Source organism: Mytilus edulis, chromosome 1 (assembly GCF_963676685.1).
Source record: "Mytilus edulis chromosome 1, xbMytEdul2.2, whole genome shotgun sequence".
NCBI classification, from domain to species: Eukaryota; Metazoa; Mollusca; class Bivalvia; order Mytilida; family Mytilidae; genus Mytilus; species Mytilus edulis.
This window is the reverse complement of record NC_092344.1, coordinates 73,816,486-73,946,790: the sequence shown is the minus strand read 5'-3', so window position 1 is coordinate 73,946,790 and position 130,305 is coordinate 73,816,486. Positions and strand designations below refer to the sequence as shown.

Sequence of the window (130,305 nt, the reverse complement as noted above, 5' to 3'; positions counted from 1 at the left end):
CAATATGGAACATACAATTGCCTATTGTAAAACGTTTATGTGATTGGATTTACACATGACGTCATTCATTGTTTACAAACGTTATTTTTGCACTCGCACTGACATTTCAACAGTTCAACGGTTCAAACTTCTTCTGGATGGGATTGAAGGTAGATCAAGGTATAGTAGTACATTGAATATTTTAAAACTGAGAAAAGTGTAGCATATATATAGCTAATTCAAAACATATTACGTTAGTTAAAGAAGGAGAATACGCGTTACACAGTGGCGGACCCCTGGGGTTCCGGGGGTTGGAACACCAAATTATTTTGGACGTTCAATACATTATTCTATATAATACTACTTAAAATATTTAATCTGTAATTAAATCTGTAGGCGACTGTGTTGGGACATATAGTTGGAACCCCTTCCTTTTTCCTTTTATCCCGAGTGTTTGGAACCCTCTTTTAAAACAATGGGTGGATCCGCCTCTGGTTACAGAACTATCTGTAAGTGGCTAAGTATTCAGTATAGTGTTGTTAGTGTGTGACAACATGTATGATTTTAAAAGTAGCTGTTTCAATCTTAATAACATGATTTTCTGAAAGGAGAATGATTCTAGTTTAGGGTTTTACATGTAAAAAGATAGTTATTTAGTCAGAAAACATAAAATTAGACCTAAATAGCATGTTGGACAGAGGTTATGTTGGACGTAACAGGACATTGAAAAATTGAATATTTTCCTTTTAAATGAAGGCCTAGTTAATAAATATATCATTTTTTCTCTGACAGTTCATAAGATCTTCAATTAAAGTATATCATTTTGTTAAATTTTTCAAAAACTAACTTATAAGTTGGAAAAATCTTAAAATATGTCGGACAAACGGGGACATTTTTGGATGAGAATTTGTTCCATTTGCATCATTGAAAGTCAAAAACAAAATCAAAACTATGCTGTTTATACTAATATCTACAGCTGGTGTTCCTCAGCAAGAGGTAAAATGGTTCATTATTAAATAAATGGATAAAACAAAACCATAAAAAACTGTAGGACAAACATAGGACAGATTATATTCCCTGTCGGACAAACATAGGACAGAATTCATTAATTTACTGATCCTAATGGGAATTTAAAAATGGGCACCTCTTTAGAAGAGACTAGGAAGGGTCTGAGAACTATTTTTTAGTTTATGTGGACATGTTAGTTGTTAACAAGGTTTTTTTTACTTTTAAAAAGCTGTTACGTCCGACATTAGAAGATTTTGTCCGGTTCGTCCAACAGAAAATTAATGGACTCTTGTTACGTCCTAATTTTCAAAATTATGTCAAATTTAGACTGTCAACAGTTTAAAACCTCTTTATTTTTCATTTATATGGTAGTATTTAAGGTTAAGTAATTGTCAAAGTAGAAGCGAAATTGATTCTGTGACTTGTGGTAGCCATTTTAGAGAATATCTTGGATGTTGGACGTAACATTTTTTTGGACAAATGTTGGATGTAACTTCCATCTCTTGGTTGGACAGAAAGAGTGTTCACCCCTTCAATGTCGTTGACCTCAAGTAAAAAGGAACAGTTGACAGCAATACCGTATGCACATCGTGATTGTCGTAAAATTTGTTGTCATAAACATTAAAAAAAACTTAAACTGAGTTGGCAACTTGCAAATGAAAATTGAAATTTTCGCCCGTAACGGTTGGACAGATTTTTCAAGAGTAAACTTTAATGACAATTCCTGAAAAAAATAAAACTTTCTGCTGTAACTTCATGATGAATTATCACATTTTAGTTAACAAGCTCAAGCCTCAAGATATTTTGTGCATTTAATTGCCCTCTATTGTTACATAACTTATATTTCATTTTCACATAGGAAGCAGAGGCGGATTTAGGGGGGAGGGCCCAGGGGGCCCGGGCCCCCCCTTTTTGGGAAAAAATTTGGTTGCTTATATAGGGAATCACTGAAGCGTGACTGGAGCGGGCCCCCTCTTAGGTCAGTCAGTGGGCCCCCACTTATGAAAATTTCTGGATCCGCCACTGGGAAGAACTGAGACAGAAAATGTTAGTCCAACAACATGACCATTTAAAATTGTTTTTAATCCTTATTTTTCGATGATTTTTCATGTTTTAGTGTCCTTAACCTTGCCAACCCTATTGTTTTACCTGAAAATCCTTTTTACCTAGTTGCCATTCATACAAAAAGGTTAATAACACAATTTTGATTTTGGGTCATTCGACCATGTCACAAAATAAGCATGCAAAAAATAGGGAATTCAACACTTCATTTATAAAATACTTTATTCAACAATAAACTTTTCATATGAGACTGTTTATATTATCTCTTCATCATGCAGTGAATTGATTAGCTACCTGCATTTAAACTCAAAATAATTTAAAATATGAAAAAAATGCATTTTTCTGGGACACCCATTGAAACAGCACTTTACTGAATACTTAGCCAAATGTCAAAATAGGTATAAAATCGCGGGTTGTTTTGGATATACATATTATTACTTCTTTACCAAACCTTATTAAATAGATTATAGTATTAATATTTGTCAAATTCATATACATTAAGACGGATCAATAACATACATTATGAATTCAGACGACACATTAGAAGACACTATGTGACATTTTTTAGTTAATTGTTTATTACTTCATTTCCTCAGATCTATAAACAAAAAACAAAACAAAAAACGCAACAAAAAACCAACAAACCGGATATTTTTATAATATGAAAGCAAGTAAATAATTGTAATCAATATTCAAGATCTATACATGTATGTAACTTTTAATATAAATTTGATACAGAATTTAAAGCGATTTAATAACCATGCAAGTAGTCATAAAAATTGCTCAGCAAGCAGCATAATGAGGTGAATATCATATTGCTCAGGAAGAGAAATTGAACGTACGACGTCGTGTGAGAAGGCATGACATATATTGCCCATTTCATTTATTAAAAACACCAAGTGTTCAAACATTCTTTTTCAAAAATAAAAACAGTTAAATAGAACCAACAAAACTATCCGTCACAATGATATATGAGGGTCTTTATAAGGGTTAGGGGGGAATTGGGGGTGGTTCTTTTTTTTCGTTTTTTGTAAGAAATATTTATTCTGTAAAATTCTTGTGTTCTGATTGTGCATATATGGGAATTTCCTTCTGTATCATGATTTTCACATGATAGATTTTTCGTCTGTATCTCCCCCGAATCTGTTACTGTACTGCACAAATTAGACATTTATCAATTTCATACCTGTTTAAAACCAAACAGGGGGGAACTTATTTTACATCTTTGTAATAATTTGGATATCTAAGATAATAAACAGTAGAAATGGTGACATAAGGTATATTTGATTATACATATATTTGGTTTGTAGATATGAGGTACCAATATTGCAATATTATTAAGGTACCATGCAGAAGAAAATTGTTAAAAGTAGATTTAAGAGATATTAATCTTAAAAGAAAGAAAAAAACCGACCACCTAAACTATATTTTATCCTTGATAGGCCCAACTGTCTAACATAATATCAATTATTGTCTATATTTCAAATACTTTGGAGAATACATGTATTAAAATATATTTAACATTTATTGGTAGTGAAGAAAAAAGTTATATGTACCTCAAAAAAAAAATCAAATACAATGGTTTCCGTTCTAGAGTATCAGTCAAATAGCCCTAACCAAAGAAAAAAGTGTTCGCTCAAATATCCGATGCCCTCTAAAATGTGGGTAATTTCTTAAAACAGAGAATCAGTGAAGCTGTTTCACACTAGAATAAAAAAAGTCTTTCAATCTTTTCTTTAATTCATAGTATCATAGAACCGTATGTACTTTTTTCTTTTGTTTTAGCAACAGTTTGTTTGAATAATTTAAATCAATCAACAAATTATGAACTCTGAAAAAAAGCCTGAAACCTCAATTTTTACAGTTTTTGACAAAATTGAGTAATTATTCTACAAAATCTATGAAAAAGACGACGTTAACCAAACAAAAATTTTGGACTGAATAAATATGTGTATGCTCTTTTTGAATCATCTTGGTTTGTGTAGAATAGTGACGTTCTTCAAAATAAAAAAAAATATTATTAACAATTGTAATTTTATATCAAATACCCTAAATAGCAACATTTAAGATTTTTTTTTATACTTAAATATGCTCTTGGCCACACTCAAATATTTAAGAATATTCTTAACTTTGAGTAAAAAAAATCTAAGAATTTTTTTATGGCGGTGTTTTTTGCTGAGAATAAAAAAATTGAGAAAATTCTCAGGCTGAGTAAAAAAAACTTTACTTAAATAGTTTTATGGCGCCGGGGCCTGACTTTCTAAACATATGATTGGATAAAGGGAGGTGCGGTACACCCCTCGGCGTCAGAAGGGGAGGGGTCCGAAGGTTGGACCCCTTTTTTAACGATAAATGCATAAATTTGAAAAGGGAAATCTATTTGGAAACCCTACCTCCAGATTTGGAACCCCCTTTTAAAAATATGTTTCCTATTTTGAGTTTTTTTTTTATACCAATGCTTCATTTAATTTGGGAAACATTTTAATATATAAGTCCTACAAAATTATTTCATCTCGCCACATTGACTGCTGTGTTTGTTGCTGTTCAGTTGTTGCTGCATATATATATATATATTTATATATAAGTGATCTCGTTTGAAATGGTTTTACAACAACATTTCTGTTAATTCGGGTTTTTTTAAATATTTTTTTAGCATGCTATGCGATCTGGGCAATGCGATATATGGGTTTGCTCATTGGGCATTTGATGTGGTAAAAATCATCCAACAGTCTTCCTATTTTTATAAATTGTAAAGAAAGATGTCTGTGAAATATTTAAATTTCTATTTTATTTTGGTACTGGCTATGGTTACATTGAAATGTAACAGTCATAAACAAGTTATTGTTACAATGAAGTTTAGGCTATATCGCCGGAATGCAGGCCTAGGGTTGACTAAGGAACTGCATGAATACTTACGAGTGTAACAATGATATTTATGTCTACGGTTACATTGTGTTATTGTTACGTAAATGCACTCAAATGAAAAATTATTTTTTACAATATTTTATACATTTTTTTAATTTTAATTTGATTGTCAGTGTACACACAACCAGTATGTTGTTTCAGTCCGATGCATTTTTGGCCCGGTGTAACCACTCTCAGTGGCGGACCCAGAAATTTACATAAGTGACTGACCTAGGGGGCCGGCTCCAGTCACGCTTCAATGATTGCCCTATATAAGCATCCAAATTTTTTCCCAAAAAGGGGGGGGGGGGCGGGTCCCCTGCCTCCCCTATATCCACCTCTGACTCTAGGCAGCCCTCACAAACGAGTAATTGGGGTGGATGGGTTGGGTGGCTCAGTGTTGTATTAATATATAAGAAGATGTGGTATAACTGCCAATGAGAAAAGTCTCCTATTCATATAAGTCGTAATTTGTAGAAGTAAACCATTATAGGTCAAAGTACAGTCTTCAACACCGTGCCTGCATGGGCTCTCACCGAACAGCAAGCTATAAAGGGCCCCAAAAGTGACTAGTGTAAAACCATTCAAACTGGAAAACCAATGGTCTATAGATATAGGAAAATGTGGTATGAGTGCCAATGAGACAACTATCCATCCAAGTGACAATTTATAAAAGTAAACAGTTATGGTCAAGGTACGGCAATTCAACACGGAGCCTTGGCTCACACCTAACAGCAAGCTGTAAAGGGCTCCAAAAATTATTAGTGCCACGGTAAACTATTCAAACGGTAAACTATTCAAACGACAAAACCAACGGTCTAATCTATACAAAAACGAGAAACGAGAAACACTTATAAACCACATAAACAGACGACAACCATTGAAGGCTCTCAATGAAATTTACTAGTGTAAAACCATTCAAGCGGGAAAACCAACTACTGAATACCAAACTCCTGACTTAGGACAATAACTTTTTTTGTATTGTTACAATCTCAAAAACGTGTCCGATAATTTAAGAATGTGTCCGGTTAAAAACGCCAGAATATTTCAAAACTCATATACCCCCAATGATACTCTGTAAAGTAAAAACGCAATTCAATATTAATGGTGTGGGATACGATAGAACCCGTATTGTTCGGTTGGATTATAAATGATTAGAAAAAAAGTCGAAGCAGGTGCCAAAAAAATCTGGAGGAAAGGTTTAGTAATCCGTACAGACATATGTCCAAGGTATGCTACACTGTGCACTCTTTCTTCTGCTTGCAGACACAGACTATAGGTCTGGTTTTTAAAAAAAATTGCACAATAAAAAGTTTTTTTTATTTGAAGCGCTTTAATTTATGATTTTCTTTATCAATATGATTATTATTATAATAAAGTTCAGACAGAGGTACTTCACAATTTAGAAAACTAATACATCATGTACATTTAATATTGTATTTTTTTCCCTGTGCTTGACCATGTTTACTGTATGTCATTGATAAGCATTAGTTTGTTCAGCATAGGTAATTCATAACAAGCATAACTGCAGGCTAAGTTTACAACACATAATTAACTATTGATTACTTAATGTCCAGTGGCAAATATGTCATGTGTATTTAGAAAAAAAACCATTAACATTTCATTTAATACGTTTTGTAAAGTTTAAATCATCGTTTAATAGTAAGTTAATTCTATTGTTTTAATATTATCCGGTGATGCCTAAATGTCTTTTTACAAAATGTATGTCTATGAGGGTACTGCTCGACCGGCTTCCCGCAGAAGTGGTTTCGCCAATGCAATTTGACATGTTTATCAAATCATTGACGTCACATTGACGCGTTTTGGAGGAATCGGACACGTTTCTGTGTGCTACCATAGATAGATGTATAACATCTCTGGTGCTACATATATGACTATGTACGATAAATTTTCAATTAAATTGAATTTCCACTTCAATCTATTAAACATTAATGTACTTTTGTATAAAGTAGTTAGTATATATTTAAATGTCTTTTGTCGTTGTTTCACGGATCTTATTATAAAGAGCACACAAATAGACCGATGGTTAAAGCTACACGTGTATGAAATACTTGCCACTGGCAAACACCAATACTTTGATGATGATGAATTAAATTATCATATTTTCCTTTTTTTTAATTTAGAAACAAATTTCAACTTTGATTGATTATAATATATACATGTAGTATCAGAAGTCCAGTCCATTACTGGACTTCTGGTAGTATATAAAGTAATAAGTAAATTTTGATGTCAGACCATTCCCTTCCATAATTGTGCATTCTTTTTATTTTTACATAACACAGAAATGAGGAAAGTTTTAACATAAGAAAATTTATAGTAGCCTTTATAAATTCATTACATTTTCTTTCCTCAGAATAATAAACAGCAATGGAGACAGTCCCTGAGCAGACATGGGAATGTTCAATGTGAAAATTGAAGACCTATAAACAAAATGATGTATCAATATGGCACTCATCAGAAAAAAAACCCCAACATTTAATCATGAACCATTGAATCCTGAGTTTCGTACAAGTACCAAAACATTAAAGGTGGATGCTTAAAATGAGCTCATATTAGAACTAAAGTGTCCTCTTGAATTACCACTGTACATGTAAAAAGACCCATCATATCCAGGACTGAATTGAGGAAAACAGCCAGGAAACTGACATTCAACAAAGCATTCCAAAGAAAAGATGGCATAGGGGGAGAGCAATGAAACATGATACATGCAAAATTAATTGTTTCTTTGATTGTTTTATTTATGAGCTTTAAAGGGTCATAAAATAACCAAGGGGCATGAAAATGAGAGAGATTTTTGCCACAAACTTTGCATGTTGATATGACATTGAATGTTTTATTATATATTAAAAAATGGTTATGATAAATAAAAGAAATTCCAGTTATGATTAAAAATAAGGTAATCGAGACATTGTTTTGTGTTGATTATAATGCATTGCCTAACATAGTAACATATGACTGCATTAATTACAACATATTTTAAGCAATAGCAAAATACCAAAAAATGAACAGTATTGATGATTCTAATCTTGTTTGATATATATATAAATTATGCGCTATTATACACATTGATACTGTAAAATATCAGCCTCGAACCACAGTGTGAATCTCCCTGATGTCGAGTGCGTATTATTTTTATAAACACTGAAAGACAGTCACAATCAAAATCAAGAAGTAAACAGAATCACAAAACGAAAGGGCATTTACAACAACACTTTGAAAAATACATATATAAAAACAACACAAACTCCATTAAAAACCGGGAGTGAATTCAGGTGCTCCTAATGGGTATAATTCGATAAACTGCTTATCTTGCTTCATTTCTGTTGTTTTCTCCTTCGCTTCAATAGTTTTTCGATAGACGAGAGTAAGCTTGATAATTTTCCTTGGTCATGTTCACGTCGCTAAAAAAAATCTGCGCAGCAGGGTGATATAGTCAAAGAGAAAAACGTAACCCGCTATATATATATATAAAAGGATAATAATAATATTGTCACAGAATTATCAAACCTATATTTGGATACCAATTGTACTGAGATGCACATTGTAAAAACTTCTCTAATGATAAACACTTAATCAGAGATATCTACAAAAGATACAAAATATGCCACAATTATTATATAGCATACTATACTTACCTAGTTTAAAAGTTTTCAGTTCCAAATATTTTTTGAAACAATACACCTTCAAGTTAAAAAGATTAACAACACCAAATCTACCGAAACAGTACTGAAAATAACAATACCGAAATAGTACTGACAAAATCAGTACTGAAACAGTACTGACAAAATCAGTACTGAAATAGTACTGAAAAAATCAGTACTGAAACAGTACTGACAAAATCAGTACTGAAATAGTACTGACAAAATCCGTACTGAAACAGTACTGTTAAAATCAGTACTGAAACAGTACTGACAAAATCAGAACTGAAATAGTACTGAAAAAATCAGTACTGAAACAGTACTGACAAAATCAGTACTGAAACAGTACTGAAAAAATCAGTACTAAAATAGTACTGACAAAATCAGTACTGATTTCATTGAAAGTATAACATTATAAGTTTTCAGTCTTTCCTAACAGTACTGATATGTACGAGGGTAGAAATGTACCAAAAAAGTGTGGGTAAATTATTGGTAGTGTAGGATTGTCAGTTTTCCAACCAGTTTCCTCCACTGATATTCCTGACATTTTGCGTTGGATAAAAACCGCAGATTTTATACGTGTTCATGTAACAAATTTCGTTATAGAGGGGTCTAAATACAGCACAAACAACGTTTTTCAAAAGACCAAAAGAGTGAAAAAATATATTTTAACAAAACGTATTTGACTAACAGGTCGAACAACTAATGTTCTTAATCCTTGCTGACTGCCATTGACCATTGCGAAATAAATTCAAGGTGTAACAAAATGGATCTCTATATTGATTTAATATCAAGTTAAAAACAATGAACTTGCGGCCAAGATGGTAAACGACAACATGAGGTGCTAAATTTTTTACACCATATCCTGATTTCGACAATTTATGTCTCTTAAGTGATGTTATGGATCGAAAAATATTTGGAAGGCCAAATGTAGGATAGACTCGAAAATTTTAAGAGTCAAAATAGGATGAACGGATTATATAAACCGGAGGGAAAATATATATATTTGTATATAGATCCAAAAGTTTAAAACTATTAATTTATATAAAAAAAAATATTCAAAAGTATGGTTTTGTATAAAAGGAGGAGATGTTTATCATTGCTATCCATCAGAGTCCAAATTACGCGAGTTTAAGCAACTATTGTTTGGACTTCAACAAAGAGCAGAACCAATAAAGTATAGGCAGTATTAAAAACTATCAATTTGATAAACAAAACAAAAACAACAGCCTGATTAACAAAATGAATAAGCGAAGAAACAAAAAACAAATATGACCGATAGCAAACAACGACAACCACTGAATTACAGTCTTTTGACTGGTGAAAAGCACACCAGTACATGTAGGTCTTTTATAGCATATTAAGTCTCAACTTCGCGATCATGTCATTATAGTTTCTACTTTTTGGTTGAGAATTTAAGAAAAAAATAATCCATCTGTTGCAGAACCCAGTTAGTTTCAATTGCAATTATTGAAAATTATAAAAGCAGGGTAAAAAACATTTATAAATGCATTGTTGTGTCTAACTGTTATGCGAGAATAATATGAAAATGTTGTTTCAGAACAACAGACAATCAACCACATTTGGCCACGTCGTATCTTTCTATTGACCGTATTTAAGAAAAAGTAATAAAAAATGGTTTCAAGGAACTTGTCTGTCACTATTTGTAATGTATACGGTTAATCGGAGGAAATGTGGCTTGATTGTTTTTAATGAAAGGCTTCCTGGAATTTATTGCGTACCCAAGTCTTTGATAATGTCCATAATATTGAATTATAAGGTCTTGATCAACATCGATTTTCTACAATAACATTAATAACATTATTTATACTGACAGAAGATGAACAAATCCGACGGACCCCGAACATCCCTATAATCTTCATCTTCCTGTGTTTGTTAACGTGCACGTAAATAACTCCATTGAACATGAAATTCCCATTCAAGTCTAGAAATTGCTTGAAATTAAATGTTCAGGACATGCTATAAATGGCCTTATGGTTAATTGTTTTCGTCTAGATGCGTTTTTCAGCATAGAAACGATGTAATTAGCATTCATTTGATTATACATGTATACAATGTACCATTCAGAGGTATTATTTCGGAATTACAAAATCACAGAAGATACAGAATCAATGACCTACGGTTCTTTCAATATTTAATGAAAACTATAATCGACAAATGAAAGTAGCAATGAAAGTTTAACTTTAACAATCAAAAAGCATTCAAAATCATATATCTAGGGAATTACAAATGTAACTATAAAATTTATTGTCATGGAGGAGTCGTGTCCGGGATCAGTTTCACTTACAAGGTCAACACAGAAAGATATTGAAACCTTTTGGGATTTGTAAATTCTTTATGTCTAAATAATTTTCTTTGAAATTTCTAAACGTTACAATATCCTTATCTAATAAAATGTCATCAAGTACTAAGAGGGTGGTAAAGGGGGCTATGAACACGGAAAAACGTGTTATAAAAATCCAAAAAACGTTGCACGGATAATAAAAATCGGGAAAAACTGACCACGACAAATAAAATCGTAAATATTACGAAAAAAATTTACTAAACGTTATTCTTCATCCGTTTTTTTTAGATCATGCAGTCATTATTATACTGACATGAAAACCTTACGGTCAACTCTTAATTAACGTCCGCTTGTTGCATCTGATTTGAAAGGGAAAAAATAGTCATAGTAATTCATATATTAATTTGATAGCCTGGGAACACATCATTTAAAACAATCCCGGCCTGACTTTGAAATAGTCCTGGTTTACTTTTCAATGAAATGCGGGACAAGCACGAGAAATTAAGAGTACTGACACGAAACACGGAAAATAAACAAGGGGAAACACGAGAAAACGAAAAATAAAAAGTCAAAACATGAAATCACGTGAAATAAAAAGGCCGAAAACGTTGCACGAAAATAACCCTTTACCACCCTGTACTAAGCATGTTTGCCGCAGACAGGTGTAATGCAACTTCACATATTTGACCTGATTGTGTAAAATTATTTTAAGTTACATGCATGGAAGCACATTGTGAACCTTATAATGATTTTTTTTTCAATCTGAAAGGCAGATAAAGAAACAATACAAAAATTAAGACAACCATATGCACATCAAGGTACATGTAACTTAGCAGCAAATGCCATATGTACATGTATGCATATGGCAAATAGTTCGGTTGGACAGAGTAATGATTTTGATTACAAAAATACTTGTAGCCAAAAGCTTTTAGAAAATAAAATTAGAATAAAATATAAATACAACGAGTATACATCGCAAGCACAGTGAAAATGTCTACATCACACACATACTGAGACACACACACCACATTAGACATGCTGGATTTATCTCAGACCGTGACATCCTACTGAATATGATTTTTCAGTCACGTGAATGAGGATACACGCTCTCAGTTGACGCAGCTGTTAAACTCTAGATATTACAATTCAAGATATTCCGATTGGCACAGTGTCGCTACATTTATTTTTTATTTTTTTTCGTATTTAAATAAAGGATGTGTGGTAAGATTGCAAATGAGAAAAATATTCGTAAGACCACAATACGAGAATGTAAACAGATACATGTATAGGTTACTATAATTACGGCTTTCAAAAATTACTAAAACCGATACAGTATATTATATACATTTTTGTACATGTATGAATATTTAATAAGGAATCATATTTTTGGTCTACTACCATAATCTATGATGCGACTCGATTCGCTTAAAATGTAATGTTTGCTCTGCTCCCCTCTGCTACATTTTTTTTTGTAGAAAAATAATATTTTATTAAAAAAAGCTCTGAAATATTTACTGCAATACAGAATAAGTAAGTTATATAACGCCTGTGGTTAACAAAATGCGAAGAAACTCAAAGAGAAAACCAACAGTTTAATTTACCAATATGAATATGTCTATGATTAATGATTTATTCTGAAAAAAGCTGTTGCATAACTGACAGTCTTTATGCCTGTTTATTTAACTGTATTTGACCTTCGTGATTTGTTGACTTGTCTAAAAACATGTGTTGTCAGAATTGTTTCATTTCGCATGATTTAATGTCAATAAAATATATAATTTTGAAATAAAATGATACATCATGTTCTATATAATTTGAACTTTGTCCTAAACAGCATTTAGTATTCATATGATTCGGTTTCATTGGATAAATCTTACATGATTTATAACGAAAATAAAATAAATGCTATTTACGAAGAAGAAAACATCCAATCTGTATAAAAGGCACGTGTCGAAATGAAATAAAAAAACGCAGTTTATTGTTAAATATATATCTTGATGACTACCAGGGCTGACTGAAGAAGCAGTCAAGGCTTGATTGATGATGGTTCTTAAAATTGGTGACATTTATAGAATAGCGTGGTGGTCAGACGCATAACTATAAATTTATTATTTATTACGAGATTTTGTAAATGCATAAATATTGTATTCTTGTTAAAACAACTGTTGTATTACAAATTACGTACTAAACAATTACTATCAACTTCATGGAAGCTTTAAATGTTGGTTTTGTGTTTATTTTGTCTTAATGACCTTTCAATTATATACTAGGTAGGCCAAGGAACTTCAAGATCAGTTTATATTTTAGTTAGATGGCGATGCTTTTAAGCTTCAAAAAGTTTGGGATCTATAGCACCACTGATGAGGAATAAATTTTCAAAATGCGCAGAAAGTGCATTATCTTTTATCTTGTTAGTTCGTAGTGTATTTACACATACATGTATGTGTAAATAAGTTCTTGTATCTAGGTATCAATTACATGTATTTTCAATATGATATAACTACCAGTTTATGATAAATATCATATTTTTAGTTTACTATCAAACACTGTGATGCGACACGTGCCACTTAAAATGTTATGCTTAAGTTTCTTTATTTACATTTATGTGTCGCATATACATATTTTATTTAAAAAGTTCTCAAACAACTTATGTTAGAAATGATACATACACCGAAGAATTTGGTATCCATAATGAATGCATAGCATCAATTTACAGAAAGATTTAGTCACACGTCAGTTTTACACGTAACAATAAACAAATTGATGATGATAGATTTAAGTAGTCAAGTTTGTATATTAGTTTTAGGAAGTTCATCAACTCGGTGCTGTTTCAGTAAGTTTTCTTTCATATTTACTGAAGTACCAAAGAACATTTTTATCTCGTCAGTTCTATATAGGAATAATAACAATCAGCATCTTTCTGGTCCTTTACAGCGTGATTGTCGCGAATGCGTGAAGTCATGTGTTTTAAAATGCCTAAATATTTTTTAATTGGTTTTTGCTGCTTCTCTGTCCCGGACTGAACATGTGCAAGTGTATCCGGCACTCTTGTTTATAATCTATAATCTATCTATTAAATTTATCTTTAAGTTTTTAATAAAATAAAAATCTATATTTCACAATGTCATATCACATCTATAAGTTAACCCAATATTAAAAATGGAAAGGAATAAGATAGTATCAGATATTATTGTTTAAATATATTATTTTAAATTAAGTATTGGCTTCACTCTCCGACTAAAATAACTATTTTGACGAAAGATACATCGTCAGATACACATCCAAGAAGATTTTGTATTTTTTCGTTACATTATTTTAAGTGTTAAAAAAATGGTCGGTCAACCAATTTGCAGACATTTATCTGGTCATCGACACCAAGATGCTGAAAGAAAAATTGCTTTTGACAAACTCCACCGGTCAAAAAGTGATTTCATTTGTCTAGCATACTACTTCAAGATATATGTGTTGTAGGTGATTTTGTTTAGTTTTGAAGTTGCCATAAATCTTTTATCAGACACAGAATGTCTGAAATATATAACTTTCCATCTGCTATTGTAGCTTTTAATGAGGATCTGGATGAAGAACTTTTCTGTTATCTTTAAATTTTGCGACTAGTTTTCTTTTTCTCTATTCATTATACCCCTTTCCCCGTTATTCTCTTTTCTGTTATGTATTTTAGCAACCCATTATTTTCTATTTACTTCTAAGGGGGGGGGGCTATTTTCTATACTCTATATCGTTCAGTCTTTATTCTGAATTTTCTGTCTTGTTTTGTTCTCTATTGTGTAAACCCCCACCAAGACCCCCTTAATATGGGGGAGAAAAGGAAAAGTATGTAAATCATTAACGACTAAAATTGATTTAAATTGAATTACTTCTGTAATTAACTACAGTAGTAATCCAATGTACTCCATGCATTCCCACAATTAAAACCAATACATTATCACAGTGTTGGAGTGATATTCTTATTTTTGGATACACTGAAGACATATCTCATTAAATATTTATCTGCATCTTTGCACACTGCACATGGGTTTATAGTAAATTAAATTTTACTTCAATTCTTTAGGTGCTTTACCACAATTTTTTATTTTTTTTATTTTTGATGACACGTGCTTTTGACGTCATACTTTACTTTCAAATTATTTTAACAAACTTATAAAATAATGTTCATTTATCTAACCTTATTTAAATGATTCCATTTGTCCAAACGGTATTGCAAATGAAACAAATTGGGACGTAAAATTGATCAAAGACACGAGCATTTATAAGTTTGATATGGATGAAACCATATAAACACAGAATGACATAAAAATTTGTTAAGTCAATAAGATTGGTTGAATATTGCAATGTAAATTAAATCGTGATTATTTTTTTTTTTTTTAATTTTTAATATGTTCAAATGGCAATTTATGTTCAAAATCAATTACCAGAGACAATTTCTTCAAATGTGTGAACTATCTGTCATTTTAAAAACCAATATTAAAATAATTTTGATTAATCTAGTTTAAATTATCAAATTTATACAGAGACAGCGGGCAGTAATATGCTTTCAAGCAGTGGCTAACATGAAATTCTCCTAATTACATATACTAGTTTGAATAATTACAACTTTATGACAAAGTATGTGCGGTTTAATTATCACAGTTCCATACTCTTGCATTTATGAAAATATAAAATGGATAGCTTGATGTAGAGAGGCATTAATTATCCTCAACAAGCTACTACACTTAATCACAAAGTAATTGATTTTCTTCGAAAAAAAAAAGTCCTTGTTCGACTGTTTTATATAGATGTATTTATAATATTAGTGATTATAAAACGTTTATGTAACAATATCAAATGATTTCAAATAATTACTTTTTGAAATGCAATCTTTAATAGCATGCATGGTACAATCGTCCATGATAAAAGTGTCTGTTCAAAATAATTATTTTTTTATGAAATATTTTATAGTTGTCCTTACTAAATATTGATCACAATTGAAAACTGTAATTAAATCAAATGAAACTTATAGTGCGTAAAAGCGGCAAATCGATAATTGCATCCACAGAATGTGAAAAGATTCTAATTTAAGAAAATATGTAAGTGATTAACGTTGTAATTGAATTAAAATTATATGCAAGTTTCATTGGATTACATTTTTGTTGGAAATATTAAGTAAAAATGTATGGAAACCCCAGGTTTACAAGTTTCTTCCACGGGTTTGCGCGATTTTCGTAAACATTTTACCGTGATTTTTCATAAGCAAGACCAGATTTAGATGCATATTCTTTATAATTTGTAATTTACTTTGAACTAGATGTTTGTAAATGCGAGTACTGTGTGCACTTAGTGTCACTTTCTTGTTGGGATGTACAAGTACCCCTCCACGTCCTCTCCAGATGTGTTTTGTTAGATCATCATGCATTTATATTTGTACCCATCTGATGAGTTGAGCATTTTTCAATTATTTTTTATATTTCGTTCGTATGTTGTACTGTTACACCAGTGTCCTAAGTTTGGGGAGGGTTGTCGCCTTCAAAATTCAAACCCGCCACATTCCGTATATGCCTATCTCAAGTCACGATGATGCAATGTTGTGGTTTTTGTTACTGTGGTACATATTTGATTTTCGTTGACTATTATTTTGTTCATAAATTAGGCCGTTATTTTGTCTCATATCGGGACTTTTTATAGCTGACTATCCGTTATAGGCTTTGCTCATTGTTGAAGGCCGAACGATGATCTATAGTTGTTAATATCTGTGTCATTTGGTGTTTTGTGGAGAGTTGTCTCATTTGCGATCATATCACATCTTGTTTTTTTAACTTGTAAACTAATTATAGAAGAGACGAAATATTTTAATGCATACAATACAATTGTTTTTTCTTCGTTTAAGGTGGTACCAAACACTTTCACTAAAATTAATTTGGCTCCTTTAATTTTCATAAAATTTTGTCAAAGTATTTACTTTTACCCTTTAACAAAAAATATTAAAATTTCAAAAATTTTGAACCAACCGTTTTGTCAGAAAAATTTCACTGGTTATATAGCAGTTTGACAAACACCAATTTTGATCATTGAGAAGCTTAATAATCCCTTTACAACACAACGTAATTAAAACAATAAGCTGACTTTACAGAGTTATCTCCCTCTAGTGTTAGGTACCACATTAAGAGCAACATCTCCCGCTCAACTTGTTACATCACGGGTTAAAACATTGACAAACTACATTAGTACTGTCGTATGGATTCACATGTCCTTCATTCAAAATTTAAATTGGACATATTATCATACTATTCTGAAAGCCTCTCTGATAATTAAGACCAGATATCTATCAAATGATTTACATTGTTACATTATTTCAATAATGCAAAATTATAGATGTAAACAAATAAATTTATCATAATATTCTTTCCAGGTATTATGAGAAGATAGAATGAAATTCAAAACAGTGTGGCTGTGGCCATTGATTGACACATTAAATTCATCCATTGACTGGGACAATTTAGGTGAACGTTTGTATGTAACGACCACTGCTCACTATGTACTTTTAAAGACACTTAAACTATGGGGTCACCAAAGGTTCTCAACACCTTAATAAAGTAATTCGAAAAATTAATCAGAAATAACACGATGTTTTGATTTATATCAATTATATAAATCAAAACATAAAGCTTATTCCTGATTAATTTTTTGAATTATTTTATTATTAAAGGCGTTAAGAAACCTTTGATGACCCCATAGTTTAAATGTCTATCGTATGTACGTCGTTAACAGTGATCGTTACAGACAAACGTTCACGTAAATTGTCCCAGTCAATGGATGAATTTAATGTGTCAATCAATGGCCACAGCCACACTGTATTGAATTTCATTCTATTGTAGCAGTGTACACCTTCATTTATGTTTACTAAATTTACTATTACAAAATGTACTTTAAATAAATTAATAAAATAAAAAGATAAACAATATACATCCAAGATACTATCCTGAACAGCTATAGTTTATTTTCCCAGGAGTTTTAAAAAATAAGTCAAATTAGTAAAAGGTATCCAGCAGGTGTAAAGTTTTATAGCAATTCATGTCAAGATCAGTTCTAGGTAGAACTGACCAAATAAGTTCTAGGTTAGAACTATCTAAAATGTATCAGGATGACAGTTCTACATATTGTCCTAGAATAATTCTGACAGATTCTGACAGATTTGATGAGAAGTTAGAAGTGATCTCCACTTTAGATTTTGTTTTGGATACTCTATAGCGATGGTAAGTATTTGTTCATTTGATTGTAGGTTTGAATGGGATACTGACCTTTTCGCCACAGTTACTTAATATTTGAGTGAAATTCAGATGTCATATGTGTCTTTGTGTTGATATCTCCTCGACATAACTCTCCCCACCACATTTCCTCTTAAATACACGGAGACATTACCCTGTGTAGGCACCCGGTCTCGCTCGACTTAAGAGTTCATATAATTCCCTCGGTTTTTATTTGTTACTTCATAATCGACTTACGACTATTTGAACATTGGTAAACTACTGTCTTCCTAATTGTTTTAATTTCCTGTTTACACAACAATGATTTGAATGTTGGTAATTGTCTGTAATTGGCCATATTTTGAACTTGGTTCGTCAATCATAAAATAAATTATTCCCAAAATGGGATTGATAACACCGAGCCTTTGCATTATAACTAACTCTATAAATTGCCTTTATATTCGTTACTTACCACAGCCACCTTTATCTTTGCTATAGAATAATTGTTATAATCTCGGAAAATAACCTGCCAAATCCGAAATGTACTTTTGTTAGATGTTTTTATGCTTTCTATCGATCTGATAAGTTAGCCCTTTTCAACTTAAAGTTTTATAGTTTGTTCTTATGTTAGACTGCGACACCACTGTCCCATGCTAGGGAAGGGATAAGCGCCCACGAACACAATTTAGCCGACCACACTCTGAAGGTGCCAGTTCCAAGTCTGTTCAGTTGTTGTTGGTTCATGTCTGTCATATAGGCCAAGTTCGGACGAAACTCGAGTTCTGATTAGAGTTCCATATGAACGGTAAATAATTTTTAAGAGAAAGGTCTTTAGATTACCGGAAATACACGGTTCCTACTCTGAATATGTTTTTATTCAAATTTGATTGGATCGACGTCATAATATACGGGATATCGAGTCGATCCATAGGAACCCTGCCACAACCCAGGGCTCCTCGAGTGTTTATTGCGGGAAAGCTATATCCAATCATAACAGGTGTTATATATGACCATGTCAATCCCACCTACTCTAGATATCCACCCGAACTTGGCCATTGTTTTTTCATAAATTGTTTTGTCATAGACTAGATCCTTAGTTTTCTTAATTGAATCGTATCATATTTTCATGAAATTCTTTTAAAGCCGACTATATACGGTGTGGGTTTAAGGCAGTACTGTTTCCTAAATTTGCTCAGATCAATAACCTTTCACCTTTGATAGACAGTAGTCTCATTGGCAATCATACCACATCTCCTTATTTTTATGTTGTTTATTCCTATTTTTTTAGATTTAAATCGTATTGCATTATGAACGGGATTTGTTTGAAATCTATTTTGGGTTCCCACATTCATTGAGGTTAAAACAGGCAGTATCTGAAGATTGGTTCCCCGTGTAAGCTACTACATATATTCGACAACCAGAAACGAAAATTCATCTTTTTACTTTTGTTTTACAAACAAAAAAAACCTTAATTATATTTTAAGGTGATTTCCAAATACAAGACCATGTTAAGCATCAATTAATTGAATCTGATAATGGAAAATATGTTGTCGACTAAAGTTTACAGTCATTGAAATAATAACTTAATTTAACTAAAGCTATTATAATCTATTTATTTTAAAGACTTACGTCCTGTTTACAGTGTTTTCTCTGTGAACTTTAAAGCATACTTGAGTGTTGGTTTGATATAAAATATTGATGAAATATGTTTTAAGGTTGGCAGTGAGATACCGTCCATCAAAAACCGAAGAACAACGATGTTAACAATTATAATGTATGGTAACCATCACAAATAAGTTGACCGTGCCTTAATTGAAAGAAGACACATTTTCACTTTTCAAGTTATTACGACACATGAAGCAAAATGTCTGATTATTAAATTTACAGCTTTATACTATTCCTTACTTTGACATTTTTACAGAGTATGTATTCGATTCGTGGGATGATGATTTTATACAATCGCAGTCGACGCGTCCGATTTTGCCAGGTTCGAGTTTCTTTTATGGTTTTGACTTGATTTGTATAATAAAAATGGATTTACAAGTTTTTGACATCGTTAAACATATGTTGTCTTTTACTAACTTTGATAGCATATACAGGACACAGCATTTACGTTTGTTTTTCTCATTTATTTACAGGATAAGTATCCAATGAAACACTATTGAGTCCAATTGAAATGGAGTTAAGCAATTTTATTTCACCGTACGACCGTTGGTTGGTTCATCATAAACTGTGATCTACCAGCAAGTATTAATTAATTATATGTTAAGTTCATATCGTAATTTCTTCTAGGATAATGTCCCAATTCGAAGTATAGACGATTTACTATGATAACGGACAGTTTTTGTTCTAGTCTTCATTTCATATTCTGTTCTATAGTAAATTGAAGTTAACGTAATTCTGGTGAAGAACATGATCACATTATCAATTTTGAACCTAACAGACATGCGTTGTGAGATTGTCTTCGACTTATGAGTTTGAATGCCCCTTTGAGATAATATGTCTCTTATTCAAACGCATCAAGATATAAAACTACATCAATTTTATACAAAAATGTATTTATAAGTTTAGATTTGATGCAGTTTGTTGTCATCAATGGTAATAGCTTACTTAAACCATGTGCAAATCAAGACGAGGACTTCGTCTATGCAGATTTTTAATACGTCGAATTTAATGGTCCCCGATGAACAATATTTGTGTACGTCTAGGTAAGAATTATTTTGCTCTTATATTTGATTTGTTTTCGTCGGTTTTAGTTTGTAATCCGGATTTGTTTTCTTTCAATAGATTTATGACTTTTGAATAGCAGTATACTTCTGTTGCCTTTATATTGCAAATAAATGTTTACATAAAGGATAAAGAAGAAGTTTAGCCTTATATGGCACAACTTTTTGGATACTTGGTTTTCAGCTTCGTATTTTGGGGGTTTTGTAAGTCTTTTAATATGAGCCCAACTGGATGAGTCTTAAGCAGATGAAAGGCGCATCTGGCATGTCAAATTATAGGCCTAGAATCTTTGATGATTTTTTTCATAGCCGACCCGAATGTATCTGATTGTATTAAAGCAGAAAAACTGAACTGGATATATCAATCAAAACGGTTGTGGTTATCCTGTTTTTGAAAGTTGTTTAATTAAGAATCAATGTATACGTTTTTACTCTGTTTTTATCTTTCAAAATCCAAAATTTTTGACCATCAACTCAAATGTAGACAACATATATTTTACATTAATTGATACTAAATGAAAACAAATTCTTGTTCTGTTTAAATCTTATCTGCGTTCTTAATAAGTTGTAGGAGAAACAATTTTGCGGTAAAAAAAATTACAGTTGGTACATTTGCTTACTTTATTTACTTTTAAAGCCAATGAAATTGAAAAAAAAACCTATCTGTTTGTTTATTCAAACATATAAAATCAGGAGAATTTAATATTCTTCAGTTACATTTAATAGCACAAGGAACACTACAATAATGTTTCCATTTGAAATGATAATGAACCTTTTTTCATCACACATGTGTAAGATTTTCTTCAATATTTTTCATATTTAATGAAGTTATTGTAGATAGAGAATTCTAAAGATCTGTTCAATGTAAAGACAGATTGATAGCTATTTAAGATGACAAATTATTGGTTAATGAAGAACCTCCTGACAGGGAACTCTCTATAAATTTAAGAACTATCAACGTCCGTTGTGATTTTATCTCCGTTTGGTAAGGTACGGATTCTAGTAATTGATGGTAGCATTTCCATTATTCTAATTATAAGACAAGTTGCTGTTTAAGGATGTAATAATCAATATAATGGCTATCGTCTTGTTACTGATGGAATTGTTGGACAGACAAGTATATACTAACGACCGTAATATGAATACATTTTTGATTAAAACTAAACAAATTAAAGATAATCTTCCTTAATTGTTAGACGGACCAACCAACAAATTAATGTATCAGTACAATGGTTGAAAGAAAACTCGAATCAGGTCTATACTTAGGTATAACAAACAGAGATAAAAGATACTAAGGGGTCAATCAAAAACCATACGTTGAAAAACAGACAATATCTTGATTAAAAAAAAACAACAACGAAGAGAAAACAATAGTGCAGGAAACCTAGGACTGAACGATACGAACCCACCAGCGATAAACTAGGGTGATTCGAAAGGACAATAAGGCGGTTGCTATGCCTACTAGACACCTGTGTTTCAGGTCTTGTCAGAAAGCCTTTGTCCTTTTTTCCGATTTAAGCCGTGTAACCAAAATTATGGCTTTTCAGTAAATACTATTTCAATTTTTATAGTACCTTTGATAACGTTTACACCACTGGGTCGATGCCACTGCTGGTGGACGTTTCGTCCCCGAGGGTATCACCAGCCCAGTAGTCAACACTCCGGTGTTGACATGAATATCAATAATGTGGTCATTTTTCTAAATTTCCTGTTTACAAAACTTTGAATTTTTCGAAACACTAAGGATTTTCTTATCCCAGGCATAGATTACCTTAGCCGTATTTGGCACAACTTTTTGGAATTTTGGATCCTAAATGCTCTTCAATTTTTTACTTGTTTGGCTTGATAAATATTTTCATATGAGCGTCACTGATGAGTCTTATGTAGACGAAACGCGCGTCTGGCGTACTAAATTATAATCCTGGTAGCTTTGATAACTTTTATATCATTGATAAGAGACGATTTTCCTAATATTAATATATATCAAAGATTAACTGACGGTTGCAAATTGAGCAACCAAACAACGATTTTGACTCTAACTAAGTGCAAACATATATATTATATCACTTCAATCTGATTGACGCAAATTTTTGTCCATGCTTTTGTGGTTTCAATCTAGCTTTTTCAGACATTATGTTGTCAAGTAAAATATCTTTATGTAGCTCCCAATTGGTTCTTATTAAAAGGTTTTCCTTCAAATTATCTTCTTCTGGAAAAGGTGAAACCTAGAAAAGTAAATAATTTAAAGAAATATAATTATCCATTTTAAGTTGTTGAATTAAATGGTTTAACTCGTAATAAAAATACCCCAAAGAAGATATCATCAATTCACGAAATACTATAAATTATGAAAAAAAATATGAATACAAAATATCTTTAATAACTTTAATTGATATTGAGAGAAAGAGAGAGATATTACAAACATTACTAACACTATTGTAACAGTAAAGGACTCTTTTTTAAAGACAAAATTAAACAGCACACAATAATTTATTTCAGATAAAAATATAGATTTTACAAATCTTAGGATTTATTTTTCTTTTGTGTAATCAGAGGAAGTAACAGTATCTAAATGACATTTAAAAAACAAAAACAAAACAATTATTGCTGATCACGGTAGTCAAATGAATAAATGATCATCATAAAAGATAGGCCGGATGGTAAAGAGATCTAATCAAAACCAGAAATAAGTCAGATGAAACAGAAATTAGGTTTTGATGTGATAATTTAATTTTCATCTTTGTCCTTGATTCTGGTCAAACAAATCAAATGTTTATAATCTTCTGGGGTACCGGGTTGATAGACCAATTACCAATAAATATGATTGGGTATTTTGCCATGTATATGCACAAAGCTAGGTACAGTAGAAATTTCGATTTATTTTAAGAGTAACTATATATATTTAAGTTCATGGCATAAGGTAACTTGTATACTTACCACACTGCGAAGTTTCTCTTTTAAGTCAAAGTCGTTTTTTGTGATATCTTTGTAAACTTTCTTATGTATCATCAGACACTCGCTTCCATTACTTTTCAGTATGAAGCCAGGCTGATTTTTTTCGTCCATCTCATCAAATACAATATACTCGAGACCCTATGAAGAGCAAACAGGTTTTATTTAGTGTTCTTCAAATATTCAAACATGGGCCTTCTTAAACCATTGAGTATTTGAACTGAAACATATCATAGAGTGCAACAAAACCAATCATATACCACAACAGCTATCATTTCTTGTAATTGCGTTTTAAATGGAGAAAAGTCACAATTGATGCTTGTTATTTTTTTCTTTAAATTTAGGTCTCTTCGGATTTAATGAACGAAATTTGAACATATCGTTAAACTATTGTCGCCTTAATTCATTGACATTTTTGTGACATAAAATGTAAATTTAAATTTTTCATACATTTATTATTGTTATATTGTCATATCATTAATATTGTGTGTAGACCGTCAGTCCCTGAGGTTAGTTATTATCAAGTCAAACGGTATAACATATATCATTATAGTTAGATTTTTATCAAAAATGTGTGCTGCATACTTTTGCACATTTGTCATACAAGTAAAAGGCACGGCAAGCTATATACAAAATATATAATAAACTGAACAATGCCAGTATCAGGTCAGGAATATGAAAGTTATTTACAACTACCTCTTTTGAAGTTGGCCCTAAAGGGTTGTTTCTTCTTTATTGTCATGTTTTATTCTGTTAAAAGTTTTGCATATTCAGGCGACATTCACTTGCCAGCCTTTCGATATCAAGTATAACATTAGAACACTCGGGCTGCTCCTGTAGCGATACTATTTTTGAATACCCAGTTTCATAAGGGAGATAATACGTTCGATTTTAAAAATCCACCATTTCTCAGGGCAACAACCGTATAATATGAAATGTACTCACAAAAACATCCCCTTTTGTCAACGTTTTTATTTTACATATCACTGTACCATCTTCTGTTTCTTTGTGTCCGAAGTCCTGTTACATTTAAGAAAAATAACAGTTAGCAAACTATTCATTGTCCACGATGTGGTTTCTTTGAATTACTATATCTGATTCTTGAAATTCTTGGACAATATAATGAATTAAAATAGGATGATGCATGGTTTGTATTGTAAGTGTGAATGTGGGTCATGTCAATAGTAATATTTACTGAGTCCAAAAATGTTCAACTGGTATGAACTGTATTTGTTCAAAATCATCCTGTAATGTTAAGAAATTTTGAAATGCAAAATGTTTAGCATCTGATGTTTTTATTTCAATCTTTAACTTTCATTTCGTTTTATGTCAATCCTTGTATGCTATAAATATGATTAAGGATATTCCGTCAATATGCATATCAAAACTTGATGCTGAGGTTTAGACAAATCTACGTATTACAACGAATTTTATGACCTGGTTCAGGTAAAAAAAGAAGCGATTGAAACCTTACTGAAACAATTAAATTAACATCACAATAAATAATCTTAGATAACACTTGAATTTAATATGAACATATGTAGGTGTAAGTGCATTTTCGTGTATAGATATTTATAATTATAATATTGTATTCTTCTCAACGTAGATATACATAGCTATAGTCTGCGTACAACAGTTTATAGATTTCTTTATTCATTGCATTTGTATGCGTGTGCCTTGCGTACCGGAAAATGTTAAATGCAGAATAACCGACCTTGCTAATTCAAGAGTGACGAAAGATACAAGAGGGACAGTAAAACTCATACCATCGAAAATAAACTGACAGCGCCATGGCTAACAAAGGAAAAGACAATCACACAAATAATAGTACACAAGACACAACTTAGAAAACTAAGACTAAACTACACGAACCCCAACAAAACTGGGGTGATCTCAGGTGTCCTGGAAGGGTAAGCTGATCCTGCTCGACATGTGGCACCCATCGTGTTGCTCATGTTATTACAAACCCAGTAAAAAGTCCAATTTGGTAGGTCAAAATGAGACATTCTCTCGTAGAAAAGCAAGAGACTCTCAAGAGCCTGAATCGCTCTCCTGTATTTCAGACGAGAATATTTTAAAATGTTAGCAAACTTGATGAACAAATTGTGTAAAATTGTCTTTAAAGGGCAATAACTCCTTAAGAAGTCAATTGACAATGTTTGTCATATTAATGTTTTTGTAGATCTTACTTTGCTGAACATTATTGCTGCTTACAGTTTATATCTATCTGTAATAATATTCAAGATAATAACAAAAAACAGCAAATTTTCCTTAAAACTACCAATTAAACGGCAGCAGTCAAACAATGTGTTGTTCGATTCGTCTGAAAATTTCAGGGCTGATCTTGACCTATTAAACAAATATATTCAATGTCAGATTTGCTCTAAAAGCTGTAGTTTTTGAGATATAAGCCCAAAACTGCATTTGACCCCTAGTTGACGACGACGACAGACTACGGACGCCAAGTGATGGCATAAGCTCACATGGGGCCCTTCGGGCCTCAGTTAGCTACAAAAAGGAGTTAAAAACGTCATTTGACCATTTATTAAAAAAGTTATTTGATCATTTAAGTTCCTTATCAATATGAGGAAAAATCAATAAATGCCAATAAAAAAGAAGGAAAGTCGATACGTAGTAAAATCTTAAATATAATTTCGAAATGTTTGTTATATAATCTTTATAAAGATTATACAATGTTTTGCATTATTGCCAGTCCAACAAATGGTAAGTCAGAACCTTTATTAATATGCGATTATGTTACAGAAAAATGGAATAGCAGTGCCGGTAGTCTAGCCAAACTTGTTGAGAATAGTACGAAGTAATAACGTTACGTTTCCCGTATTTACGTCCACAGTTTGTGACGTTACTTGCACCTTGTAAGGGCTTCTACATTGTAAATATTATACGCAAAGTAAACACAACGCAAAGTACATATACGACTTACTTAGTTTTTCCACACATTATGGTACCGTGACCAGGAATTTTGTTTGATGAAGGAGCACAGCGCTACCGTGCTTTTGTTACCGAGGAGTTGGCATTGAAAATAGACTTAGAAATACTAGGAACAGAAACCATACATTTATCGGCATTTGGAAATACCGACAGTAAAGTCCGTCAATTGTCAAGAGCACGTGTAGTGATGACCCGGTTTATGATGCAAATGGTTGATACAAAAAAAGTTCTCATCACATACTTTACAATTAACGATTATTAACGAGAGTATCACAACAAAACTAAAACAATCATCATATGCAACCTTCACCTCTGATTCCCAGGTGCAACATAATTCTTTCAATCTAGGTGGACAGGTGAAATATAACAAGAAAAGCGAAAACAAACTCCAGTCATGTCTATTTAACACTTTTACCCTTGGCTCTATTGTAACATGCTTTTTCCTACTCGATGATAGTCTACGTTCGTCATCAGTCTGAAAACGATGTTCCATATAAATAATTTAGATAGCTCGAAAACATAATTCAAAATACTCCTATGCATCTTGTATTAAACTTTATACATAGTTTCATTCCTGGTATCTATGATGAATTTATTCATATATGAAGGAGGCGTCAGCCCCGAAGACATAATAGGATTACATATAACGTGACGGTACCCAATTTGCACCTATTTTGACAGTTTTTTCACTTACGTTGTTTTAAGATCAAGAAAAAAATGTCCATACTGGGTTTATTTTGTAGCCCTATCCTTCTTTATTGTATAGGTACACCAATTTTATTTTTAATCCATATTGAGTCATAAAAAATGGGTTTGAATCAACCTCCAAACTATCCATGATTCTGTAATGAGGAGTACCCAAATTGCATCCATGCTTAAATTCACATCGTCAAAAGTCTAATAACCGAGCTTTTGTTTAATTTTTTCAAATATTTTGAACAATTGGATATAAGCCATGCTTACTCTTCATATTGTACGAAATGGATACTTATAATATATTGTATTTGCTAATTTTAAAAAGATGACGTTTTGATGACGTCGCATGGTGACGTTTTCGTACATTTTGCTTTTTCAGTAAACAGTCCATCTGTTGATAAAGACTGTGAACGTTTTGTGTATATCTAAATATATTTACCTATGTTGAAAGACGTGCATAGTATCAAATCATAAAATACAAATTGTTTAGTCTCTAGGAAATCTTGGGTACCCTTACGTTACATGTAATTAACATTGAAAACATACATACATATTTTTTTTCTAGAAACAGCTATTAGTTTTGATACAATATGAAAAGTGCATTTGTTGTAAATTTTCAAGATGCCACACACTTTCAGAAGATGTTTTGTAGATATGGATTAGAATAAAATCTTAATTGCGTCTATTTTTCTGTCACCAAATTATACATTATCACTGCTTTTGTATGACATTATAAATATCTGCCCTATCTTGTCTTTTCTGATTTAATGGACAAAATGTGAAGTTTGTGCTGATAAATGATAACACTTCTATGGAAATACAATTATACAATGTTCAACTTAAGGATCCACGATTTGATTAGAAAGCTAGATTACGTGAAGTTAAACTGTTATGTTGTTGATTCGTGTTTATCTGATTCTTTAAAAGTGATATGTTGTTTGTTTTGTCTTGGAGAGTACAATAGGTAAAACTTTTTTGTCAGAAAGGTTGGATAGTTTAGCACATAATTTGTTACATCATTGAAACAGAAATTTATTTCTTATATTTGTTATCAAAAACTTCACTTAAAATTGGGAGTTTAAGGCAAATTTGAGAGACATTTGCGACGATATTTTGTGTTTTCAGTATACATGCTCGCCTATTTACAAAACAAATGTCATCCAGTAAAATTAATGAAAAAAATGAGATATATTCATTTTCCACCTTAATGCTCTTATTATACGATTCATTTTACTTACCAGGTTACTCGACGTTTTTTCAAGCCTTGAATCAAAAGGGTCTCTGATACTACTGTCTATCCGGTCTAAAATATCAATGATAATTTTCAATTCAAAGAATGATAACTCAAATTTTAACAATCAAAATAAATTATAAAAAAAATATTTCTGATATGAGCTGTGTAACACTATAAATATTGTTCGTTTTATATTATTTTTTATAAAAAAGTACTAAAACTAGCAATTGCAACTGTTGGTACTAGAAAAGGAACAATAGATGTTGGTTTTTTTCTATTTGATCCAGTTATTTGAGAGATTGCATCAAAGATGTGAATGTTTTTTTCCGTCTTAAATTAAGAAAATATTATAAACAATCGGCTGTCTAACAGATGTACTAACTACCGACGTATTTGCGCATCTCTGAATTTTATGAAGTCATTTTGACTTTGAAATTTATCAGAGAGATAGAGAGAACAGTTGCATTGTTTAAGATAACAAGTGATTGTCAAATATGATATCCGGACAGTTGGTTGGATGCTTTAAAACATGGTAGAACACCGTCAGTGGCTGTAATACATGTATATCCAAGGTTTAAGTTATATTCTTTTATTAAAGATTTATAGATAGCTATTGGTTTGACTATAATTTGAATATAAAGTTACTGAAAATATTTGAAAACATTTTAGAAGTTACTTCAAGCTCACAATGATTTTGAAAGGTGTAGACCTTATCTACAGCAATGTACAGCTTAATAAATAATCATCGATACTAATTCGATATATAAATACTAGTAGATACGTTGAAGCAGGTTTGCGTTAATATAGTAGCGGCTACATAGGGCTACGTATACGATATATGACTGTTTAACGTGTACCTTGCTAGCTGCAGCATAGATAATGATAGCAGATATGCTAGCTACTCGATTAGTAGACAAATATCTACGTAGCACTACGCAGCATTATGTAGCTGCTACGATATTGAACGCAACCCAGAAAACTACCTTCAGCTAGCGATGAATCGTCCCGATGTATTTCTGGTGTGGGTGTAGGTGTTGACTGATCTCTTCGATGACAAGATTGTCGTCTCTGTGAAGAAAATATATATTTATATTGTGTACAGCTTGATATTTAAATCTTAGATACATGACTTTTTTTCAAAAGTTGCTTTGAAATTTGGTTTATGTAGCTAGGATTACTCTAACGTTGTGTATTTAGTTTTTTATTCGTTTTGCTGTGTTTTGTTTCCATCTGATGAGTTTCCTTTTCAACTGATTTTTATAAATTGTCCTTAGGGACGACATCAAAAGATCGATGTAGGATAAAAAACTTAAATCGAATAGTTTGGGGGTGGGGGTCAGCATTGCTGCAAGTTTTGTGAATCTAAAATCGATTTTACATATATCCATATAGGTAAATCAATTTTTCCCAAATTAAGTTAAGAAGGGGGGTAGGGGGGGGTATCCTACATTGAACTTTTGATGTCGTCCCTTATGTTATATATGGTGTATCACCACTATCCCATATTATGATGTGGGGATGCTTCCTCAAACATGTTATACCCTGTCACATTATGTAAGTGCCTGTCTCGGGTATGAAACCTGTTATCTATGCATGTGTTTCACAGACTTGATAGGTTCATGTTTCTTTGGCGGAAAAGGGAATCCAAATGTACAGTTAAACCCGTAGGAAATCCAAGCCTTAGAATATAGTATCAATTTAGATTGTTCTGATGTCTCAGCTTCCTGGGTATTACTAGTTATTTCAAAAGGCTAACTTCTAGCATTTAAAATTAATTTTGTTGACCTTGTCAATCGTTTGTTAACATGCAAGTCTTTTAAGTAGCCAAATACAAATAAGGTTCAAACCCAACTTTAGATAAAATCAGGGATGGGTTCATATTACATGATGCTCCACTCACAATATATATCTTCTAATCTTCTATGTTCAGTGGACCGTGACATTATGTTCAAACTCTAATTTGGCATTAGAATTAGAAAGATCATATCATAAGTAACATTTATATTAGTAAGTTTAAAGTTGACTTAAACTTCATCAAAAACTACCTTGATCAAAAACTGTACCCTGACGCGGGACAGACGGACGTATGCACGAACGCATAAACCGAAAATATAATGCCATTAAATGGGGCATAAAAAGTTGAAAAAAGCTTCCGCAGATCAGCCACATCCTTCTCATTTGACTACATTCAACCCTACTATTACTGAATAAAAAATATGCAGTATGATCAAAATGTGTGATATGATATAAAATAAGTCCCACTATAGATCATGATGTTTATAAAACAATTGTAATGTTAAATTTCTCCACACAGGATGAACGAAAATTGGGACTTTTTGTCCTGTCTGACAAGTCTGTGACTAACAACTTTGTTATGATATACAGAGACATACCTTTTTAGGTATAGATACAAGTTTTGAACTAATAGCTGACGTTGGTATGTGTTTCCCTTTCAGTGAATCGGGTGTGCTGATAAATCTTTCTCCATTTTCGGTTGATTTTGGTCGCAATAAATGATGAAGTCGGTGAAGAAGGGGTGCTGATTTCACGTCAAAATTTGTTGTGTATGAATTGTTTGCAGACAGAGGTCGAGATAAACACTTGGAAGAATTGTATGCCGAAAATCTGTCATATTCAGCTCCTTTAGTCAGAAATGCTAAGTATCCATCCCCTGTATGTGCTTCTTCTGAATAATTTCCAGTCGTTTGGTTAATTGTTGGTTTAATTTTGTCTAAAATCGTCATAACAGTTATTGACCCCTGTAAAAATTAAAAAGGAATATGTCCATGGTAATAGTTTGCAGATCTTTAGCAAAACATTGCCATATAAACGATTAATGATCAGTTATGAAAGCAAATTGCGCCTCACACCTGGTGGCTAAACGAAAATTACGAACGGGCAAGACACAAGAAAAACGACAGCATCTTATTCATTTTTCAACATTTTTGACATAGTCGTGTTATTATCATAGAAGGTCTATACTTCGTCCAATAATAAAGTTTCTTTAAAAAATAACTCAACTATATAACCATGATGAATTATAAATGGCTATAATTTGAAATAGATTATTAATCAAACACCGACGTTACGAAAACATCTATATATTTTTTTATATAAGACAGTGTAAATGATAGAATAATGCATAAATTAAACATTTTCATTAATTATGTATACGCATCTTACCTATTATTAGTCTTATGATAAGACTAATTGATCGTGATGATTTTAAGATTTTTAACTGACAATCCACCTGCATAATCATTATCAAGTCCTCTTTTTCTCTTTTTTTTCGCATCACCGAATGTTTATTTACAATGAGCAACACAACGAAATGAATAAGTGGAACAGGATCTGTTTAAGCGTTCCGGGGCACCTGAGATACAACCCCAGATTATGGTAGGGTTCGTGTTGCTCAGTCTTAAGTTTTTTCTATAAAGTGTTATGTGAGCTTGTTATTCATGTTGTCCTCTTTCGGTTCTTTTCTTGGCATTGTCAGTTTCTGTCGAGTTTTGAGTTTTTAATGTTTTCTATAGTATCTGCCGCCACTGTTATGTTTACACATGTGCGGAATGAAAATCCTAAACATGTTCGTACTTTTATGATAAAATAAAGGCTCACCGTTTTAACAATGTAAATCCATTCAAATTGTCTGCTGTCTAAAGCTTTGTTTCGGATTCCTGGGTCGTTGTATTCACTTTCGTTTTCTTTTACCATCCAATTATTTCTTGATAATATATATGTTTAATAAATATAGTTAAGAATAGACATCTATGTATCTTTAAAAAAAATAATATTCTAGTGGAAGTTGCTTCTTTTGTATTGTTCAGAACTCTGATTGTAGATTTACAATTTTGATAATTTTAGGAACAAACAAAAAAACAAAAAAACAAAACATTGTATATGGAAGACGACCTCGTCGATAAAGTGTCGTATTTCAAATACCATTTCATTGATATTTTTTAACATACCAATAAACAGAGTAATCCATGTATTTAAAGTTAAACTTTTGAAATCATTACCTTTGGAGAATTTTTATGAGCTAGGTTTCAACATGTGGAGCAGAATTATCTTTCCCTCTCGGAGCTACTGATATCAACCTCAGTTTATGGTGGGATTCGTGTTGCCCAGTCTCTAGTTATATATATATGTTGTGTTTTATGTACTGTTGGTAGTCTGGGTTGGGTTTTTTTTTTGCCATGCTGTTGTCAGTTTATTTTCGAATTATGTGCTTAATTTGGCTTTTTGTATCTTTTTACAATTATTGGTCTATTGTTCTTAAGTTGCAACAGTTTTAGAATTATTTGTGTTTTTTTGTTAAACAAATTCGTCTTTTCAAATTTCAGAGACTCAAGCGTGCTACACATGTAGTAATAGTTTCTATTTGGCAATAATATAGAAGTAGGAAGCTGGATCATGAAAGAAATCTCAAAATGATACATTATTCCATTATTCACTGTTATATTCGAACAGCGGTATACTACTGTTGCCTTTATTTATAATAATCGTAAACTCACGGAAAATATTTTCTTTTAATTTTCTCACTATTTTCTGCGATATTCTCTAGATCCCATCCATTAAAAACTTCTATTTGTCTGAAAAATAAAAATGAAGTATTTTTGAGATGCAAAACATACCGTGAAACGTAAATATACAGTTTGTTTTAAATGTAAAGAAAGGTAATCGAGACGAAATAAATATTTTTTCAGCAATAATAGTCTAGCTGTTACTGACTGAACATGACATTTATAAACAGTATTACTTAATAACTGATTTATTCATTTAAAATCTAATCGTAACCCCTTTTAAAAGGGGATTTGATGGGTACAAGATTTTATTTTAAATTCTTACTTTAAAAGTAAAACATCGTCTTTTCCAACTTTCTCACCTGCCAGAAATATGTCATGATAATCCTAAAAAATAAAGCAGTTGAAACGTTAATTTTTAAGAAAATTTTAATTATACTTTTAGAACATATTACTTAAAAAGTAATTGGTAACCAATGTAAAATTTTGTCAAGCCATCATTGTTTTGACTCATTCCAACGATCAAGATTAAAACAAGTAGCTTCATCATTTTTCATGTTCCAGTGCCTTAAAGTTTTCCAAGTAATGAAACTCGTCTCATTGCTTGATATTCCAGCAAGTCATGTCTTCCTTGTGTTGTGCTTTAACTAATTTTGTATTGTTATCAGTCTTTGTATTATATTTGCAAGTACTTACTTTATGATCCTATATTTATTCGTGAAAGTTCTTACATTTGCTCTTGAAAGTTCCTTCATTGTGGGCTTAAAATGTCTAACAGTAGCGCGAGAAAGATCTTACTTGGGCTTAAAAGGTCTAACAGTAGCGCGAGAAAGATCTTACTTGGGCTTAAAAGGTCTAACAGTAGCGCGAGAAAGGTCCTACATTTGAGCGTTAAAATTCCTACATTTGTGCGTGCAATTCTCTACATTTGTGTGTGAAAGTATCTTCATTTGAAGGTTCCGACATTGTACACTTGCTCTTGGAAGTTTCTACATTCTTCTTACTTCTGCCTACAGCTGCCAAGACGTCTCATTAGTTTTTAAAATGACTAAAATAGTACAACTTGCTTGAATTTTGATGTTCAATAGGAACCACATTAACATACCTCGGCGGATACCCGTAAAATTTCTGTATATGAAGCTGATATATAGGACGCTTTTCTTGGACTTGAAGATTTCATCTCGGATTCCTGGAAAAGATAGAATCAAAGACCCTTTTTAATCGATTTATTGACGGAATTAGACTTATTCACATGATCGTTACTGCATCCATAGCAGGAGACACTTTCTTTTGTTATCTATTGTTTGTTTTTTTAACCTGTCTCGCTCGGTTTGTAGTTATTGCGATTCTCTTAGCTGTCGTTTACCTTGTAGAATCTTATTGAATGTACGACATTGTAGCATCGATAAATAAGGTTGGCTCTAATTAGGTCTTTCCACCTTTCCGTGGAAAGACCTATTGAATTTGTTCTGATTATTATTATTATTTTTTTTTTTCTTCCGCCTAAATTTTTTTCTTGCGTAGTATTGATGTTTCAAAAGATGTCGCTTAGATATATGAAATATGATGTCGTATAGTTTATACTCTTTAAAAATTTACAACTGTGTAACAAAATACTTTACGTTGTAAGAGTTATCTCCCCAAACACTGTTATACTTGTGGCCACTACTCCTTCGCAACCGTAAAAGATTACGACAAATTTATTTTACCAAATTGCTCGTTACGTCTTTAGGATTAGAATATTTATTTGGACCGAAGCTATCCAGTGACTCCATATGAGAGTTATTTCCCCTTATGCATTTGATATAAGTGATATGCGTTTCTTACTGGTAAACCATCAGTGATATAGGCCAAGGGTCTTTAGATTTGAGGTCCTTGGTCCAAAAAAATGAAAATAAGGTCAAGGTCAAAGGTCAAGGTCATATTCTAAATTTTGATTTTGGCTTATTTTCATTTATTTTCAACAACCATGAAAGATATTGACAAATTCTTTTTACTAAATTGTGAGTTGCGACATGTTGTAACTTATAAATTTTGGTTGGAAGGGTGCGTAAACAATAAATGCGAGTTTTCGCCCATCTTATATTTAAAATCATGCCTATAGTGATATAACTGATTAACCATACATATTACAGACCTAGGGTCTTTTTGTTTGAGGTCCTTGGTTGGTGACCTTGAAATTGAGGTCAAGGTCAAAGATTAATAGGACGTTCTAGATTTTGACCTTTGCTTTAAATTCATATTTATACATTATAAAGTCATAAGAACTGACATTTTAGATTGATTTTTAATATTTTGATAATAAAATAGATCTTAACTTGTGGAAAGACCTTCAATTGTTCTTTGAACAATTGGTTTTTAATTTATATATATATCTTTTAATAAAAGGTTTCTTATAAGAATAAATAACAAAAGTAATGCCAAATTGCAGGTAAATGGTTGTTTTGTAATTAACGAGTCATGCGTTGTCCGGAACAACTATCCTTTGTGTGTGGTTTTTTTTTCAAATTCTATGTTGCTTCGAGTTTACAATTAAATACACTTCTTTTACTTACGCCAAACATCTGACCCTCTTTTAATGGTTTATCGTCACTGGTTGCGCGTATAGCGCCTTCATCTAGCCAAGCTCTGATAACTAAAATGATTGACAAAGTTACATTAATTGATATTTTTTAAAGACATCGTCTATATGTTTGTCAAATTTTGTTGGCTAGATAGGAATAAATGCTTGCGTGCAGTAAATGGTCAGAAGACAGAAACCCTTATGCTGACTAACAAAAAAAAAACAATGAAGGAGCTTAAACGGTCGCAAACAACATGTGTCTATTCCGTACATATATGTATCTGACTGTTTTAATGGCTCGAGATTAAATACGAATGTGTAAAAAAAAAAGGTAACAGAGATGACCTTGACTTGTGATATATAAGGCCAAAAAGTGTCACCTACATCGCGCATAACAATCAAACTAAACTGTTTTTTATTTTATTTTTTTTCTTTATAGGTCGCAGTTCTCTTTACTCAATCCTCATTGCAAAAGTAAATTATGTATATAAAAGAGGTTCCAATAAAATTTTAGTACTAGAAAAGCATTTATGTTCTTATACCTATACAAAAAGGTTAACAAAAAAATAAGAACTATTATAAACCAATTATATTATACTTTATCAAGTCACGCATGCTAAGCAATTTTAAATTCCAACCTACTGATACCATAAGCGAACCACCCACTGGTCATGTTTCTTTACGAGCGTCTTTGGCGAGATTTTACAAAAAGATAAAATAGGAAATCATCAAACAAAAACAAAAAATACCTAAAAAATATAATTTTAAATGAATGATGGTCTGGTCGGGGTTTACAAATTAGGAAATAATAAGCAAAAGTGCAGGATAAAGGGTAAAATTAAAAATGGAGAATAGTGAGGTACTAAAATATAAGGAATAGATAGTAATTGGGTACCGAAATATTACGGTGTACTTAAAGATACAGAATAGAGAATAATGGGGTACTTAAAGATACAGAATAGAGAATAATGGGGTACTTAAAGATACAGAATAGAGAATAATGGGGTACTGAAATATGAAGATTAGAAATTCATAACAACCAATATAACAACTGTAATCCGCCTGAAAAAAAAACCCCAAACAAACAAGGACAACACTGGACAACTTATGATGGGTGTTACGCATTCACCAATTTAGATCATACATATACATTTGTACATGTAAGTTAGAAAAGTAAAACAAACTACACAAAATATACCGAAAGATTACCACTGGCTTGGACATAGAAATAAAAGACGGTAGACAATCTGGAAAGCAGGATAAAAATTATTCTCTTCTATAGAAAGATTGCTAAGGCACAGTTTGTCTTTATTGATTACTGCCAGTGAAGAAAAAAATATAGACAACAACATATATATTTGACCATAATATAAGACATAATAATAGAATACACATTCTCTTACCTGAACCAACAATAATAAGGTAACAATATTCTGCACTGTATCCTTCTTTTATGATAAATCTTTTTGCTCCCAAACTGAAAGAAGGATAATTACTTTCATCTGTTGTAGAAACAGAATATAAAATAAAGGGGTAGATTCTTTTAGTATGATCTACAATCACGTACGTGTTTCTTTATATTAAATTTGTTAATTTATTCAATCGATATAAAAATAAGGAGATGTGGTATATTTGCCAATGAAACAAATTGAACTTTCCACCAAATTTTAAATGAATTTGATGTAAGCAATTATAGGCATCTGTACCTTCTTCAAAAATGAGAAGAACCCATACCGTATAGTTGGCTATAAAAAGGCCCGCCATGAAACAAATGAAATAATTCAATAGAGAAAAAAACAGTTTAAAACAAAAAGCAAATATGACAGACACGAACCAACTACAACCACTGAACTACTGGCTCCTGACTCTGTACATGTACACAATTAATGTGGCTGGGTTAAACATGTTTGAACCAACCCTCTTCTAACATTGGACAGTATAGTGAAACAAAACAAATATCAATGAGTACACATCCAGCATTCAATGAATTTAGTGTAAAAACGTCTTTTACAGTCAGAGAAAAACATGACCTTGTGAAATGCAAAAATATAGTTATCGATATATTGTAGTATCGTGAACTGTAATCGATAACTAAGAACCGTAAGCGTCTGACTCGTCATGCACAAAATTGTTTCGTTGTACATAGCTTTGCCGCTCATATCCATTTTTACAGGTACAATTTTAATTATGAGCATACATGCATAACCATATGAGCGTTTGAGACATAAAGCTTTGAATCCGAAATATTTAAAATATTTTTTGAAAAGGCAACACTAACAGAAAATACAAACACAACAGACGAGTCATAAACATGAGAACTGTTTAATATGTCATACAGCAATGAAAATCGATTTTTTGCAGTGAAATGTGTCTAGAATTAGAAAATTTAATGATCGTTTTGGTACCTTTCAAGTCCAACATTTTTTGCAAGTCTAAGTTGACAGTCCTCCGGTAACGTTTGTATACTCTCTGTTTTAGTCACCATTAAATCTGTTCTTACCTTCGAATAAGAAACGATTTCTTTATTGAGATAAAAAAAAAAACAAAAAAAAAACTAATATACAATTTACTGTTTCTTCTACAATTACTTTAACCAATAGACTGCCCAACTATTTACACATAACCACTAAATAAAAACCAAACTAATTTAAAGTTCAAATTAAATACCCATACGACAGTGTCAAGTGCTGATTGTAATTGCACATTATGATACCTTATATCATGTTGACAAAATATAGTCAGTAATTTATTAAATACTATTGAAATCAAAACATTAAATATATCAACATCAAATAAATTCACATACACAAGATAAAAATCTTAATTAAGAAACACGTATAATTAGTACGGTGACCGAGTAAAGAAAAGTCGCTTATTTAAGGAGTTTAATTGTCATTCGGACTATACGGCCATAAATCACAGTATTGGTAATTCAAAGGTTACACTTAGGAGATAACTGTATTGTATTTTAAGCTCCGACGGCATCAATTGGGGATTTGATGGTCGCAAATTAAGTTTACTGGCGACGCGTTAGCGGAGACAGTAAACGGGTATTTGCGACCATCAAATCCCAAATTGATGCCGTCGGAGCTTAAAATACAATATTGTTATCTCCATTCTAATGAAACTGACAGAAAACAACGTTAAAACATGTATTTAAAATCTGTCATATGCCGTCTGCGCTTGCGCGTACGTCCAATAGCATCAATTGTCAATTGATGCCATGTAAGAAAGTGACGTTATCCAATCAAAATGAACGTTACAAACGTTGTTGCATTAGAATTAACGTTTTGACTTGTCGTCAAAAAATCGTACGGTGCAATTTTCGTAAAATGGGCTTTGAAGTACGTTAGTTTACTTGAACGAAAATTCGACTAAGAAAAGTTTTGAGGTCAACATTGTAAATTACATTCGTGATATGATTTCTATTATTATATACATTGTTGTTACACCTTATTCATGTTATTTTAACGATTTCAAATAAAGTTTAGCAAAATTGATTCGTTATTAAAGAGTTTTTGTAAAAGTTTAACACTACGAATACTTTGCATTTGATAGAGTACGTTCCAATTTAATTTCATAATTTTTTTTAACGCAAAATGTAAAATAATTAACATTTATATGATATTTCATACATTTGTACCTTTATTTATCAATAATATCAAATTCATTTGTCTCCGAAGCACTCTTTCAGCAATTCAAGCCAGACAAAATTCATAACGCTCATATGACGGAGCTATTCGAAGTTCATAAACATCCGCTTGTAGATACATATACGCAATTGGAATGTGATGTATTACTTACATTTACATACTGAGATATGTTCCTTGAAGCAGTAGACATTTAGCTGTCAAATGTTAGAGCAGAACGAGAGGGAAATTGGTCTCTTCCTTGAGATCGTAATCTCAAATGTAACATTACATTTTTGAAACCAACCGTACCGCACGAAGGTGGATACTCGATATGCTTCAATTTTCTGAGAACATTCGTTCACCTTTTATAGATGGCTACTTTGCTTTTTAGACAGATTCCTGGACATTTTAACAGTACTATTACATGGCAACAGAAAAGACCGTTATAAAAGCCTCAAGGGAATTAGGTGGCACTGTAGGCATAATAAGTCTGCGCTTGTTAGATGGACCTTACTAGACATTTCATAGAATCTATTAGTCGTGTAAAATGGAAAAGGGATGGAATTGCTGCAAATTATGCAAATTCACAAGGAGAAACAAAGCTAACAGCAGAGAAAAGAGATGAAGAACATGTTATTGCCATTGTGAACCATCTAAATAATCCATGACTGATCCCTTTGGTGTGGAATTCCACCCTCAATGTCTTATCAATATCTCTTCTTAAATGTATGCTTCAAGACATATTCGAGGTTCTTTGCTCACAGTTGTCAAGGAAGACTTGAACATCTCTAAATATTATATCACTAGTGCTCTTTCTTAAGACCACAAGGAGTTTTTATAGTCCAATATCAAAGTCAAACACAAACCTTAAATATAAATCGGGGGAAATACTTTCAGGTCGCATAAATCCATAGTTTGTGATTAGACGTGCACTGATTTCGACAAAATGTAGAGATGATTTTATCATAGAACATGTGTTGTCGCACCCATTCCATTATCCCCTTTTCAAAATGACGGCACCATGAGAAAATCATGCAATTCGGATTTTGTGAAGCAAATCAAATCTTAAGTCTCTTGTGCACTTTCCCTACCTTCCTTTATACCATCACTCACAACTTACATAAGAGATGGTATGGCATTGGTTTAATTTTTAATAATGCTAAAAAAAGGTAAAACATACGGCGACCTAGCAGCTTATTATCAAAAATATGTCCCAATGAATTTCTATGGCGAACTTTGAAGCACATGTGTTTGACCGCTACGACATGAACAACTCTATAAAGCCTGCCGAAAGAAAACGCCACACAGAGACTACATGCATCAAAGTGTATCAGATTATAGAGCGGAGAAGTACTCCTGAGTGGTAAACTTTGACAAATCCCATAAGATTCCACCTGATTAGAGCTTTACATAGTCAGAACGATTGTTAATTCCGAAATTGTCAAAGTTATTTATACCAACACTGTTTATGGCTGTCGTAGCTTGTTCAGCACTCAAGATAAGGCATATACCCAATGCTTGAAACTTTGACACGGAGTTTACGGAAATGTGAAAGAGTGGAAGAACAATCATACGGACCTCTTATACAATTGTAATTGTTCTGTGTATTCGCTTCTATAAAAATTAGGACACATACAAGCGAGTTGTGGTTGCAGATGTGGAACATTAGCAGTGTACATGATGGGCGGAGATGTTCACCAATTCAATAATTATGTGTCTGTCTTTCCCCAACCATTTGTAAACTATTGCCTGCTGCACATGCACTTGCCCGATGCGACGCAACTTCGTCTCTGTTTGGAGTAGGTATACAAACTGTCTACAAGAATTCGAAGGACACGCACAACTATTTCCGTTGTTTTTAGAGTTTCGGTAATATTGACAATGATGAAGCCCCAGTTTTGCCATGAAAGATAATTTCAAAGGTTTATGATCACAATGTATCTCTTTAAAACCACTCCATCATTATAATTATTCAAGTATGCCACTAGTAAAGATGTAAGTTTAGTCAGGTTACCTTCCTGCGAGACGGCACTGAAACAGTATGTTTTACGTACTTCGTTTCAAACTGAAAATTTGGACCGCATTACATACTGCTAAACCCTTATCCGGTCACCTTTAGAATACGGTTGGCGAGAGTAAAATGATGCATTACACCCCGTGTATTTTAAAAAGTTTATTTCAGCAGAATTCTTGCAGGATCTTGTGTCTTCATTGAAAGGAAAATCTGCATGTGAAAGAGTCATGTGTTTGTTCACTACAAAACCTTACATGTCCGGGGCTTTGATCCTGTAAAGGGTCAGAATTACGAGAAAATTTCAAATGTTCCTTGAAAATTAACCAGAAGATATAATTTTGTTGTGTGGATCTCTTCGGTTGGAATGTTGAATTGTAACTATTTTCGAAGTATTGAGTGCTTTTTAGTTTTAATGAATTTCATCAATGATCTTATGCAAAATATGCCTTCATGACAGTAGGATGCAGGTAAAAATAATATATATCATTTATTGATGAGGTTGAATGTCAGCCGGCAAGGTAACTACTGTAATTTTAACAGAGTATGTGTTGATCTTGTGTAATTGAACAAATTTTTGAAAAACGCCAATTTCCAGAAAAAAATCGATTTCTTATTCTTTTTTGTTTAACATTTTCGAGACAATTTATTGATAATTGATATAAGAAAGTGTCTGTATCTAGAATTAAACCTAGTTTTTTATATATTTCTTCAAATTTTGAAAGTATGGAAGAAAAATTAAATAAAAACAGAATTTGATCTTTGACCTCATTTTATGCAAAACTGTTACCACATTTCTTTTTGACGACATCGATATTTCAATAGTTCTAATTTTTCCGAATCCAATGATATATAATATAGCCATATAGTATGTTTGACGATTAAATCTAAAAAATATTGGGTCTGGTCACCGTACTAAATCGAGTCGGCCCTGTCGTGCTGAATGGTTATATCCCATGCGAGCGGGAATACAAATAACGGTCTATGGGCAGACAACTACATGTAGAAGAAATTAATTTCAATCTAGACTAAAGTAATTCAGTTCCTTCAAACGGTTGAAATTACATGTTTATTGTCATATGTTTATGATATCGACAGGCTAAATTAATTTGATCGGAAAGCATAGTGGAGTCAACTTAAACTTAAAATATATAATAACCACAACAATTAATTGGCCATTTGGAATCCAATCCGGATAGTCGTTGAATGTTAATATTTGAAGTCATATAGTAAGATTGAATGTGTATTGTTGAGTGCCAGATGCATGAATTAATTGATTGATATCCGAAAGATGTTTTTGAATCTCTATTCCTGTAACTTAAGATATTGAAGATTATACAATTTTACATGACATAAAAATTACTTTTACTGCCAAGTTTGCACTGTTAATATAAATTCTTACATGTTTAATTTCTTCTGGAGTCCTCAGATCAGGATCTTTCAATAATATTCTCTTTGCTTCTTTTGACATGCGTATCTAATAGAAATAAATACTATAAAATAATAAAGAAAAAAAAAAAAAAAAAAAAAACTAAATAAAATAAAATAAAAATTTATTCATAACGTAAAATCGTCTTAAACCTAGTTTCGGTAATTTCATTCAGTCTTTGGATTTTTAATGGTAAGAAAGTCTTCCTCTCAGTATCCAATTAACCCTTCGTGTTCATTGAGCTACTTTGGGACTAAATGTTGTTCGAGTTCGTTTGATATCAAAATTAAATATTTGGCATTAAATATCAACAAATCTGTTATGTGCGAATTCTAAAATCAATCTATTTGTAAGCGGTGTGTTACGCTGAATTATTCCCTGTCGAGACAAGTTCTATTTAGGAATTAATGACAACTTATAGAATGTATAGTTTAGTGTGCAAGCTTCTTTTTTAAATATATAAATTAAGGCATCAACTCGAATTTAATAAAAAAAAAAAAATAGCTTTCACTGCATTGAGAGAATAAAGTGTCAACGTTTTTATCAACTGTTTCCTCTGATTTTAGTGCTTTGGGTTTCAGTAGGCATTGTTGCTATTTCTAAAATGTTGATAATAATTACAAATTGTTTGCAAAATGCTTGTATACGTATTTTACCTGTGTTACTGGTTTGAAACGATCTACATCTAAACCCATATGAATTTTGCTTGTGCTGTCTTCAGATGAAACGAAGTTTCCTTCCGTAAAATCCATTTGTTTCTTAAATGCTTCCAACTCCTGACTAGAGAATCAATAGATTTTGTTTTTTTTATGTATAATAGCTTAAAATATATTCTAGATTGGTTGTAAATATATTAACTTTCGACCGGATATTATATCTTTTCAACGTACCGTTGGTTTTCCCGTTTGAATGGTTTTATACTAGTAATTTTGGGGCCCTTTATAGCTTGTTGTTCGGTGTGAGCCAAGGCTCCGTGTTGAAGGCCGTACTTTAACCTATAATGGTTTACTTTTTTAAATTGTTATTTGGATGGAGAGTTGTCTCATTGGCACTCACACCACATCTGCCTTTATCTATGTATGCCTTTTCTCCATACCTCATTAAACACCCTTTCTTTCACAATGATCATTTTTACTGGTATGAATCAGTATCAAAGTAGATCATTTGACTCTCGTCTAAGCAGGTAATTGGAAGAGAAGAAAATGTGTAATCGTTTGCAAGAAATAATTTTGATCATTTTTTGTATATTATGGTTTCATAGAAAACTAGTCAATATATTTTTGTGAAATCAGAATAAATTTGAAGTACATTTAAAAACAGCAAATGGTCATATTTTTTCGTTGTTCGTTATGCGCTTCCTATAATTATAAAAAGCAATGCTACTCTTTAAAGGCGAGACGGTCCGTGTAACACTTATCAATTCAAAGTTTTAAAAAGTTTTGAAATTTTCGATTTTTGGAATTTTGATCAAAGTTTTAAAATATCAAAATTTCAAATTGTGTAAAAGTTTTGAAATTTTGAAATTTTAACCAAATATTTAAAATATTAAAATTTATATTGTTTTTAAATTTGATAGTTTAGAAATTTGATCAAACTTTAAAAATACTAAACCTAACGTGCAATTTTGATTATTTCACTTTTTGAATGTTTGATTTTTTAAACTTTTGATTAAAATATCAACAATAGAAAAGGGGCAAAAAGAGGGGTACCTGTAAACTGCGAAACGAAACGAAACAGAATGAAACGAAAACATGCTGATACATAAAAGTTAATGTATAAAATAAAACCACAGGTACGGACAGTTCTATGAGGTGAAAAATTAGATGACAAAATAAATATTTCTCAAAAGAAGAGAATTCATTTTGAAACAAGACACACGGCTCTGATAATGACCATTTTTATGATGGTTTACCCAGCACCCATATTTTAGGAGTAACAGTAAAAAATGACCAACTCGCAGTAGGTCAAGTAGTATGGTTAGGTTGAGTATATATGTGTTTTCTGTTGGACTTTAAGCAATAAAATGGTTCAATACACGTTGTATTATCTCATTTGATTTCATTTTTTTTTGTTTTGCTCTACGATTTCTTACTTTCTGCAATCATGTCGGTAGATGAATAAATCTTTAACGATCATCTTTAACGTTTTAAGCAACAACAATTTCCTTTCGTTATTAATTGTTGGCCTTAGATATTCAGCTTTGAGCGTTCCTGATACAGAAAAGCGCTTCGGTCGGAACTTTTAACGTTTTGTTTTCAATTTTTATCGTTTGCATGACGGTCGTGTATTGCCTTGTATCAATGATTTCAGTTCTAAGTATTGGTACGGTAGGAAATCTGAATTCATGGTGTCCCAGTGAACGTTGTGCTAGTCTGGAATATGGGAGGTTTTCGATATCTTTTTACGCCGAAATTAAGAGTTAGATCAATTATTGGTAGCCTGGAGTCGGGAAATTTTTATACGGTATCTACATAAACTCTTCAAAGATAGTTACCCGGGTGTAAATTTTGTATTTGTGCCTGACGCGCGTTTCGTCTACAAAAGACTAATTAAAGACGCTCGAATCAAATTAAGTTTAAAAAAAGCCAATAAAGTCAAATCAAATTAAAAAGGCCAAATAAAAAATAAGAAACATTAACATCCAACTTATCGTTCTGGTTTTGTAAAAGCTGAACACATTCATCATATTTATTATAAACGTAAACCATAAACATTATTTCCAGCCTTCATATTTATGTAAGATGCCGCTGTACAATATGCCCCCATCTATCCATTAGGCGTCGGCATTTTGAAAATTAAAAAAATATTTTGAATAGTTTATATCAGCGATAAATGGTAATCTTATTTGGGAATCTGATATATAAATATTGTCACGAAGGTGACACTTTTTTTTTTTTTTTTTTATCTTACTTAGATACTTTCAAGAGGGGCTTCAATAATGGTACATAAAAATATTCTGAACCCCAGTTTGATGGGGAAAAATCTGTGCAAGCAGCAGAGGACAAAACAAATATCTGAATCCAGATTTCCCCCATACCTTATAGTGTTAAATTTTGAACCAAATAATTTAATCAATAGCGATAAAAAAAAACTTAATAAATTGAATTTTAAGCGCTTAGCAGGATTTTTTTTTTCAATTCAATAAAACAACTTTTGTAGTTTAATGGTTGCTCCCTTAGACAACGTTTGGACTGATTCTTGTAAAAAGTAGATGCATTTATCATATACGTAGCTCCATTAGGGGCTCTAAATCAACCTCTGTTTTTAAATAGCAAATAAAAGGAAAAGGTTTTTTTTTTGTATCAAGGGATATCATTTTTCCGTATTTGTTATTTATGCATTTTTAAGTTGTCGTTCGATAATCAACTTTGATCAAAGTAAAAGAACACAGGTACGTCCAATCAGAATGAGACGTGTAAAGAGAGTGCCACGCTGTCAGCTGCATGATGGATTTTTCCATTTTTGGCCATACTCCAATGTTGCTCTCGAAAAACCAGTACATTGTAAAATGCTGAATTTCAAGTAAAGCATTCACCTACAGAACGCTGAAAACTAAATATTTGAAAGTGAAGTATATATAAGAACCGAATCAATCGAAGAGGTGTTTCGCAAAAATGAAGTTAATCTGATGTACAGTGGTTGTCGTCTGTTGATGTAGTTCATACGTGTTTCTCATTTCTCGTTTTGATATAGATAAGACCGTTGGTTTTCCCGTTTGAATGGTTTAAACTAGTAATTTTAGGGTCTCTTTATAGCTTGCTGTTCGGTGTGAGCCAACGCTCCGTGTTGAAGGCCTTACCTTAACCTATAATGGTTTACTTATATAAATTGTTACTTGGATGGAAAGTTGTCTCATTGGCACTCATACTACATCTTCCTATATCTATTAAACATATCAAAATCCATCTATAAGGGCTACTTTGCCCGAGCAAACTGAATCCTAAGTTTCTTTGAAATTTGTTTGTAAAGAACCTATTTTGAACTATCGATGTTTGGTTGCCAGTGACAAATATTTCATGAATGATAGCAATAAATACAACAGGGAGGATTTGTGTTTGTTATTTATTTGATGAAGACATTATCCTTCAATTAGTTTAATTGAGGTCTGGAGCTTGCTTTATATATATATATATGGTAGTCCTTTGTTAATTTATTATCATTGTCATTTTGATTAGTTTCTTTTGTTTCCTATTCTGACATATGACTTGGATTTCTTTTAAAGTGCGTTTATTTGTGTGATTGTTAGTTCATTCTACATTTGCTAGAGGTAGAGGGGGAGGGTTGTGATCTCCCGAAACATGTTTAACCCTGTCGCATTTGTGGGCCTGCATCTGTCCTAATTCAGGAGCCTCTGGCCTTTTTGGTGCCGGTTTAAATAGGTTTGAATATTTTTTTTAATAGATGCACAATCTTATAATTTCAATACTGTTATCCCATGTGATGTTTAAAATGTTAAAAAACAAACCGACTTCTTCTTTTAATTTTTATTTTGTATTTAAAACTGATTTGATATATTTCGTGCTATTTATTCCTAACTAAGAATGATTATAATCAGAGCCGTGTTAATATGTTTCCCTCTATTCGCCCCTTTTCTATTTTTGATATTTTAATCAAAAATTTTAAATATCAAACTTTCAAAAAGTGAAATAATCAAAATTGCACGTTCATTTCAGTATTTTAAAAGTTTGATCAAATTTCTAAACTATCAAATTTAAAAACGATATTTAGAATTTTAATATTTTAATTATTTGGTTAAAATTTCAAAATTTCAAAACTTTTACACAATTTGAAATTTTGAAATTTTAAAACTTTGATCAAAATTCCAAAAATCTAAAATTTCAAAACTTTTTAAACTTTGAATAGATAAGTGTTACACGGACCCGAGACATTTGTGATGTTGTTAAATTCATGAAGAATTACAAATTTAATGTACAATGCAGCTTTTTCACTTACTTGTTTCGAATTATTTTCTTGTGTAACTTCTGAAAGTAAACCAGCGCATGCGTCCAGAGTTTCAGCTTGAACCTCAGTTTCTACAAATGACAATATGTGCTTTTATAACCATGTTATTATTAACTGGTTTTGAGCATTGTCAAGTAATGTTTTTTAGGAATCAAAGCAGTGGTACTATAATATATCATAAACAGCTTATAAAGATAAGCACGTGTATATTAACCTTTTCGTTGCCTTCATGAAGGATCAATCTATGTATCTATCATTTGTTGAATCGGAACCAGCTGATGCCAATTGTCCAAATCAAATGTTTCTGTCTTTATGGTCAACGCCACAGTCAGAAACACCTTTTTATGTGTGAAGATTTTATTAGAACCAGACGTAAATGGTTTAACAAATGCATTGATTTTGATAATTGTTTTGTCGTTTGTTGGAATTCGAGCTATTTGGATACGGCCAAAAAATCAGTATAATTTTAGCTGTTCCCTCTGAAATGTTTGTTATGTATTCAGAAAAAAAGTACTGAAAAGTTCGAAAATAAAATAATTATTGAGCTACACGAGTATCAATGAATTGAAGCATATCTTAAATACCGAGATCTCCTCCGTAAATTTTTCAAATTGACAACTGTAATTTAAAAAAAAAAGCATATAAGTAATTTATGAAACCTACGGCATCCCTTTCTTTTCTTGCTATGCTTATACTACTCTCATATGATCTGACACTACCAAGTCGTCTATAGTCTGTTGTTGGAGACGGGAATTTCCCTTCGTCCTTATTGGATCGTCTGCTGTCACGTGATCTTAGCACTCTTCTCAGCATCATTTGTTGTCTAGGTGAACTTCCGGTGTCAGTTAAGGTTGATGTAACTGCGCCTTCCGAGAATAAGCGACGTGAACGTCTAGAGGATAGTCTGGTTGCTGATTTCGTCCGTCTCGGATACTCATCTGTATAATAATGAGAAAGATGCTTACATTTTATGTCGAGAAAGCGAGACTAAGTGATCTGTAAATCCGTCGTCGGTGTCTGCGTTTACAACATTTATGTTCAGTCTGTTGTTTAAGTTTTTCAAAAGTCAATAAGTTCGTCAAAGCTTTATGGAATTTTATGAAATTCAGGCAGAAGCTTAAGTCTGACCATAAGACTGTATCCGTAGCAAAATTATAAAATATCATTTTTATTATCAGTATTTTATTGATAGATTTTTTACCGTCTGGGTTTGATTTTTGTTCGACATCCATAGTTATCAAAATTTGGAACAAATAGAATTGAGAATGGAAATGGGGAATGTGTCAAAACGACAACAACCCAACCATAGAGCAGACAACAGCCGAAGGCCACCAAAGGGTCTTCAATGTAGCGAGAAACTCCCGCACCTGGCTTATCTCAGAGATAAAAAAAATAGCTTGTAAAGTTGTTATTTTATTCTCAGTTATTTTACTGACAAATCGGATTCAAGGTTTACAGTCGATATAAAGGATACCAAGCTTTTACACTGACAACGCTCAGCAATCACAGGCGAGATACAGGGTCCATGGAATCCTCTATGAAATTTTCTTACACTATTTGGGTGTTTTATTTCAATAAATTATGTCATCTCAAATCATGAAAAGGGTAGATTTCGGTCTAATTAAAATGTTGATCCATATTAATTCGACAATTCGTATCTCCTCGCACAAGTATAACGAAATATGAAAACTATATTTTAATTAGATTGGGCAGATTTGAAATATTTTTAAACGTTTGAACCGAATTTCAATTAAATAATGTAAACTTTTTTACAGTTTTAATGCCACCTGTTTTTCACATCAAACAAAACTCATTAGATGCAAATATATTCATTAATTTAACCTAATAGAAGAACGTCGATATAGGTTTCTTAATTTGATATGACTTAATACAAACTTTATTCCTAAATTTTAAATTGCATTTGTTGAAATGATAGCTCGTTAAAATTTCATGTGAATCAACTATATTACTTAGTTGAGGGCTTTTACTGTTTGTTTGTTTATCTATTTATTCATATATGTCTGTATATATTTATTTATTTGTGTGTTTATATTTACTTGTGTATTAAATATTTTCATTTCTATATTATGTTATTGTTCTATATTGTAATTCAACATACTGCAAATCTTTACAATATTCAATAAAACAATCAACACAAACAGAAAATATGGCCGTATGTGAATGAAATGAAATAATTTTTATGAAGTTTACATTTAAATTAGCAAAACTGAATGTGGTACATCATAGCAAGGCGACATTCGTAACATAACTTCACGTATACACTTTTACAGTTAAGGTTTTTTCCTAGCTTGTTTTCTCGTTTGAATTGATTTGCAGTTGTCATTTAGTGGCCATTAATAGCTGACCATGTGGTTTCGGTTTAACAAATTGTTGAAGGCCATACGGTTACCTGTAGTACTTAATTTCTTTGTCATTTGGTCTCTTGTGGAAGGTGTTTTCATTGGCAATCATACCACATCTTTTTATTTTTATATTCATGTGGGTTTTTTTGTTACATTAAAAAAGGTCAAGAACTTAATGGCTTTCTTTCTTTATGCATATGAAAATAAGAGCATGTGGCATTGTTGCCAATGAAACAACTTCAGTGTATCTTTGTGATCATGTATTTTTTATCTAGACTGAGCGTCATTAAATTGAAATCTTGGTGGATGTAGTGTTGTTGTAGTTGGCATCTATATTTGAAGTACCTCTTTATTCACATTTCTAATTTAAGAATCGAGTTTTACGAATTTGATGCACTACACAACACTTTTTGCGTAAATTTTTGCGTGAAAGTCATTACATATGACAGAAAATTCAGTTAACATATGCGCATTTTATATTATGTAAGCTGTGTGTGCATGCATTGTAAGTTAAATTCAAGTGACAGAAAAATAGCTTGACGTTCAGAGATACATACAAGTTCTATAATATACACGTAGTCGTGTAATTAAAATTTCATTACACGGAAGCAGATTACCAATATTTCAAAATAGAATACTAATAAAACAATTATATAAAACAATCTTACCTTTACTAGGCAGGTCTATCTCTGTCTTGCTCCTAGAGAACTGTACACGTTTAGAACTAGCACTAGATCCTGGTTTCGGAGCAGTGATAAGAGTTTCCATTTTTGATGTGGTTATTCAGCTGGGATTTATGTACTTCTAATTAACTTAAATCATCATTAATATTTAATCCTATGAAACATTTGTCGAACATGTAAGTCTAGACCATTAAAAATCGATCGATTCAAATTTTGTTAGAATAATTAGTAGTTAAGGACTGAAATTTAAAACAAAACCTATTTCGTATAATAATAGGTAGGAAATGGTCCACAAAACAAAAACTGTCATTTAAAAGTAACTTGTATTACTATTTCAAACACTAGAATACTTATGAAGTATATACTACTTTAAAGGTCAGTAATTATATTTTGTAACACGGCTGATTTAATTACAGATTATTATCGCCCTTTCTAATCCTTTTGTACGTAAGGCCATATTTTTTAAAAGTAAAATTTAAATTTGACAATTAACTTTTGTTTACTTTCTACTGCTACAATAGAATAATAGGTTTTTTAACCATTTTGAAAAAAATCAAATCTATTTTTATTAACTGTCAATCATATATATCTACGCTGATTCTTAAAAGTTTCAGTCCAATTCAGAATCATACTAACTGTGAATAATGGATGGGAATCTGACAGATGCAATTCGATATTTTATTTTTGGAGGAAAAGATTTTAGAAATTTATACATTATTTTTCGTATGAACTCTTACCAAAAGAGATATGTATTCTGTGAATTTTATTATAAAACTTTTGCTATGGGAAATTGTAAAATATATTTCAATTATCTGTTCGTGTAGAGCTGAACATGGAATATACTGTGCATTCCCTTCATACAAACGTATAATATAAATGATGGACGAAAAAATATGTGTAGCACTAGCTTTTTCTGTGTTGTATCACAAAGTTCAGATTTTGCAAGAATCTTAGTACATAGACTTCTCCTAATGATATCTAAGAATTGAATGTTTCTTTTGTAATCTTTTTGGGATGTAAAAGCGTTGACCGAAACACATCTTGTAAGAAGCTCGAAAGCCAATCAAAAGAAAACATAAAGGTTTTGTACAATATATGGATATAAATCAAACAGGAAATTGAAACATTGAAAGTATAGATGCATGACAATCCCCCAAAAAAACAACATGCAAATGTTATTTTGCGTTAAAAATGGTTAACTGGTTCTGTAGTTTTTATATTATCCCGTTATATAGAAATCTAGTTTAGCTATTCATAGACTGTAACGTCGCGCCGTTGTCTTCATTTGATATTAACTGTCTATATTATAGTCATGATCAAATTTGGCTCGGTAACAATGAAGAAAGGTCAATGTTCTTTGAGTGGTTGTAGTACCATTGACGTCTTATAACTGTTTACATTTCAATATACTACCTTTACGATCACATCGTTTCAGGGATCACCTGCCTCTAACGGCCACTTTCAGACCCTTAAAAACGTTTTATATATATATTTAACTCGTTTAAGCAGTCACCTGTCTAATGCGGTCACTTACTTTTCAAGCGAAATCGTTATTTCAACTTTTAACAACGGTCATTTCAATTTTTATAACTACCAAAATGTTTGTGACGAAAAATATTAATGTTGACTTATTTGTAAATCTTACTTTGCTGAACATTATTGCTGTTTACAGTTTATCTCTATCTATAATAATATTCAAGATAATAACCAAAAACAGCAAAATTTCCTTAAAATTACCAATTCAGGGGCAGCAACACAACAACGGGTTTGTCCGATTGATCTGAAAATTTCAGGGCAGATAGATCTTGACCTGATAATCAATTTTACTTCATGTCAGATTTGCTGTAAATGCTTTGGTTTTTGAGTTATAAGCCAAAAAACTGAATTTTACCCCTATGTTCTATTTTTAGCTGTGGCGGCCATCTTGGTTGGTTGGCCGAGTCACGCCACACATTTTTTAAACTAGATACCCCAATGATGATTGTGGCCAAGTTTAGTTTAATTTGGCCCAGTAGTTTCAGAGGAGAAAATCTTGTAAAAGATTACTAAGATTTACGAAAAATGGTTAAAAATTGACTATAAAGGGCAATAACTGCTAAAGGGGTCAACTGACCATTTCGGTCATGAGACTTATTTGTAAATCTTACTTTGCTGAACATTATTGCTGTTTACAGTTTATCTCTATCTATAATAATATTCAAGATAATAACCAAAAACAGCAAAATTTCCTTAAAATTACCAATTCAGGGGCAGCAACACAACAACGGGTTGTCCGATTCATCTGTAAATTTCAGGGCAGATAGATATTGACCTGATAAACAATTTTACCTCGTCAGATTTGCTCTTAATGCTTTGGTTTTTGAGTTATAAGCCAAAAACTGGATTTTACCCCTATGTTCTATTTTTAGCCATGGCGTCCATCTTTTTGGTTGGCCGGGTCACCGGACACATTTTTTTATTAGATACCTCAATGATGATTGTGGCCAAGTGTGGTAAAATTTGGCCCAGTAGTTTCAGAGGAGAAGATTTTTGTAAAAGTTAACGATGACGGACGCAGGACAACGACGACGACGACGGACGACAGACGCCGGACGCCAAGTGATGAGAAAAGCTCACTTGGCCCTTTGGGCCAGGTGAGCTAAAAAATCAGACATAAATTATAATCAGTGCCTACTGTTTTTCGATAAAAGTGTTGTGTATAAAAAACATAAAACTGGCAATTTTTTTTCTTGAAATTGTACCGTTTATACTGTTGATTTTTTTCTTTCAATTGCTCTTATTTGACTAAGTACCAGAATGTCCTATCACAGAAGTGTCAACTGTCAAAAAAAGTATAAACTCCGGGGTCAAAAAACGGCAATATAAAAACATACTACTGAGTCTGCAGTATCTTTGTGATTCTTTAACAGGTTATTACTGTAACTATTATCAGTATTGATATGCTTTTTATATAGTTGTTATTTTCATTTCATTTGCATGTTTTAATAATGTCTATAAAAAAATATATTTGTACATTTGTTTCTGTAAAAACGTTCTCAAAAAGGTTTTTGTATCGCCATTTCTGCTAGTCAGTTTTTGTGGTTTGTCGAACTCTGTATTTTGTTTTTTGTCGTATTTTTTTGGCTTTTGTTTTTCTATTTGTTTTTATTTTCTAGTTTTTTTCTTGTTTTTTTTTCAGGGGGCTATATTTTGAGACTTGACCTTAAATTTGTATTCCAAGTGTGCTGTTAAACATATTGACGGAGTGATTAAATAAACATCATAAGAAGATATGTTTTATCATTTTCTCATGCACACTCATATCATTTTTTATTTCTAATTATAAGCACACAAAAAAATCAGTTCATACGATTCAAAACGAGTAACCGCTTAATATAAGCAACGTCTATTAATCTAAATTCTTATCTTTTCAGTGTTCGTCAAGAACAATTGGCAATTTACTATTTGTGGGGATCTTTCTTTTCCGCTGATAACTCTATTTGTCCGCAGATTTTGCGCATTATTAATTTTATGGCATACCATATTAAGGATTTGTATAGATCTTACTATACAAATCCTTGACCATATATACCAATATTTCACATTTATCACAATCTATTCCAGGACATTTATGTGGATATATGTGTCCCTGTAAAAGTCTTATCATAATAAATTAGCAATAAGAAACTAAATATCGCCATGTATGTTAGAGCCACATCAAGTGTCTTCTATGATGTTTAAAGCTGTGCCAGTCTAAATCTTATCACAGTTTTCTTCTGAGACATTTAATAAGTATCTGTCCAAGTCGTCACACAGTTTTTTCTAGCTTGACATTATAGACACATAAATGCATAATGTATGACAGTTTTATTACAGGACATTGAGTGATATATTAATTCAAATCGTATCACAGTAATATACCAGGACATTATAGACAAATCTGTCCATAATATATCACAGTTTTATTCCAGGACATTTATAACTATATCTGTCATGGTTGTGTCCCTTACTCTCTTCTACAATATTGTTTATCAAAATGTCTTTATATGATTCCCAGTTCATTTGTGTAACCAATCGGTCTTGCATATATTCATCTGTTGGATAGGGAGGAACCTTAAAACATATAAAACATTTGATTAAATCAATGTCACGAGAATACACAAATCGATATCAATAAAATTGGACTTTGATTTCAACTTTTCGACTCATACTCATATAAAACCCGATAATAATTGTAATAACATATTCCATAAAAGACACGAGCTTTTTATGGTAGGACTGTATTGTTCAAACTTTAGTCTTGTGTGAAGTGATCTGTTTACTTTCGTTTGTCTTTGAGTTGGACACACGGGCCACACACGGGCCGACTTACCATGGCAAACACCAAAAACTGCGAATAACAAACATGACTATGTCTTCACAACACTCAAGACTCACCAACAGGAAGCCCTCAGATAAAATTATCAGGAAGGGTATCGGATTCCTATATGATCGGATAAAAAAGACAGGTGGCAAAGAATTCCCCCCAAACAAGCTTCAATGACAGACTTTGATGTGTAAACTCTTGGTCCTGGTTGAAGACCTCATTGTAAATTTGAGACAAAGAGCCAAATTATGATGTCGATTGTTATTCATACTGAAATTCAGAAATTGAAGGCGTTGGTGTGAATAAAAAATATTCATTAAAAACTTTTGATTGCATTACTACCCGGGATCAACATTTATTTTGCTTATAATTTATTATTTATCAACGAATCTTATACAATCCTTATTTATGAATTATAAATACACAACAACATTTGAATTTTTTTACAGTAATAGATTATGGCTTATACTTGCCTTTTTCTTCAGGTCACTTTTCAAGTTATATGTTAGGTTCTCTTCGAACACCCGTCTTTTAATCTTAACACATTCAGCGCCATTACTTATAACTATAAAACTAGGCTGGACTTGATCTTTATATAAAATATATTGCAATCCCTGCAAATATGAACAAAGTATAGCAATTTTAACTACATGAATTTAGAAAAATATTGCATTGTGGTTTTATGTTTGTTATTTTGTTATTTATTTTTTTTTATGAAATAATCGCGTAAGGTAATTTCATTTTGACAATACATTACAACAATGACATTGTAATCAGATCCAATATGCGAAAAAAAAATCAATGAGAAAATACGTTGATTTAAATTTTGATCCTAAAATGTTAAGAACATTTTCCGATTATTTATTACGTGTATTGTGAATATAGAAGCATATGGTTTTTAAAAGAAAAGTAGAGTTAATTTTCTTTGTTCTGATAAAAAAAAACTAGCTACTTACGAAAGTTTGTCCTTTGGTTATGGTCTGCACATGAACGAATTGTGGATTCAGATCTGCCTGAGTTAGCTCTGTTTTCTGCAAAACAAAATTTGTTTAATTATGTGAATGATAAGAAATCGGTATCGAATGATTTAGATAATGCCTAGTCTAGTGATTACTGATTGGATGGGAAAAACTGTATTCCTAAAGTCAACTGTCTAAAATACAGTCACTCGAATATTTACAAAAACTATAGAAACATTTTTGTGAGGTTATATTATACCTCAAGTAAAATAAAAATGTCTGAAGATAGTAAGTGATATAATCCAAGTCATGTGTTAAATCTAACTGTCTTCCATGCGCAATATTTGAGTTAAAATTGAGAAGAGAAAGCAAAATACCTTTACATCATTTATCTGACACACACTTACCTTATGTTTAGTGGCAGCATCCCAGTCATCTAAGATGGTACGTCTTCCTTCGTCTTTTGAAGAATTGACGGCTGTTTAAAAAAATGTTTCAACTATGATTACAATGATAAATATACTAAGATGTATGTTTAGTCAATACAGTGATATCATATTTTATTTGGAGAGTTGATGGTTAGATTTGGTTTTCTGTAGATAATTCTCAATGGAAATAATGAAGCTGTTTTTTTATATTACAATATTGACTGCTGTACCTATAATGTCTCTTTGTTTTGCTTACACATTGTTGTCAAAATAATGGATTTCTATGCGAGTGTCATACAAGAGAGGGATTAAGCTATCTATATAACCAGGTTACATATGGACATGTCTGTAAAAGTATAGGAATATGAAAGTCGTTTTCCATTCGTTAGATGTGTTTGAGCTTTTGTTTTTTTTTTCATTTCAAAGAAGACATTCCGTTTTGAATATATCTTTGAGTTCGGTATTTTTGTTATGTAAAGTTTTGCTAACTTACACCAGTCTATAAGTAAAGTCCATGTATGAGGAATCAATTTGGGGATAGAAACAGTTAACATTACATATCAGGACATATGGAGACTGGATGCTTTGGCTGGGTATTCATAGGTATGTTATACTATGAATTCCTCGAGTGCGTATCATTTTAAATAATATATACTTGGTGCATGTGACACACCGAGTAGTAATGTCAAATATACGATAATGAATGTTTGAGATCTAAAATAGACCTCTAGAGATTGGTTTACTAATTTTAGATTATTAGAAAATGCAAACAAAATTTGGATTGACATCGCTAGTTTTTTTTTCTTCATTTGATTTATAATAAATGGAAAACAGTTCTGTATGGTTAAACAAAAACAAAAACAATAGGAAACTCTTGATTTCTAAAAGAGATTATTGTATAAAAAAATCAACTTAAACAAATGCAATCAAATTAAACAAAAGCAAACAAATGCAATCAATATTCTAACGTTCAAACTAAAACGTAAATTATTAATATCCTTGCTTTATCTTTGTGTAAGAAGTAAGTGACGTCAACACTATGATGCTATGATTTCGTATGCGTATAAACAAGTGCAGCACTATCCTTTAGATTTTAATATTATCATAAAGTATTAAGTTGCATTCAAAATTGTAGGCGAACGTCATTCAAGGACTTATTTTTCATAAAAATTTGCGAAATGTATGTATAAACAGGAAGCTTAGAATTATGGTATTTCGATAATAGTAGTCATACCATTTCATTGGATGTATTACTTCAAATAAACACAGATGTACACAAAACTTTTTGAAATTGAGGTAATCAGAGTTATATATATGTTTAAAAGATAGTTATTTTTATGTTGATAACATTTATGTAAATATGAATTTGTCAATCATGTTTGTGGCATATCTTCAAAACATTAACAAATTGATGTAATAAATATCTAATAAGCTAGATAACCATTCAATTGATTAACTTAGCATCCAGCTTGTATTACAACATAGAACATAACTTCTACAACTCTTTCCTTATATTCGTTATTTATATCATACATCAATATATCTATTGCCCTTACAAAACGAGCATATTTATTTATCAAAAATGAAATAATTAATTATTTATAATGTATTTTAGTGATTTAATGACATTATTTGTACAAGTTGAACTTTAAAAAAAAAATAATTTCTTTCTTTTATTTGAACTTGACTAAGTGTATTTTTATTACGTACTACTTGTAAATACATATTTTTCATTCTTTTTTATGGTGCTTTGTTATCTTGGTTAAGAAAAATAACTATGATTACCCAGTTAGATGACAAGCGATCATTAGCTTTGGAATTCAAGTTTTTGAGCTCTCCTGGTGAATAAAAAATCAAATAAAACGCCTCGGACGCACCTAATTTTAAACGTGTGTTTTCCTTCCATTTAAAAATAATGGGTCGGTACCGCTGCTGTAATAAGTTACCAAGGATCAAACGCCTTCGGCAAAGTTAACCTTTGTTGGATTGCCAGTTATTGGTTCAAATGCATGCCTTTTTTGGAAATATAGCTCTTAATGTGTTAATGTGTAATAACACATCATTGGCACCGGCTGATGAGGTTCAAACTATAATTCTTTTATAGAAACTAAACTCAATGAATGGAAATAACAAAATATAACTTTCAACAGTTGCTAAGTACAGCAACTTTTGACAGTGATATTTAACATAAACATTCAATAAATTTAGTTTATATAAACGAAAACTGGGTAGAAGAATGTAATCAACTCTTTGAAATCTTACAGCCAACACCACCTATTTTATACAAAATTCACACTGTAATTGCTAAAATTTAAATGAAAGTAAACCTATGGTCCATGTACCTGGTAAATGACTTTCATTAGAACATCTTGATGACTGGATACGAGGACTTTGTGTGCTTGGTGTAGACAAGGTCGAAATATTCTGAAAAGGATAAATCAGGATAGATAAAGAACATGTATATAGCGCACATGCACAAGTAATTAACTTAAAAGTATCTTCAGAATGTTCCGCTTGTGTCAAATGTTCTTAGAAAAATGATGTTCCAAATATTTCTTAAACAAATGGAAGTGACTTATAATCCATATGATAACTTTTGATAACTAAACTGTTTCGAAAATATTTCACGACACATAACGTAACTATGGCAGATAATGGCATGGTGACTATCTCCGGTATCCTTTTGAGTTATTTAGTCTGAAAGGAAACGCCTTCCATACTTTTATACTGTTGTGGTTCAAATACATCATTTGCTTTCATTTATTCGGCTTTGACCATTTCTGATGAAGGTCAATACAAAAAAGCGCTTCGTTTATCCGGTAATTTTTTTTTAATTTCTGGATTATCATTCCGTTTTTGTGTACAAATATTACAAAAATCCTTATTGTTTGATTTAAAAAAAATGACTAGAGTTTGCATTTGATGGAAAATATTTTCGTGAAGGTATTTTTCACATGTATAGAATGAAATTCAAAACAGTGTGGCTGTGGCCATTGATTGACACATTTAATTCAACCATTGGCTGGGACAATTTAGGTGAACGTTTGTATGTAACGACCACTGCTCACTATGTACTTTTTAAAAACACTTAAACTATGGGGTCACCAAAGGTTCTCAACACCTTAATAAAGTAATTTGAAAAACTAATCAGAAATAACACGATGTTTTGATTTTATATCAATTATATAAATCAAAACATAAAGGTTATTTCTGATTAATTTTTTGAATTATTTTATAATTTAAGGCGTTAAGAAACCTTTGGTGACCCCACAGTTTAAATGTCTATCGTAGGTACGTCGTGAACAGTGGTCGTTACAGACAAACGTTCACAAACGTTGATGTAAATTGTCCCAGTCAATGGATGAATTTAATGTGTCAAGCAATGGCCACAGCCACACTGTTTTGAATTTTCATTCTATATCAAACTTAAATAACAGGTCTAAACAAATAATGAACTATTTTTCGAGCATGTATGTTCGTACGTTTGAAAATCCTGTTTTTCGTTAAAGTTTTGGGTAGGGTTAGTTATCCATGAGGTTCTAATAAACTGTAATTTATGATGTAAACTTTGGAAAATATATCACTTTCCATCCAGACTTTGTATGTCAGTTAAAGTGAAAGTGTGAATGGAGACTGGTATCTTATGTCTTGTATGAATTTTGTATACTACTGTTGTCTTTATTTATATTCGTGTTACCATTTTTTTTTTATATAATCTCATTTGTAAACGTTAAATAAATCGTAATCTTTGATAGTACTATTTTTTTGAATTTTTGAGTGTTGTAATTTTAATGCCACTCTCTACAATATTGGCTATTGTGTGACAGTCAGTTTCTTTTTTTTGTAAGGGGTGTTGTAGTCACCGCCAAGAACCCCTGACCTTTACAAAGAAAACTTGCAACTTTAGTCAATGAAGGATTAAGTCCAACGTAACTTTCACGTGCAAGATTTGATAATAGACTTTCCCATTTGAATTGTTTCCTTGAGTTCGGTATTGTCTTTTAAACATATATATACCTTTGATGTAATTTGTCGTTCATAACCAGTTGACCATGACAATGAAAGTTTTCTCCTAGATCGTCCATTTGATTGAAAGTCAGCGTGCGCAGTATGAGGTCTACAAGCTCGTTGTAACTTCAACATCAAAGGCAACGTAAGTGATGATTCTCTATGACCTGTCACATCATGTTTTGTGGTGTTTTTTGTGGTGAGTGGCGGAGGAAGTTCAATACTGTTATATAAATTAAAACGTTGGAATTCATCCTCATTTGCCTGGAACGCAGAATAACCATTGGTATGTGCAACTTTCTTGTGCAATCCTGTTCTCTTACTGGTATTGGATTTGGTTTTAACCAATTTCTTCATTACTCGAATAGATCCCTACAATAAGAGTATCGGTTACAGTTAAATGCTACTGACAGAGGAGGATTAGAGCACTGTCGGGCTAACTTCTCAATGTAATGCAAGATCGTTTGTAACGTTCATTTTGAATGGATTTCCTCAAAACTTTTCATGTCATTAATTGCATTGATGCTATGAAAACAGTACGCGCAAGAGCAGACTACACATGACAGATTTTAAACTCTGTTTTAACGTGGTTTTTTTTCTGTCAGTTTCATTAGAATGGAAAGAACAAGTGTGTATTTTAAGCTACGACGGCAATTAAAATAAAAATAAATAAAAAAAGCTTTAATCAAATGGGTTGTAGCGTAAATTTTCAAAAAGATTCGTATTTTGCGTGAACAAGTGCATGTCGATAAATAATGTTAACATTATTTTGATCTGAGCGTCACTGGTTAGTCCACTGGTTAGTCTTGTGTAGATGAAACGCGAGTCTGGAGTATTAAATCATAAACCGTTTACCTTTTGATAGCTATTATTCGCGTGTTTCTATGTCCTATATGTTCTCCCATTTATTTGTATAGTAGTCCTGTCATGAATATTGTCATTTTAATGTTATATTTAACATTGTCATAAAAGCAGGGGTTTGGCTTGCCACAAAATCAGGGTCAACCTACCATTTTGTTCTTCAAATGTCCTGTCCGAAGTCAGGAAAATGGCCATTGATATATTATAGTTCGTTTCTGTGTGTGTTACATTTTAGTGTTGTGTTTCTGTTGTGTCGTAGTTCTCCTCTTATATTTGATGTGTTTCCCTCAGTTTTAGTTTGTAACCCGGATAAGTTTTATTCTCAAATTCAAATTCTTTATTAACTTCGATCCTTACTGCTCATCAGTATAATCAAGTATATGTACAGTGTATACATATGGCATCTTACAAACAATATAAACAAAATGCATAATAAACAATAGGTGACGTCAGAAGTTTCATCAATACAAAATATCTTTTGTTTCAATAAATTTTTTCTCATTCCCAAATTCAAATTCTTTATTAACTTTGAGCCTTACTGCTCATCAGTATAATCAAGTATATGTACAGTGTATACATATGGCATCTTACAAACAATATAAACAAAATGCATAATAAACAATAGGTCACGTCAGAAGTTTCATTAATACAAAATATCTTTTATTTTAATAAACTTTTTCGTAATTTAAAAGAGAAATGAATATACTTTCCTAAGCTACAAAGCTGTATTATTAATCAATTTATGAATTTCGAACAGCGGTATACTATTGTTGCCTTTATTTATGATTCCAATATTTCTGTTAATGAGCTACGTACGCACGTGTTTAAACTATACGGACTTCATACACAGGGGTTTACCGAAAATATGTGTATGTGTCTTAACTCTCTTGCGACATGTTTTCGCTATCTTGCATATTAAAATAGCAGTTTATTATGTCAGTTGTTATTTATTCGTTTGACGAGTTAGAGCTTTTGATTTTGCCATTTTATTAAGGACTTTACGTTTTGAATTTTTATCGGAGTTCGGTATTTTTGCGAGTTTACTTTTTTGTAGCAAGAGTTGCTCCTCCTGTAGACATAACCAGTCTCGGTCCGTCTGGGGTTGATGCTTTTCTGCCGGCTTCTGTTTGTTTTCTTGATTTGTATCTCCCATCTCGATTTACGATACTTGAACATCGATAGACTACTGTAGCCGTAATATTCAAACATATCTGTCTTCCATTATTGATTGAATGAGGATCCAACAATTTTACTATTATAAACACGTGAAATCCCGATATTTTTAGAACTTTCTGTCATTTATGCAATACACTTGAAGTCAATAAAAAGCTATTTATCACGAAATTAATATCTAGGTTTTTCCAAATTTCATATATATTAAATAGGAGGTCTTTAGATTAATATTGCTATCATGGACCATTAAAGCCTTTCGTATTTTTACTTACCGACTTGACTATAAAAATCCATTCCGATAAATTGCTATCACGTGTCATTATTGCTTCTCGTCTGAATAGAAAAAAAACAAAAATATTAGATTAAGATAAAAAGTATTGTGAAAAACACACACACACATCAAAAATCACGATGACGGAAATCAAGGATCATGTATATCAGGCTTGACACCAGACACGTATTTTGTCTACAAACTAAACTCTCCAGTGACGTTCGAATCTATTTTGATTTTCAAATTTTCTTTCTTAAATTTTATAATTACAAGATAGAACGTTTGTTAATTCGAACCTGCTTGCAGTAATGGCAGACATTTTATGAATTTCTCATTTTAAAAATAATATTGCAACCATTTGGTGAATAACTCGATTCATTATTAAACGTACTGTTACTTACTGAAAGTAGCTTGCCATTATGGCTTTATTATTTCCTTTCAAGACGTGTAACGGCCATCCTTTTAGATTAATAACATGTCTGCAAAGAGTAAATTATTTCAAATTGAGACAATAAATAAATATAAAGAAAGTTTCGATTCGTATATAGAGTATAGGTTTATCAAGTACTTTTCATATGGAATATTCCTTAACATTCGAATCTATTTGGCAATGATCATGTAAATATGACAGAAGTATGGTATACAAAAATACCGTTATTCAAGTGAGAGGTTAAGCTAGACAAAAAAAAACAGGGTTTATCCATCATTTTCTGTGTGAGAAAATGTCTGTACCAAGTCATGCAGGAATATGACAGTTGTTATTCATTCTTTTGATGTATTTTGATTAAGACATTTGATTACAGACTTTCCGTTTTGAACGTTCCTCAGAGCTCGGTATTTTTGATGTTACTTTTGTTAAAAGTAAATTTAAAATGCTGCATGAATTTCTATCTTACGTAAGAAAATTGTCTCCTTCAGGGTTCCTAGACACATCGCCACCCATAAAGATCCTTTTAAAATCCTAAAATAAAACAGCTTTAAAATAATCTTAGCGTGACGAAAAACTATGTATATACCCAACATTATTTTATTCAACAGCTTTCATTATTATTCCATCACAATGACATCATGAATAGTTAATGGTTATAGTAAGAACAATATTTTGTGTATAATCATAATTGTTAATATCGTCATTATTTCATCTTTAGATTGTATCGCAGACAAGAAGCAACGCAAACCATTATCTTTGTGTTGGTTAAGAGATTATACAATATGAAGGAATGACAATTATTTATAGATTATCGTTGCATGGTCATCTCAACGAGATTTTCTCGCTTGAGACGGTACGGCGAAAGTGAGAAAAGCAATCAAGGTAAGATGACCGGTGATAATCTGTTTATCGATACATTCCATTGCCAACAGCACGTGCCCCGTTAGTTTCTAGCGATTATTTTGCATATCACACTACTGTACCGAGAAGAAAATTATCGCTATTTTACGAAATTTTCCTTTAATCTGAATGACGGAGTCGAGTGATATGAAAAATTATCACTGGTAGCTAAGAATGCATGTTGGGTTGTCAAGGAAATTGACATGAAATTGACAGCGTCGTCATAGGTAAAATAGCGATAAACAGATTATCATTGGTCATCAACTCGATTGCTTTTCTCACTTTCGCCGTACCGGATCAAGCGAGAAAAACGATAATCTATAAATATCAGTCAGTAAGATCGTATGAAAATTTCGTAAAAAAGCGATAATACAGCGTATTTTACATCAATATAACAGAATCATTGATATTTCTATATTGCGGTTTGTTTAATGATTATATATTTATTTTATTTGTAAGTACTTGCGATGTTAGAAACAGTCATCCAAAGTAACTTTCGACCTTATATTTTGTCATAAGACGAAGAAAAGTTTGTAAACATGTTCGTTGTGAATTCGAGTTTGTTCTGTACACCATGTAACGGGCTATCGGCACTGAAGTAACCCGATAACAATTGGTTGATTATGATTGCAAAATACCTTGTATTACATTAACAATCGGAACAGCAGATAAAATATGTTATATATGTTAGAAAACATTATTCTGTTTGATTGTAATCGAGAACACAGATCCCACTGTATTTGCCGTTGTGATAATTGGTTGTAAGATGTGTTCTATTAAATCATGAAGTTTATTAGATGAATAATAATCGAATTGATCTACTTATAGTTCAGTCAAAGTCAGATTTAACTTCAAACTAATTGCAACAGAAAATGTTTCAGTTCTATTCTATAGCACTATAGACCTTATTACACACAGAAAAAAGTCCCATAAAATCTAACTCGAGGAAAACTCAAAATCAGCATTTTTAATTTCCTATAGAAATTAACATTGGAAGGGGAGATAATTCCGCAAAAATGATTATTTTTTGGGGCAGTTTTTGGTTGATTTTCTTGAAATTTATGTAAAGTATGATACTTTGATGGGGTTACAAGTTTGAATTTGACTAATTTATATACTCATTTTTCATTATAGAAATTGCAAATTTGAAGCTTTTGAAAACATAATGTGAAAATTTGGTATGGTTTAAATCTGTATCTTATATTTTGTCAGCATCTTACTTATCTAAAGAAACTTTAAACTACAAAAAGAAGAGTACATGCTTGATTATTTTTATTAAATTTGAGATTCTTTAACTTGACATGTAAAAAATTTAATAAATGGTCAACTAATGAATTACGAAATCTAGATTATAGCTTGATAACAGATATGAAAACACCTTTAGAGATGTCTCTTGTACTCTAAAGACCGCAAAAAAAATCAAGAATCAATACATTCTGATGAATAGAAGCGGTAAAGTTTTAATTGTGTATCAACTATTATTGATATGTCTGCCTTTTTTGTAAGAGTTATCTCCCTTTTCATTGCAAATCTCCATAGGAATTTTAAATGGTGATTTTTTTAGTCTTCCACAAGTAAGATTTTATGGGACTTTGTTCTGTGTATATTTGGAATATAATGCTAAAGATTAAAACTTTAAACTTTAAAATCTTCTGTTGGAATTACTTTCAGGTTAGGGTCAAATTTATGCTAGATTGACTGGACTATTAATCTAAGAACAAAGTTCATACATGGTGCTAAAATAGTTTTGTTAATTTCAGATTCATTCCTCTTCAACCAACTTCCTGTACAAAAATATAGCTAGGCATCAACGGACAATATTATGGAACCTTATTTTATTTGAAACTAAATATTTGTTATAGCAGAAAAATAGAACTTACTATATCAGAGACGCGTAATAATTCTGTATACTCTTCCGTTATAATTGAGGACTGTCTTGCGGTTCCGTTATATATCCCTAATTCCTGTAATTAAATGGTTAACCAGTTGTATAAAATTGTCAAGATAATATTGAAGAAATGACATTGACATATTGGAACGTGACCATTAAAAAGGGGGTGAAGACAAATGTAGGCTAATGTTAAAATGTGTCGATAAAGGCTTGTACCATTATGCTAAAAATATATAAAAAAAACTGAAATGTGCGTAATTCCAATAGCTTGTTTTAATAGTTAGTTAACGAGAACTTGTCACTCGTCTTTCTTTGCAGCACGAAAATGGCCAGAAAATACCCGACAGTGTTTTGTTTGTGAGTGTGTAATGTATCTTGAGATTTTCTCTTTTGCATATTTTTTTTTGTCTCTAACTGTATAACAGAAAGTGTCTGTATACTGTCGTTCAATGATAAGAAATTATTCATGTATTGGATATTTATAGACTAACAAAAAAAGTGTTTTGTCGTAAGTGGTGAAAAACACTTTTCAAAATATCGTATTTTCAAGTATTTTAAAATATCAATCATATTCTGAAGCATCTACTATTCAAAGAAAACCTAAATGTAGCTAAAAGTCACTTGTGTTATACAAGCATTTTTTTTTTAAGGTTTTATGGGTATTGCAGTGAGATGTTCCATATACGTCTCTCTAAGGAAATCGTACTACAAAAAGTCTAAATGACTTACTGTTTCATTGAAGAATGTTTTTCATTCAGATATAAAGTTATTTGACGACGATATCTCCAAGACGTTTTGTATAAAAACAGTATAAAAGAAAAAATATATTAGTTATATACTTACACCAAAGTAATAACCTCTATACAATGAGCCTAGTCTTTTAGCCATGTTCCCTTCGTCTGTCTTTGCAAACATAACTGAAAAAATACGTGTCATAGGTTTAACTGATTTCAAAGACATAAATCACGCTCATATTTCTTTAAAATGTCTGTCAAAAATGAAAATACCACTCCTCGTCAGCTACATAATAACAAACTTACTGTGTTGGAAGCGGCACCAGCGTCAACTCTATAATTGAAGGTTTCAAATGAAGTTTTACTTGCAATGCGCAGAAGATTACAAAACGGTTATTTGCAATCATCGTCAAATCCAACAGACGTCACGAATGATCGATGTAAGGAATGTTCAACTGCTTTTACGGATAAAATCAAATACATTTTGCATTTGTATGCCCAATTTATGGGCATTATGTTTTCTGGTATGTGCTTTCGTTCGTCCGTCCGTTCTTTCGTTCGTCCATTCGTTCGTTCGTTCGTCCGTTCGTTAGTTTGTTCGTTCGTTCGTTCGTTCGTTCGTTCGTTCGTTCGTTCGTTCGTTCGTTCGTTCGTTCGTTCGTTCGTTTGTCCGTTCGTCCGTCTGTCCCGCTTCAGGTTTTGGTCGAGGTAGTTTTTGATGAAGTTGAAGACCAATCAACTTGAAACTTAGTACACATATTTCCTATGATATGATCATTCTAATTTAAATTCCAAATTAGAGCTTTTATCCCAATTTCACGGTCCACTGAACATAGAAAATGACAATGACAAAATGGCATCCGTGTACTGTGGACACATTATTGTTCTCTATTAATTCAAAGTGTACTGTTGACATGTATAAATATTAAAATCAAAATTATCTCAAAAAGCGATTTTATGCAATCAATGCAACAAAAAGTCCCCATTGACTAAATTAATGTTGACGATGATTTTTATCATTAATTCTTATTCACACACCATTTTCATGAATGATCATACCAATTATTAAGATAATTACATTGTAGATTCAATATCAAAAAATCAGATATGAACCTATTTATGTTATCGCAAAATTTTAAATGTTATTATTTCATCATCTATAACAGACTTTTTTTATTAATAATTCTTCATGTATTTATCTCCTTCTAGAATACAAAGATAAGAAGATGAATGATAGACAGAACTATCCTATACCGTCAACGACTATCCATGTTTACAGGTTATTGTCGATATGAAAATAACTCTTTATTAACTTGGTGCGTCCGTAGTACTTTCCGTCGTGTACCTTCATTAAACACAAACATTTCAATGCCATGTTGTATAACATATTTGACATCGTACCAAAACACAAGGGTATGCCGTGATAGATACCAGGAATAGAAAAGTTGTGTAATTTAATAAACTCATCATTAATACCAGGATAAAATTTTGTATCAACGCCAGACGCGCGTTTCGTCTTCAAAAGACTCATCAGTGACGCTCAAATCCAAATAAAGTACGAAGGTGAAGAGCATTGAGGACCAAAGTTTCTAAAGTTTTTGCAAAATACAGCTAAGGTAGTCTATTTCTGAGGTAGAAAAGCCGTAGTATTTCAAAACTTTTAAAAAGGTTTGGTAAACAGTTAATTGATAAATATGACCATATCAATGATAATTTATGTCAACACAGATTTGACGACTACTAGGCTGGTGATACCCTCGGGGAATTAAACTCCAATAGCAATGGCATCGACCCAGTGGTTGTAAATAAACTCATCATAGATACCAGGATAAAACTTTGTAATAACGCCAGACGCGCGTTTTGTCTACAAAAGACTCATCAGTGACGCTCCAATCCAAAAAAGTTCAATAGGTCAAATAAAGTACGAAGTGGAAGAGCATTGAGGACGAAAGTTCTTAAAAGTTTTGCCAAATACAAAAGACAACCGAGAGTGTTCTGAGCCAGTAACATTAGGTAACTACAAAAGTTTTGCATACACACCCCGCAAGGGAGACTGAGGTATATACATATTATACTCACTTTTCTGCCGACTGACAGTCAAACCCTAGCCAAAGTGGTGCGTTAGTTAAGGTATGAGGGTTGTACAAGTACGCAGTCTCTTCCGGGTAGGATGGGGACGTTAATTTCGATGCCACGTGTTGAGAGAGTAAAAATCCTTGGGACAAATCAATGATGGGGTCCGTAAGAGGCTAATTTACTGTTCATATCCTATTCGCCCTCATTTTCTAGTGGAACATTTCGACAACCTACATCCCGGTCAGCCTCTACTACAGGGACTACCTATTTTATGTATTGCTAATTTATTCTGTGTCATCCCTAACATTCGTGAAATATATGCCACTGGACAGTGTAAAGCGACAACCAACAATCAACGAAGTTAATACTTAACATTGGATAAGAGGAATATGTTTTACATGGAGAGAAAGAAAATATGCACTAACTCATTTACACTTTTCCAAAACAAGACACGCCGTCGTTCTGATTTTTGGTCTGTACATTGTTTTTTGTAAACATTTCCAAGTGTTATTAATTTTAATGTTGATTCTACATCAATGAGACTGGTATAACAATACTATACTTTACATGTAAAATAAAACTCGAAGTTAAAAAAATTAAAAGCTGTAGTACAAAATTGATCATATTTCATCCCTAAAAAGTGTTATCTGTTCTAATAACTTACCTTGTCCGTAGATGAGGATATAGTAATTTTCTGATGGCCGACCTTCCTTAACAATTACTCGTTTTGGTTCATAACTATAAAATGAAAATACATTATCTTTACATTAAAAAATAAGCACACATTCACCAGGAATATATTTTTTTTTATACATTTTGTTTCAAACTTGACGCCTAAAATAAGTAAAATAACAAAAATATCGAACTGCGAGGAAAATTCCAAGTGGTAAGCCCCTGAACAATGGCAAAACTAAAAGCTTAAAGACATCACACGAATAGATCACAACTGTCGTATACCTTACTTGGTACATGCATTTTCTTATGTGGAAAACGGTGGATGAAACCTCTCATTTGCATGACATTCGAATGAATTTCCCTTATATTGACAACGATGTGTGAACAAAACAAACATACAGAGGTAAAAAATGTCAAAAATAGGAGTACATTTGTACAGCAATCGACATTGTGTTATAATCTTAATCACTATAACGACATACAATTATGTCAGCAAAACAAAAATAAGAAAAGGGCATATAGACAAATCACATAATGACAGGAATCCAAACATTTACCATCATAACACAATAACACAAAGGTGGGACGTATAAGTATCGAGCAACGTCAGATGGATATTACTAAAAATAGACTAAAAAGTAATACTTTACAAAGACAAATAAAACAATACTACAACACGTTATTAAGAAGTCAAATAACTTCAGTAACTAGAATCTATACTTCAAGACCATCGTGTATTATTTGTGAAGTTGATACGGAGTATTTATCAACAAGGTCTTGGTATCTTTCGATGATCTTTTTTTTTTTTTGAAAAAAAGGACCAAAACGTTCTTTGACATACCCCAAGTTCAAGAACTTTCTGGCAAGACACATGTGGCTTTTACTACATCGGAGTAGAATCTGCAAGCTCTTGAATGCCGAATGATTTGGGAAATGTATATCCCATAAGCAGGTGAGGTTAACATATTCATACTTATTAAGGTAACACGACCACAAAAAGATTCGCGTTGTGGTGAGATGATCATAAAAGAATACTTATTGTTGTTAGAATAACCACAAGTTGATTTTTATTGTGGTAAGTTGATCACAAATATATACTAATTGTGGTTAAATGATCATAAAATGACATTTTTTGTTGTTAGATGATCACATATATATACTTGTTGTAATATGATCATAGATCACAAATGGATACTAATTGTGGTGAGATGATCACAAATGGATAGTCATTGTGGTTAGATCGATAGTCATTGTGGTTAATTATCACAGATGGATACATGTTGTGGTAAGATGATCATTTATGGCTAATTATTTTGGTTAGATGATCACAAATGGATATAAATTGTGGTTAGATGATCACAAATGGATACATATTATGGTTAGATAATAACAAATGGATACTTATTGCAGTTAGATGATCAAAAATGGATACCAATTTTGGTTAGATGATCACAAATGAATACCAATTGTGGTTTGATGATCACAAATGAATACCAATTGTAGTCAGATCATTACAAATGAACACTTGTTGAGGACAGGTGAATATAAATGGATACTTTTATGTAATTGAAACAAAATAAGATAACTGTAGGCGTACTATTCAAGAAAAGAGGAGATATTATGGGTCGTTATGTTTATTTATATTCCAACTCACCTCTCATAGAAACCGTACATGGCAAATTGTTGTTGAATATGTAGAGGATAATCCGCTATTGTTTTCACATTACGTAGTGCTATCGTAGCCTGAAAGTCAACAAGAAAATTATCTTTGCATTTTGACATTTATTAATTATTATAACATATAAAATGAAATATATGTTTCCGGAGAAAAAAACAAATTGTCGCTCTTTTCAAAGATGGTGTCTAGATTGTAATGGAAATGTGTCAAAAGTCAATCCTACTATTAAAATTTGAATAAAATTACTATTATTCGGTCGTTGATATTATGCTTATTTTTGTCGATTTTGTGATAAATGTGTGTTTACACGTTTTAATTTTTATCTCGTTAATGTTTTTTTCTCCCTAGGAAACACTGACCTATAAATACGTGTCTATCCCATCAATTCTCAGCCCATTGCGAGCTGTCCACGTTTAAACAAAGTCAATTCATAAATAACTATTTGATAATAAACTCCCACTCTTTATACACCTCCATCATGTGTTGACACAAAGAGAATAGTACTTTTCTTTTAAAGAATGAGATTTTAATTACCAGTATGAATTCAGAAACCTCATTAAATGTGTTAAGGAAATATGAAAATCATTATTTCTCTTTAAAAAAAGACAACCTAAATACGTTATTTCTCATAAAATTTTCTAATAAAGACCAAAAAAACAGGAGGTAAACAATAACAGGTCACCTTCTACAATGAGCAAAACGAATACGGTACCGCATAGTCAGCTATAAAAGGTCCTGAGATGAAAATATGTAAAACAATTTAAAAGAGAAACGATCTGATTCATGTTCAAATCAATAGGTTAAGTTTGCTACTCAGTTTTAAAATAAGTTTTTCATAACACTAGAATATATCGATAGGGGATTGATAGAGGGGAAAAAAGCAAAAAAAAAGTATAATTATGTCAATGTGCTTGTTTTCAAGATATTAGCCATTGAAATTTTGGCAGGAAAATGTTGGATTTTTCAGGCATAGCTTTATCATTGACGAGTTTAAGGTGGCTGGTGGGTACAAAAATTATAGCAAAAAATTAAACCTTTATTTTTTCATTGCAAATTTTATTTATTACTCTATTAGTTAATTCTTCATGATATGGTACAAAAATCAACCCCAAAAAAATCGGTTTGGCCCCAGATGACTTTTAAAATGTTTATATCATTGAAAAAGCTCCAAAGTATCTCCCTTTGGTGCAAAAATGACATCTTTTTGCATTAAATTTGAAATATCTTTTTTAACTCATCGGTGACCTATATTTTTTATTATTGTTTTCAAATAAGCTGTACATAAACTTAATAATTGTAAAATTTAATCAATTTCTGTAATTAGGTTATTTTTTATTTCGATATTACCTCTATTTCTCCTATTAGCTCAACAGAAAAAAGGACATTAACAAAAATGTATGCTTCTTCCGAATGCAGATTGTGAGCTTAAATGAACGGTGCTCCCATTTTTTTATTTCATTTTTCTTTTAAGTATATGATAAATTTCATTTATAAAAGAATATAGCGAAATCCTATATTAGAAAAAAAATTGATTTATACCCAGGAGCCCCCTTAAGTGCTCAAAAACTATTATAATAATAATAACAAGGATTTTATAAGAATTTAACAAATTGCTTATAATTATACATGTTAAAGATCATTAAGAAAACAAATGGGATTAATAGGCAAAATTTTTGACAAAAATTCCAAAACATTACAAGCGAACATCCTGAGTTACAAGATACTGACTGGACAGAATATGACACAGAGTATCGACATACGAGAGTCGTATTTACTGAAAGCTGCTTCAAAGCCAAAGCCAAAAAATGAAGAAATCCTGTTTCAAAAACATAAAACATTCGATTCCAAAAGATGGTTTTGACAGAAGTTGACAGCCTCAAAGACTTATAAGTCTTCACTAACGACAATTATATGTAACCTTGAGGTCAAAGAGTTTGTCATATGACAAACCGTACGTTAAGTGTGATTGTCTAAGTGTTCTTATGTTCGCACGCAGGCGTCCTTGCAAAAAGAAACATAATATTTTTATGATATATCATTTTTTTGTCAGTTCAAGTCGTATGTGGGGTATCTAAGGTTCCGAACAATCGATATTTAAAACTTTCATTATTGGATCAGTTTTTAATTGTGTATTTTTTAAAATAACCAATTATTTTCTCATTTTATAATTTGTGAATTAAGATGAATTTAAAGTTAACGGAAATTTCATTAAAACGGATGACAAGACGATTAGTAGAAATCAAATTGGAAAAAGAGATATGACAAGCACAATACTTTAAGCCGAATAAATCATTTACAGAAAAAAATGTCATACTATGTATTATTTGATGAGGTCATTGAAATCTGTTCCAATTTTCAAATTATGACAAAGTGGTTTTGTTCTATGTGGTGAAATTACGCGCAAGTTCCTAAACTTTTGTAGAACTCCGCCATGCTTTCAGTTATAAATGTAAATATCGTATAAAACTCAGTAAAGTTCAGTGTTTACGATGTTACCAACTAAAAATATGCCATTTTCGTTAAATAAACGAGCTATTACAAGTGCTTTCAAAACCCTTTTATAAAACTCAAGATGCACTAAAGAGCATATGTCGCTCACCTAGGTCTATATGCATTTGCATGTTTGATTTCTAGTCATGTCGGCCATGTTGGTTGCGAGGCGAGGTCATCGGACACATTTAAAAACTAAATATCACAGTAATGAATGTGGCAAAGTTTTGTTAAATCTGGCACAGCAGTTTAAGATGAAAATATTGTTTTTATAAGTTAACGGACGACCATGACGGACGAGCACGGGCGACAAACGCCAAGCACAGGCGACAAACACCATGTGACGAGAAACATACAATTTCTTAACAAATGAACTCACGTATTGTATTTCTTTTTCTGATCTGTGCTTCGGGAGTTTTGATAAAATTCGCTTTCCTTCTTGTGACATTCTCATCTGAAACGTAAAGAATAAAAATATATTTTGAATTGCAGATAAAAGAAAACTGGAATAAATCGCTCGAAGCTTTCAAAATACTTTTCTCTCATTTCGTAATGAAGTATTGCATGACAGTTTAAAAATATATCACATACAAATTGTGATTGGAAATAGTATACCGCTGGATATCATATTTTAAGATACCATCATGATAAATATAATGGTTTATATTTTTTCATTCACTAGTTTTTAATTGTCCTCATGGCCAATGAGTGGTAAATAAAAGATTGGCTTCATCGGAATTTTTAGGTTTGATCCTTGAACTCGTTTATTTGTTTTATATTTTATTCTTGTTGTTTGGATTTTAAACACCTTTACAAATTAATAAAGTCTCTTGTTAAAGAAGTATATTGACAAGTTGGTGTTTTTTGCGTGTCGTTCGTGATTTTTTGGTTATTCATGAACTATTTTGTTTCATTTTTTATGATAACTAAAACATGTCTTTTCATAATCAACTGAACACCTGAGACCTCAAACTGAAGCTCAATCTTGATTGTCAACTTTATGTAAAATATGTATACCTAACTAAATATCGTATATATCATTGGTTGGAATGGGTTTTTTTTAACCAAATATTCACTGCTGTTTGTTAAAATTAAAAAAAAAATAACAATCTCACCTGTTTATTAGCTTTATAATATGAGGTATCTATTCGGTTTACACAGGGAACTTGTCCGCCATCTGCCGCCGCAAGCTGTTCTGTTAATTTCATCATCTCGGCTCGATATGTTATGGACTCCTCACTTCAAATGAAACAAAAGAAACTAGATCTATGGCTATTAAAATAGGTTACGTTTACTTTATTATTTCTATGCTTATCAAATTTAAGAAAACAGCAATTAATCAGTTATCTCAGACGTAAAGTTCAATTCAAAAGCCAATGTCGACTAACTCATGTATCATGTTCTTCCATTTGAATAGCTTACAGTTACTGCGAGTACTCTAAGATCGGTACTTAATGTCTTTTTTCAAAAAAAAAAGTGTTTTATTGTGTTTAGTGACAATCTAGTGAGGAACGTGATTCCTTACAGATTTGTGCAGATGGGTCTCGTGTTGTGATGTTACACCCTTGCCAAAAAAATGGAAAACATATATTTAAGCTACCCTCCCCAATTATGTATGAGCAACTCCATAGTATCGAGTCTTTATTTTAGGGATTGTTGTCGGTTGCTGTCCTTTATACATGTTTTCGTGTATTGTTTTGTCCTTAATTATCCTGTGTTTTTTTTATCCGATTCAACTTTGTCACATATTGACATAGCCGGGCCTTTTATTATAGCTTAATTTACGGTATGGGATTTGCTCACTGTTTAAGGCAGTACGATGACGTCTAATTTCATAAATGCAAGTCATTTGATTTGTGTCATATTGACAATGATGCCACATGTTCTTATTAGTCAATCGTGTCTTATCAAAGCTGATAACCCCATCATATTGAATTTAAGGATTTTTGTCTTGTTAAACCGCTTTCTCACAGCCATTTTTAGCCATGTCGGTCATCTTGGTAGACAGATTGGTCATTGAACACACTTTTTAAACTAAATACCCCAATGATGAGTGTGGCCAAATTTGGTTGAATTTGGCCCAGAAGTTTTAGAGAAGATTTGTGTAAAAGTTAACAGACGACGGACGAAAAAAAATAGCAGTAGTAAAAATTTAACGCAAATGCATATGCAGTAACTAGTTATAAGAAGACTCTTTTAAAACTCTCCGTCATAGTACATTTCTTTTGTAAGGTGTATAGCATCTCTTGTATTGAGTAAAATCTCCGCCAATCTTGCTCGTTACATTTTAAGGTTGAAACTACTCATGCAACATTGGCTAATATGGTTTTGACTGTTCTGTTTTAAATATTTTTGGCATTTATACATCAAAAGATTTTTTTATTTTGCCTACAAACTTCAACATCGTTCTATGCTTTTGTACTTTTAACGATAATCATTGCATTGGTGTTAAAACATGCTAATTTCATAGTTAAACGGTTAATATCATGGTACACAAATCATATATGACATTAATTCATGAATACAAATACATTAAGATTAGCTAGATGAATTTGTTATACTTCTGATGTCATTTACACATGTTTGCTCAATAATGAATAGAATAAAAGCAATAATAAATATATGCAATGCATGAAAAGGATCGTTTTTGCATAATCACCCATAGAAAAGTCATTATGTTGTGATACCCCTTGTTAGACACACTTTCGTTTAAATGGTCGTCATAATATGAATAGAAATGAATGTTTGCTGTTGTTATATATATACATACTTGTCCACCATTACTTTGTGGCACAAGTGGATCATGTAACCAATGGATCGTGCTATTATTCTAAACTTCAATATCAACCGTTTCTGAAAATCAAAATACAAATATGTTGAAAATACACAAAGAAAAATTGATTTTAAATAACAATATTTATACAAAATGTACAATTAAGTGCCACTCAAACAAATTAAATAAAAACAGATTTTTTAAAAGTTAAAACCAAAATTGTTAAAAAAAAATGAAAGGCAGACGCGGATAGTTAAATTTGTTCACGCATGCGTGTTGCCACATGCATAACAAATCAAATAACAATAATATAATAGGCCAAATATTTCAACTTAATAGGGTACATGCTTAGGTTACATGTAAAAATTGATGTCGTTCAGATTTGAAGATAGTGAAGTACTGTAACAGTTCAAGTGGACAAGCTGTGTTGGAGGTCTAAATTAACTAAGTTCTGGTTGTGAAAGGCCGACACAATTTGCCCATTGATTGTACAATGTATGTACCTGTTTATCGTTTGAGAATGTTACTTCATGTATAGGGTTTTAATACTTTAATCTCAAGTTTAAATCTTCAGTTTGAAAATCGTGAAATATGTTTATACAACGACTAAATGAAGTAAATCGAACGTAATTAAATTAAACGATACAAATATTATTAATAGTAAAATTCCTAATTTCATACAAAGTTAAACTATATAAAGAGATAACGGATTTTTCGTTTTGTTTGATTTAAAGAAAAACGCTTTTGATATGGTTTAAAATTTGAAATTACAAACACAGGTGATCGCACGAGAGTTCTCAAGATGACAGGAGAGGGTCGGGTTACTTAAGAGTTTTCATTGCAGACTGTTCTTTAAGTGTTATGCCCATTAATATGAATTTATCCTTTTCACAACCTATTTTTTTTTTAAAACAATGAGATTAGTTTTGGAAATCACCTTTCTTTGCACGTCAAAGATCTTTGCAACAGCTATTTGTCTGTGTCTGGTCGGTTTGGTTCTGGCAAAAAAATCTACTTCCTCAAAAATCTAAGGTTCCAAATAGTTAACCTTACATGTAATTTTCTATATTATTAAGGTCCATTTTAGTAAAAAAAAAATCAAAATTGTTTACTAACATGTATTTATACATTCCTGTCTTTCAAGTATTTAGTTCGTGCGTTCTAGATGAAAGTGACTTAAAAAAGCGATTCGGACGCACGATTTTTTTAATTGATATTCTCAATCCTAGTCGTTTACTTTTATATACTTTATATACGAAAATTGTACAGTAAGCTTATTTTTTGCCGTTTAAATAAATAACTCAGATATTTTTGTAAATCTATTAAAAATAGTTTGATGTACGCATGGAGGACGAGGTATGGAAAATTACCCCATATATAAGCACAATGGGGCTGTTTTCAATCTTTTTCGATTAAAAGATTCACAGTTTCCAGGCTTGACATGTGTACTTCGAATCTGATGATATTTTTAATAAAATACTGAATTAAAGAACCCTGAAAATGGCTCTCAACATGAATGTTAACACATTTTGGCAAATCTTCAGCATTTTTCAAAATAAAATAAAGAAGACCTTCATCAAATTCAAACTAATGATCGAAGTACAGCTGCATTTGGATACAAATCAATGTATGTTATCAAGAGTTGTCCTCCGATGGAATATTTTACAAAAACATATAGATCTAGCAATTTTGTAAATAGAAATATGTATTTTGTTTGCTAAAATATTTCAAGAACATGATATAGACTCTGCAGTATTAAAATTCCAGTAACTGTAGGATTTGACAACTTTTAGATTGTGAACAAATGCAGGGGAATGGGCAATACTATGGGCTTATTGATACCCTCCATTTTGGGGATTTAACGTTTTTACCGATAGAGTTAACAGACGATCAAACGAACGAACGACTAACAAACATACAACATCAGTTTTATTACAAGTGAGTTATATAGTCAAACTTTTGGATTTTTTTACTGTTAAATTGAAAATAAGTATATGTCATTTTATATTCTTTTTTAAAAACAAAGACAACACTGATCTGTTCGGCATTTGGACTCTGATGGATAGTTTTATCATTGGTTATCCTACCTCTTAAACCTCCCTGTTTCTGTATCATAAGGATTTGATTATTATAAATCTATTAAGATTCCAATTGATTTGTATGAAATAAAAAGTTAAATATACGTCAATGAGGGACGTATTCAACGAGAGAAGACACACATAAACATGTACAATCAACAAACAAACGAGTTATGAATCTCTGGTCTCAAATGCCAAAAATTTTTTTTATTTACAGTGAAAATTCTAATCCCTAAGTAACTGATATGAAAATACATAATATCATGACTGAAAGTATTTTGACCACATACATGCATATGAATTCATATGGCTTTTGATAACTTGCTTACATTAAGTGTATGTATTTTACGGATTACTGTTAAATTTTCAATCAAACAATCTAAATATTATTATAAACCAAATGTTTAATTTGACACTTGTTGAGGACAACTCGATAAAAAAACAGATATGGATCACTGAATAATTTTTAAAAAGTAAGTCTAATATGTTTGTGTAGTTAAGAAAGACTGTTTGAACAAACATTAAGATTTGCTACTTGTATGTTCAGTGGATCCGTTTTAGAGAATTGAAGAGAGAATATAAATAAAAGTCATATTTATTTGGTAAAGCTATACTGCTGCTTCCATATGCACAATGAATGTTTCATGCCATATATATATATATATATATATTGATTTCTTTTAAGAAATTGGTGTCAATTGATTTTTCTCTTGGTGTTTTTATTCGAAAAAAAAATTCATGAAAATAGGAGATATTACTATGGTGTTGTGATATTTTTGGAAATAACTAATAGTCAAAGAAACATTTTTTGTTTTTTGTCTTCGTTATTCCGTTACTAGCAATTCGCTTAATAAATCATACAGCATATTTCGAGAAATAATGAACAAAGAATAAGGGAAGCATAATTAAGCTTTATATTGTGTATATTAATTTAACGTGACGGCAAGAGTTTATATTCAAAATATCATATGAACAAGTCAGACAGTGTCGTATTTCATCTGAATTTTGCGAATCGTGCATTCTAGAATCCAATTTGATTTTTTTTTCTTTTTGTCTGATATTCTTCAATCAATTAATTTAAAAGACTATTCAACTGTTTAATCAAATTGAGGTAACAGTAACCATGAATGAAAAAGGTCAGTAGTTTCGTAGCAATACTAGACTTACAATAAATACAATATATTGCATCAAAATGCAACAATACTATAAAATTTGGGACGCTGAACATTTCAAATGAGGGACCACACCAAATAATCATACGAATTAAATAAATCATAGAAAACTAGAATGTTTTTTGACCCACTTTTGAAGTGTTATTTTGTAAATAATGGTAGTTCTCGAAACTAAATAAAGGCAACAGTAGTATCCAAGTGTTCAAAAGTCATATATTGATTGAGAGAAAACAAATCAGGGTCACAAACTAAAACCGAGGGAAACACATCAACTACATGCAAATATAAGAAGAAAACAAATGAACAACAGGAACACTGAAGTACAACAAAAACAAACGCCAATATACATTGACACTAAATCTTTTCTTATTATATTTTATAAAATCTAACCTTTTTTTCTTCCGATTTTCGACTCAGGAATGACACCAGGCGAGAATCTTTCAATAAGGTATCACCACTTCGACGTTTGCTATTAATTCCATGAGATCCATGAATAGTTCCTCTTCGCTTATCATCAGACATGGCTAAAAAATTAAACATAACAGAATCAGATGTTCTTCTATTACCAACGATCATTGTCGCCCGTATAGCACCCTTAAACTTCTTTAGAGCACTGCCGCTATTAGGTTTGTTTTCACTGCTTATTTTGTCGCGAGAATGAGTTACAATTTCTGTAGCTGATCCCCGTTTTAGTTGTTGGTCGATTGTAGAAGAACTCCAATGCCATTCCCTTTCCGGTGAGGATGAAAATCTTCGAAATTTTGTTGAAGCCAGAATAACAGAAGTCGTACTGCTCGATCTAGATTTTCTACTTGCCATTTTTTTTCAACAATTAAAGAACGTCTTCAGTATTAGTGAAGTTTTAACTAACTGTTTGATTTACATTAAATCTTAGTAACTTGGGGGTTATTTAAAATGTAACAAGAATTTAAAATCTGTCTTGTTTAATTATCGAAAATTGAGCCCGATCAATCATTGAAAATAGGTGAAAAATGATAACCATACACTTCAGAATTACAAATAATAGAAACAGATTTTAATAAAGATTAAACACGTTTGCATGACAAGCGTAGAGCTCACTTATGAAAATAACCCATAAGATACCTCACAAAGAAATCTTTAATTCGTAAAAATAACATTTTGATAATCAAAGATTCAATTACATCCTTAATAAATAAATGATTGTTATTTTGCGCACTGTTTCTAATACGATTAAATACGATTAACCCTAAATATTATATTTTTTGTCTCAAAATGGCTGAATAACCTTCCAAACTTTCGCATGATTCATCAAAAGGAACGCCTCATATTTCGGTAACATATTTATTGGAAAAAAGTTGATATAAGTACGAAGATTTTCCTTTATTTCTTTCATGAATTTAATAACTCTCTTCGGTAATTTCTTTTACAGCTCACCTCAATGTTTCGTACATGTTTTTCTATTATTAGGATGTGTAAAGGGGTTTGGGAACATATAATGCATATTAGATAAGCAATAGCGTATGATGTAAATTTTAAAATATATTAAAAGTGAACTGGTTTTGTCTGACTTTAATTGATGATTGATTGTATATATTGGTTTTAAAATATAGGTAAAAATGAAGGATTGAGCCCAGTCATTATTGCTTCTTGGGAAGACTTTAGTGTTCCCTCTTAAATCTTGACCACAATTGCATTGCACTTTTCTATTTATTAAACAGAGAATCCCCAATTCTTTCTCCCTTTCGTTCAAAATACTTCTCACAAACTTATTACATGTACATATTGAATTATTTGTTGGTATTTTGTTTTATAGAAATCATTCGTTATATTTAATCATTCAGAAAATTAAAAAAATATAATAAATATTCAACATACGATTATAAAAGCAAAGTCTTATTTCAAAACGATAACCGTTTATAATTTCAAAAGAATAAAATATCGATCATATGTAAATATTACGATTTACTTTTCAACTGGGTTTACATTTTAGAAACATTATTTAAACTATTTAAGTGCATAAAATGCGTTACTAAATTATTATATAATATTTCGTAAAATAGTTGAAGGTTTGGTGAAAAATTCAAGAAAATTCAGTTCGCGGAATAGGTGAAGTATGAATAGTAAGAACGTTCGGATGGAAGAACGAGCGCAAAAACTACATTTGTAACTAAGGAAAATACTTTTATATAATATGTTTGAGAAAGAATGAAATAAAATATTAAATAATTAAAAAAAAAACCTATAAGTATGATACTAAATAATAATAATTATAAATGTTGTACCAAAATGCTAATATTTAAAGTAATTTCACGTTATAATAGTAGTTACTGTACTAAATTAAAATCATGATTATGGTATGTAATTTCAACAGACCATTTTATATGCTGTGCTATCTCGTTGCTATTTGTAACACATATCCGTCAATTTCGGATAATAATTTAAGCCCCCCCCCCCCAAAAAAAAAACAAAAACAAAAACGCTTTGGTCATTGTACTAAGCTTGAACTATCGAAGTACTTTATTTACAATTTAGTACTTCCGTTCTCGAACAAAGTCAGAAATTAAGTTAAATTGTCATCATCATTATCATATGATTTTAAAATATTATTATTTTTTTAATTCTTATAATTTTAACATATTTAATATCCTTATGTTTGCGGTTAACTTGAATTCGAGTTGACTTAAAATAAAATCTATATCAACATTAAAAAGCTGCTCAATAAATATTTTAGCATAGTATCTTAAAATACGAGATTATGAGAAAAGAACGATGAAACAAATATACATACCTACAGGTGAGTGTAGTGCAAAATGAGTTTTACCTATACATGTGTTAGTTCTTCGTAAGGTTAAAGACACTGTGATCTAAGCAAGTATAAGTATTCAGCCGATTAATTTACCACGAAATTATGAATATGCACACCTTCTATTCAGAGCAAACATGTCTTTAATCTTATTTTACATAATTGTAGCTTAGCTAAATTGTTTGCAATTGTCAATGTAAATTTACTTAGGTGATTTCAATGTGAACTTGTTGATGAAGGAGTCGATCGTTGAGGGATATGATATGGAATTTAATCTGGTTTTGTCAACAAATGTATTACTTAAATAACTATTGATGATTACCTGTTGTGTTTAATTAGTCTTAACCCTACTCAATATTTTCATTCTATGTTTGAATACATATTCAGATTTTAAAAGTCGATATTTAAAGATATGAAATTTGATAACAATGTTCGTTTTCTAATACATAACTTTTTCTTCCTCAGTACATAAAAGACTTCAAAAATTGATAATTAATATGTTTGACAAGTTATTGGTTTTTATTAATAAGTCATTAGAATAAAAAATCTTATCCACGTGACCTTTTTGCCGTGGTAAGTGACACAATCACACAGTTGAGTAGAAATTTATATTGATAACATATATTTTCTCTTTGTCATTCGACAGTTATTTTATCATAAGAAAATGTAGGATATATACTGATTAAAGGAAGACAGGTGTAACAAAGCACAAAGGGGCACTCAAAAACTGTAAGTCGAAGAAGGATTGGTAAATTGATTGATTGATTGATTGATTGATTGATTGATTGATTGATTAGTGTTTAACACCACTGTCAGTATTTTTGCTGTGCTATTTCATGGCGGTCAGTTTTATTGGTTGGGGAAGCCGTTGTACCAAGAGAAAACCACCGACCTATGGTAGGAAAACTGACAATTTTATAGTCAATTAGGATTGGAGTCGGGCGCAACTGACACATGTGGAATTCGAACTCACAACCGCAGTGTTGACAGGCTAGTGATATAGTAGTTCGACTACATAGACCACTCGGCCATTCGGTATCAAGTCAGGAACATGACAGTTGTTTTCTGGTCGTTTGGTGGGTTTTGAATTTTTCTTAGAAAATTAGTGTTTTGTTATTTGAACTTTTTAATCATGTAATTTTATCCCAATCGTTTTTACAGAAGTGAACAGCATACATATACTTTTTCTAATCAGCATACCTTAGTTAATTGATTTTTGTACTTAAAACAGAGAGCCATATACCAAGGAAGAGATGGTTGTCAGTTCAGAGCAGCTGAGATCGAACCCAATGCCCTAAAATTCCCCGGTTTTTAAGGAGGTTGTTGTTGCTCAATTGTGAGTTTTCTATGTTGTGTTTCTATGTCAGCTAGTCTTCGACTCAGAGTATTCGTTTGGTATATTCCGCTATTTCTTTGCTTACTAATATTTTCTATGAATATGTTTGAAATTTGTGTCTGAATGTGTTACCGTTTCGAAAGCCTGCCCTGAATACGGATAAACATCTGAACAGTTTCTGGTACAACAGGTCAGTATCCGAAGAAATAGTAGACAAAGTAAATAGAATCGTGATTTAACGAATTAAAGATTTATTTCTATTTCAAGGTATTTTACTAGATAAGCGTCATTTGTGATTACGCATGAGACACGAGTTTTAAATATTATACCATTACAATTATAGTACTATCACCTTCATGTATATACTATTTCAGTTTCATTGTTCAGTCTAATTATTCTTTGGCCTTTTGACCGTTGATGGACGCAAACTTGGCCAAATGAAAATCTCAAAATAAGAATTCATTAAACTGACATTTTGGAAATAAGACTTGCGAGACATTTTCGGACTAAAGATTTAAACCCTCTAATCTCAATTATATATATATACAATAAAGTGTTTGTGCAGAATGATTTTGATGAACCAAAATATTACAATGCACGTTGTAATAATATATAGGTACTTCAAAAAGTTGTTACCATAGCGAAAAAATAAGCTAAATTATGCTTGTCATACACCTACTATGTTGTGTTTCGTGAACGTTGTTCGTTTGTCTTTGCCTTTTTTAAGCCATGGCTTTGTCATTTTATTTTTTACTTCAGAGTTTAAAGTTCTTACGGTTTATTTCGCCTCCCTTTTTTTCTCCAATCAGAGACATATATACACAGAAAAAAATATTTTTCTCAATAAATATTTAAATATAAATATAACATTCAAGTATTTTTTTAGAAAAGAAATTATAATATGATCTGATATCATTTTCCCATTGCTTTTCTTGATTATCTATCGAGGTTATTCATCCCCGACTTGATTACAGTCATGTCTAATATTTATCGACGAAAATCTCATTCTGGGCCGTGATCTTTAACGGGATTTCATGGAGTTGCCAATCTCTGTGTATATATGTCTCTGCTCCAATTTAATACTCCAACCATTGTCTGAACTATAAGAGATCGTTTACTATTACAACAAATGTTTTGGCACTGACCTTCGTCTGAACATTTCAAAAGATTTCATTGAAATAAATGTTTGCAGAGAAACAATTCAGGATATATGCCTTTATTAATAAACAACGGAATATGAATTATATTCAAATTAGTCTTGGAGGTTAATCTATAATAACATTTTGTCAAGAAAATGTTTTAATGGGGTTAAAATCACGGTAATCTCTGTCGAATTATCATGCACAAAATGACAAATTATATTCTTTTATTTAAAACAGTAGCAAACTTACAGAAAACAGAAAAATAATAATCAATTAAGGAATATGCTTCCTTCAGAGCAGCTGTGTACAAGTCTGGATTGATGATGTTTATTCAGATTACCTGTGCATCTTTACTTTTCTGCATTGGCTAAAGGTATAGGGGAGGGTTGAGATCTCACAAACATGTTTAACCCCGCCGCATTTTTTCGCCTGTCCCAAGTCAGGAGCCTCTGGCCTTTGTAAGTTTTGTATTATTTTAACTTTTAGTTTCTTGTGTACAATTTGGAGTTTAGTATGGTGTTCATTATCACTGAACCAGTATATATTTGTTAAGGAGCCAGCTGAAGGACGTCTGCGAGAATTTCTCGTTGCATTGAAGACCTGTTGGTGACCTTATGCTGTTTATGCTCTATGGTCGGGTTTTTGTCTCTTTGGCGCATTCCCCATTTCCATTCTCAACTTTGTGTTTTCAAAATTTCAGTTTTTCATATTCTTCAACATCGTATTTGAATTGGCCTTTCAGCACTGACGAGTCTTGTGAAGACGAAACGTGCGTCTTGGGCACCAAGTTATAAGCCTGATATCTTGATTATCTTTTACGTATAATAGACGCAGCTTCATCCTAACATCTATTTTTCTGTTGGCAGATGCTGAACATTAAATCTAATATTGCTAACAACATACATTATTGCGTCGGTAAGTGTTCTTATACCATACGACACGTACTGTTGGTTTCACTATATATATAGGAACTATCCGGTTTGTATTATCATCTCTCAGGAATGATAAAAACCCGTTACTGATTTAAAAGCAAAAGACGTAGAATTTAAGCTTTATATAATATATAAGAAAATGCTTTGAAAAATGCTTGATAAAAAATTAACACGAAATATTGGTATAACTTAAACTAGGAAAGATCCGTGAGTTATTTTTAGACATCGATTTGACGTTGAGAAAACACTTGAGATATTATTTTATTGAGGCACTAGAGTGCCACCCCCATTGAAGTATAAGATAAAAATAAAATGAAGATGATGTGGTATAATTGCCAATGAGACAACTATCCATAAAGACTGAAGTTAAAAAAATATTAACAATTGTAGGTCACCACATGGACCTTAACAATAAAAAAAAATCGCAAACATTAGAGTAAGCTACATGCATGGAAGGCCCGGGTAAACAAATTGATAAGTAGAAACAAACAAAACAACAAGAACGTATGTGCCGTTGTAGAAGCAGCAAAGTAGTATAATTGCTATCCGGATATCTTTGGATTTTTACAAAGACAGGTACATGTATGCCACTTAACATGGCATACACATAACTTACTGATCCTTAAATAGATTTTTTTTTATCCATTGAGATATATGATCTTTTTTTTTTATTATATCTCTTACGTATTGATTTGTTACTTGCTTAATAGCCTGAATGATCAAAGCTATGTGGTTCTATGTTAAATTGTTGCTGCACTAGCTTAATACCGAATTCAAAGTACATATTAATATTTTCGTCTCTTTGTATTTGTTTGAGAAAAAAAAATTTACAAGCAAAAATATGAATTATTTTTGGATTAACTTGACACATGTCCAATGTAACGTATCGTTTTAAATATTAATGATATTTTTTTGCCAAAAAATTCCAATGAATTAATAAAACAAACCGTTAAATGATCATAATCATACTTGATCTGCAGAAATGTGACCACATAAATCGAAAGTTAATCAGAAGGTATTTGTAAAGAAAGGATCGATTCTTTGATGCACTTTATTAATAGTATCAATAATATTAGAAGGTAAACAATGCACAGTATATGCTACCTATACCACGAAACGATTAGGAGGTTGCAACATACCAGAGCTAATTAATGCAATATTGAATTTCTTGATTGGAGGTCAAAATAGAATTTGTAGTGCCTAGTATAATTATTGTAATGTGTTGTATAATTATAGAGATTATTAATCAGATCATTTTTAATGAAAAAAGTTAACAAGTTCAATGTCAGTATTTGCAATCTTAACTTTATATCGACCTAACGCAGTTTCTTAAAATATCTGGAGGTACATGTATCTAGGATAAAATACAGAGATGAAGTATCATTGCCAATGAGACGACTATCAAACAATATGCATTTTAAAAGTATATTATAGTAACTATAGGTCACCGTTTGACATTCAAAAATGAGCAAATCTAATAATGTGTATGCAACTTTAATATGCACCGACAGATCAGATCATTACGTGAAACAATTCAACAGAGAGAAAAAACAAGGGCCTGATTTATGAAAAATCAATAAACGAAAACAAATAAGAGAGACAACAACAAACGATAACCTCTCCATTTTATGCACCAGCCTTGGGACCGATACATATAGAATATACAAGTTTGTTAGCGCTCAAAACTCCCTTAACCAGGACAGGAAAGTAAAAACACAACACAGGAACAAAGTGTAAAATCAGTCAGTGATGGCTATACTCATCAAGTTGGCACGAAGTAAAAAAGTGTCTTTTGGTTCCTGGGCTATAGCTAGCCGGAAGAAAAAGTAAAAATGTATATTTTCCCAACAATCCGATTGCGCATTCGCAAATGTTCAGAATCAGCAGCAATGACTTGTGCTTGGAAAGTGTCCTGGTTGAGGTTTCTGATTAAAAACGCGCGTTGCAATGGACGTTTAAGAATTAACGATAATGTTTTATATCAAACGATGTCCTAAATCAAATCAGAGAGAATGCTATTGTTTTTAAAACAAATTTCTATAGCACAAACTACAGAAAAAAATACCCCCATTACCTTTACCTGTATCAATGGAATCAAACGCTGAGAATCACAGGAAAGCGACTAAATCTAATATACTTAGCTGCATTATTTATAAGTTCTACTACAACGAAGATATATAACATGCACTGATATGCCTGGGTTGGAAAAGTTTATGATCAGGCTTGATTTACTCAAAAAAAATGTATTATGTTTATTTTTAGATCACTTGGCGTCCGTCGTCCGTCGTCCGTCGTCTGTAAACTTTTACAAAAATTTTCTCCTCTGAAACTACTATGTCAAATTTAACCAAACATGGCAAAAATCATAATTAGGGTATCTAGTTTGAAAATTATGTCCGGTGACCCGGCCAACCAACCAAGATGGCCGCCATGGCTAAAAATAGAACATAGTGGTAAAATGCGGTTTTTGGCTTATAACTAAAAAAAACAAAGCATTTAGAGCAAATCTGACATCGGGTTAAAATGTTTATCAGGTCAAGATATATCTGCCTTGAAATTTTCAGATGAATTGGACAACCCGTTGTAAGGTTGCTGCCCTGAATTGGTAATTTTAAGGAAATTTTGCTGTTTTTGGTTATTATCATGAATATTATTATAGATAGAGATAAACTGTAAACAGCAAAAATGTTCAGCAAAGTAAGATTTACAAATAAGTCAAATGACCGAAATGGTCAGTTGACCCCTTTATGAGTTATTGCCCTTAATAGTCAATTTTTAACCATTTTCCGTAAATCTTTTACAAAAAGCTTCTCCTCTGAAACTACTGGGCCAAATTGAACCAAACTTGGCCTCAATCATCATTGGGGTATGTAGTTTAAAAATTGTGTCCGGTGACCCGGCCAACCAACGAAGATGGCCACCATGGCTAAAAATAGAACATAGGGGTAAAATGCAGTTTTTGGCTTATAATAACTCAAAAATCAAAGCATTAAGAACAAATCTGACTGGGGTTAAATTGTTATCAGGTCAATTTCTATATGCCTTGAAATTTTCAGATGAATCGGACATCCCATTGTTGGGTTGCTGCACCTGAATTGGTAATTTTAAGGAAATTTTACTGTTTTTGGTTATTATCTTGAATATTATTATAGATAGAGATAAACTGTAAACAGCAATAATGTTCAGCAAAGTAAGATTTACAAATAAATCAAATGACCGAAATGGTCAGTTGACCCCTTTATGAGTTATTGCCTTTTATAGTCAATTTTTAACCATTTTTCATAAATCTTAGTTATCTTTTACAAAAATCTTCTCCTCTGAAACTCCTAGGCAAAATTAATCCAAACTTGGCCACAATCACCTTTTGGGTATCTAGTTTTGAAAATGTGTCTGGTGACCGGGCTATTCAAACAAGTTGGCCGCCACGGCTAAAAATAGAACATAGGTGTGAAATGCAGTTTTTGGCTTATAACTCAAAAAACCAAAGCATTTAAATCAAATCTGACTGTGGTTAAATTGTTTATCAGGTCAATTCTATATGCCCTGAAATTTTCAGATGAATCGTACAACCCGTTGTTAGGTTGCTGCCCCTGAATTAGTAGTTTTAAGAAAATTTTACAGTTTTTTGTTATTATTTTGAATTTTATTATAGATAGAGATAAACTGTAAACAGCAACAATGTACAGCAAAGTAAGAGCTAAAAATAAGTTAACATCACCAAAATGGTCAATTGACCCCCTAAGGAGTTATTTTTTCCCCTTTATAGTCAATTTTTAACAATTTTCATAAAATTTGTAAATTTTTACTAACATTTTCCACTGAAACTACTGGGTCAAGTTCATTATAGATAGAGATAATTGTAAACAGCAAGAGTGTTCAGTAAAGTAGGATGTATAAACACATCACCATCACCAAAACATAATTTTGTCATGAATCTATCTGCGCCCTTTGTTTAATATTCACATAGACCAAGGTGAGCGACACAGGCTCTTTAGAGCCTTTAATTTGTATTATTATCACTATCTTACTTTGGGGACAGTATACATGATCCAACCCTTTTCCCTTATGTTCTGTGTGTTAAAAATACAACACTTTAAAACAAATCGTGTTAAATCAGTTGACTTCAATAGAACCTAATTTCGAGAAAACGCTGAATGCAGGATCTTCATAAGAAATCGTAGATACATATCCATTAAAACCAAAAATCAATGACACTGTTTTAAGTCTGGGATCTCGTTGCCCGAAATTGATTCATTTACTAAATGCTACCAAAATACAAAGCCTTGGTTAGGAAGTTTTGTATATATTATACACAGAATATAAACATCCTATTTTTTATGGTGATGTTGTTTTTGTGTACCCGTAAATTTAAATGCGATCCATTCAAACTCATTGGCCATTTACATAAATTTATTCTAAAAGGTGACAGTTATCAGCACAACATCGTAACAAGATCTTTGAATATTTAATTCATCGGAAATAACATTAATTTTGTTTTTTGAGAAAAACAACATAAATATGAAAATGTATTGCTGTACAGTTATAAAAATTAAGGTTCTACATCCTGTTGAAACCATGTACTTTTATTTCAGTATATAAGAGGCTTCCTATGCCTCATTTTAAGACTTATTAAGTGGTAAAAAATCACTACCAGAATCTATGACAAACGAGGCTACTAGTATTTTAATTTTGAAATTAACAAGTTTTCCTACATTAGTATCAACATACCAACCTCACCTGCATATGGGATATTCATTTCCCAACTTATTCGGTATTCAAGAATTTTCAGGTTCTACTCAGACTTTGTAAAATGTCACCAATGTCTGAACAAAAAGTTGATAAATCAATGATTTGTCAAAGAACGTCTCGTCCATTTTCTTAAAAGTTCACCGGAAGATACCAAGACCTTGTTGATAAATATTCTGTATCAACTTCACAAATATACTGGATGGTTTTGAAGTGAAGATTTTATGTACTGACGTTGTTTATTATCTTACTTGATAAGGTATTATAGTATTCTTTATTTGTCTTTGAATATTACTTGTACTGTTTAGTCAATTCTGGGAACGTACATTTGACGTGGCTCGGTACTTGTACATTCCGTCATTGTGATGTTGTGCAATGGTGATATTTCATATTTTTGTCTTTCGATTTTTCTGGTTTGCCATGTCTATGATTTTTTTTTATGTTTCTTTGATGAAATACTTGATTATTTTCATAGTGATTTAGATTAAAACACAATGTTGACTGCTGCATGTTCCCTTATTTTTGACATGTTTACCCATTATGTCTTTTAGTTTAGTTCTCACATCGTTGTCGATATAGTGGAACTGTATGCGACTGTCATTAAAGCGAGAGGTTTTGATAGCTATAAAACCGGGTTTAATCCTTCATAAGAAAATACCTGTAACAAGTCAGGAATACGACAATTGTTATCCATTCGGTTGGTGCTTTTGTTTTTTTTTAACCATTTGGTGAGGGATTTTCCTCGGAGTTCGGTATTTTTATTATTTTATTTTCATTTATCAAATGTGAGTTAATGATGTCTTTACACTTAATATCTTGGAAGAGTACACTGGTTGATTAATAAGTCTAATAAATTATTATTTAATCATTTTAGTTATTATTGTCGAATTTTGTACTTCCATTAGAAACACGACGGGTACTATATATAGAGTAGGATCTGTTTACTCTCTTAGAGAACATGAGATCACTCAGACTAATGAAGGGCTTTGTTTGGGTAATATTTTAGTTTTCTATTTTCTGTATTGTAGACTGTCTGTTGATCTTTTTCTTTTGTTTTTTTCCATAACGTTGTCTGTTCGTTCTCCCGAGTTTTCTGTCCTTGAATTCCTTTTTTTAGGTCTTTCCACTTTTCTGTGGAAAGACCTATTGTTTTTCTTCTGATTATTTTTTTTTTCTTCCGCCAAATTTTATTCTTGTGATAAACATTTGTTTCGCAATATGTCGCTTAGATATTTGGTATTTGATATCGAACAGTTTATGCGCTTTTGAAATTTACCCTGGGTAACCGAATATTTTTCTTTGTAGGAGTTATCTCCCCAAACACTGTTTTCCTTGTGATCACAACTCCTTCGCAACCGTAAAAGATTACGACAAATTTATTTTATAAAATTGCTCGTTATATCCTTCGCATGATTTGTCCAATTTCGACCGAAGCAATATGAACGCTCCATATGAGAGTTATTTCCGTTTTTGTATTTGAAATTTTGTAATGTATTTTAAACTGGAACACCATAAGTGATAGAAACCTAGGATCTTTTGATTTGAGGTCCTTGGTCCAAAAAAATGAAAACTAGGTCAAGGTCAAAGGTCAAGGTCATATTCTAATTTTTGAATTCGTCTTATTTTCACTCATTTTCATTAACCTTATAAGATATCGACAAATTATTTTGTATAAATTGTTAGTTGCCACATGTGGTAACTAAATAATTTTAGTTGAAAGGGTGCGTAAACAATGAATGGGAGTTTTAGCCCCTATCATATCTTAAATTATGTTTAAAGTGATATCACTTATTAAACATACATATTAGAGACTAGAGTCTTTTGATTTGAAATCCTCAGTTTGTGACCTTGAAATTGAGGTCAAGGTCATAGGTTAATTTGGCGTTCTAGATTTTGACCTTTGCTTTAAATTCATAACTATATACATCATAAAGCCATATGAACTGACATTTTAGACTGATTTTTTATATTTTAATGTCAAAATAGATATAAAATGGTGGAAAGGCCTTCAATTGTTCTCTGAACAATTGGTTTTTAATTGTTTTTTGTTTTGTTTTGTTTTGTTTTTTTTTGTTTTTTTTGTTTTTGTTGTTGTTGTTTTTTGTTGTTTCTTTGTTTTTTCTATGGATTCCTTTTTGTGGTTGTATTTATAACCACAGCTTGATTATGACTTACATTCAAGAGTCCGAACTCGAAATTTTTTTGGTAATGCCCGCCTCTCCTTTTCAATTACCGTGAGTAATCATGATCACCAACCGAGATTTTGTATCATTCTTCTTTATGTTGTTTTTGTGCAGACCAGTCGAGTAATTTATAACTTACCTTTACACTTTGTGTTTATGTTGTTCAAATACGTCATGCACTGTCCGATGTAAGGACAGAGTTGTTCAAATACGCCATGCACTGTCCGATGTAAGGACAGAGTTGTTCAAATACGCCATGCACTGTCCGATGTAAGGACAGAGTTGTTCAAATACGCCATGCACTGTCCGATGTAAGGACAGAGTTGTTCAAATACGCCATGCACTGTCCGATGTAAGGACAGAGTTGTTCAAATACGCCATGCACTGTCCGATGTAAGGACAGAGTTGTTCAAATACGCCATGCACTGTCCGATGTAAGTACAGAGTTGAGTTCTTATAAACATATATAACTCCGCAACGTTCTTTATCTGTCTAACCCAAATTATAATCATGTAATGGTGGGGTTCAATTGGTTGCTTTCTGTCATTATTGATTTGTCATCAGTAAGGCTGATGGTTTTCTTGTTTGAATTGTTTCATATTTTGCATGTCATGGTATTTTAATAGCAGGTCTTTTAATGCTGACAATGCGAAAGGGGTTCCTCCCGTTGTCGAAGGCCGTATGCTGATAATTGTTTTCGTCCACGTCATTTTGACTATGACGGATAGTTGTTCCATTGCCATTCATATCACATATTCTTATTTTTAATTATTTAGGCCAGAGATATCTACTTAACAGTATTCTTGACTTTTTAATAAAGTTTAAATGCCGTTTTCGTGACCAGAATATAAACTCATTTGCAGATTTTCTTGGCGATAACAGATCGCTATACCCGTCATTTTACATTTGGGATTTCTATCCATTGATGACAAATATAGACAAACTGCTAGACGCAATTAATTTGATTGTAAATGTTTAAATATTAATTTGAATAAGTCAATTTGTGTTTCTTTATTTTCAATACTAACATTGAATGAGCAAGCGACGGACGTCAAGTATCCATCCATCATTATTGAATGAGCCAGCGAAACTATTTTGAAATTTCACATAGTTAACGGCCTTTGAGTAGTTTACCTTGTCATGTTCTAAGAATATACCTCTTGCGTTATTTAGTAGTAAAAACTAATTTTTACAATGCTTACTATGAAATAAATTTTTGAAAATAATCTACTTCTAGGCAGCAATTTTCTAAAACAACTCAGAGTTACATACTAGAGGCGTCAGATGGAGAATAAATCTGTTTTATTTCTTATTTTGTAAATTCCTGGAAATTTCAAAATATATCTAAAGCATCTCTATACCTTGCATTTTGCATAATATTGATACAAAATCGTATTAATACATTTGGGAAGACTGGAAACAGTGTGGATCAGAATATTATCTTGTTAATCAATTTTGCTGTACACATATTGTGCTTATTTATCATAGTTTTTTTCAACATATTAGGTAAATATGAGGAAAATAGTGTTTAAAATTGATATTTAGCGACACACGGAGTCGATTGCTGACTTTTCTGTAGATTATAATCAGGTGTTGCTGATATTGTTTAGTGTTTCTTCGTATTTAAAAATATATATATAAATATAGATAGAGCACCGGAGCCCTCACCCCTTTCTCCCACCTTGCAGTTTGTGATGCGGTTTATATGAATTAAGGGCGTATGACATTTGCGCCGATTTTCTAAATTTTCATTCTTTCATTTGCGCCGATTTCATTTTTTCATTTGCGCTGATTTTATATTTGCTCCTAATTGGATTTACAGGTAAGAGAATACTTGTACATGTACTATACTGTACATGTGAAGGTATATTGGTAAAATCTGGTTATAAACATAGGTTTTAGTTAATTTTGATTCATATTGTTCTGAACTTTGCTGTAGATTGATGGACATATTGCACACTGCAACGAGCCGAGGAGTCAATTATTTAACCATACACATACATACGTAAGCCAGACAAAGAAAAGATGGACTTCGTTATTGACAATTACAACAACTATAGAAGAGACGAAATCACAAGAAAGGAATATATATATATTAGATGTGTTTCCTATAAATACTCAGCAAGAACAGATTTATTATTTTAATGTATTCCGTTTTTATGGATTTGAATGCTGTAAATAGATTTTCAATTCGTCATTTTAGTATAAACCAGAGTGCTTTTATCTAAGGGTTTTACTTCTCGATTTTAAAGTATGTGAATATAGTGTACAACTGGATGACGGATGAGGTCTATAATGATAAATGAAAAATAACATGACTTGGATGGAGAGTTGTCTCATTTGCACTCATACCACATCTTCTTATATCTATTCACCTGAAATTAACTTGTAAATTACCTGTAAAAAATCGGCGCAAATGAAAACAAAAATCGGCGCAAATGAAAGAAAAAATCGGCGCAAATGCAAAACGCCGGAATCAAGTTTTATAATTTGTTTAGTACTGATTGGTGTTGGTCTTTCCGTTACTATCTTTTCTTGTATATTGTCTGATTTAAATGGACTTATAATTTGCATTGCCCTCTTTGTTACTTCTTTCTCTTATTACAAATTTGTAGCATAATTAACATGCAGCATTTTGTTAAATCGCGTCAAATAGTTTCGCATGTTTGTCCATTGAACAATTTTCTCATTGATCAATTGGAGCAGTAATTTCCAAATTTACAGTATCTGCTTGTAGTGATAATATTTCTTGAAGTAGCAAATTATTACATTTTGAGGCAATTTTATAGGAGCACTGTGTAATGTGAATGTAACTATTTGTTCTTTGATTAATACTTTAATTGTTCAAAATGGATGTTTAATTTGTTTAAATTACGTAACGATACGAAAAAGAATTTCAAAAGTGGCATCGTGTAATTCTTGATTGATGTCAATTTATCGTGACAACGAAATCTTAATTCAAGTATTCGTTGTTAATGACAAAAAAATGTTGGTTATTCCAAACTTGGAGCAAAGGACTCTGAAGCATGTTATATTTGTTAACTGTTTAATGAATTAAAAAGCAATACGGATTATTTCTAAGCAAAATGATCTAATTTAACATGGTAAAATGGTTTCCTTTTTCTAGTTTTCATTGTTAGTTCCAATGGCTATTGCAATGACCGAAATAACTAGGGCAGTTAAAATACGTTTTTAATTTTCTTTTTTAGTATTTCAACTCATTTTTTCTTATTTTTCTTGTTACTTCTCAAGTATAAAACTATCTTACAGTATATATGTGTTTAGTACTGTTCCTGTATTTTTATTTTTATTTTCAAAGTGGACACTCAGAGAAGAAAAGAAACCTAACAAAAAGAGTGTTCATGCCTAGGGAGTATGCGTTTTTAACTTCATTCAGCGTAGTGTTCTTTCTTTAAAGTGTTGATTGTCATGTGGCGTAAAGCAACCAACAATCAATCATTAAAGTGTTGATTTAACGTCTCTGATGGACACTGACATATATGTTTAATTTGTCTGGACTGGGGCAATTATAGTAAGGTTAACATATGATATTGAACGGATTATTGTATATTATTATACATTGTATAAAGATGGTTGATCATCTGCATCTGTGGGATTTATTGTATATCCTATATATAATTACTTATATGTTATTTGTATGCTGCTTCATTCATGAATACCTTCATTTCTTCTTTTTTAAATGTGAATATATATGTAGAAATATTTGTTTGCAGATACATAAAAATTTGAGGTTCTAGTTCAAAATTTGTCACATTAATAGACTGACTATTCTGAATATTTGTAGATAAAAAAGGAGTCAGTAAAAACTTATAAAATATTGTACTTGCAAAGTATACAATTCAGAGTTTTAATACATATTTTTGAAGCTAAACCGTACCATTATTCAGCCACTGCATGTATTGCGAAACTTATTTCTTATAATAGAGAACGTATTTAATGAATGAATTTGTGAATGACTGCAAAAATAACTCATTTGACCCACATCAACATAAATAGTCCAAGCATAAGACAAATATAGAGAGCAATTATAAAAGTAATCAAAAATATCCATCAAGTTTCTAATTATGGGATAGCCAATTTCAGACGTTTTATTTCAAATGTTTTCATTCAGTATTTTCATTACTACAACGAGGAAATACTTATAATTTGTACTACGTTTTGTTAGTTGCAAGAAATGATTATAACAATCCTATTACGGATTAGTACATTATTATACGTTTTACGTAGCAGGGCTCTCAAAAGTTAATCACGTCATTTCCTAATTTCAAAAGCGTTGGGAAAGTTTGTCCTTTAATTAATTTTTTTTCTTCCTTGTTTCACTATTCTAACATTGTATATAATTATATTTAATTATAATAAAGAATTGGAACATGTATATGTATATGTCTTACTATAATCAAGAATTGGAGCAAGGTTTTAAATGTTAGATATGTTTAAGACCACTGACCTTCAGAAAGATGCTGAGTGCAATGTTTTCTTAACTTTGTAGTTGAAATTTTTCTATAAACATTTCCGAAGATATGATGGCTATCTCTGTTTATACAAGATAACTTTCTAGTCTATGATCATTAACGCTTACAATATATTGGTTCTCATGAGTACAGAACGGTCAGTCATTCACAACTTTGAAAGCAATAATAGTTACTTAATTCGATTTTCTGTAGAAATCAGGAATTATTGAAGAATTTATTATTATTGTGAATGAAAATGTGAAATATTATCAGAACATACGTGGAATATGAAAATTTGAATAATTATACCACGTTTCCTGTTTTATGAATGGAAGATACTACATGACCATATATGGAACAACCACTCAGAAACAAGGAAGGATAGCGATAAGATTTACATTTGTGAAATTCTTGGAGTCCTATAAATTTATACATTCCTTAGTTAACTTTGCATAATCCTTTTACCAGTGGAACTAACAAGAAACAGGAATTTTATAATTTATTGAAAAAAGAGCAAACAAAATGATGAAAAGTGTAAACAGTTTTGACCAAATAGTTACTATTCTTGCAGCAACGGCACTTATATGTTTAAAAACAACAAAAGGTGAGTGGAGATAATTTTATATTTAACTATTTGTTGAATTTTTATGGATGTTTTGAAATACTTGACGACGGGTTATATAATATTATTTTTTTAAATTATCAGAACGTACGTGGGAATATGAAAATTTGAATAATTATACCACGTTTCCTTATTTTATTATTAGTATTGAAAGTTGTGAATGACTGACCGTTTTAATAAAAGGTTAAGAATGCTAAAATGTTAAAAGATATATTCGTTTTCCAAGGACGGTACATAGATCGACCAGAAATGATATGAAAATAGAGCACCAAATAATAATCATATTTTTGCTTATTAATTGTCGCTTATTATCGATTGTAGATAATAATATTACGTGATATTATCATTGCTCTTTAATTAAAAGGTTCTTTATAATCTAATGAATGTCAACACACACAAACAAACCGTGAAGTTCTGTAATAATTTTAATATCTTTTCAATATGAAACTTCAAATAAAAATCATAAAAATCCACTAATTCTTTTTATATTCAAAACGTATTGCAAATGAGAGTTACGGATAAATGAATCAGGCAAAAAGGTATCATGCAAACTATATAAAAAGAGCGGGATAAACAATCTGATTACAGAGAAATGGCTAATAATGGGAAATGAATACATGTGTGAATCTAAAGCTTGTAATGAAAAACAAAACAGATTTTATCATACAAAAATACTCTATTTTGTTTTCCTCTTTTTATTATTTTTGAAGCTTTAAATCCTTTACCCTAAGTACATGGCTTGTGAAGTTGTATACAATATTGGTTAGCCTAAGGGGCAAACTTAAGCCTACCTCCAAGCGCGGGATTATCTAAATGCTTTGAAGACTTATTGGTGGGATTGGTCTGATTTCTGGTCTTTGATCGGGATTTTGTCTCTTTGACACATTTATCGTCTCAATTCTCTATTCTCTACACTATTGAAATGTAAAATGGTGCTTCGGTCACATCGTGGCCATAGTGATTCTTGCAAGATTCATCATCAGTAATTTCAACTGTTTCCATTCAGCTTTATATGTATTTATTCTATTTACATCTAATCCACTGTCAAATATGTTGAATCAAGAACATGGATAGATGTGCGATGAAACCATAAACCTGGAAGCTAATATCGAAAGTCTATTGAGATTTTAATATTCTTACTACCGGGGGTAAATATGAAACACATTCAGTAGAAAGTAGTATAAATGAGATGACCTTTTGCCTCAGATACCAAATGATCAATCGGATAATTCATTGATTGATCGATTGCTGTTTGCCTCACGCCGCCTAATCACAATATGATTGTCGTTTGCTTAACGCCCAGGGGCAAATAGTTCATGCATGTTAAGGACGGCATTAAAGCAACGTGGTATATGGCACAAAAATATGAATAGTACAAAGTATTAGTTATATTTTATGTTTTATTTAGATGTGAAGTTTTGGGGTATAATAAACTCAAAAGTAACATGAATATAAATAAAACATCAGAAACCCATGGCGAAAAAAATTATAGTAGTGATCTTGCAACTGGATATCTGAAGGTCAAATCTTAGGCTTTAGTGGTGCTAATACAAGTTCCCGTTTTTCATTCTCAATTGTATTTTGAGTCTGTTTCCATAGATAAATAAGTTAGTGTTGGAAGAGAAACGGTGACTTCAAGTTTATTTTGGCTATCATTTGGATAGTTTTCTATTGACAATCGAATTACATCTTCTTATTTCATTTCGTGTAAGGATTTTAAGGGAAACATTGTTAATTGCATTTTTATATTCAATTCTTTAAAAGAAAATATACAAATTTAATGATTTACGGAATGGCTAACGGTTTCTTACAGTAAATTTTTAAGTAATCATTACCATTCTCTAGTATATTTGATGATCAGCGCGGATTTATCTATAATACTAAAATGACGAGGTCCATTTTGTCAGCCGTCATCAGGTAAAAACGGCAAATCAAAGAATTCAACTTTATATATAGCTAATATAGGACATTGGTGTTGATTAAAAATTACACCACTCCAGACCCTTTTGCAGTCCACATAATTAATATTGCCAATAATAAACAAGTTCCGGGTCGAATCCGATACCGATACCAATAGTATATTCACCTGTAACCTATTACCTTATCTGTACGTTCCGCATCTAACAGGCGCACCACCACCATCCGGTGTATTTAGGATTTTGCTATCTACACGGGTCATAACCACAGGGTTGACACTACTAAATTCAACCATTGTCACATTGTTCCCTATTGTAGTATTTTAATCAGTATGACTTTCTAAGATGACAATACGAATACTAAAAATTTGGACTTAAATTAAGGCGTATAGGTACAGTTTTCAATTTGTTAGCCGGCATGACGTAAAACAGCGAATCAAAGATCAAATAACTAATATAGGACAATGCTGTTGATTAAAAAATACTCCATTCCAGGCACTTTTGTTTTCCAAATAGTTAATATTACCAATAATTGATAAGTTCAAGGTCGACGGGTTCAAACAGAAAGCTTTTTAAAGCAGAGAAAACTGTGCATCTTATAATCGGCATGACTTTATCAGATAATAAGCCGTATGATAGTTCTATACTTTAATTCAGTCACGGACCCGCGATATCACGGGTGTGTTCTAGTTATATTTAAAAATAAGGAAACAAAGAAATAAAATCTTATTGGGGTATACAACAACATATTAATAAGTTATAATGCGTATCAAAGTGTATACAGTTTACAAGTGTTTCGTCTTTAAAATATGCATATACGTATTCCAGGCATTGTTTTTTTTGCATATCTGCTATCAAGTATTTCTCACTTCTAGTTCTGAGGGGGGATAGGAGGGGTCCTGATCCCGAAATCCCGGGCTTGAAAAAACGAAATCCCATAATCCCGGGCTTAAAAACACAAAATCCCGAGGTCCCGAAATTCGCAAAAAAAGAATTCACGGATACCGAAAGGGTCAATCCCGAAATCCCGAGCTTAAAAACACCCGATCCCGGAGTCCCGATAAAGGTCCTATCCCCCCTCAGTTCTGCTCCTCTGATTATTCAGTGCATACATGTATTAGACGATTGATCATAGATATTTGGAATGACGAGTGTAAAAATTCTGTCTTTGACATTTTGCTTACTGAAGAATACTCCAGATTTATAACAAATGCAGTTGCAATTTACAAGCTGACGATGACAAATGAACAGGTTTGATCATAAAAACATTTCCTTTCGTTCACGTCGTGTAGAACTGTCTATTTGTGACCTAAAAATCTATGTATGTAAATGATTGAGCATTTTGAACTCTCCAAGAATTTAGCTGAAACAACAGAATTACATTTGCTAGTATGGTTTCATATTACAGAATTATCGTTGATAATCAATACAGAAAATAATTAGTTTATACCTACATATTGTCAATGGACACCTGATTTGTGAATGTCAATATTAATTTACACATATTGTTAAGAACTATTCGAGGATCCAATCTTCATTAGGTTGATTACGAAAGAACTTATTGGGTTATTATTCGTTTCAAAATGATTTTTCTCTTACAAATATTGCTTTATTTTTTATAAAGTAAAATATATAAATACATATGTACACAAGTACAAGAAGGATTACCTTATCGTTTATATAAGGTTAAAAAATAAAATTAAATACGGTTCTGCAATCACCATCTAATATGAAATTATGTAATTCAATATTCGCTCGTAGCATATATGCTGCCGTGATTGTTACGGATATTGTCTTTAAAAAAGGACAACCGAATCAAAGTATATCGAACGAAGTTATAGTTCACATAGCGGTAATTTGAAACTTCAGCTGCATGAAGTTAATATAGTCTGTTAAAATTTCCAGTTGGTTTCTTTTTCATGATAGCATATATGTTTTTTTAGTAAAACTATTAGAATGAACCAGCAGTAAACAATTAGGCAGTACATAAACATCCATATAAGCCAATTGTTACTTCGTACAAACTATCAAACAGCAGTCCATAAAATTAATCTAATAAATCATTGGACGCAAATAGAATTTTAAGACCAAATCAAAATTTCTAATGGTATTAAAGTTCATATAACAATATGAAAATTTAAATTGTGGGCTATATAAAGAAACAAGAATTTCGCCATTTTTGCAATTGACAGTGCTCTTAAAAGTTTCTAACAAGAAATTACAGTTCGTTATAGTGTTAGCAATGGATGTCTGGCCCGTGTTAAGAGCTATATCTCTTGCGCGTTAAAGACATCCTTGTAGATTTCGAAAAAGAGTAGGCTAATATTTGCCATTACAAGGCAGCACTCGCACCCGCAAAGTGGAAAGGGACTAATATAAGTTGCAAAACTTGTTTCCCAATCCACTATAAGATGATAAATAAATATGTTTAAACTAAAATGTAGTCGTGTTTTTATTGCATTAGAAGTAGACTAAACACATGACTGACCAAAGGATTCAGTTATAAACATTATTTGCGAAAACAACTGTGTGTGTGTGTGTTTAACGCGACATGAGACGTTTAATAGTTTTATTTTTGTCTATTCAGTTCTTGAAAAAGATTGTAGAATTAAGTTTGATAGTTTTATTTTTGTCCATTCAGTACTGGGAAAAGATTGGAGCAGTTTAATAGTCTATTTTTGTCCATTCAGTTCTGAAAAAGAATTGGTGATTAAATATACAGATCATTTGCAATCCAATATGATGACGACTTTCATACGAAAGGACAGGAAACAGCTTGGTGATACACTAAACCGATCATTTGGTATCCAATATGCCGAATGCGCTTATACGAAAATACCTAACATACCTAGCGGGCAGTTTCCGATATCGATAATCGGAGTAAACATCCCGCTTGCATTCTGATTAAAGTAGCTGCTTTGTCATATGTTAATTGCCGGTTCCGCATAACGATCTGCTAACGACAGTAACCACGTAAATTTAATCGTATATAATCGCTTACCTTGCGGTCAGCAATATGCATAGAACGTGGGTCACCGTTGTAATTCATTAAATCATCAAAGTCAAATCGAGAAATCAAAATGGGTATTTGTAATAGCTCAATAGTTCCTGGGAAATATAAAGACCTGTAGATAACCACACCCGTTAAAATAAATTAAACAGCACTTAATACATATCATTCGTTCGAAGCGCTTTTCTGGATTTAACCTTCATCGGGAACTCTCAAATTCGAATACTTGAAAGTCAAGGATGTATAAGAAACGAAACAGTTGTAGCTCTGATATATGACCATTTATTTTTTTTATGAAAAAAAGCGATAACACTAAAATAAAAATTGGCTGACAAGCAGTTAAAAATTCAGAGCTTGCGTACTTGATATTTTTCAATGTTTTTAGTTTGCATGATACATTTTTGTGAAATCAATCCTATTGTATGTTTTGTAAACGTAAATGGGATAGCGACTGTCCCGGGGGTAAATGATTATTCAGTTCTCTAGTAATAATTAATTACGCCGCCCACTACAAGTAGTAAAAATAGAAACATAATTAAATTCACATGCTTTAAATCATATTAATTTAGATTTGATGCCTCTAATTTAATATGTTAGTTCATATGTTATAAGATTATATTCCATTTGGTATTTGATGTCAACACGCAGGAGTATCTTACAGCAATAAATGCTAAAAACATTAATTGAAATTGCTCATGCTACTGGACTATGTGGATTTCAATTTTGGTTTCATGCTTCTGATAACAATGTAGTTACAACGCGGAAATATACCCCGTTATTGTTTCGAATACAATAAGCAACAGTTTCATCTCCAATGATAAAAACTTAATTTACGTAAAGTCATTGAAAATAATCACGCAATGATCAGGATCGACGATGGTCATTTGAAACATACAAATCGGGTGTTTCGGCGCCAATGGATATCGGTATTCTGTTTTAGCGCCTTTGTTTTAATCCATATTACCAAACAAAAAAAACTATCAATGCTCACTTTAGCAACAGAAAATTATTCCTTTTTGTCACAAGATTTATTAATCATAATAATTGTCGAAAGGTACTTCTTTATGCTAATTCAGCACACTATTAAAATGCCATATTCATTAAAGTAAATACTGATAAAACTCAATGAAGCGAATAATATAACTTGACCCATCGGTTTCTGAAATTTAAAATATTCAAAATGGATTTATATTTCAGCTGATTATCGTACGTAAATGATATATATGAAAGGCTCTAATACGACAATATACGAGTTCTTCAGCTTTTTTTTATGTTGTCTTCAAATTTGTTAGCCTTTAATGCATTTTAATTCAAGGAAGGAATGCATTGCATATGTCACCTCTCCCTCTTTGATTTGTTTGAACATCTTTTTCCCACTTTCGCCAAACCAACATCAATTTGGAAGATCAGTAAATTGGCAGTTGTCCACAGATCACAATTAATTCCTGTATTAATTCTTTATAACGTTTTGTCTGTCTTTTTCTTCTCATTTTGTTATGTGTAATGTGCAGTTCTAGTCAGATCATTATATTCAACATTCAGAAAAATTTCGCTTTTACATTTTACAAATTGAGCCAATACACACCCATACCCCTATATACATGATATTAAAGTGCAAAGATGCGCCGAAAACTATAAAAAATTACCTTTTGCAACAGGCCTAGTCACTCTTTCTATATTTAAATCAGTTAAGATACGATACGTATTTTTTTATTTAACCTCTCTTCTTTCATTTCCAATCCATAAAACTAAGAAATTAATTTTTTTTTTATAAAAAATACACTTTAATTAAAGGGTATATACTGTATTCGTTTTTTGGGTTCTCTATCTTACATAGGATTGCTGCTTGAAATTGCGATATGATTTTATATTATTCATAATACAAAAGCCTGCTGTTCTCTGCTCGTGGGAGTTAATATGATAACGAGCATTCCATGCTAATAGTGCTACTTGAAGAATTTCATTCATAATATCAATATGAATGTACGGATATACTACTTATAATTTGTCATACCAGCTGAGAAAATAAAGTCTTGCCAAATTGCTGATATTCATTGATCACTGAGATGAATCGGTGCGTTGTGTATTAATGGTAAAAATATTATCAAAAAGAGGAGGGATAACCAGCTGAAAAAGGACTGTCACTTCCATGGTCCAAGGAAAACGGAAAACAAAAAGATAAAAAAAAACCCATATACATAACATATCAGACGACAAAAGAGAATTCGGTATCAGCTCTTAAACAATCAGCTCCCTAAAATTTACAAAGCATAAAGGTTGTCCTCGGCTTAATAAAGAATAATACGATAATTTCTGAAACTTTAAATATGTGCACCTTCTAACCTAAAATCCTGGTCCCGCCCTTGCCCGTTCATGTGTTTGTATGTAAGAACTTCGGTCGATAAGTTTCACTGATATCTGCTAAAATGAGACCCATGTAGGAAAACTATCGATCTCTTCAAGTGCCACTTGTTTCATAGCTCATCATTCCGGCGCACATGCGTTCACCTTCGTATTCTTTGTTGAATTTGGTGCCACGTTGAACAATTTTTATTTTTCCATTTGCTTGGTGCTTTCTGAACTGATGGCGATCTTTTCGCCCTTTTTTGGGGGTATTCCAATACCATGTTATATATATATTCTATGCCCATCATTGACTCGTTCATTCGAAAACTCGTAAATCAAAATACATATTTTTATATAAACTTCAATAGCATCAATTATTCAATAAGAAACCTCTACGTCGTACAGTCTTTTCACGTTTTGAAATCTCCAGAGTCATGCAAATACTAATGATATAACCGAAAACATGTTCACCTTCAAACATCATTAATTAAATCAATATAATAGTATCGACCCACAGTTAAATTTTCTTCATACTTTCAATAAAAATGAAGTGGACTAATCTCAATAAATTTACATGAAAAAACTAATGGTAGGTGTTACATTTTGTTATGTAAGAAAGTATTACCATAATTCTAATGCTTTTTTGTGTCAAATTTACCATGCTGTCAATTTTAGAATTTGTGATTTTTCGCTGTTTCAAGAACAAAATGCATATTACGGTTTCAACTTCTTAGATATAAATGATTGACAAAATAATATTAGTTACATAGTGTGCTAGTGACATAATACGATATATATGGAGTCAGTAAATTCCATATGGGGTGAGAGCGAAGCTCGAATCCACAACTGGAATTTACTGACCCTATTTATACCGTATCACGTCATTAGCACACTATTTAACGAATTTATCTTAGCGACTATCTTACTTTGAAATTTAGACTAATGACCTATCATAATGGGCAAGTTTTCGATACTTTTAGCATTAAGAAACTAACTACTTCCATTGATCCTACAAAAACAGATGCCAACAATGACAACTTGTTAGGTTTAAATGTGTTTTATGAATTTATTTCCATCTTAATCATCAATTTCTTCGTCTGTTGAAACTTTTAAGATTTTTTCTCAGTACTGTTTTGTTTTTAGAACGGAAAGTAACACCACTACTAATCGTGTACGAAATAAGCCCCGCCACCCTTTTACCTAGTATGGAATCATAAACGGACGTAACACCACTACTAACCGTGTATGAAATAAGCCCCGCCTACCTACTAACCTAATATAAAATATACACGGTCTCCACGAGGACGCTTTAAACCAATCATATTCCTAGAAATGTATATGAGGTAAGATAAATACAGATATTTGAAAAGAAGAAAGTGATATGAGATTTACAATTTTCTGGTAAATGAATCATTTCTTGTACCTTTCGCAATTTCTCAAAAATTTGGCTAAAAATTGGTAATCAAATTTGAAAAATTGATTACTCAACAACTACTCATTGTAAATACACAGTTTTCAAACGGTGTTAATTTGATTATAACATTTTTAAAATTCATTGATATTTTCCACTTGTATCACATGTTTTGGAAATAATTCCAGAAAGAGATTTCAACGAGACGGAAACATCAGAAGTCATTCACATTTCATATTATTTACTCATGTGTGAGCTCAAAAGGTTAAAAGCTAGCAAATTAATTGAACACAAATGTTAGAATAGGACAATATATATACATTGTATATATATAATCCGGTCAGATTGGGGACGATCAATCCGATGCCTCGTGTTAAGAGAGTGGCACGCTCTCTGCGCGTTAAAAACATTGCAGCAACACCTTAAGGTGTCCGTAGGTGACGTTCGCAAGACTAAATTTCTGTATATTTAATATACTTTTATTTCCCGTGACAGTTTTATTTTTTTCCGACCTTAATAACGGACGTATCTATTATAGAACCGACTTATTGTATTTATTGTTAATTTGTTCTCGTCCTGAATATGTATGAATATTTGCCACTGGACGTTAAGCAACCAACCGTCAATCAATCGGCAATCAATCCCGATTCACAAGATTTCTTGAGTTAGTTTAGCAGTTATTTATGGTGTTAGATCGGGGATATTGCTTTCAGATTTTCAGTTTAGACTTGGATACAAACTCGCTTGACGATTTCTCTACCCAAAACGTCACCAATTCCTTTTTCAAATTCGTTCATTAACCCAAGAGTAATTGTAACTTTAGTTTGATGAGTTCTATTCATATCGCAAAAGAATGTTCAGCGAAATTGAAAAATGCGTTGAGGTATGAAGTATGTTGAGAGTATCAGGCACTTTTGAAGTCCAAAGTCGAATATTTTATCACAAGGTCTACCAACGACCTCTAATCAACGACCGTGGAATACATATGCTAAAGTAATCATTAGATAATGGCAATTTAAGAGATCATTTGCTGAAATCTTTAAGATTGCGTGAGCTTATTCTTTTAACTGAACCAGCGCAATTTTGACACATTCCCGAAGAAATATGTTTTTATTCTATTTTTAGAACTTTAACTATCTAAAATAAGTTTCTGTAATCTTTTATCTTTAGTTGTCAATATATTAATATATATTCGAATCGGAACGCAGCAAGCCTATAGAGAAATCAGTGATAAAGGGTCATAATTATTACAAAAATACATACCTAATATCTATACCAAGTTGTGTTAAACATGATAAAGAAATATCTGAAATGCATTTAAGACAAAAATAACGAACTAATGAATTTCCAAACAGGCAATTATTGATAAAGTTTTCATTGACATTGTGTCGAACTATTTTGACATCTTGAAACTTCTTTGGCATTTTGGCGCGAAAAATAAAGAGGAAAACCCAATTATGATTAAAAAAGAAGGTCATTTTCAAAGCGTTTTCTTAATCATATTAAAATTCACATTATCACAGCATCATATGTGTAAATGTACATCATGTCGTATAGCTGAACTTGTAACCAGGTTATATTTTCTTACATATGACCTCAGACACTTAGAATGTTTACAAAATGTTTATTTCATTTTTACTGCAGTGGAATTGTTTAGAATTTCGACACATGCTATTTATCTAAAATCTAACTAAGACGGTCATTATTCTTCCTTAACGATGTCTTATATATACATGCACCATTATTGTCAGAAAACAAATGTATAACATCGATACAGAGACAATCTATAGTATCTATGGTATATACAAAACAAGGGAGAGAGGTTACAAAAGTCACTAACAGCGCTGATTAAATTTGTATATTAAAACACCTTAAAATAAATTTCAGTTGTAAAGCAATAAGGACATGGTGGATGTTACTAATGCATTAAGTTTGAACATGTGCTGGACGCTCTCTTTATACGTTGTTCTGTATTAGATATCTTTGTAATTTCAGGTTATGCCATCGGATATCAGTTTGAACTATGTAGCTATTTAGATGGTACATGTAATCCACAGTGTGAATATAAGTTTGTACATTCATGGGGCATATCATTGTGTTCTTCTCCTATCGACAGCTGTTGTGCACCACCAGCATATGGTAAGTTTGTACATTCATGGGGCATATCATTGTGTTTTTCTCCTATCGACAGCTGTTGTGCACCACCAGCATATGGTAAGTTTGTACATTCATGGGGCATATCATTGTGTTTTTCTCCTATCGACAGCTGTTGTGCACCACCAGCATATGGTAAGTTTGTACATTCATTGGGCATATCATTGTGTTCTTCTCCTATCGACAGCTGTTGTGCACCACCAGCATATATATAATAAGTTTTCTAACAATTACAATAAAATAAAATTGTGGATGGAAATGGGGAATGTGTCAAAGAGACAACAACCCGACCCGACCGACCGAGTGGAAAGCAGCCGAAGGTCATCAATAGGTCTTCAATACAACGAGAAAATCCCGCAAACATGTTTTTTTTGTTAACAACACTTATTCATATAAATATAAAAACCTCAGAGAGACTCAAAGACTTGGTGAATACAAACGAAAAAAAATTAATAATTGAAAAATTAACCTTCGGGATTCAATGACACGCACACCTTTCGAACGATACAAAGTGAAACAATAATACAATAATTATGTAGAATAAGATCCGAGTAAGGACTGCTTATAAAAACAAGGATATATTGGTATGTATATGATAATTTGCCTCGAGATTAGATACCAAGCCACTCTGACTATGGTATAAACGTTTGCTTTAACGTTACAAGAAACTCTTTTTTTGCACAGCCACATGATCATTTAGATATCAGCTGCAGTTTTAAACTAATTTCTTCCGCTGTGTGCATTTTATTCTTGATTTATTTATTTGATGTTTTTTTGCAGTTGAAAGGATGAGAGCGATGCAGACGACAACGACGCTAGCGCCAACTACAACTCCTCAATTAGAACTTCCAAATGCCCTAATTAGCAGAGGTAATGACGATTTTTTTTTAAATTGCCTTTTAGTCCAGTTCAAATGAATAAATGATACCAAAGATGTAATACCCATTCATTTATATATAAGTTCTTACAAGCGATCAAATGCGTAAAAATTGATAGAAATATATATTTTATTGGATCCCTACTTTTGTCTTCAATTTTTAAAGTTTTAATTTATTTACATTTTAGATCCTGAATGTGGCGTTCCAGCAATACCACATCGTTCGAAACGCATCATTGGAGGTACAAATGCACCACGTGGCGCCTGGCCATGGCAGGTGGCGCTCCGGTTCATGACTGGGGTTTACATGTGTGGTGGAGCTTTAATCAGTGATAGATGGGTAGTTACTGCTGCTCATTGTTTAAAAGGGTAAGGCGCACATTGTCCCCTCGTAGAATTGTAATTGGTTTTACCAAGAAGATAATATTTCATGCATATAACCCCCTTGGTTTTACTCAAATACTTATACTGTTTGAACTTTTAATAACCAGCAATTTATGTATATTATTTTCATTATAAGGAATTTTATTTGGGATTCGATTTTTGGACGATAAGTTTACATTATTTGTTTTGTTCTTTCATCCATCGGACATAATTCATACGTGTAACATATTTTTTTAATTATTAACTTTCGTTCTAGTTTCTTTGTTCAAAGTAATGGAAATTACTTTTAATTTTTCATAAACTAACATTCTAATTTCTGAACTTTATATTCAACCTTATATTTGACTTCTGTCAGTAATTTGCAATTCTTGAAGCTGTTCTCATGACACGCAGACTAATTTTTAGACTTGCTACATGACCCTTCCTTATTTTTTTAATCAATTCTGCCCCTTTAACAATTTTACTGCTATAACTTAGAGATTACCATTATATTGCCATCTGCAAATTAACGGTAAACTCGTTCTTTATTGATAGGGAAAAACAAACAATTAATTTGTTAATTAGTATTTCCACATAGTATGTATTGATAACAAGACCTGATCATGTGGAACCTTGTTTCTTCCCCTTCTTTAACTTATAATATAACTTTCGCGTATCTTTGTTGTTATAGATGGTACAATCAGCCTTCAAGATGGCGTGTTTCAGTAGGTCTCCATTATCTGTATGACGGAGAATCCGGAACTGATATTCCTATCAACAGAATTATACGGGTATGTGTATATAAGTTCAAAGTCGACTAAGTAAAGAGACAATACTTTTCTGTAATGATGGATATGAGATTGCTTCTAGTACCATATATAATCACTGTATTGAGCGATATTCTCAACACTGATTACTTTTCAAGGAAGGGAAGCTTCCTTTTCAACTTTTCCTTGAACTCCAAAACAATGCATTAGCAAATCTTCTATTACTCTATTTAGTTTTTATTCAAATTAGTGTTAGTCAAACCTGCGTTTTAAAATCATTTCAAGTAAATTTCTGTAAAAAAAACATTGAAAAACATTGCATATTGAATTAACGAATGTCCAACACGAACTCCAACAAAAACCGGTGGTAGTCTCAGATGAATCGTATGGGTTAACTGATCCTGCTCCTCACTTCTACTTCGTTAAAATACTTTGAGAAGTGACATGAACTGATTAGGTATCTAACTGGTTCTCACTAAACCTAAAAAAATTGTCATAATTTGTAAACCATCGTTTTGAAATGTTTCTGTTTATCATATAGTTTTCATATGATTTATATGTTTATTCAGCTGTGACATTTATATTTTTTTATTCAACTTTTCAAGCAAAAAGATCAACTTTATAAATGGTTTCAGATCAAAATCAATATAACAAATCTCTCGTTGTAGTCTTCATAATTTTAATGAACTGAAATTCAATATAACGAATCGTTCGTTGTAGTCTTCATAATTTTGATGAACTGAAATATTTTTATTAAAATAAATGTTATTTATGTTATTGTTTTAACTGAACATTTCAATAGGCATCATACATAAAATGCAAATTGCTAAGCATTTTTTTTTAAAGTAGTTGTCAAAAGTACCTGAAACAATAGACTGACAGAGGAAGGGATTAAGTTGTCTTGATTTACCTAAACAAGCGACGAATTTCTTTTATTTCAATTATTGACATACTGTATTAAATCTATTTTATTAGCATCCAAACTACAGAGTTGACCAGAGAGAAACTGTCGATGAGAACGAGACTGTTCCCATTCACAAACAGTACGCTCACGATATTGCATTAATAGAGCTAGCACGACCTGTAGATCTATCTACCGATTATATCAAGACGATTTGTCTCCCCTCGAATGGTGACTCCCAGTTTCCCAACAACAACTTAAAGAGAAACGACAACAATGCAAATCTGAACCAGGAACCATCAATAGACGAGTACATTAACCATTTAAATATACCTGATATTTCTCCAAACTTAGACATGGTCAACCATATCCGATTTAAAAGGGATGTCCCTGATTTATTGAAGCAAATTAGGATTAAGAGAGAACAGAGTAACAGCGTGGAATTGTTTGATGTTGAAAATTCTGACCAGTGTTGGGTGACTGGATGGGGAGACACGAATGGTAAGTATAATTATTATCTACTTACAATGTATTTTCTCTCTTTCTCATTTCCTGATTTATGATTGCTACTAACTTATCAATATTGTTTCTAGCCACTAGCAAAAATACAGATACCAATAATGAAACAGGAACTGCTTATTTTTCCAATGCAATTTGTGTTCGAACCTTGATTTGTTTTTTATGGATTTTTTTTTTGTCTTTAAAAATTTGCTTGACTGATCTCTGTGTTTTTGTTTGTTTTGTTTGTGTTATTTTAGTGTTCTATTTCTGAACTGTATAATGGGTTTGTTTAGCCTGAAAAAATGTTTTCATTTAAAACTTAAACTTTACTACATGAATAAAATCTAAGCAATTTAAATGTACTGGTGTAAGCCAAGGCTCCATGTTGAAGACCGTACTTTGACCTATAATAGTTTTCTTTTACAAATTGTGAATTGGACGGAGAGTTGTCTCATAGGCACTCATACTACATCTTCATATATCTATTGAGGTATTAATTTGGTTATGTTTTTTGGTTAAATGATTGACATTTATCAATTCTCTGCTGGATAATGCTTAATCAGCAGCATCTAGAGAACCAATGTCTGTTGGTCGATGTTTTGTTAATTTCTTTAAAATATCAATTAAGTCATGATAGTGACACAAAACATTGCTCACGTTTATTTTATCAGTAACATTGATATCATATTTATTTTCTTTGCAGAAGACGATACTGAAGCATCCTTGCGGCAAGTCCATGGTCACGTGATTAGCAACACAAGATGCAGTGAGTACTGGAAAACAAACATGGATTCTGACATGATCTGCTTTGGTGATGGAACATATGGACCTTGCTCAGTAAGTATACCTGACGCAAAGGAATGGGGAGGGGTAAAAAAGGGGGTAAAGATATTACAAAAACAGTATCCGTCCAGTAAAAGGTAATGAAAGCAAATCCAGTATACGGATGACACATGTTTCTCGATTAACCTTCATCTGGTATGCATCAGTTTCAGAATTTTAAAGTCCAATAAAAAGTACAATTAAACACATTTACGTCTTCAAAGGGTCAAAATAAAAATACAAAAATAGTATAAGTTCAACATATCAAAACAAGTAACATATTGCAGAAAAACCTATGTTTTCTATTCATTTGATACATTCTTAATATTTTCAGGGTGACTCTGGAAGTCCGATGTCCTGTAAACGCAATGGTAGATACTATTTAACTGGTATTGTATCTTGGGGAACAGAAGGGTGTGATAAGCAAGGATATCCGAGTGTCTTCACGCGAGTGACGTCATACGTTGACTGGATAAAGCAGCAAACAGGTGCCTGATAATTTTCTTAGATGATCTGTGAATTATTTGATTTGATTTCAAAGTCTCTCAGGGAATGGCGAAACTTAACACGAATGTGATTGGCACGACAGCTTATAACTGGCGATATTGTTACTCTTATTTATTTGTATAGTTTTGACATCTTTAATTCTGAAACTAAAATGTTATAAAGAAGTAAATTGTTTAATTTTGTTTAATAAATTGAAGACAAAAAGGTTCATCATATATTACTTAATCATTAATTAAAAATTTGGAAGTGTGAAAATTTGAGAGAACTGATATACTAGTGTTCGGTTACTGTGACAACACGCGGCAAAAAGCTGTAAGTGGCAAATAAAATAGGTGATTAATATATTGTAGTTTTCATTAAATGATTTATATTGAACACAAACGTATGGTTTTATCATATTTCTAATCATTCCCAATTTTATTGAAATAAAATAGCTGTTACTGATTTAATTCCAAATGTGTTCTTTTCTTGACGCATTAGTTGACGGGTGTTGACGTGTAATGTTACAAGATGTTGATTAGTAGACGGATGATTTACATGTAATGTTACAAGATGTTAGTCATGATAATGAGGATATATAACAACATAATTGAAACTGAATTGGTGAAATTAATACCTCAATGCTAAAGTTTCTTTTCTTTTCGTGTTCATCCATTAAAATGACATATAGACGTTTTCTTTAAACCTTGACACTGCAAACGCACTGTAGAATACATCCTAATGAATTGGACTGATTGTTATCTATATCTTCATGTGTGTATGTGTTGTCAGCTATGTCCGAAGAATTGTTTTACTACATAAGCGGGCCTTGAAACCTATTATAGGAGATTGGGACCTTATCGATGCCTTCCTGGTGAGCAATACAGCAGTTCTATAAAAAAGGATGGAAACTAGTACCAAGAAATGGCTATTAAAAGGTTAAAACAAGATAAATGTTTCGGTAGGGAAGCTGGATCAGTAACCATATGCAGGCTTTACAGTACCATGCTGTATTCTGGTTTGTTTTTTTGTGCTTTGGTGTTTGTAAAGAGAGGCGAAAGATAGAAAAAGGTTATTCAATCTCATACGCCAAAGATTAACTGACAACTTCATGGCAAAAAACAAACAAACGAAAAACGCCCAAAAGATACGATTTTATTTAAAAGCGATCCTCCAGAATTTCTATAATTTTTCGAATAAAAATCTAGATTTCCGTTATATTTCACTCTTTGTCACCTTATCTGGATGAGGTCGATGAACTTTCCATGATAATAAAGCAAGCACATAGTTTTACATAGAATGTCTTTTATTCTATACCAAAAGACCTAATAGTTAAACTAATTTACTACACAACCTTTTAAAATATCAACACAGAATTCAATTCATAAAAAACATCAAACAATTTTGAGTTTTGAGATGTAATTTTGAGCCAGTTTATGAACACGGTGTTTTCAATCCATCTTTTTAAATTGAACTTAAAATGATAGAAACATTTTTAAAGATTTTTAATAAAACCCATAACATAGGTTACGACATCATTAGACTTTGATGGAATATCAATTGAGTTTAAAAGCAAAATTCATACGAATGCAATACAGAAAATAGTGTCGCATAATCTAATTTTGTATAAATTGAAACATTTTTTTGCTAAGAATAAATGTTATAAATGTCGTCTGAAAACGATGGACATAACTAACTTCCAGAGACGATTCAAAGTCTGACAAAGTTAGCAGTTAAACGATTCAGAGCTTGACATTTACCAGTCTGTTATTTGTTAAATTGATAAATACCAAATGTTGACCTCAATATGTCGTTTGTTTTTATGTGTGTTCTCGGTCCGCAGTCCCATTGACGTCCAACCAACATCTAAATTTATTAAAACAGATAGGTATCATGTTTTTTTGTATAGTTAGTGTTGTAAAATCATTTGAAACTATTTAACTAAAAAAATATATGATTGCTAACTAATTAATTGATGAGCAGTAAACAAATGCTTTAACATTTTCATGAACTTCTACTACAAGGAGCCTCTTGGTTTGGTATATATTAGGTTGTTTTGATATACCGGTAGTGATTCGCATGCATTTAGTAGTCCTTTTGACACTGATGATTTCAATAAAATATACGTTTTATTTAATATAATAAATCGTTTTATTTTAATCTCATGTTGCGAGGTTTGAACACGCGATCAGATCACGGTTCATCTTATCACAACACAGAGATCAGAAGATATTATTGAATATGAGATTTAATGCTCACGGAAAGTTTCCAATAAATAGGGAGAATATCACTAAACTTTTTTTTCTTGAAGAAGATAAATGTTAAGATGATATACCATTGGTACCTTTGTTTTTATTCCTTGATGGATATTATACTTTTGGCTGCGTAGTTTTCTCTCGATGTTTAAAAAAATGAAAACAACACGTAATTAATTTTAATGATTCAAAGGAAAGTGTTTTCAACATAACCATAAGCAATTAATATGAAAAGGAACAACACTTTTGTTACTCATATTTCGACTAATTATTCAATTTTCAAGTAAATATTTAAAAAAAAAAAATTAACATGATTTTGTAGGGTATTATGAGTTTTCCATTTCGCCGATACACTACGAATCTCACATCTTATCAATTTACAAGTTATGATTTTTAATTTTAATAATATTCTTTTAAAAAACTCGGCACTGTTATTCGAATTTCCCCAAAATCAAGATGAAACTATAAATTCCGTTCTTAAATTTTGAAATTGTCAAGAGAATCAGATTTTACTCCCTCAGTCAAAGTTGACCTTAGATAAATTTAGCTTTTACTAAATGTGGTTTTGGGTCATATTGCTCTTCAACTGCTTCGGCTGTCATATGTTGTTTTTGAAATATTCGATTTTGAGCGTACACAATGACAGTAAATTCAGAAAATCACTTCCGACACATGAAATTATTAAGTTGATGTTTTTTTCTTTGTTTTTTTTTTAAATATTCTGTTTGAATTATTTTTTGTAGGTTTCAGAAAAAATATCTTGTCAATGAGAAGCGAACTAACATTAAACTGTAGAGGATATAATGGGGCATGATGAATCACAATGTGGTATTCATAGCATTACGATTTGAACCCTTAACCCACTGTTTTACGAAATGAAAATGCTCGGGAGACAAGACTTAATGCAGATTAGTTGTCCATTTTCTTTGACCATTGGCACCCATGTACCGATAAGAACGGAAAAAGGATAAGAGCATCCAACTTTTCGCGTTGGATTCTATTAATTACAGTAACTATTGGAATCAAAACTGGATACGATCAATTTTATATTTCGTACAGTTTGGATATGTAAAACAAAAGTTATTCCGCTTTGGACCTTTCAAAGTGTTAAAGCTGGGAAAATAATAAACTGATTAAACAACTAGACAAGTCTCTTGTATCAAACAGTATTTTTTAGATGATATAGCTAATTCCAATATCTCGATCTGTCTTTGGTTTCATTAAAAACAAAGTTTGAACAGTTTCGATTGTAATGCCTGTACTATGTCAAAATAAGACAGTCATTTTCCATTCGTTTGATGTTTTGATTTTGCCATTTGTTAAGGGACTTTCCGTTCTAAATTTTCCTAGGAGATCGGTAGTTTTGCGATTTTACTTTTTACCAGAAAGCAGACGAATTAAAATGAATTATATATAAAAAGAGGAAATCTGCGACAAATTTCTTTTGAGAAACTTAAAAAAATACAATGGATTGAAAACAATAAATCAACGGTATACTACTGTTTCCTTAATTCATATATATTGAAATCACTTTTTTTAATAAGAGTAAATGAATGGTTGACGTCTAAAATAGAGTTCTCCGTTGAAACAAATGACATAACTAACTTACAATCCACGATTCAGAGACGATTCAAAGTCTAAAAATGAGTGCAGTTAAATGAATAAGAGCTTGCCATTTACCAGTCTAGCATTAGTTAAATTGAAAAATACCGTATGTTGCACATACGATGTCATTTGGTTTTATTTGTGTCGTCGATTTGTTATCCCACGGACGTCAATCTAACAACTCCTATTTATTGAAACAGTTAGGGATCGTTTTGTAGTTTATTTTATTTATAAATTTGAAACTATGAAATTAAAACGATTGTCAACGAGACATTTAACTGATGAACAAAGAACAAAAGCGTCATCATTTTCACGACTCTCTACTACAAGAAGCCTCTGTGTTTGATAAACGTGACTGTTTTGAACTCAAAGAGTAAACAGTTATCAAAGGTACCCTTACATACATCTAAATGTTTTTGAAACTGTCTTAATTAAGGACCCTGTTGTTCAGTGGTTGTCGTCTGTTGGAGTGAATCAAGGGTGTTTTTCGTTTCTCATTTTTTATATAGATTTTAACGTTTGTTTTACTGTTTGAATTGTTTACGTAGTCGCTGTGGGCCCTTAATAGGTTGCTGTTCGGTGTTAGCCAAGGCCGCGTGTTTTGACCTATAATTGTTTATTTGTATACATTATACATTGTGACTTGAACGGAGAGTTGTCTCTTTGCACTCATACCAAATCTTCCTAATTATACTGTATAGCCTTCGCATTATACAGTTGTCTTTTTCACATGAAAACAAAAGGAATTCATATTTAATATGATTAATCATTTTTCGTTCACCCCCAAAATGAGGTTTGAATACGCGATTACTTTGTTGTCAGGTGGTTCATATTATAACACCCCAGAGATCAGAATCGAATATGAGTTTAACTGCTCACGGAAAGTTAAGAAAAAGAACATCCCCTATACTTACTTTTTTTCTCTAAGATGATGTTAATAGAATCTACTTTTGTTTCAATTCCTTAAATGAGCTAATACGTATGTCTGTGTTTTTTCCCTTGGCATATTAATGTTTCTCAATTTACATGAACGTGTTTTCAAATTAACCATAAGCAAGTTATTCTAAAATGAACGCTTTGTTAATCATATTCCAACTTTCAAACAATATTCAAGACATTTCTCTCTCTTTTTGAATATTACGATAAGAAATAAACACGAATTTTTATTTCGTTTTGAGATTTTTTTATTTCACTAGAACACTACAAGTCACATATTTACAAGTTAAAATTATAATTGTAAGGATATTCTTTGAAAACACTAAGCGCAGTCCGTCAGATTTTCTCAAAATCGAAAGCAAACTTCCAGGTTCTGTTTATATCTTCGGAAATTATTAAGATTAGAAACTAAGGTTTCAACTCCTTCGAACAAAGATGAGCGTATAAGGATTTTTTATCAATTTGTAGGTCATATTTGGTCAGATCCTCAAATGTTTAGGTTCTTATATATTCTTGGATTTGAAATATTCTACTCTGAGCGTTGCGGATAAAAGTAAATCCAGAAAACCGCGTCGACGGCATGACATTATAAAGTATTTTTTCATATTTGTTTTTTAATACTTTATTAATTGTTTTTGTAAGTCTCTTCAGAAAGCATCTTGTCATTAAGAGGCGAATCAACATTAAACAGTAACGGAATTAAGTTTGAGGTACGACCTATCATAATGCTCATATTCATATCATTGCAATTTGAACCCTTAATCATACTCGCGCCTATAAAAGGGTTAAGAGATTATTTAATTGTTCATGTGGGCAGCTTGTTATTGGATACGACCCGTTATTAAAATGTTTAACATAAACATTATATCACTAAGTTTGGAAATGTAAAAAACAGTTATATCCCTTTGAACCTATCTAGCAGTTAACTCTGATTTAAGCAAACATTCCCTGAAACTAACATTATCAAAATAATGTTTGATTTCTTGATAGACAACATATTTATTACGTTTGGCGGACCTATTTTTCATTGGAATAAACTGTGCCTCTCTTCTAGTAGACTTGTCCCTTTATTCATATGAGACTTACTACATACCAGAACTTCTTAGGAAAAAAGAAAAGAAGTTATTTGTATACCTTAACTTTACTTTCCACAAAAAAGATGATGTTCTCTCATTATAAATGATTCAAAATTTATTACATTATCATATAAAAGACTATGCTGAACGCATGTATCCCATCGAACCTGAGACGAAGGAAACAACAGATACAATTGAGTCTGCCTCATATATATTGACTTACATCTTGAAATTGACAATGAGGGTCGGTTGAAAACAAAACTTTACGACAAAAGATATAATTTCAGCTTTCCAATTGTAAACTTAACATTTCTATGTAATAACAAGCAGCGCCTGCATACGAGATTTATATCTCCAAATTGATACAATATTCTAGGATTTGTATTTTTCAATATCATTTTTTCAATAGAGGGTTGCTGCTCACAAGGAAGCTGTTGTGTCAAGAGTTCCCATGGTGATGTCGAAATCGTCCCTTCGTAAGTATTACAGACGCTATCACGAGTACCTTGACCGTAAGTGAATATTCGTTTCACAGATGAACTATCATGGGTAATTACATTCGCTTGAAATAGTCAAATTGGCTTTCATGCAACATCTTCTTACATTTCATTTGAGCTATAGTCTGTACAGCATTCATATCAGAATTAATCTATTTTAAGATAAAGCACAAACAACAAAATACTGTTTAAATTAAAAGCTGCTTCTGTCAACCATCTGGTGAACAATACATTTACTTTCAAAGTAAAATCAACTTTCCACAATCATATGCACCTTTGCTGTCTTTAATCTATACACATGGTTCATGTGATAAGTCGCGACATGTCCAAGGTTCTGGTGGTCCTGGACAAACGGTAAGGTTGGCTGAAAAACAAGTTCAAAGTAATAATTATGAGTTTGCTATTTTTTTTCTTTGAAATGATTTATTGACTATTAAACTAGTTTATAAGGTATTTATTGTTTTACATTTGTAGTTTTGGGGCCTTTTATAGCTGACTATCTAGTATTGTTAAAGTCCGTTCGGTGACCTACAGTTGCAAATTTCTCTGTCGTTTGGTCTATAGTGGTGAGATGTTTCATTGACAATAATGCCGCATCTTCTTTTATATATGATAAAGATCTGTTCTATACTGTCAGTAAATGAGAATGAAAAGAAAATATATAGCTTCCAGGTCATCTCGTTTTCATTGTTATAAAGAGATATGGTAAGATTTTTGATTTAACTGATAATTTACTCATAGGGAAATCATATTAATTGTAGGAATAATGCACAATCATGAATGAAAGACGAACGGAAAACAACACGAAAAAGCAATATAACGAATGGCTAACTATACCTATATAGCTAATTACTCATTCATTGCAAAAAAACAAAACAAACAGCTATACTATTTAAAACATCACCTAAAAGACAAACTATACTGCAGAAAACATCACAGTACCTAAAGCATCGTATGTAATATTATTTGGATCCCTCTCTGTGACCTTTGTGTTCAAGAATGAAGCGTATGTATCTGTCATAGGTTATTCTAACAAAACTGGAAAGTCCGAATTTGCGAAATTAATGAAGGGTAATGAATTGAAAGATTATAGAGAAAAACACGATGTACAAGTGTCTAGACCTGTGTATATCCTTGTTTTGTTTGGCTCTTATAAAAGCTAAACAGAAAAGGTTACTTAAATACCCGCATGTTGCAAGGATATAACCAGTCTTTAAATAAAGGCAACAGTAGTATACCGCTATTCAAAACTCATAAATCCATGGACAAAAAACAAAATCGGGGTAACAAACTAAAACCGAGGGAAACGCATTAAATATAAGAGGAGAACAACGACATAACACTAAAATGTAACACACATAGACAAAATCCCACGAGAATAACAAATATAACATATATATATAACATCAAAACCAAATACATGAATTTGGGATAGACAAGTACCGTGACACGTCTTATCGCAATGTGAATTTACACTGAAAAATAAGAGAAAACAAACGACACAACGTTATAATGTAATACACACAGAAACGAACTATAATATAACAATGGCCATATTCCTGACTTGGTACAGGGCATTTTTAAAGGTAAAAAATGGTGGGTTGAACCTGGTTTTGTGGCATGCCAAACCTCGCACTTTTATGGCCATGTGAAATATAACATCAAAATGACAACACAGGACTACAATATAAATAAATTGGAGAACACAATTGACAAAAAATCACACGAACAACAGCCAACAAAAGGCAACAAGTTCAAAATTTTAATACGCCAAAAGTGTATTTTGTCCACACAAGACCTACGTGTGACGCCCAGATACAAAAGTTTGAAAGCCGAAACAGTTTTATGCGTGAAATGGGAAGCTCAGTTTGTCCTTTTGATAAAAAAAAAAACAAAGATGGGAAAGACACTCCATAATCTGAACTTTCATTCAAATATTTAGGGTTTTTTTTCATTTTGAGTTACAAACGTTGCATTCGAATATTATTTTGCTGTTTTTGCTATGAAATAGTCTTACTGTGCTTTGTTAAGCTTTTCGATGGAATGGAAACACAGATTATTTGTTTCCATATCACATTATGTCTTCAAAACTTTATATATATCTTACCGAATACCTCCACCTCGCAGAACTGGAATGTATCATGTACTGATCGTGTTAACCTGAGATAACGTCCAGTTATTCCATCACTGCAGCCGATTGTAATAGGTTCATATATTTGTGAAAGAAGTGGAGGTCCAGTGTAATACCCACAATACAAAGCATCTACTTTCACATCAACGGCACTAAATCTTTCTGAAAAATATATTCGAAACAAGAACAGATTTCAACTGTAATCAAGTTATATGTCATTTCTAATTATTAAGAAAGATTTAATTATAGTTTTGTCACGGTCGGTAATGATTTATAATTGAAAAATATTTTTGGCTTTGTAGATTTTAATTATCCACCAAATTTTCCATTTCACGAAATCGCAATTTTTCATGAATCAATGAGAATTGGTATCCACGAAGATAAATAATATATGAATCCACAGTTACTCACCGTAATGACTTGAATGATCTGTACGTACAGAGATATTAACGAACTTTATAGTATACTTTGCTCCTAAATCTACTTCCCACCAAGTCACAAATTCTTTGTTAGTATGCACACATGTTCCTTCATAAAAGTCTTGGCTTTCTAATCCATCCACAGCATTACAAGGGCTCCCAAAAACACCAGAATTGTCATAAACCGAGGATTGGGTCGTTTGACGGTGGTAAGCTAAATTGCAGAGTCGGTTATTTCCACTTGTATTGAGCTTATCTATAAGAAATAGAAAGATAACATATATACCAATTCTTCGTATATCTATATGCAATATAAATGTTGTGAATTTCTAAATGTAAGCCAAGGCATAAAGCAGACTTAACTTTATCTGTGCGTATTTTAAGTTTGATTGGACAGATAGGTTCAACCTATTGAGATGACATCATCTTTATATAACGGTACTTAAAGTAAAAGGGTATTGGTACTTCTCTTCATCCTCCAAGAAGTCTGCCTGATATGAAAAAAAAACAAGAAGAATATACCATATGGTTCTCATAAATGTGAAATGTAAAGTTTGTGTTGAATAATCTTTCCCCGAACGTAACAAGTATGTTTAACTTATCAATCAATCAAGAAATCAAGCATCTTGAAATTAGAGACTTTAAACAAAATCAAAAATGAATGACTTACGGTGACATAAAGTTTATTACTTCTGTGTCACTTGTAGTCTTTGGTTAAGTGTTGTCTCATTGGCTATTATATAATATATTGTTATTTCTAAATTAAACAGTTAAAACATAATAAGCCTCAAATAACCTTCACTTGGACTTAACAATCCATCGAAATTTCTCACGATGTATTAAAAGAACCATTAGTTGTTAAATATAAATTGGAGCTCAATTCAAATTATGCCATTAAAATTGTTTAAAATTCTTAATTATTTATGCATTCGTATGCCAACATAATAAGTGTCTTGATTCTTAAACATATTATAGTTTTACATTATATGTTATAATATCAACATGGCCATTAATTAGTTTGTGGAGATAAAGAAGCATTTTAGAGCGTATATTCAGAAATGTCATATGAATTTAGAAGTAGAAAATGCAATTTCTCTGATTCAATCAAAGAAAGAATTTCAGTTTTACACAAATAACAAATATTTACATTAAATACCAAGACTTATACTTCATTTAAAATATGAGCATATGACTTCAATATACTGGCTTCAAATACCATTTTACATTAAAATTACAGGGAATATGTCAACGTTAATACATATTGAACTATTGTCAATGTATGCATTATGATTCAATCAAACAAGCATTATTGATTAGCCAATAAATAATCAATGCTATACATTTGAGATGCAATGTGCATAGCAAAGTTCAGAAAGATACTAAAATATCTAACTTGCTTTAACCTAAGTGACCATTAAAGAGAGGAAAATTCTATGTAATAGTTCCCTACATCGTTTAAAATTCCGTGTAATAGTATTTGGCTTTCTGGCACAATAAACTGATGCCAAATAGAACACAGAAAAAAACAAGAGCAAAAGCAAACACACATGCTTTCTTTATCTAGATGATCTGCTTCGTATGTTTATATGTTTAATGATAATGACCACCATTCAAAGAAATATAAGTATGTATCGGCTTTCGAAAAACATAGAAAAATATATACTATCTGAACGTTCCTTTCCCACCTGAAACCATTACGATCGCACTCTTAATTACATTTCTCTAAACTAATATCCCCCATGAAGATGGTATTGTAGCCTATAGCGAGGTCTGGAAATCTCACGGCACCTTACAACCTCTAAGTGAATACTATAATGTTGGTCTTTATATGATTCATATTGACACTGCTTCACAGGTGAATAATGGAATCATAATTAGTTTTTACAGATCTGTTTTGGAAGTCAATATTTGTCTCCCCTGAACTGTCACCCAAAGCAAAACCAGGAGCATTCCCTACAGTCAGGCCATCATATAAAAGCTGATTTAGTCCACCTATTATACTGTAAAAAGCAATTACAAGAACTTCGCGGACACCTAAAATATCGGGGCTACACAAGAAGAGACATTGAAAAATATCATACAGGATAAAAGTTTACAACATAAATAGAAGTTCAACAAAAAAGGTGTGTGCTGACATTCCACGTGCAGGATACCAACTCACAACAAAGGCTAGTTACACAGTAGTTTGACTACTTAGACCACTCGGCAATCGCGGCCACTCTGTATATTCGAGCAACCCCGACTACATTGAGGTGTCTTCTACTATCATCGACCACATCACTGTTGTTATTGGAAGGCAAAAATCAGCTAAAACATTGGCACTCCATGGATCAACGAAAACATGTAGTTCAATTGCTCAGTGCTATTCTTGTTGGATGCACATCTACGGTCTCTGTTGTAAATACTTAATCAGCGTCAAACTGAAATATTTGATAATATTATCGTACGAGTTCAAATTCTGCAGTGATATTCATTTTGGATGTATCTACGCAGTCTATGTTGTGAATGCTTGGCCTAAGTCAATCATAGATCATCGTTACTTCTAAGAAATTTCTGAACATCCGAATATGCCAGAGAAACCATCTTTTGTTTTTCTACCATTCAAAATAAACTCAATATTATCAGCAATTCCAGGGATTAGGTTTTCTAAATGTTTGACCAATTTCAGCGGTTTAGGGTTAATGCAAAGAATTCAAATAGCAGTTGTAGTTTTCGTTGTACGGTACTGATTCAACGATCAAACAGATTTATATACATTCGTTTGATAAGCACAGAATACTGGAGCCTTTTCAATAAATAAGTCAGCTGTAACAAATAAAGGAAGGGCCGCATTTTACTTGAGAATGAGAACTATACCCTGGACGGGTGCCACATGTGAAGCAAGATCGGCTTACCTTTCCGGAGCACATGAGATCACCCACAGTGTTTGTTGCGGTTCGTGTTGCTTAGTCTTTGGTTTTCTATGTTATGTCTTGTGTATTTTTATATGTCTGATTGTCTCTTTATTTTTTACCCATGGCGTTGTTTGTTTTTTTTAATCTATGAGTTTGACTGTCCCTCTGGTATCTTTCGCCCCGCTTCTGGACCACGGTAAGAAATAATGTTTTGAAACCACATCAATTGTGCGTTATATATTTAATGAAAACATTGAGGCTTTTGATGTGATACTGAGCTAAAATTTCCAAAACAGTGCATACAAAGAGAAATACAACCGCTGTTAAGGCTAATGTATGAGTCATTCAATTTTGAAATGATTAGGGCAGCATGTTTTAAAAGTAAGAGTTATTCCTTTTTATTTTTTTTCTGTTGAAATAGAGGACCATTATGTATATTTCTATATTTCCAAAACATTTTTTTAAATGAATAACAAAAGTAATATGGGCATAGCCGCTAAAACTGAATAATATAAATCAAAATCTTTTCTGCAACTAATATAGCAAAATCAAGGACGAAAATGAAATAGAAAAGTCTCATATAATGTATCGAGTTAATTTCGATATCTATTATTTACAGCAAAGTCTGAAAATCTCAATTCAAATAATGATAACCATTGACTAACACCTTCTTTGCCCCCACCATCTTAAATTAATTTACAATTATCAAAGAATTTAAAAGATACTTTTGTTATTTTTAACCATGTTGATGACAAATAAAAAAACACTGTATAACCAGTAAACAGCAATTTACCTGTTCTTACCTTTCTTAGAATTAGTTCTTATCACCAGTGCACCCAGAAATGCTTCTGTAACTGGATTACAGCAGGAATCAAGGAAACAAGTGTTCTTCTCTATCTCATACGTTGCTGAACAACAAGTCCCATGACTTGAACATAAGCTTGCACATGATATATCGGATGTAGCTTTCTTAATTTCTATTCTTGTTACACTTGTTGCTATTCGATTCCCAGTTTCCAAGATAAAAATGTTCGCATTTGACTGCAAATCAACATAGCGTATTAAAATAAAGACAATCATATAAGCAGTTGATTTAGTAAATTTAAATTGAAAACTCATTTTTCGATTTCTTTTAAAATTTAATGTATTAATGTTATAGTGATACTATCAACGTATTGCAGTCTTTGGTGTTTCTGTCAATTGACAGAATATGTTATTTGAATCCAAATGAAATGTAAGTCTGTTACTACAACAAATTATGATGTTTTTTACATTCATACGCATGCGTTAAGCTTTTAAAACTTCAGTGATCGATTTGTGTATATATTTAAAGATCGAAATATTTTATTTTGAAAAAAGTAAAATCACAAAAATACCAACTTCCGAGGAAAATTCATAACGGAAAGTCCATAAGCAAATGGCAAAACAAAAGCTTAAACATATCAAACGAATGGATACCAACTGGCATACCTCTGACTTGGTACATCCATATTTTTATGTAGAAACTGGTGAATTAAGTTTGGGTTTACAGCTAACTATTGGAAAACTGTTCGAATCAACAACGCAAAAAATAAATAAAAATGTTTAAACATGTGTTTTCCTCTAACCAAACAGTTTATCTCTTTTTTAAATGTATATGCCATATATGAACTTTAGCTTAAAAGACTGCGAAATATATATGTCACATGATATAATAGATTGAACTAAATTATTATTTAAATAATTAAAGTTTGAAATAAACAAATTATTATATGTGTTAACGTGTTTTCGTCTTTAATTTTTTTCATAATTAACCCAAATAGAATAAAAAAGCCGAAAATCTTAAGAGAAATTGGGTAAATATTTCACAGTTAAACAGTAGTAAGTCAGTAAAAAGGAACATATTGAAGGTTTTGCCTGAAAGTAATGATTCCGTTATTCTTTTTTTAGGAACATCACTGTTATATTTTCCATAAAAAGTAAAAACAGCACGTTATAAGTTATACGAGTTCGAAGCGCTGTTTCGGATTAACCTTCATCTGTTCGCCAGGAAAGCTGTTCCAAATAGTTCGACTCAAACGAAATTTCGACTCATCCAATTTCGACTCATCAGGAGTCGAATTACAAACTTTTGTATGGAATAAAGTTTGGGACCACGTGAAAACTTCGACTCATCCGAAATTTCGAGTCAACCGAGTTCGAGACAACGAGAGTTAACTGTATTTGAAAGCCAAGGATGTACAAGAACCGAAACATTTGATGAGCTTTATGACCAAAACGGTAGCCAAGGATGTACAAGAACCGAAACACATGTTGAGCTATATGACCAAAACGGTAGCCAAGGATGGACAAGAACCGAAACACTTGATGAGCTATATGAGCTTAAATAAAGTGACTCGGACTTCTCTTGAACTGAATTTTAATGTTCGTATTGTTATGCGTTTACTTTTCTACATTGGCTAGAGGTATAGGGGGGGGGTTGAGATCTCACAAACATGTTTAACCCCGCCGCATTTTTGCGCCTGTCTGAAGTCAGGAGCCTCTGGCCTTTGTTAGTCTTGTATTATTTTAATTTTAGTTTCTTGTGTACAATTTGGAAATTAGTATGGCGTTCATTATCACTGAACTAGTATATATTTGTTTAGGGGCCAGTTGAAGGACGCCTCCGGGTGCGGGAATTTCTCGCTACATTGAAGACCTGTTGGTGACCTTCTGCTGTTGTTTTTTTCTATGGTTGGGTTGTTGTCTCTTTGGCACATTCCCCATTTCCATTCTCAATTTTATTTATGACCAAAACGGTCCTAAAATATATCAAATGTCAACAGATGGTTATTATAATTCAGTAATTTCCTAACGGTCTTTTTGCGAAATGGAATTTTATATTTTTATGCATTAGAAAAAAGCCTGTTCTGTACATATTATATATGTAAAAGATGGGGAAATTGTTGTTCGAAGTTATTAAACCCAACGTAAAAAAGTTGCATGAAGCATGCAATTTCCATATTCATCTATCTTATAAAATTTTAAAAAAAACCTGAATCATGACGAAAGATTGAATGTAGTTAAGCCATCTATCTATACTTTAAACTTTTAAGAAATTATTCGACTGCTCTGTTTATCTACTTCATCTATTTTTGAAAATTGTCCTAATCTAGAAACATGTTTAAAGTGCACCATGCATCATGTCATTAGAGAATCAATTTGCTAGATTGAATTAAACTGATAAAGACATCATTCATATTAATTAAAGGGTTGCAATCCTAGTTTGAGGGTTAATATTTAAATGTGTTCATTTTAGGTAAAGTTATCTAGTGCAATAACGATGTAAAGACGAGGTTAAAAATAAAAATAAAACATTTGATATGCAGAGAGTTTATCATCAAAGTGTTATTTTATAACTATACCATGGCCAACATTTGTATATTGTTAATACCTGGTGGCTGAGAATGATTTCTCAAACAACAGTGGCACACCTTAGAGATGAGATAAAAGAAAGGTTGACATTTCATATTCCAGTATCTCAAAGTCTCGAAAATTACAGTCAACACTGTACAAATCAAAGTTTTTTTTTATAATGTTAGATGAATTACATAAATATTCAATAGCGGAAAGATGCATTGGATATTCTCTTTTTATAATTATATTGTCCAATCCAGTTTAGGAAGGTAGATAAGATATGCACAGAACTAAGGATAATCCAACTAACATACAATACATTACACTACATATATCTCGTTTCCAATTAATGAAAACAATGGTAGAACTGTTTCCAAGAATCCAAGTTCGAAATAAAATAATCAGCAAATACCTTAGTGTTGTCATCAACTGAACCTTATATTAAGTCGGCTAACGCTTGAGTTTCTTCTCTTAATCCCCATGTAATGTCCTTTAGGCATTGTCGTTGAAATGACAATTTTGGGTTTGTTACTCATTATTGTTCATTTGGGACAACATCGGGATCTTTCATTTTGAAGTATAATGGTTCTATTCAACATGGCAAAAAGACATGTAAAATATTCAGACAATGTTTGCCACTAACCAATCGGTTCATCCCTGCTGTAAATGCAAACGCCATACATGAGCAATAGTGTAAAAGACTGCTATTCACATATTATATATGTTACATGTTACAGGTTTTATTAAATTATGATCTGTAATGAAAGCAGGACTTGGAGAAAGTCATATTTTAAATACGTTTGCTCTGTATTTGTTGTCTTCATTTGACAAAAAACTTTGAGAAACAAAAAGCCGACAACTGACCATTTTGATGCATAAGACAAATTCTGTAGACATTTAACAGTTTAGAAGATATAAATCAGTACACTATATTAAATCTAATGGCAGATAAAAAGGTCAAAATTTATCTGGCAATTCTTTTTGCATTTTTTACAATGTTTGTATGCTTTCCATATTTCGCCGAATTTGATTTGACATGTATATGCATTAGAAAAATAACTATTCAGTGTATGTATTTCAAAGTCAATTAAAGCATAGATATTTCAGCGTCAAAAAGTTTCATGACATGGGCAAGTTTAAATATTCACTAATCTTATTATATTCTTTCACTCATGACGATAGATTACATGCAGTAACGCATTCTATCGATATATATATATCTTTTCAACTTTCGAGCAATCTATTGAATGATCTTTTTTTCCATATCTGTATTGACGGACTGTAAAAACGCAACACTCATTAGTTGAATATTAATTTTGTTTTACGAAATCATGATTCATTCTCATAAAACCATTATTCATGCTTGCCACACTTCGAAGTAAATTTCTGTTTAATATTGTTATATCAAGGTTGTTGATAATAAATAGTTATTGTTTGCATTAGTTTTAAGTACAGACCAATTGAAGAAGGTTCTTAAAATTGAAAACTTGAACACTTTAATATAGAATAAGAAGATGTTATG

General features: G+C 31.8%; 4 protein-coding genes and 1 long non-coding RNA gene across 7 annotated transcripts in view; 1 reads left to right on the top strand and 4 right to left on the bottom strand.

Moving 5' to 3' along the window:
• Window positions 1–113, bottom strand: part of LOC139489787 (uncharacterized) — a 3,794-nt gene extending 3,681 nt beyond the window's left edge. Inside the window, exon 1 of the long non-coding RNA XR_011656238.1 lies at window positions 1–113. This exon is cut by the window's left edge and continues 213 nt beyond it. This is a non-coding gene — a long non-coding RNA (uncharacterized lncRNA).
• Window positions 114–22,833: 22,720 nt separating this feature from the next.
• Window positions 22,834–51,199, bottom strand: LOC139489778 (cyclic nucleotide-binding domain-containing protein 2-like). 2 transcript variants are annotated; one of them, XM_071276603.1, is made up of 19 exons: window positions 50,867–51,199; window positions 48,499–48,773; window positions 47,827–47,906; window positions 43,530–43,653; window positions 42,847–42,921; window positions 38,207–38,301; window positions 37,205–37,278; window positions 35,794–35,873; window positions 34,344–34,427; window positions 33,564–33,625; window positions 33,230–33,307; window positions 32,334–32,439; window positions 31,109–31,474; window positions 29,699–29,783; window positions 28,720–28,784; window positions 27,201–27,260; window positions 24,779–24,853; window positions 23,819–23,974; window positions 22,834–23,106 (listed from the first exon to the last, which is right to left on the bottom strand). In XM_071276603.1, the coding sequence occupies exons 1-19, from the start codon at window positions 50,964–50,966 to the stop codon at window positions 22,945–22,947; spliced, it is 2,202 nt and encodes a 733-aa protein (XP_071132704.1). In that variant the 5' UTR covers window positions 50,967–51,199; the 3' UTR covers window positions 22,834–22,944. The 2 variants fall into 2 exon arrangements, with proteins under 2 accessions (XP_071132704.1, XP_071132713.1); XM_071276612.1 differs by lacking the exon at window positions 27,201–27,260 and having other exon boundaries at window positions 50,867–51,141.
• A 2,956-nt stretch (window positions 51,200–54,155) lies between these two features.
• Window positions 54,156–82,684, bottom strand: LOC139489766 (cyclic nucleotide-binding domain-containing protein 2-like). Of its 2 annotated transcripts, XM_071276590.1 has the most exons (18): window positions 82,594–82,684; window positions 80,214–80,347; window positions 76,571–76,653; window positions 74,916–75,039; window positions 74,180–74,254; window positions 71,287–71,375; window positions 69,622–69,695; window positions 66,991–67,064; window positions 66,137–66,220; window positions 63,823–63,887; window positions 63,328–63,405; window positions 62,928–62,988; window positions 60,631–60,993; window positions 58,956–59,037; window positions 56,593–56,663; window positions 56,183–56,257; window positions 55,700–55,840; window positions 54,156–54,973 (listed from the first exon to the last, which is right to left on the bottom strand). In XM_071276590.1, exons 2-18 carry the CDS (start codon window positions 80,343–80,345, stop codon window positions 54,815–54,817), a joined length of 1,830 nt encoding a protein of 609 aa, XP_071132691.1. In that variant the 5' UTR covers window positions 80,346–80,347; window positions 82,594–82,684; the 3' UTR covers window positions 54,156–54,814. The 2 variants fall into 2 exon arrangements, with proteins under 2 accessions (XP_071132691.1, XP_071132683.1); XM_071276582.1 differs by lacking the exon at window positions 82,594–82,684 and having other exon boundaries at window positions 80,214–80,747.
• Window positions 82,685–97,306: 14,622 nt separating this feature from the next.
• On the top strand, window positions 97,307–114,072 carry LOC139489763 (chymotrypsinogen B-like). The gene is made up of 8 exons (XM_071276569.1): window positions 97,307–98,023; window positions 108,720–108,863; window positions 109,659–109,748; window positions 109,944–110,124; window positions 110,810–110,909; window positions 111,861–112,287; window positions 112,991–113,124; window positions 113,444–114,072. The coding sequence occupies exons 1-8, from the start codon at window positions 97,942–97,944 to the stop codon at window positions 113,603–113,605; spliced, it is 1,320 nt and encodes a 439-aa protein (XP_071132670.1). The 5' UTR covers window positions 97,307–97,941; the 3' UTR covers window positions 113,606–114,072.
• A 6,060-nt stretch (window positions 114,073–120,132) lies between these two features.
• LOC139519973 (fucolectin-4-like) lies at window positions 120,133–126,534 on the bottom strand. Its single transcript, XM_071312305.1, has 4 exons — window positions 126,212–126,534; window positions 122,507–122,770; window positions 122,072–122,257; window positions 120,133–120,328 (listed from the first exon to the last, which is right to left on the bottom strand). The coding sequence occupies exons 1-4, from the start codon at window positions 126,525–126,527 to the stop codon at window positions 120,255–120,257; spliced, it is 840 nt and encodes a 279-aa protein (XP_071168406.1). The 5' UTR covers window positions 126,528–126,534; the 3' UTR covers window positions 120,133–120,254.
• Between the last annotated feature and the right edge of the window lie 3,771 nt (window positions 126,535–130,305).

Excerpts from the sequence above, each read along its gene's own strand:
- LOC139489778 (XM_071276603.1), bottom strand. The coding sequence starts at position 50,966 with ATGGAAACTCTTATCACTGCTCCGAAACCAGGATCTAGTGCTAGTTCT. Across the intron at positions 43,654-47,826 it reads AAGAAAATAATTCGAAACAA|TCAGGAGTTGGAAGCATTTA; the intron begins GTAAGTGAAAAA and ends TTGATTCTCTAG. Across the intron at positions 42,922-43,529 it reads GTTTCAAACCAGTAACACAG|ATACGCATGTCAAAAGAAGC; the intron begins GTAAAATACGTA and ends TATTTCTATTAG.
- LOC139489766 (XM_071276582.1), bottom strand. The coding sequence starts at position 80,642 with ATGGCAAGTAGAAAATCTAGATCGAGCAGTACGACTTCTGTTATTCTG. Across the intron at positions 63,888-66,136 it reads TATTACGCGTCTCTGATATA|GATTTTAAAAGGATCTTTAT; the intron begins GTAAGTTCTATT and ends GTTTTATTTTAG. Across the intron at positions 55,841-56,182 it reads TAACCAAAGGACAAACTTTC|GGATTGCAATATATTTTATA; the intron begins GTAAGTAGCTAG and ends TCATATTTGCAG.
- LOC139489763 (XM_071276569.1), top strand. The coding sequence starts at position 97,942 with ATGATGAAAAGTGTAAACAGTTTTGACCAAATAGTTACTATTCTTGCA. Across the intron at positions 98,024-108,719 it reads ATGTTTAAAAACAACAAAAG|GTTATGCCATCGGATATCAG; the intron begins GTGAGTGGAGAT and ends TTGTAATTTCAG. Across the intron at positions 110,125-110,809 it reads GCTGCTCATTGTTTAAAAGG|ATGGTACAATCAGCCTTCAA; the intron begins GTAAGGCGCACA and ends TTGTTGTTATAG.
- LOC139519973 (XM_071312305.1), bottom strand. The coding sequence starts at position 126,527 with ATGAGTTTTCAATTTAAATTTACTAAATCAACTGCTTATATGATTGTC. Across the intron at positions 122,258-122,506 it reads AGATCATTCAAGTCATTACG|AAAGATTTAGTGCCGTTGAT; the intron begins GTGAGTAACTGT and ends TATATTTTTCAG. Across the intron at positions 120,329-122,071 it reads CTGCGAGGTGGAGGTATTCG|CCAACCTTACCGTTTGTCCA; the intron begins GTAAGATATATA and ends CTTGTTTTTCAG.